At 40.8% G+C, this 144,179-nt stretch overlaps 1 protein-coding gene across 2 annotated transcripts; it reads right to left on the bottom strand.

Moving 5' to 3' along the window:
• Positions 1-26,024: 26,024 nt before the first annotated feature.
• On the bottom strand, positions 26,025-80,404 carry LOC148017862 (uncharacterized). 2 transcript variants are annotated; one of them, XM_087662120.1, is made up of 4 exons: positions 80,149-80,404; positions 79,947-80,045; positions 37,584-37,732; positions 26,025-37,117 (listed from the first exon to the last, which is right to left on the bottom strand). In XM_087662120.1, exons 1-4 carry the CDS (start codon positions 80,387-80,389, stop codon positions 36,950-36,952), a joined length of 657 nt encoding a protein of 218 aa, XP_087518246.1. In that variant the 5' UTR covers positions 80,390-80,404; the 3' UTR covers positions 26,025-36,949. The 2 variants fall into 2 exon arrangements, with proteins under 2 accessions (XP_087518246.1, XP_087518247.1); XM_087662121.1 differs by having other exon boundaries at positions 26,025-37,105.
• Positions 80,405-144,179: the final 63,775 nt, after the last annotated feature.

Raw genomic sequence — 144,179 nt, 5'->3', positions numbered from 1 at the left:
ATGAGGTAGAAGCCACATAGATCATATCATACTCAGAGGTTTTGATTGTACGTCTCTACTCGACATTAGTCATAATTTGGCAACCCATGTGTTTCCATTAGAGATGCAAAGCATACCATTTTTGCAGAAAGAAAGAGTCAGACTCGGCTAACCATTTTAGTTATTCTAGTTCTCGGAATGTTGTTGCAAAGACTTTGCTCTTGCTATAAGAGGTGGGCAACCATTGTTTGAAAGCTTGATTTCAAGAATCTTGAGTGCATGGCAAGGAGCGTGCTTCTATTGCTAAAGGCTCATCCGAGGAGGCCTAAATCCAATCATTCATAGCTTTTAGCAAATGTGGTGAAGATAGTGTCCAAGCATCTGATGCAAGAGTGACGAGGTTGTCTCGCGTATTCACAGCTAGTTCTGAGGCCAAAGTAAGGATGGATCTCTGCTTATGTGAGGGTCTAAGGCTTGTGGGAGGTTTAGGTTGGTTGAGATGGATAACTACTAATGCCTGCCTCCTAGGCTATTCAGTGGGTGTTTGTCAACCACTTGTGCGATGGATTGGTCTTGTAGCTCAATTAATGTGCTGCTCACTACTTGTGGAGTAATTGGAATAGAAAAAGTGTTAGGTTGAGTCGGTTCGGATGCATTTGACCACAGTTTTGGTTGATAGACTTGTTAGGACTCAATGGGTTTGGTTCCTTTTGGGGCGAATTGTCTCTCATACCTAGCTGGCTCACATTCTTGTGGAGGTGGGTGGGAAGGTGGTGGCTAAGGGACACGCATGCCACTTATGGACTTGGGCAACCAAATCCAAGTGTTGCCTTCATAGTAGCCTTGAGCACTCAATAGGAATTTGGGCACCCATCATAGTGGCTTGATGGTTTGTTGGCTCCTATAGCGCCAAATTTGTCTCCTTAGGCCTAGGGCATGAGATTCTAGGATTATGAGTTTGTGCGGATTGGCTTTGAGGCAACTGCAATTGTCATTTGGATACCCATCTGAGCTACTATGCTCAATGGCTTTGGGTGTGGTTGCTAGTGGTTGCTTTCAATTGGTTGTGGTAGGTCGAGATAAGTCACGATCCCCCTCCTTAGGCTTGGTACCAAGTTGCTCTATTGGTGGTGTTGAGGTTTTAGATGGAGCGGCACTGCCCTTGCTGAAAGTCATCACTATCCAAACATTGCCAATGGCAAGGTGAATGTGCTATGAGTCATAGTCGACATTGCAATGTGCTTGTTTCTTGAATGCACATCCTAGCAGCAATTCCTTACCAATGGCTTTGGTGTGAGGTATCACGTAGAAGATCATTGGTAGGCTTTTAGTCTAGATAGAGACAGCCACCTTGCACTTTTCCAGTAGTGAATAAGACTACCTCCCCCCCCAAATGGGCTAAGTTTTGCATTAGTAGGTTGCAATTGGGGTTGACCAATGAGGGTCCAATGATCATGTGTAAGGATAATATTACAGTCAACTCCCTCGTCAATGAGTGCATCAAAGGCATTATGTTGTGTGACCAATGACCGATATGCGCAAGTATGCAAGTGCCACTACTTCCTCATCCTCTTTCTTGATCTCAATAATGATGTCTACTCTTATGTTTACAAGCGGGTTCAATATTGGAGGCTCATGTAATGGGTGAATTGGAGGGTAGTACTTCTTGAAGTGACTGGCATTAAAGAATCCTATCTCCCCCTCTAGAGTCTCGAGCTCTACATTACCTATTTGACTAATATTGTGGACCTTGAAGGGTCCCAATCCCCTGAATTTCATCTTTTTCTTATAGCCTTTCACTAATTATAGGAGCACTAGGTCGCCCTGCTCGAGGTCACATTGTTTGACCTACTTGTCAAACCATCTTTTGCATCTTTCCTTTTCACATATCATTGCATGAATTGCCAAGAGTCGGATTTCAAAGAAGCATTCTAACTACACCAGGTGTTCTGTCCATGCTTCTTTGCCATCTCATCTTTCTTGTACTACCACTTGCAAGCTTGGAACAAAGAATTCTAATGGTAGGATTGTTTTGATCCCATAGGTTAGCTTGAATGGTGTTTGCCCTATGGCCATCTTGTAAGCTATCCTATAGGCCCATAGCACTTCCATGAGCTTATTGTCCCAATCGTCATGCTGCACGAGGTGGAGACTACCTTAGTCAGGACATTTACTAGGATCTTATTTGTAGATTTTGTTTGACCATTACCTTGAGGGTAATATGGTGAGGATTTCCTATGAATGATCAAGAAGTTGGATAGCAAATAAGCAATCACTTCATTAATGAAGTGTGTGCCTTGATCACTAACTAGTTTGATGGGGTAGCCGAATTGCGAGATCACCTGCTCCCAAAGGAACTTAGTCGTGGTTCTAGGATCATTCTTCCTGGTGGCCTGAGCTTCAGCCCATTTTGTGAGATAGTCCATTGCCACAATTATGTATTTCACCTGTGAATACTATGCCATAGGACTAATCCGACCAATGAAATCAATTTTCCACTTTTCAAATGGTTGTCGTGCTATCACTAGGATCAATTCAAACTTGTCCTTTCGAATGGGGACTTTGGCTCTCTGGCAGCACTCATCACAATGCTTCACAAACCTAGATGCATCACAAAATAGGGTGGGCCACCATAGCTAAGATTGCAGCACCTTGTGAGCCATAGTGTCTCGGCTAAAGTGTCTGCTAGCAATTCCACCGTGCGCTTCAACAAGTATGTCATGCATCTTGTACTCACACACGCATCTTCATAATAGCCCATCATGTCCTAGCCTTTAGAGCTAACTGATAGGGCTGAACCTTGAGGATAAGGTGCTTTAGCCTAGCCTTCTCTATAGGTCTCTCAGGAAATCCAAGCACTAGGATTTGGACTATGTCAGGTACCCAACACGGTGTTAGATTAGCCCTGAACATGTCTCTCTCACCAGGTACTCCAAAAAGGTGTGCATCTAGTAGGTCGTCTATGATGCCCTAGTTAGCAGCTTCTCTTGTGGGTATGCGGGACATATGGTCTACCATGTAGTGTTGCTTACCCTTGCATACAACCACGGAGAAGTCAAACTCTAGTAGCAGAAGTAACCATCTAATATGCATCCTATAGCACAAGGTTTATTGACTAAATAAACTAAACCATGATGGTTGACAAAGAAGGTGAAGGGCATAGACAAAAGATAATGACAGAATTTCTTCACAACAGCAAATGCCATAGCTAGACCTTCTCTCTTCCTCATGGAGTAGTTCATCTCCATATCTGTGAGTTGTCTACTAGCAAAGCTCACACGATAATCAGGATTACGCTCACCAGGTTGGCACAAAACAGCTTCCACAGCAAACTTTGATGCATCAATGTGCACATGGAATGTTATATTCCAACCTGGGGCTTGTAGGATTGCTGCAGTTATAAGAGCCATCTTTAGTTCCTTGTGAGCGCATTGGCATTCCTCGATCCACTCAAATACAATCAGTAATTTGTAAAGGGATCTAGCAATCAATACATAGTTTGGAATGAATCGTTGACATTACTATGTGTGCCCCTAGAAGCATTGAACTCCCTTATAGTTCAAGGGTGGTGGTAAATCAACAATGACCTTGACTTTGGAGAAGTTGATGGCAATGTTGTTCTTAGACACCACATGCCCTAGGATACATCCGTATTTTCCCAGAGCTGGCACTTTAGGGGGTTCAAGGAAAGATTATACATCCCACACCGCTCAAAGACTACACAAAGTCTATCTAGGTGTCTCCCCCCAACTAGAATGGACACATAGATTGTCAATAAATACCTCCAATTCTTGCTTAAGCATGTCCTTAAAAATAGCACACATGAGGCACTAAAAGATAGCTGATGTGTTAGATAGCTCAAATGGCATGAGTATATAGGTGAACATGCCATGTTCAATCACAAATGATGTCTTATGTCTATCGAGTCAAGGTGCACTTGCACCTAGTTGTAGCCTAAGAAGCTATTCAGAAAATTGTAGCCTTCCTTCCTGTTATTCTTTTAAGCATGTACTCCATGTAGGATTATGGATAGTTGTCCCTCTTTGTTGGAGCATTGACCTTTTTATAATTCACACACACTCGAATTTTGTGATTCTTTTTCAAGACAATCACTATATGTGACACCCAGTTTGTGTGCTCGATCTCATAGATGAATCTGATCTTCAATAGCTTATCTATCTCTCCCCCTTAACAGCATGTGCATGCTTTAGATCCATTGGGTAGGGTCGTTGCTTGACTGGCATTGCATCAAGAGTCATGGGAATGTTATAAGTTCATAACCCTCAAATATACTCCTTTTAGGTCATCTAGGGACAAGATTAGCCTCCTCTTTTTCAGCTAGGTCCTCGACTATGAATACGGGTCAAGCTTTTCACCTTCCCCTACTAAGTTGGCTTCCTTGACCTTGGTGGGCCCTTCTATTGGTTTGCTTGCATGTCCTTGCCTCTTAGCTCCTAGCAAGATCACCACTCTGTCAGCTCTTTTGAACTTTGTGAAGCATCTTGGTAGATCTTGGAGCTTCCTTTGCTCTTTGGCTTCTGAATGCTTTGATTGCTTCCTTATTCCTCCCTCAACTGCATGTGCCTTAGGTGGAATGGTAGATCCCCTTTGGTGCCTTTGGTTTTAGGTGGATGGATTATCTCTAGTTCACTCTCGGAGCTCACTTCTGATTCAAAGTTAAACTCACAACCCTTGCTAGAAGAAGAAGTTTCCCCTTATAGTAGCTCACAGTTTTGAGACCGATTCAGTTCTCAAGAGTGATGCGGTACTTAGTTGAACTACTCCAGTTTGCTCATAGTCCATTATGTCCAGGTGGTCCGGTCACATTCTATCCTCACGACTCCTCTTTCAATTCTAAATACATTGGCTTTCTGTGGCTTAGAGTCTACTCATATCTATTCAATCACTCAGCCATTTATATCAACTCTATCGTATCGGCCTCTTTCTCACTTTCCTCATTCGTAGAATAGAAGTCTTTATATTCATCATCCGAATCATCATATTTTGACTCATTATCATCTCTTAGGCTTCTGCTCTCATCCTTTTTCTCATCTATTTAGTGCCCAATTCTACAATAGGTTCTAGTCATGCACCTTGGTCCATTGCCACTTTGGCTCGTTCATGAGGTCCTTGAGTGGCTTGAGATTGGCAGCTTGGTTACCAACTAGATCTCTCATCAAGTATTCAAGAATCCCCTAGAGTTAAAGCTTGTTGGATGGGACGTGGAAGGGGGCCGGTGGCTGACTATTAGAGCTCCTAGCTATCATGCAAAGTGGTACTGATAGCGGGGCCCTACTCTTTGGCAACTAAGATTGTGTGACTTTGTGGGACTTGCCAACTAAGCTTTCTAATAATCCTCTTCATCTGAGAACAGCAAATCTATAGTGGCTAGCACATGCATCCAATATTGCTTGTCCCCTCAGGGCAAGGGATATACTTTCTAAGTGGCATGTAAGAATTACTGATTCATGAGTCTCCTTTCAAAATAGTCGAGATAGCATCTAGGTCAACTGACATGGTTTTTCAAGTATCCATCTCAACTCTCACAGCTTCCGATCTATTGCCTAAGAATATTAAATTGTTTCCCTAATCTTCTATCACTCGTACATTTTGTATCTAGGGTCGGCCTAGCAGGATGTCATAGTCCACTCCCTTCATGACTATGAAGTTCATTGAGTATGGACTCTCACTACCTTCAAGGGCCAATCTTTTAGTACTCCAAATGGTCCTTCATTCCATTAGCCAACATTACGTTAAACCTAGCACTCTCCACATGAGGGTTACCCCAAGCCTGCAAGACTGTATGGCTGAGCACACTGACTCCTGCTCCTATATCTACAATTCCCTTCCTTGTAATATCTCATAATGCATTGACAAGCAAGACTACGTGCATCTCGATGCCTTCCCAAAAGGCATTTACATGTAAATACTTAGGCACTTAGTTCAAGGTTAAGCTTGATATGTGTGTTACTATGTCGTGGTAAGGAAAATTGGTCACTCTAATATCATTAGGTCATTCTACCCATTGCTTCAACCCCTTCCATAGCATTGGGTTCTACCTAAGCAGCTCTCCTAGAGATAGGGTCACAGGGGCCAATATTAATGTCATGAGCAGGTTGCTAACCACTTGCTTTTGTTTAAGCTCTACACTCATGATCCCTCTTCGTCCATCTGCCTATGGTGTCTAGGCTTTGCCTATGCAGTGCCACATGGGGTGCAAATGTGTCTCTTGATATTAGTCACATTCACGAGACTGGTGTACTAATAGAGAGCTCATCAATCTCATCTTTCATGATGGGTTTGACATCCTTGAGGTACTCTTGGGCTTTTCTCACCCATTCCTTAACCTTATCCACTACTTCCAATTGGCACCTTGGGTCAAGATACTCCCCAATCTTGGCACTCCCCTTGTCTACCATCTTAGGAGCATATGTTTCCGCTTCTACATCCATGACTTGCTTCCCCTTGGGCAATGTGATGGCACTATTTGTCTTAAGCATTGCCTTTGTCTCAGTCCTCTTTTTTCCTCTCCTATAGCTCTTCTTCCCTATTGAGAAGCTATGTCAAGATTGCTAGGTCCAGATAATGAGATACTAGCCTACTTCATTTGTACTCGGGTCATGACATTCAACGGGATCAGGGTGGCCTCACCATCAAGTGTCCAACTCTGAACATTGCCAAGGGTACAAATAGCACGATTGTTGAACGGAAGGTTTTCACCTAGGGCACTTGGTATATAAGTGTATAATTCCATACTCTAAACATCTCAGGTCATCTTTGTCTCCATTGGCTTACTCCCTTTCAGGGCAGTGAGATGAGATATTCCTTGGGTGAGTGCAAGTCTAGCACACAATGGGTTCTTGGTGATATCCTCCTAAACCTCTTTCTCTTCCCCTACCTCTAACACAATCACCAGCACTGATTTGAAATCCGTCAAGTTGTGGTTACCCTCCGTCATATGAGACATAAGGGTTTACATATGCTTCGTCCTCGTTTTGCTCCTCTATGTAATGTATCAAAGCATTTCTTAGTGGATGGGTCACAATGGTTCCAAGTGGTCTAGGTATCCCTATAGGATTGATATCCATCCTAATGATGGCTAGCTTTGAGTCATTAGGTGCTAGAAAATCTAATGGAGCTTACCTTCCAAAGTTAGACAACCTATTCCTTAGGTAGCATAAATGATTGTACGGTTGTGAGTAGTACGAAAATCATCTTAGCAATCTGTAATGTATCACATCATGTCCAAACCTACCGCAATAACCGCATGGTCTTGACCTAGGATCCAAGCATTCAACAAGGAGGTGATTTCCTTCACAATGCATGCATTGCACATGAGGTCATGTGGACCTTCTCATCATCATTTGAAGCTTAACCAACTCTAGCTTCATATCCGCCAACTCCTGGCTTTGGTCAATGCCCTTTCCCTTGTCTTATGTGTTCTAGCTAGATCTCTCACTAATGGTCATAGCTCTTTCTGAGGATCTAGAGACAGTACCCTCTCAGGTCGTGGTTCTGGATCTTCTCTCCTTAAGCAAGTCATCCACACATATGGCTTTTTCAAAGACCATAGCTAGCACGTCCCTTTGCAGGTTTTAATTGCTCACCAAGGCCTTGTAGAGCTCTTTGCTTCAGATTCCATTTATGAATACGATGGAGACCGCCCATTTGTTAGGTCATTTTGTTTCTGGGATTCTCGTAAAGATACTCCGCACGTGGGTGATGTAGTCTCGAATATTCTCCTTATCCTTCTAGACTTACATTCATCAACCTGACGATGAGGTTATCAAAGTATCCTACACTAGAGAACCTCTGATGAAGAGATTCTTTAGGTTACTAAAATTATTTCATTCATCATTGTCTAGGCTAATGAACCACGTCCCGCCCTTTGCCTCCTAAGAAAAGTCTAAAATCTTGTGCTCGTTAAGCAAGGTCCATGGGGCCATTCGCCTCGCATACTTGCTCAAATTGCTCCACAAACCTATACGGGTCATTTTTGGGTTGATACTTATCGAGTTGCTTAGCAACCACAAGTATTTTAGTCTGGCTCTTAGAGTTTGGCATGATTCCTAGTCTTGCTAGTAACATAGTCGCTAAGGCCCCTCCGCTTTGCTCCGTACTTGTATTGTCTACTAAGAGTCACTTCATGATGAGAAACTCACTCAGCATAAGATCAACCTCTAACGCTCTCTCCATCTCAACATTTGGTCCTCCCCTAGTTCTATTGGTGAGAGCTAAGACGTGCGACCTCACACATTTCTATGTCTTATCTCAGCTTTTAGGCTCACTGCTTTTGGTTGTAGGTAGCCATGCTTTGCAATGCTTTCCTTACCAACCTTCTATCTTCCTCAAGATCGGCTATGATGTCCTCGGTTTTGGTCTACCATGATGCACCATTTTGGTTTGTAGGTCGTATTGGTTTACCATTTCTTCAATGTCGACTAGGAATTCTCCCAAGTCAAGCTCGTTATCTACAGGGTTGGTGCTGGTTCCTAACATGTCGACAATTTCCTGAGCAACTAGTGTGTCAATCATATTGATCAGATTGGGCAGAGTTGCGTCTCTAATTGTGTCGATAATCTCATTGCTTAACAATTTGACTTCTTGAATTCTGAGTAATACCTAGTCATATTAGCAACGAAGTCGCTAGTGCTAATCCACTCTACTCCACGGCCGTGTTATCTATGAGTCGCTTCATGAGAAGCTCGCTCAATGTAAGGTTAGCTGCTTCAAGCGCTCTTTCCCTCTCAACATTAGGTCCTATCCTGTTTCTATTGGCAAGCGCTAAAACTCATTGAACCTCTCACATTTCTATCTCCTGCCTTAGCCTTTGAGCTTGCTACTCCTAATTATAGGTGGCTATGCCTTGTAGCACTTTCTTTGCTAGTCTCCACTCTTCCTCGAGGTTTGCTATGATGTCCTCGGGGCTGGTCTACCATGGTGCTCCATTTTGGTCCGCAAATAGTACCGATTTACCATTTGTTGGATTTCAACTGGAAAGTCTCCCAAGTCGAGCTCACCATTTTTGGGATTGGTGCTCGATCCTAACATTTCGTCGATCTCTTAGGCTACTAGAGTGTCGATCAAGCTTATCAACTTGGGTAAGATTGAGTCCCTAATCGTATCAACTCCTTTTGCTCTCTAAGAAGCTTGCTCTAAGGCTTAGTATCCTCAATTGCGCATTGTTCAAGATTTGAGGGTCTTCTCCTATTAGTTGATTTGTTCAGTTTTACTTATCTTGCATGTGATTTCCTTCTTATTTTAAAATAATTTTCAATTTTAAGTGAACTTAGGTGCTCGTGGGGCGATTCCTTTCGTGCGCAGTGTGAAATCAGGCTTTCAACTTTCTAGGTGCACTTCAAGTGAGTATTTATCCAATGTGTGATTGTGATGAAAACAATGTGGTGTGACACAAACTTTTCTAGTCTGCTCCTCCAGGTGGTGGTCACTCTAATAGGTTTGTTTGGGTCCTTTAAGGCATTTCGGATGGGTGGTCTGAGAGGTTGTGTTTGCAGTCACTTCCTAGGCTGCTAAGTCACGATTTTTGGAGTCTAGAGGCTCTATGAGCCTTTTGATGTGTCTGGAGGCATATGGGGGTGTTTCTCTGCTCCGAGGGTTGGGTCTAGGGTATGTTGGCTTTGTCAACTCTCAAGTTCTGTTTTTAGTGTCCGAGTATCAGTTGTTCAATTCCCACAATCGGACTCTCTAATTCTGGCTCTATCCGAGTGGTGGACTCAGACGGTTCGAGTCATTCGAGAGGTCGAGTTGGACTATCTGAGTCTGAGTGCCCGAGTCTAAGTCCAAGGTTCAAGTCGAACAGCCATTCGAGTGTGATGGTCCGAGTAGGACGATGTGAATAGGGTGGTCTGAGTCTAGAGACTTGGACAAAAAAGGTGTGTCAAAGTGGACAAGTGGTCTGCGTGTTCGATTATGGTGACTCATATGAGGAAAGAGTGTCCAGATGGACAAAAATCAGATGCTCTGATTAGGGCAATTGAACCCTCTATGGTGCACATCCAATTATGGCGATAGGTTACAAAATGACAAAAAATCTTAAAAATCCTACATGTGCCTTGCCAATGATTATAACCAGGGTGCTGACACTGATCAAAAAGCATCAGACAACATCAAAAACATACCTCAAGGGCCACAACACACTATGACAAAGATCACCAAGCCAAATCTCCCCTCTTTGCATCTCTCTCTCTCTCTCTTGTTCTTGGCCTATTGAAGCCCTTCTCTACTCACATTTGATCTTCTCCCTTTCTTCATTTTCATGCATTACACTGTAAATCTCTTTTTCTCTCCCCTTTTCCCTGTTTGGCCTATTTACAATAAAAGAAACCCTTTTGTGTACAACCTTCTTTTTCTTGTTTTCTATTTATCCTAATGCATTCAAATCACAACCAAATTCCTAGACTAATCCAATCTACTCATCTAGATCCAAAAAATCAAAAAAACTTACTTACCTCTTCAAACTCTCTCGCTTTTCCTACCTATCTATCTTAAGCACCGGTTCAGGGAAAACCCCTACTCTAATGCTTGATTCAGAGCACGCAAGCACTCAAAGCTTAAATCCATTGATCCTGGCATTGGAACCAAAATGTGGGAGCTCCACTCAATCACCAAGACCCACTGACCACTTATTGTTTCAAGCATTTCAAGCTAAGTGCAATGGCTACCTCTCACATAGCCATACGTGTTCTCACACCTATGAGTGTAGTGAGCTTATCTCCATGCTCAATAAAGTTGCCTCCTCCCTCAAGCACTTCGATAGCCTCATGATCCAAGGTGCAAGCTCAAGCAAGCTCGATCCCCAGGCTCCAAGCTCAATACTCCATTGCTGCATGCAAGACAAGAGAAGAGAAGAGAAGAAGAAGAAGAAGAGAGGAGAAGATGGAGAGCTTCTCTACCACAGTCCCTCACCCTCACTCTGTCACTCCCTCACACTCCCTCTCTCAAGCACAAGCTCAAGCAAGCAAGAACAAGAACAAGAAGAAGAGAAGAGGAGAGCTAGTTGTGGCCACACACAAGAATGAGCTTCTCTATTCACTTTTTGGCTTTTATACATGCCCTAATCCCTTTGGGCACCCACCTCTTTTTTATGTGACTGGCCATTTTAGCCTAGGTCCTCTTTTCCTATTTCCTTCTATTTACAATGTGGCTTCACCCATGCCTGTCTACTCCTTACAAATTGCACAAGAGGGAGTCTGGCGCTCTTTTACAAAGATTTAGGAACGCCTTTGCATTTTAAAATGTGTCTCTTTAATTTTTGCACTCTCCTTGGGTTTTTGAGGTGTCTTTGCACTTTTGTCCTTTTTTCCTCTTATTTTTGTTGTTGGGCCACCTTTTTCCACTTTGCCCCATATTTAAAAATTTTATTTTGCTTCCCTTTCTTTTGCCTTTCTTGCACTAGGGTTAACAAGGTATTGGGTTGGTGTGCAATATATCTTAGCATTTACACACATTAAATACCCTAGAGGTATTGGTTTGGCACAATTGCATCTCAACATTTGCAGACTCCTTGAAACTACCCTCGTACATTTGAAAATGAAAATGAAGTCACTCATTCAATACTTTGATTGAATACCTTAAGTTCATATTCCAAGGCTAAAATTTTGTAGTTGTCAAATGGGAGTCAACATCTCAACAATTCTTTTATTTTTTTATCGATGAAAATAAATGTAAAGAAAAATCGCACAATATGCATAATTGGGCATAAGATAATGAAAACCAAATTTACATTGATAATTTATGTACACAAATATTGATAGTGTCAAATGAACCAAATTGTAGATGCCATAACTTACAAGGAATTGATGAAAGCTACATTTTAGAATACTCTAGATAGTATAGTTACCACCTATATTACTCATGATTGTCTAATTAGTAAGTTTTTTTTTTTTTACTACTTAGCCCTTGGGTAGTTTGCCTTGATTAGCTAGTCATTATCCACCATCTTGTGAATCCACCAGGTAGGTGGTTACTAGCCACCTCATATCTAGGTTCCTTTCACATACTTAGTCTAGATGGTTACTAGCCACCTCATATCTAGGTTCCTTTCACATACTAAGTCTAGACTACCTAGTCTCACTAGTTGATCCTTGTCTATCTAACTAGATACCTTGTAAATAGGTCTATAAGATATAGCTAACTATCAAGCTAGATTAGTCTTAACTATTTAGTAACAATAGGTTTCCTTGACTAGCTAGTCATTAAGCATCTAGTGAATTTATCCACTTAGTAGGTGGTTACTAGCCATCTCATTTCTAGGTCTCTTTCACATAATTAGTCTAGACTACCTAATCATAGCTATTAGTTGATTGTTGTCTATCAAGTCAGACACCTCACAGCTAGATCTATAGTATATACTTTACTACCAAGCTAGATTACTCTTAACTACTTAGTAACTAAATTAACTAAGGAGTTCACTCTTTGTAAAGGAGACACATCACCTAGAAGTGAAGAATCATGAAAAACCCCTTATCTACAACTCGTGCAAGAGTCACAATGACCCCCTTTTTATCCTTATCCAATGTATCAAAAAAATCTATTGCATACTCCCTTGCTGCACCTTTGCCACTATAACCTTCTTTGAAGACACTCAGCATGTGCTCATAGCTTTGTGGACACATCATGATCAGAAAGACAATGCGAGTTCAAGCCTTATAAGCTTATGCCATACTCACTATGAAATTCTTCTTTTGCAGTGCAAAAGGCCACGTAAGAGTTTGACCTAGACTATGTTGGTGCATTGAGTCTACATTTATTTCTAATTTCATTGCGTAGGTTATGTATGATAACAAGAAGCACCATTGCTATAAACAAAGTACCAAATGATAGAGTTGGAAATCTAAGTAGAAATATTAGTCCATGGAGGTAGTTCACATTGCTCACATGAAGGAGAATGCACCTAGTTATGAGCCACAGCATAGAGAGCCTTTAGAAAAGAGAGCTCAAAACTTGTGGGGAGACGATTGAGGAGATGTAAGCCCTGTCAATAGGGCTACAAATATGAAATTGGTTACGATTGGACCATACCACTACTTTGATAAGGCATGCATCAAGTTTCAATTTTCTTTCTTTTTAAATATAAAATATTTTTATTATCAAATCATCTTTTCCCTTATTAATGTAATGCCAACTATGCCCAATGACTATAGCACCCTAACTACATAGGTCTCAAAGTGATCCACCTTAGCATGCTTTCACCCTAGTTCTTTCAATGGAACTTTCAACTCTATATGTGAGAAAGGAAGGAGAATAAGAGCCAGTGCATCTTCATATAGAACCAAGACATCTTAACTTGAAACTTCACATAGAAAAGAGAATAAAAGACAATACATTCTCACATAGAACCAATACGGTCATAGCATAAAATTGTGGCCAACTAAGTGATCTAGATCAAAAGTAATTGTTATCCTCAATCTATATCAATCTACACCCTCAACTGATCTAGATCAAAGGTGATTGTTATTCTCAATCTATATCAATCTATACTCTTGTTATGATTTATAAGTTTGTATGATACCAGTCTAAGGCCACGGCCAATATGTGAAATTCAAGTATCATCATTTAATAGTACAGTCATTACATGTAGCATGTAGTTCAAGGCAACCTATGTGTTGTGAGCATTGAGGCCTAAAATCGGGTAGATGGGAGCACGACTACTACAATGACATATGTGAATCCCATGGGCTATCACAAGATAAAGCACTAAATGATATTGTAATATTGTAATGTCATTACAAGGTATGGCTTTGACTACAAGAATAGGCATTGCCAAGATCATCTCGCAAGCCCTCATCCTCATTATCATCACCACAAATACACATACCATTCTCGTGATGATAATCATTAGTGGGACGAGCATACCCTGCCATCATCAATCAACCATGGTCCACACACCATGGTTGAAGCCCATCAACTACAACCGCAACCCTCCTTCATGATCACAATTAGACACCTTAGTAAGCCAGTTTGTGGTTCGCACCAAACAAGCTTACCAAGATGCTTGCTTGTGGCCAAGAAGAAGGATATCAACAACTACATTTTAGAATGCAAACAAGGTCACTAGTTATCATCACAATCATGATAATCATCAACACTGTGATTGTTACTTGTTTCCACATTCAAGAATTATCTTCATCTTCCCGTTACTTGTGTCAATGCTTTAGAAATATTTATAAGCATTGACACAAGACGATATGGCTAATTATAAGCTAATCTTGATGTCTTTGAAAGTCAATATTAATCTTAGTACACATAAGGATGATGTGATTGAGAAAGTCATTATGTATCGAAAGATTGTGGAAATTTTTATTTAACAATCACTAAGCCCTCTAAACTACACAATTGGTTTGGAGAGTCAATTTGTGCAACTTCCACAAAAGCCACATTTAAAGCTGCAAATATTTTCATCGAGGCCTTGGGAGCTCAAAAAGTCTTTCACTTCAGAACTGTGCTTGGAGTACATGACCTTACTGAGCTCAAAGGAAGTGTTGAGATATCGAGCTTTACATAAGTTGACACTCACTGGCATGTTAGGTGACTAACATGAAGTATCAATATACTAGTAATTCTATATTTGAGCTATTTCCACATAGTCCACTCTTGGTTATGGCACATTCATTGTGCCATCTCATCTATTCTTAGAATTTTTACGCTTAGTAACCACATATACATATGCTCTAGTATTTTCATATTAGCCTTTGATCATATTTAGACTAACTTCTTCAGCTTCTCTATATGCTCAAGTCTCCATCTTGTGTGTGCGTGCGTGCGTGCGTGCGTGTGTGTGTGTGTGTGCATGTGCGCGCGCGCACTTGTGCGCTCTCTCTCTCTCTCTCTCTCTCTCTCTCTCTCTCTCTCTCTCTCTCTCTCTCTCTCTCTCTCTCTCTCTCTCTCTCTCTCTCTCTCTCTCTCTCTCTCTCTCTCTCTCTCTCTCTCTCTCTCTCTCTCTCTCTCTCTCTCTCTCTCTCTCTCTCTCTCTCTCTCTCTCTCTCTCTCTCTCTCTCTCTCTCTCTCTCTCTCATTTTGTTTGTTACATATTGTATTATGAGAATGACACAAAAAATATAAGGGAGAAGGAGAAGAGAAAAGCATTTCCCTTTACACGAACATGATTATATTAAAGAAAGAAGATGACCTACTAAGAACAAAGATGAATGGGTAGCTTTTGCTAAAATTAGAGAATGCTCACTACTCACACTTAAGAATTCTCCATTTAAAAATTAAATATAAATTCAAAGCTACAACAACATCCCAAATCATGCTAATGCTAACTAATGCAATCCTCTCAAGTAAAATATTCTAAACTAATGCAACCTCGCAACATGACTTGGGGATAGAAAAGAAGACGACCTCATTTACCACTTAGAAATAAGTTTGAAACTTTGCTTAACATGCATTTGACTTATGAATCCATTACAAATTGTTGCTCAGAGAGAGAGAGAGAGAGAAAGTTATATCAACATCTATAAAAGGCCAAATCGATCTATGAGACCAAAATGTTACATTTGGGAAGTTTAGGGATTTCACATGTCCCAAAAAAGTTGTCATCTAATGTTATGACTTACTAAATGTAGAATAAACATGGACCATAGGCATGGGTGACAAGCTACCTCTATGTGGCCTCTTGTGGTGGAGGTGTCAATCAAACCAATGAGGGCTCTATAGTTGAGGGAGAAGTCAATGCTCCATAGAATTTTGTGAGTGCACACTAGTGTGTGCCTCTGTCTCTACTGTTGGGTCTATTAGAGGTTCTCTTTGTGGTGACTTAGCTTCAATAAGAAGAGCCTGAGACATCTCTAATTCGAAAAATCCATAACCCTAGACAGTGGCCCAAATCCCTCTTTGAACAAGTAATGGAAGTGCCCTTAGATCTCATACTACACTAGGCATTTGCATAAGTAGCGCTCCTCCATCTCTAGGTCGAGCTAATAAGGCTGGTAAATCCTATCATCCGAGGGAAGGGAGTTTTCGTTCTATCTACCTATCTTGATTCAGAGCTAGTGTGAGGATATACGCAGTTGTCCAATTTCACATCGTACATCATGAGACAAGTGTGCATCCATGTATCTCGAGCGGACAACAAAGCCATCAGGTGATATGTGTAGAAGATGCATCCAATAGAAATCCATCTTCGTTCTCGATATCCCCAGTAGGTGTCACCCATGGGAATGCCCATCAACTTTTAGCAAAGAAAGAACCATTTAAGGCCATTATCCCCTTGATAATGCCATCTAGTATCAAGGGAGAACCATTTTAGACAATCATTCCCTTCATAACCAACACAAGGGAGAACCATTTAAGGCCATTATCCCCTTGTATAGATGCCTCTTGCAAATAAGCCTCACAACTATAACTCAACCACTATGAGGCGAAACCTCCAAGCTAATCCAAAAGTGTGAATGTTAACCACAGAGGAGAAACCAATATAGGATTTTCATACTATATAAGTCATTGATCCAATCAAAAAAATAGGTCCGTGTAATTGTTAGTTTCTAACTGAAACAAACCAATAAGCACAAGTACTACACACAGCCATGGGATATGCATATCTAAGATGCTTTAGGTGTGTTTATATTAGATGAAATAGGTAATTTCCAAGAGGACTTCTTTAGAGATGTGTTGAGGAAGAACAGAGTATGTGTGAAAATAATTTGTATCCCAAAGTAAGAACTACTTCATCATAGTTGTCATTGTCCCAAAGTCAACAACCAAAAAACACACATATTATGACTGAAAACTACTACCCAACAGTCTATATTGTCATTAAGACTGGCTAGGATGAGATGAACAGGAAATACAAACTTCTAGAGCAATCTACGCATGATCAAACTTAAAAACAACAGTCAAACATAGCAGACAGCACCAAAACCAAGAGACACATGCTCTAATACCATGTCAAAAAAGTGTCGAGCAACAGAAGCAAAAAGACACTACTAATAGAGACTGCAATGAACACAAAGAACAAAAAGAAATAGCAAGAACACAACTCATAGATGGTAGAGAATAGACTTGGGAAATGAAATCCATATACCAAGGCTTAAGAATAGTACAGTTGCACAAGCTGAGAGTGTAGCTAGCACAGTGCAATAGTCTCTCTCTCTCCACCAGACAACAGGCATGTTGTTGTATAAGTATCTAATCGTTACTAAGAGTGGAGAGGGACATGTCTATAAATAGGTTGTAAGTAATACATCACAATGACCAGTTGGCTGCCACAATAAGGTGCATTAAATGCAGTCAACTAGACAAAAGGTTACTACATCACAAATGAAATGCACATTGGTTGTTGCAGGTCACCGCACCCACAATAACCACTCCGGCACCCAGGTTATGTACATTCCTAATAATGCATTTTGGATTCCGTACAAAAAAAGGACTTGCAATTGTACATCAGGTATACTCTATTAGGTCTGCGCATTGAAAGAAAAGGAAAAGTGCAACAAGAAGAGATCATCTTGTGGGAAATCTACTGCTCGGTTAGATTTGCTACAACAAAGTCGGAAACAAAAGAGAAATTGAATGAGACATAGGCTTTATTTGGATTGAAATATCCCTATTAGCTTGGGACAAGCAATAAGCCCGATCATAGGAGAATCAACTTGCTGTAAAATTTTATAGAGTAATAGAATGATACCAAATACTTCTGATGTTAATGGAATGATAGTAGAGTAGAAAAATTTTCAACATGTAAATGTTTATAATTATAGTGTAAATATCTTTGATGCTTTGTCATTCTCTAATTGGAAATTTTCTACATGCCTATATGTTGAGCTAAAACACGCTTTTTAGCTGATTAGCATTCTTAAACAACCCCAAAATACACTTAATTAATGAAAACCCCTAAAAACGGGAGCGGTCCAAGAGAGTTTCAGTGGTCCCCCAAAAACCCTAATTCTTTGGAGCACCCTTCAATATATATAAATAGATAGGCTGCCCCCATTCAGCATCATTCCTTTTTTCAAGTTTCTCACCCTTGTGTGCAGATTTCATCCATCAATCTACCTCCACGTGGCTATCCAACCTTCACGATTGCTGCCACCTCTCCATCAACCCTTGCAGTGCCTTGGTGCCTTCCTCCAGGTTGCCGCCCCACTGTCTGGTGCCATCTTCTAGGCTGCATTTGACATCCACCTATCATCACCACCATCTCTTCGTGCCTATGTTTGACACACATCAACCAAGCGTTAATCTCCACACCCTGCAGTTGCCTACGTTTAGGCTCCCTCTATGTGGCAACAGTGTGCCTGCTTCCCTCTCCATCAAGTGACATCCTTCAACTTGTGTTCACTCCACACTCCGACTAGTGATCATAGACTTCGGATCCGTCTTCGGTGGGTCACTCTCTGACACTTTGTTGTGCCCTTGAGTATCTATACACTCTTACATTCATTTACAACATTCATTCATTGCAAAGATGTGTTCTTCTCTCCCTTCTTCTATTGTGTTTGATTTTGGAGTTTTGCGTTTAGTGTTTGAGTTTTTCTTTCTGTGTCTGTGTCTCTCTTTGTGTTTCTATCGTGGTCGTACACTCTTTGTTTCCTCGGTACAAATCTAGATCAATTTTCTTCACATGGTATCAAAGTCGATGCTCTTGTAAAGAGTATCCTGTGAATATTGTGGAGAGCTTGGTTTTGCGTGAGGCACAGAATACAACTCATAACTAAATCACAATGTCACAGACACCTTCTCCAATTCCTATGATGTCCTATCAGGATTCTCCATCACTAGAGGCCCTAAGATGACATTATGGACTCACTGAGGAAGACGACACTCCACCTTCACTGTCACCTTCTTTTTTTACTCCTATTCCAGATTTCACCCACATGACAAAGGAGGACTTTGAGGAGTACTATTGCAACAAGTACGGTGATGTTGACACCTCTCCTATCAGTTTTACTACCACATTCGGACCAATTGGTGAGGCTAGCCACCTCTCCAATCTTGGAAGATATACAGCATTCGAAACATCTAGCAATCCATCTTCATCATCTTAGCCAAGTTCAATGTCAAGTTCGTATGATCCTTTTGAGTTGCATGAATCAAAACCCTCACTTGTTTCTTCTTTTGAGTTACACGATTCGAATGGTTGCTTCGTGTATGTAAACTTCAATAGAGGGGCCTCTCAAAGAAGACATAATTCAAGTACATCTACAACTTTTGTTTCATTTATCACACCTTGATCACCTCTCATTATCTTTCCAAAACCTTGGATTATAGTCCACATCCACATCACACACACTAGGGGTTGGATCTTCCATCTCTGCTCCTAGCACTTTCTCATTCTCTACTCCATTCTCTACCTCTTTGCACCTTGGTACTTTATTAGGGGAAATGTCAACCTTTAACACAATGTCTTCCACTTTTCTGCAAATGAGCACACCCATAGCACCTGGGACGACTATCATTCTCTACCCCATTCTCTACCTTTTTGCACCTTAGTACTTCATTAGGGGGAATGTCAATCTTTAACACAGTGTCTCCCACTTTTCCGCAAATGAGCACACCCATAGCACCTGGGACGACTATGATGGGCATCTCTCTCACTATCCCCAAATTCACATCTCACATAACCACTCAAACGTGGGGTTTTCCATCCTCAACTTATGGTGCATCTTCACACTCTCCTTAGGTTACACCTATGCAAGGACTCCCATCTTCTGCTCCACATGTTCCCATCGCACCTCCTTGGGTTGCTCATGCGGCTACCATGCCCATCCCTAGTCACCCCACCCCTACCTATGGATCCACCTTGCACATTTATTGTATGCTTGGTGGGCACTCTAGGACCCATTCCCAAGTGTACTTCACTCCCCCATCCTACCCGCATTACATTTTTTCCCATTATCCATCACCTAGCACTACCACTCCTATTGCAACGGCCAAAAATGCCTTCACAAATAAGACTCATTTTAGCGGGTCGAACTTTACCGCTTGGTCAAATTTCATGCAACAAGTGCTTGAGTGTCAAGGTATTTGGAACCTCGTTATTTGTCTAGAGCATGTACTGACCCTAACTACATTCATTAATAGAGAGCCCACAATGCCACAGCCAATGTTGAGCTAATGTAGGGATTGCTTCTTGAGTTTCACTCTCAGTTACAACACTTCCCACTTGTGTCAGAGCATTGGAATCACCTTCTCGACCTCTATATGGGCAAAGATCGTACACTCAATGCATAAATCTCAACTTTGAGCTTCAAGAGTTCTCTATTAAGGAAGGGAATGATTTGAAAGTCAAGTTGGCTTACTATAGGTAGTTACTCATTGAGTTTGCCACTACTAGCTCTCCGAAGTCAGATGATGATCAGGTTACATTCTTCTCGAATAAGTTGCCCAAAAAATACTTCAATTTCATACAAGACATCATCTCACAACCTAGACTGCCGACCATCTACGAGTTTGAGTGTCAATTATTACGTTATGCAAGGTTGCATGATCAAGTCCACAAGAAATTCTCATCATAGCCTTATTCAGAGCAAAGGGGGTCGGTTGCCTCTTCTTCAAGAGGGAAAACCAATAGTGGCAAGAACTTGCAAGATGCGAAGGCAAGCCAATCCAAGGATGACACCTCTTCCTCAGAAGAAACCAAAGAACCAAGACTTGTCTAGCAACAATTCCCTAAGAAAATTAGGTTTTGCACACATTGCCAAAGATTCTGCCATGTGGATAAGGAGTGTCACTCCAAGGCCCAAGGTCTGCCAGCTAAAAAGCCTCAGCAAATAACTACGACTGCACAGTCCAATGGGGCTACGCTTCTTGCTTCTACTTCCCCTACTCCCTCAGCACCAGTCGCTATTAGATATGTGGCATGCAAACATCCTCAAAAGACACTCTTTCACTACCCCTAAGAGATTGGCTGATTGGTCTGCAAGTTCCAATTCCATTGCACTTCATGCATCTATCTCACCTCCCTCTCCACCTTGTCAAGAATTTCATTGGCAAACATCTGCTAATGGGCGTATGCGGTGGCAGCCACACTATTACACTAGCAAGATACCCTACGCTAGTGTAGCATTCATTTTTTGTACTCTTAGAGTTGGGCCTATAGGATTCATTGTCCTTAGCTTTTCCATTATTATGTCTTCTGCTGCATTTACTCACACACATACACATTCATTGCATTGTACTTTCAGTTAGTTTTTTCTTTCTGTTATGTTTTGCTTTGGAGCATCTCATTACTGACCTCTGTGCTTGTAGATTCTTATCTCTTTTGCAAGGTTTGCTTTGGTCCGTCCTGGGCTGGAGAGTGAGGATGTGTATCGTTTCTTTCATGGTTTAATTATCCTAAGAGTGTTTACTCTTCTTCCAACATGGAGGCTTCCCCTCCCAAGACGAAGTGTGTAGCATCTCTCTTGATGCTATAATGGCGGTGACTTCTATCTTGCCCTTCCAACAGGGTGCTTTATCCTTTTCATCATCTTCTTCTTCCATTCATCATGGTTCTCGGCATCACACAAAGATTGACATTAGGCTCATCTTCCTCCTTCGACATCTATATCCAAGTTGAGAGGGGATTCCTATCCTTCTTGGTATTCTACAAGCTTTAGCACTATGTCTTCAACATCGGCTTCTTCCTCCTATTGTACCTTTCTCCTTAGCATTGCATGATTTCATCATCTTTGTACTTGGACACTTGGATAAGTGAACAAATTTTCCATGAGAGACACTGTCCAAGTGACACTTGTTGCATGAGCATTCTCCAACATATAGCATACTTTATATCTCATTGTGCAAAGCACCATTTGAGTGGATTCTAAGTTGTTTCCACTGGCGACTATTGTCACCACACCACCATACTCCATCATATGGATATCTCATTATCTTTTTCTCCTCGTCATCAATACCCTCAAGTGAATTGGTAAGCTTGTAATGTTTCGTGATGTTGGGTACACCTTCTCTACTCCCATTTTCTGAATCCCCATTACTCAATTGACCAAATCCCATAAATTTTAACTCTTTTTATTAAAAAAATGTTCAATGTGGTTCCATCTGCCATTGTAAGGCTTGGTAGGCCACTGAGTAGCCAATGTGTACCCTTTGTCCGATGCCCTATTCTCTCTGGGGTAACTACTTGGACTCCTTGGTAAGATAACCATCACTATAGTCTTGGTAGGCCCTAGGCAACCCACGTACACCCTTTGTCTAATGCTCTAACTACTTTAGGATGGAACACCTTGAGATAAGTAAAAATCAAAGTGAGAGTTTCAATTACCCCTCAAAAACCCCAATTCTTTGGGATACCCTTCAACATCTATAAATAGACAAGATGCCCTCATTCAACATCATCCCTTTTTGCAAGTTTCTCACCCTTGTATATAGTTTTCAACCATCACTCACCTCCATGTGACTGTTCAACCTTCACAACTATTGCCATCTCTCCATCAACACTTACATACCTTGGTGCCTTCCTCCAGGCTATCGCCCACTATCTAGCACATTCTTACAGACTGCATTTGGCATCCACCTGCCATTGCCAGCATCTCCACCATCTCATGGTACCTACATTTGACACACATCGACATCAATCTCTACACTCTTCAACTACCTGCATTTGGACTCCCTCTGCCTAGGACTCCCTCTGCCTGGCAACAATGTGGTTGATTCTCTTTCCATTAGGCGGCATCCTTCAACTTGCATTTGCATCCTTCTAGAGCTGCCTCGCATCAACATTTTGCAAATTCCTCACTCCACACTCCAACAAGTAGTCACAGACTTTAAATACATCTCCGATGGACATCACTCTCTAACACTTTGTTTTCTGCCCTTGAGTATCTATACACTCTTACATTCATTTACACTATTTATTCACTTCAGAGTGTTGTTCTTCTCTCCCTTCTATTTGTGTTTGAGTTTTAAGTTTTGCTTTTTATGTCTGTGTGTTTCTCTATGTATTTTTGTCGTGGTCGTATACTCTATGTTTCCTCAGTACAAACCCTGGCAATTTTCTTCACACTATATATACAAAGAGATGAATGAGAGAAAACCATGAAAATTTCTAAGATCTGTAGTGAAAAGAGTCGGGAGAAGCTGGTTGTGTCAGTCAAAGTTTCCTTTGTGTGGTGATTTAAATGGATCGCAAGAATAACCACATATTAGAGCTATGTATTATATGTAACACCCATAATGGAGAAGGCAGGAAGTGGAAACTCAAGTTGTGAATGAGCAAAGAATATAACAAGAAGTTTTTCAAAATCCCCTAGCTCTCTTGAGTCTCATCAGCTCATGCATCTGTGTTGCCTGTCATGTCGAAATGACCATGGTGGAGCCCAACTCCTCTTATTGGCAGAGTTGAAAGCTCTCTGTCTCATGTGGTTAGTGAGTTGTGTGCATCAGAGAAGAGGGGAAGTGACGTCCCAATTGGGAGAATGCAATGAATGATCAGAATGCACAAGAGAGGCACAGAATCTAGCATTTTATATTAAGGATTTAGTAACAAAAGATACCAAGGATTGGCAGTTTGTTTTTCATATCTCCTTAAACTCTGGCTCAGTACGCAAAGAATAACATGATGAATCTCTCTAGATCTGAAATATCAAATCATGCTAAATTCACTAATTGGAAGCTTATATTCTAGAATCCAATCTTGATTTTGATAGCCATTTATAGATTCTCAGCAGTACAAGTACATAAGATTGTAAGTGATATTGTTGTCATGCTGAAATATATGGTTTCTTTGCTTTTTTCCTGGAAAGGCTTTGCCAACTTGTTTTTGGAGCTTTGAGCTGATGTCAAGTTTGAACTTGAATGAAGTGTTGCTGCAATTGGAATGTTAGAGATTAAAAGAATTATATTGCTAAGAACTCGAGGTCTTAGTATGTAAAAATGGAATCAAGTCTGCTGGGATCCACTTTGTGTAACCTGCCTTAGATGAGGATTTCCATCCTGAAGAGTAGGAGATTAAAGGAGAAAAGTAAATGAACAATGCTTAAGAGATAACCATAATTGAACTGAATATATTTGTAGAACAGAGTCAAAAGAGCATTTCTGGTAACATCCTATTTGCTAATAAGTTTAGTTGAGTAGCAATTCAGAGTATGGATGAGATGGATACCTTAACATGGATTGTATATCCGTAGACAATGACTGAAAAACCTTGGCTTTTCTTATGGGTGTTGGCTTGGGGGTTGTTAGAGGCCAGCCACCCAATTCATATACCATGTACCGACGTTAGCCCTCCCTATTAAAATGCAAGCCATAAGAGCAGGGAAGGACCATAAATACACCTCAAAATATGCATACAACTATTCCCATGAAACGCCTTTGGAGGATTGAAGTATTGGCTACAGATGGAGATAGGATATGAGAGGTCAATACACATGTGAATTAGCCAAAGAAGTTTCCCAAGTACCTAACAAAGTTATGCTCATACAAATGTAGGGTTATCCAGATCCTTCATTACCTTGGTCTTTGATGGCTGGATCCAGTGGAGCAGCCACTGCACAAACACTTGAAGTGATAGAGTTTCAACCTGTAATAAGTAGGACATCTACATACAAAAGCATATGGCACACCCCCTCCAAACAGTGATGAATGGAAAGATCCATATTGTAATGGGAGGAAAAAAGATTCCTTAAGAAATTGATCTATCAAATTGTAACAGGAACATGGAACGTGCTTAAGCTCATAAAGAGCCTTTTGCATGGTAAAGCCTTATTTCTTATGGCTTGAAACCGAGAAGATCAATGGCTTCACCACATAGACCTCATCTAAGTATCCATTCCAAGAAGCATGTTTAACATTCACTTGATATACACACACAGGAGTCAAAAGGATGGAAGCTGGGCACTGGAAGCAAAGTCTCTGCATAATCAACACCATATTTCTAACTCAAATCCTACACCAATAATCTAGCCTGATATTTGCCCAAAGTCACATCCACATCCACTTCGAGCCTAGAACGAAAGATCCATTTTATTGTAATGACTTCCTTGTGATGAGGGTGATCTACCAAGTTCCAAATCCCATTATGGCCAATGCTTTCAAGTTCCTACATAATGCTACCAGTATGTTTCAGAAAAAGTTTCAAGACAAAAAGTCTGCATGGAATGGGATGCAACATTTATGACCAAAATTGAATGTTTGTGCCCTTCCAAGAAAGTAGAATCTATCTTAGGCCACAAATACACAGTCATTTTGAGTGTTGACCGAGTGGAATCAGATCTGTTATTTCAATCACAACCCTACAAGCAAAAACCAATCCACCCTTTCAATCATAACCTTTTAGAAAAACAAAACTTAATTCTTCTGCATGCGATCACTAAAAGCGAACCACTAAACTAAGGATCATGGCCACAATTCAATTTCAACTACAATACATCAATTACAACAATCAAGCATCTATGACTGCTCCCTTTGAGATATCTTTGTCCAAATCATCATGCATATTTAGTGACACTTGATCCCTCACCAAGGCATAGAAGCATGTGATCACTAAAAGCGAACCACTAAACTAAGGATCATGGCCACAATTCAATTTCAACTACAATGCATCAATTAGAACAATCAAGCATCTATGACTGCTCCCTTTGAGATATCTTTGTCCAAATCATCATGCATATTTAGTGACACTTGATCCCTCACCAAGGCATAGAAAGCCAAACAAGCTTGGGTGATGTACTAAGTAAGAGCAAACAGAGTACCAAGAAGGTCAAGGAAATATTCTCTACACATACGAACAATGGATTGCGGGTCCATAATCAGCGAGCGTTGTGCATGTTGGAGGTGCACCATGTTTTCTCGAGCAGGAGAGCCATCCAAGCCTCCAAAAAATTTATGTGATTGACACAAAGCTTCTTGTAAAATTTCAGTCAAGCTTTGCAGCTCGGCTTGCCGATAAGATATCAACTGGAGATACTGAATGAGATTCCTTGGTCTTGTGACCAATGGTAGCAAGAACAGATCATCCGAGGAATCTATTACCAAGGAGTTGACCAATGCCAGCATTGCTTCAATAGCATGCTGACACAACCTGCAAAGAGAAGCAGGTGGTGTGGACGATAAAAGTGTTGCTAATTCTACTTTGCGCTTTGACACATGCAAGAGGCCTTTGCCTCCTCGGGATGTTTTCCATTCTCAGCAACAACAATTCCCTTCTCGTGCTTCAAATGCTAGTTTGCAGAGGGCAGATCTTGTAGATGTGAGCCGTAGTAAGATGGAGAGATTTCAAGCTGCTAAAGCTATGGATGCTAAAGGGAAAGGGAAAGTGGTGATTCAAGGCCTTTGCCTCCTCGGGATGTTTTCCATTCTCAGCAACAACAATTCCCTTCTCGTGCTTCAAATGCTAGTTTGCAGAGGGCAGATCTTGTAGATGTGAGCCGTAGTAAGATGGAGAGATTTCAAGCTGCTAAAGCTATGGATGCTAAAGGGAAAGGGAAAGTGGTGATTCAATAGTTTTCTCTATTGTGGTTTATCATGAGACTCGCGTTATGGAATGTTAAAGGCGTCCCTTTGGGCAATAAGCAATATCGGTTGTGAAAAATTATGTTAGCTAGTAAATGGGATGTTTTTTGTTCTGTGGAGCACAAACAGCCTGCTTTGGCAGATTCTTATGTATACAAGGATTATACAATGTTTTTTAGTGGTCAGGTTCCTCATAAATCTGGAGTGCAGGTACACGCAAAGATTGAGGTTTCATGTAAAAACCCCTAACTCTGTGTTGAAAATTCTATGTAATAAGGTGAGGAGATGGGTGAGTATGAGTCAAACGAGACTCCTGTCTACCATTACATCTAACCATAGTGACCTAGGAATCATCCTGAAGAGGCAGATTCCGACCAACCGAAAGCGATACACGCTCAATACTAACTTGGGAAACATCCTTATTTCCATCATCATGTCCATGCAAGGCAAGAGGCACAAGAGCAACATCTTGTTGTTGAGTCATCGGCTAGGGATCATGCTCTTACATATCCATATCATGGTCCAAAGAACGCTGCAATATCTCAAGGCTTCTATCACATTCAGAAATAAAATGGCTCGATTGGCACATTGAAAACAATGTCCAGTAAATGTGCCCCATTTAAGCTCAAAAACCAACATCTGTAACCCAAGGACCTCAAAGCGAAAATGGGCTGCCTACAAGGATGGATGGGTAATCATCACTGAGACAAAAGGTCGACATGATGGTAAGAGGCTTATGAGACACTTAGGATGTCATTATGGAACTATAATGGCGCTGGTTACTTTGAAAAGAACCTCTATAATATAGACATCGTCATGTACATAGAAAACACACCAATGAAAAGATAGCCAACTACCAAACATGTAGGGATACACATTGGAAAGTGTATTTTAACCAACAACTAGAAAACGGTGAAGCACTAGGGATTCTGGACATGTGGCCATAATATATCAAAAAAACCTCAAAGGGATGATGCAGGTAATGAAGAGAGATGATGATGCACAATACTTATGGATTGGGATACATGAAAAGGTACCTGACTACCAGACATGTAGGGATACATATTGAAAAGTACATTTTAACCAACAACTAGAAAATACAAATTTCAGAGACATGACCATACTATATCAGAAAGACCTCAAAGGGATGATATAGGTAATGAAGAGAGATGTTGATGCACAATACTTATGGATTAGGATACATGAAAGGAGACTGCAAGATATATTCATTGCAATATGCTACTTTCCTCCTACAAACTTGACCTTGTCACGAACGCTCAAGCAAGGATAGCCCTTGGTTCGTATGCAAACTCGTACATCCTCGTTCCATGAAGTTTCTAGAAGATTTCAATCTAAAACGTTCTAAAATGTTCAAGAAGTTATGTCATCAACGATGTCATAATAGAAGCTTCCCCTTAACCTCCTCAATTCTAGTATAGATAGGGGTCTTGGGATACAAGCCCTTCAATCTTGCCAAATTGTTATGAGCACGGCAAGTGCTTTTCAAGAGCAAAAGGATTCCTCTCACAACTTACAAGACAAGAACTTGAAAGAGAAACTCGATTACAAGAGAACTTCATTGCGAGATAACTCGATTACAAGAGACCTTGATTACAAGAGAATGCTCACAAGAGCCTTGCTTGACTACAAGACAAGACTCGATACAAGACAAGATCAAAACAAGACAAGAACTAGACAAGAAATGCTAATAAAGCTTTGCATGCAAGACCCATCATATGAAATTGGAGATCAAGTTTGGCTATTTCGACATAATCTACCTTTTTCTCGCCCTCCCAAAAACCAAATTATCAACTTAGGCCCTTTAAGATTCTTGGCCAACTAAATCCAGTCACCTATCATCTCCAGCTTCCCCCATCCACAAAAATCCATCCTATATTCCATATTTTAGTCTTGGAGCCATGTTATACATCCAATATCCCTGGAAGAATACCAAAGCCATCGCCTCTGATCGTAATCAAAGATCACCAAGAATATGAAGTCGACAAAATCTTGGATTCGAGAATTTCAAGAGACAAATCATAGTATCTTGTCTGTTGAAAGGGCTATGAAGTGAACGGACATGGAAACCATCTTCACATCTGCAAAGAGCTCCTATTAAGATTCATGAATTTCATATTCAACATCCAACCAAGCTATGGCCTATTCAAACGCACCCCACTGCCCCTCGTGGAACTCGGTGCTAGAAGGAGGGGTAATGTAACGGACACTCAAGCAATGTAAATCAAGGACAGCCCTTGGTTTGAATGCAAGCTAGTACATCCTTGGAGTTTCTAGAAGATTCCAAAACATTCTAGAACATTCTATAGATTCAAGAAAGTACTAGAGATTCTAAGAAGGTTCTAGATAAGTCTTTGGAGAGTTCTAGAAAAGACTTGCATAACGCTTACATCGACATTGCTTATCTCATCAATCATGTCAATGATGCTTATGTTATCACTGATGTCATTATTAGAAGCTTGCCCTTAAGCTCCTCAATTCTAATATAACTAGGGGTCTTGGGCTTTAAGCCCTTCAATCTTGCCAACACCAGTTGTGAGGCTCCTGCAAGATAAGTCCTCTTACAGTTCTTGTCTTGTTTTGATCTTATCTTGTATTGAGTCTTGTCTTGTAATCAAGCGATGCTCTCGAGAGCATTCTCTTGTAATCAAGTTCTCTTGTAATCGAATTATCTTGCAATCAAATTCTAGTTCAATTTCTCTTTCAAGTTCTTCTCTTGTAAGCTATAGAGCAATCTCCTCACTCTCAAAGGGCACTTGCCACATGTTGTGAGGCTCCTGCAAGATAAGTCCTCTTACAGTTATTGTCTTGTTTTGATCTTATCTTGTATTGAGTATTGTCTTGTAATCAAGCGATGCTCTCGTGAGCATTCTCTTGTAATCAAGTTCTCTTGTAATCGAGTTATCTTGCAATCAAATTCTAGTTCAATTTCTCTTTCAAGTTCTTCTCTTGTAAGTTATAGAGCAATCTCCTCACTCTCAAAGGGCACTTGCCACATGAGATGGATCACCCTTTAATGTACTTTATGAGGATATTATGAGACATGCTAGCATTCGCAACATATTACTAATGGGGGATTTCAATGCACACACTAGAGAAAGACAAAGGGACTTTTACATGCATGATACTGCCATGTTGAAAGAGATTGACATAGATGAAGTAGGCCTACGTAGAAGAGCCCAAGACAAAGAAGTGAGCACCTATGGGACACATCTAATGGCTTTGGAAAGTGCACATAGACTAGCCTCTTGAGCTAAAATATGCTTTATAGCTGATTAGTATCTTTAAAAAGCCCCAACACAAGCTTAATTAATGAAAAACACAAAATTTGTGCGCCATTCAAGAGAGTTTCAATGGGCCCCCAAAACCCTAATTTTTTGGTGCATCCTCTATAAATAGACAGCTGCCATCATTCAACCCCATCCCTTTTATGCAAGTTTTCACTCCTCTACCATCGCCAGCCCATAAACTGCCTCCTATTACCTGCGTTTGACACTCCATTAGCCAGGCAACAATTGGTGACAGCCCTTCCCCAACTCCAAGTGACTTCTGCTGTCAGTGATAGCTCCTCCCTTAACCTGGAGGAATTTGACGACCGTCTCCATCCTCTTGGTGGCTGCACCATTACTGCATTTGCAATTTTCTGCTACTGCCCACTGTCTCAAGCATCATCCTTGCTGTCACCTTAGTCTTCTGAGGCTCTAATGATCAGTGTTTGGTGTTTCCTCGTCTTCCACACTCCGACTAGTGGTCACAATACTTGGGATCCATCTCCAATGGACGCCACTCTCCAACACTCCATTGCTCTACCCTTGGTCTATACACTCTTACATTCATTTACAGCATTCATTCACTTCAGAGTTCCTTCTCTCTGTGTTTGTCTTTATATTTGAGTTTTGAGTTTTGCATTTTGCATTTTACGTTTAGGGTTTGGTTTTTGTGTCACTATCTGAGTCTTTGTGTTTCAGTTGTGGTTGTTCATGTTGTGTTTCCTCAATGCATACCCTAGTATATCTTCACTTGGTATCAAAGCCAATGCTCTTCTAAAGAGTATCCTACAGTGACTGTGGAGGCTAGGCTTTGTGCGAGACTCACAAGTGACTCGATTTTGACTCATGTCTCAGACACCTTATGGGGATCCTATGATGCCCTATCGAGCTTCTCCATCATTGGAAGCTCTGAGAAGGCATTACGGTCTCAAGAAAGAGGTAGACACACCTTCACCTTTATCACCTTCTTCTTCTCGTTTTGGTCATCTTACAAATGAAGAGCTTGAGGAGTCCTTGTGCATCACGTACAGTCAAGTTTACACCCCTCCCACAAGTGCTGCTACTTGGTCTGGACCAATTGGTGAGACTGGCCACCACGCTGAACTTGGAGTGTCCACAACATTCAGCGCATCTAGTGATCCATCTCCTTCATCTCAGCAAGGCCTTATGTCAAGTTTGTATAACCCTTTTGAGTCATATAAGCAAAAACCCTCTCCTGTTTCTTCTTTTGTCATCCAAGATCTAGATGGTTTTCAGTATGTTAAATTTAATAGGGGAGACTCTCGAAGCAGATATCCTTTATCAAGTATATCTCTACCATCTATTTCATTTGAGCAAGTAAACCACATTTCTCAACTCCCTCCCATCCCATCACTATCTTCTCCACATTCTGATATACTCACATCTTTATTTCAAAACCTTGGATTACACTCCACTTCCGCTCAAAACACACTGGGGGTCGGCTCTTCCATCTTAGCTCCTAGCATCTTTTTATTCCCCATCCCACCATCATCAACTCCCTCCCATCCCACCATTATCTTCTCCACATTTTGATCTACTCACATCTTCGAACAGGTGAGAGAAAGACTAAAAACGCAGGTAGGACGACCTGTAGGAGAGAGAAATACTAAAAACGCAGACTGCAAGATTGTGATGATGTGACAAGCTGTATGGCAGCAGGTCTGTACAGGAAATCAAGCGCCAACTGATGGAGACGGCCATGGACATCTTCGGCTCAGATGTCCTCCACGAACGGGATGTGGGCAGCAAGCTGAAACGCCTAAAATCTGCAAAAACGAGATTGAGGCCTGAATGGAGGGCAGCATAGGTATTTATAGAAAATTTGGGCCCTCCCAAGTGGATTTGTGCTTATGGGACACAGAAACTCTCTAGGATCGCATTTCTTTTAAAAAAACAAGGTTTCTTCATTATTTAAGCATGTTTTCGGGCTATTTAAGTAAAGGTAATGCATTTTTAGCTCAACATCTCCTCCTACCTAAGTCTGGCACTCCATCAGCCAAGTGACAATTGGTGGCAGCCCTTCCCCAACTCCAGGTGACTTTTGTTGTCAATGTTGGCTCCTCCCTTCACCTAGCAACAATTGGCGACCATCTCCATCCTCTTGGCAGCTACATCATTGCTGCATTTGCAGTTTTCTCCTACCGCCCAGTGCCTTAGGCATCATCCCTACTATCACCTCAGTCTTCTAACCCTCTAGTGATCAGTATTCGGTGTTTCATCATCTTCCACACTCCAACTAGTAGTCACAGCACTTGGGATCCATCTCCGATGGACGTCACTCTTTGATACTCCATTGCTTTACCCTTTGGCATTTTGTACACACTTATATTCATTTACAACATTCATTCACTTCGGAGTTCTTTCTCTCTGTGTTCGTCTCTGTGTTTAAGTTTTGAGTTTTGCATTTGCATTTTGTGTTTAGGATTTGGTTTTTGTTTGACAATATCTAAGTCTTTGTGTTTCAGTCATGATCGTATATGTTGTGTTTCCTCAGTGCAAGCCCTAGCATATCTTCACATACCCATCTTAAATGGCCTACCACTATGGCCAAGATCTAACACTTTGGCACATTGGAACCACAAAGGAAGGGCAAATACTATCAACTACTTGGTAGGCTCACCAACATTGATACCAAACATCCAAAACTTTAAGATATCTAAGAGACCAATTGTCGTAGCAACAAACCATGCTAATTTGACTTTTGTGATCTCTTGTGGACATGGAACATCACGAATATTACTTTACAAAAGACACCTCACACGTCTATCATGGCGCTCTACAAACTACTTTGTATACATTGCATTTGAGCAAACCATTCGAGGAATGTACAAAGGAGTCAGAACTTAGTAGAGACCACACATAGATCAACTATGTATGCATTTCTAGGAGCCCTGCCCCAACGAAGACCCACACACTCTATTACTCCCCAAAATAGTTGGTGTACGATAAGTGTGTAGTTAATCAGGCTCACGTATAGAAAGAAATGGAGCTAGGTACTTAGATGCATCACTAAACAAGAATGCTCTTCAAATGCCTTGTACGGAAAAAGAAGCAAGACTACTTGACGAAAGCCATGACAAAGATATATCAACAATTTTTGGGATGAGATAACAAGAGTGCATTGAAGATGTTTCATGAAAGATAGCCACCCATACAAAGTATGTCACTAGATGCTTGGCTTGGCTATGGAAGACGGTTGTATGATCTATTAAGACAACCACCTATGCAACCCTCATAGGCTTGCAGGTCAAACAATGGTCTTTTTTCACCTAGAACATGGTTAGGGATGCGATTTATAGATTTTAGAATGGGAGAGCATAGGACGAGGATGGGCCAAAGCATTTCTCACATGCTTGCAACATACTAGCACCCATACAGGCAAACATGTTCAATTTCCTATGACCTGGTCAGACAACACTATAATTCCACTCTTTAAGCGTGGTGATCCTTTGATACCTCGCAATCACACAACTATCATGATCAACCATACTTTGGCCAAGATGTATGGATCTATGGAGCATGAACTCAATGAGTGAACTAAGATGCAAGGCACGAGAACACAAGGACAGGTAGGTTTTAGATGCAGGCTTTAGAGGCAGGTATAACACATTGGACCATATACTCACACTTGAAGCCATTATCAAGGAGAGTTGAGCTCAAGACAAGAGGATCTACTACTGCTTTGTGATTTTTGCAGAGCATTTGATACAATGCTCTGCACACACATTACGTAGAGACTACAGGATATTTGAGTACCAAAGGGTATGCGTTGGAATATTTATGCATTATATAAGACAGTGATATGCCATGTAGAAGCACCCAGGGGGCATCAAAGAGAACTAATAGTATCACAAGAGTGAATCAAGGAAACTTTCACCCACATTGTTTGGTTTATACATAGATAAAGTATATGATTACATTGACCAAGGAGGAGGAGACAAAGCCAACCTAGCAAGGGTATTGATACATATACTATTACAAACAAATGATATTGTTCTCATTCCGAATTCACTGAAGGGGTTGCAATGCCACCAAAATGCTCTACACATTTTTTGTGGAGATAGAGACCTCACAATAAACCTTGGGAAGACCAAAACCATGGTCTTCAACACTTTAGCAATATAGGCAACTAGATCCATGTATCAATTCATATTTTTGGAGGAGACACTGTGAAGTACACAACGGAATATGTCTATCTAGTAATCACCTTCTCTAGCCCTCAATTTTCGTTGTGAGGGGCATCAAAGGCCCATTTGGCATGGGGGGAGCATCAATGTGCTCACATATTGTTCCAAGCGCCTTGCACCAAACTATTTGACATCCTAGTCACACCTACATTGCTATATGGCCCTCAATTTTCGTTGTGCCCTAGGGCATCAAAGGCACATTTGGCACGAGAGGAGCATCAATGTGCTCACATATTGTTCCAAGCGCCTTGCACCAAACTATTTGATATCCTAGTCACACCTACATTGCTATATGGCCCTCAATTTTCGTTGTGAGGGGCATCAAAGGCCCATCCAATAATCACCTTCTCTGGCCCTCAATTTTCGTTGTGAGGGGCATCAAAGGCCCCCACAGGGGGAGCATCAACATGCTCACATACTGTTCCAAGAGCCTTGCACCAAACTATTTAACATCCTAGTCACACCTACATTGCTATATGGAGCAAAGGTATGAAACTATAGCTAGTATCTAAAACAGAGAGATTATTATGATGGCTGGGATAGCATGGAAAGGCCATTGATCATGATGATAGCACTTATGATTAGGAGTAAGCCATCGGAGCTCCTATCTTGAGCACTGAGACAACAAGGACACGGATGCACCCACAAGTACCTCCAGGATTGAGGATGGACTTCTACCGGAGTCGCTTCTTACATCTCTTTGATGATGGATTCGCTATTCTATAAATAGACACCCATCTCTCCTATAAACCAAGGCTGCTATCGAACAAATTCTCACCTCCTCTCACATGCTACCAATGGAGACAAGCAAATGGATAGATACTCCACTGGAGGATAGCACTTGCCTGCTTTGTGACCAAGAGCTTGAGATGGAGAAACGCTACCAATACAAATGTATAGTATACTATGACATATGAGAATGGTACTACTGCCACTTCCATGATGGTTTTGGACCCCTTCATCGAGTTATACAATATACTATGACATATGAGAACAGTACCACTCCCACTTCCATGATGGTTTTAAACCTCTTCGTCGAGCTATGGAGTACAAGGACCAAAGATGCCTAGGTCTCTTCCTTTAGGAGCTCTAGAGGTCTCGCACAGTACTACTACAAGACAAGAATCGAGCTCACCCAAAGGGACCCACACAGAGAGCAATGACAGAATTTTTTCATAGATCAAACCCTATTGACACTACTAGCCTAGCAGACATAGAGCCACCTTGCCAAACACCTCCCTTTCCATACTATGAAGTCACATTGGACAAAGACATTTCACTTTGTTGAGCATAACAACCCCATTTTGGACCTCTTCATTGTGTTATAGAGTACAATAATTAAAGATGCCTAGGTCTCTTCTTTTTGGATCTCTAGAGATGCCGCATAGTACTACTATAAGACAAGAGGCCAACTCACCCAAAAGGACCCACACATAGAGCAATGATATAGACTTATTTCATAGATGAGACCCTATTGACACTGCTAGCCTAGCAAAGATAGAGCCACCCCACTAGGCACCTTCCATTCCATACTATGAAGTCACATTGGACAGAGACATTTCACTTCACTGAGCATGACGACCCCATCTACCAAGACCACGTCCAAGGAGGCTGCACCATTACTTAGAGCCATCATCAGAGACACCATAGACTCACCACCAGGCATATCAATTGAGCAATTAGGGACCACATCATAGCTGACATCATGTGCAAATCTTGAGATCAACTATAGCCTATAGTCTCCACCTAGATTTCATCAAATAGTTTTGTTACATTAGCACTTCCTTTTCATTCTACAAACGGGACAACACATGACATGGCTATACTCTAGCATAGTTCTATCGCACACTTATTCTCAACATCATTTCGTAGGCTACTTAGTTTACTATTACCTTCATCTTATTGATGAGATAACATTAGACATGATGTTCTCTGATTTTGTCTCATAGGCCACATTGGCCTACCTATGCAGACATCAATCTCTTTTGTCTCGTAATGGAGACATCAATCTCTCTCTCTCTCTCTCTCTCTCTCTCTCTCTCTCTCTCTCTCTCTCTCTCTCTCTCTCTCTCTCCAACTACCAAAAGTCTTTCTCTCTCCAAACATTTAAGTCTTAAAATCTCCTCAACTAGGATATCATGGAACCCTCATCTTCCCTTGATGACGTGGCACTCCCATTTCCATTCCACCTCTTTTAGAAATTCTTGTTCCCTATCTCCATTTCCATTCCCATTCTGAATTTTTCCTTAGCTATGAATCACCATGCATGATGGCTTCACATACATACATACCTGTATAAGACATTGAAGGATTGAACCTAGGAAACCTTTTACAAACATGAAGTCTGATGGAAGGACCGAAATCCTATGTGGAATATTGAGCTAATGAGATAACAACCCCCAAGGAGATGGCCTAGGGGCAAATGAGTCTACATATGGATCAAACTACCTTGGGTTCCATAGGAATATTTCACAAGTATGAGAGCTTACCTCATTTGTCATTCAGCTTGTGTATGTATGCATAACAACCAAAGACTCAAAAGTGGGAAATTAGAGGATGAGTGCCATAAAATGCCTCAAAGGAGGTCTTGCACAGTCAAGTTGCAATTCAAAATGCATCCCAAGGTGTTAGCCAAAGTCTAAGAAAATTGTTAGAAAATCAAAAGAAAAATCTGGAAATTTTTCAAATCTAGTCAAACTCTTAGAAAGATTCTAAAAAATTAAAGAGAAAGCAGATGAAAATTTGCTTATAAATACTGATAATTCGCTCTTTGTAAGGCTACTAGGCAAGGTGCTCTTTATGATTCTTGGTTTTACTCATAAATAGAGGTCAATTGACAACTTTGTATTAAAATCATCCTTTAATGCTGCATTTCTCATTCACGTTTCTAAAAAAGCACATGATTTATGAAGATTGTCCTACTTGAAAAGAAATCTCTCTCTCTTTGTGCATTCTATTTGAGGGCAAAGAATAGTATAGTACAATGGGTCCCTCCTATAAACTGCACGTTCACCCTTTGCATTCCACTAAGTAATACCTTTTTCTTTACAAGTAGATCGTAACTCAAATATCAATAATATCAATGCTTGAAACCTTTTTCTCACACGATGTGCAAGAAAGTCTACCAAGACCTTTACAAGATTTACAAGTTGTAGCTTCTTCTTTCCTTTTGAAATTTTGTTCTTTTTGAAGCCAACCCATGCTCCACCTCTCCCTATCCTGCAAAAAGAGCTATAAATTCATCATTAATCTTTTTGTGTATCAATGGCATAAGAGATGCATCATGTGGACATATGTCTAGGTGCATCTAAATATATGTGTACATGCATGTTTGTGTGTATGAATGCATATCATGCTCACCATATTCTATTAGAAAATCTTCATATTTTCTATTAATCAATCTCTCTATAAATAGTCTAATTAGACTTTGAACTTACCTTTGAGTCACATGGATAAGAAGTTGTTAGCATAGGGAACCTTTCAATGTAAACTAAAAAAATTTCACACATATATGTCAATATGAATATACATATGTATATACACACATATATGTATATATGTATGTGGTTGTGCACGTGTGTATACACATACATGCTTGTGTGTGTCTGTGGCTTGGCTCCTAAAATGTCATTTGTATCTTTGAAATATTTTTGTGACTTCAGAAAAGGCTAGCGATAAAGAGTACCATAAACAGCACCTTAAGATTACGAGCATTGACCCAAAATTTTGTATTCTCATCACAAGTGGCAACCATTTGTAAGAACCAATCTTTTCCTTCCCTTTGCTTGGAAATGACCTCAAAATGGCGCCAACCAAAGGTCCTCTCCATCGCAGTCCATTTTGACCCTAAGTTTCAAAAGGCAATGTCAATTCCAAAATTCATGGCATTGCATAATACATTTACCACCATGAGACACTTGGCTATTTTTGCTCTCAAGACATGATCTAAGTTTTTGCAAAGCTATCCTAACATGTCAAAAACGCTAATTTAAAGACATGCTCGACTGATTTTTAAAGAAGACGTGTGTGCAATTTCTTTATAAGACGTGTATTAAATGTGATATGATAGGTTGGGGCCGAGTTTTCATGTGTTTGAGTGGGGATATCTTAGGAATAGCAAAGAGGATCATTTTAATAAGATTATCTAGTGAGATGAGTGTATAATGGGAGAGAAACATAAACATGGAGAGAGAAGGGAAGAGAGAGAGACTGAAATGAACACAGAGAAGAGAAGGAATAAACTGCACTGATCTGAAAATGAAAGCTGAATACACAACTCACTGCACTGATCAAATGAAAGCTGAATACACAACTGACTGATCCCTGCATGCAATCCAAGATGTCAGTGAGAGCACTGGATCATGCTGATTACAGAGAGTGGCAGGCTGTAAAATACTAATGACCCGCAATTGGAAGCCGGCTCCTATTTATAGCAAAAGCCCCTAGAAACTGGCCGACCTGATGCAGGTGGCTGCAATGAATGCAGCCAACCTGCATAAAACAGGTCACCCCTCAAAAACTTATGCCATGTGTGAATGCAGCCCAAAAACTGCAAAATAATAATGATCAACAATTGGAAGGGAGCTGCTATTTATAGCAAAAGCCCCTAGAAGCTGGCCGACCTGATGCAGGTGGCTGCAATGAATGCAGCCAACCTGCATAAAACAGGTCATCCCCTCGAAAACCAATGCCAAGTGTGAACACAACCCAAAAACAGGCTAAAACTGAAATGCATTGGAACCAGTTCATTGACTGCAATGCGAACACACTGAAACTGAAATGCACTGAATGCAAGGGCTGGAAACTGAAATGCATGGGCTGTCAGAGCTATTATGTCTCCATCATACTCTGATGGCGCTCACAACCAAGAGATCGCCAGCATGAAATACACAGGATAGTAGCACCCCCTATCAGATCTTGGGGAGTGTGAAGACCTAACAACCTCATATGATGGAGCATAGAAGCCTAGGACAAAGGCTTCATAATAAGATCCACTGCATTATCCTCCATAGGAAACTAGACCACCCTTAGTTCGAACTCCACAAATCAGTCTTAAACATAATGGTATTAAACCTCGATGTGTTTCGTATAGGCATGAAACATGGGCTTCTTTGCCAAAGCAAGAGCACTCTGATTATCCATGCTTAAAGCACCCTAGGTCTTCTCTGTGGAAAGCCAACATGCAACAAAGCCATACTACCTGCTCTTCCGTAGAACAAAGGGCACACTACTCAGTCTCCCCGATTCCTACTATGAATTGGGGTTTACAACAGAGATTGGTCAAAATCTCCACCTCCAATGGTTGATTTTGCTGAAAATTGTTGAGCAAGGATAACAATAAACTAGAGGATGAGAGAGAATGCTAAGGGGAGAGAAAATTTAGACTTCCATCACGAGTAAATGGAAGAAATCAACTACTGCCCTATCTAGACAACCATAAAAACTATCTCCACTGATAAAACACCTTGAATATGACGTTGCTTGGCTGAAACAACCCTCAAACTGTTGTCACCTACAGCTGCAATGTCTTCTAGGCATATCACAAACTCCTAGAGGATGTCTTGCTGCCTAGAAATGGCGAGTCAATTGTTGCAGCACCAATGGTACCCTTCTCTCTTTCTGTCTGAGCTTGCACAAGGATGGAATGACTCTATATCATGAGAACATGTATTTTTTAAACTCACTTAACATGTGGATTAATTTTTAATCACATGGTTAAGTAAATGTTGCACGTGTGAGATGTAACTAGGGTTAGAGTGAATTTATGAGTCCAGAACTCGAGGAAATCACTGGATATCTAAGGCAAAAGTTGCTATAAGTTATGTTGCACAAATACTTGGTGGTATCCAGTGCCAACTATTGGCCTAGGTCATTCATTTGGCCATAAGTGTTAGGTTGGTGACACTAGAGAAGTGGTGTTTAATGGTACCTAACACCAACCTGATAGTCAAAGATGACGTAGAGACACTCGAGAATGAAAGTTGCCTAATTTAATTATTGGCCAATCATTATTTTTCTAGGCACCAAAATATTTATTAGATTGATTTTCAATATTTAAAAACTGAAAATTAATATTTAAATATGGATAATGCTCAAAAAATCATTTGGGAAGGTTGCCACTTTGCAAAAATGCCCATGTAAGATTGCAAAACGTCTTTAGAGACTAAAGGGAGGCATTTAGTGCATTCAGCTTGCGAGAGAGAGAGTACAGGCTATTGAGACAAGGCAACAACAGTAAATGACTGATTTTTGTGAAAAAAGTCCGAATTTTCTCTCTCATCTCCCAATCTTTCTATAGCCTTGCTCCGAAGATTACAATATTGAGATTACCAGAGGCTAAGAAATTTCAGATTTCTCTGCTGTGAACCCTAATTTGCAACAAAAATTAGGGTTTAGCAGCAGCCTCAAGAAGCGTACCAGATAAAAGCTCCAAGTCTTGGATTCAAGAGGACTAAAGCTATTTTCAGTCAAACTCAAGTGGAGGGACCAACAAATCAATGAATTTAGGACATTTTCCATCTCCATTAAAGCAAGTGAAGGCCAATTGAATGCCTCAATAAATGGGCACATCAAATCAAAGACTTGCTCATCATTTTGGACAGCAAGGGGTTTGGAATACCTAAAGGGATTGGTACATCAACTTCTTCCTCAATCAAGTTTTAAAAATACCAAAAGGGGCGTCAATTTTGGGACCAACAATATGTCCACTGTCCAAGATTGTGAGTTAATTTGCATTTCTCGATTTTGTAATAAATGTCACTATTGTAACTAAGTTGTAATCAAGGAATTACCACCCATCCAAGAAAGGAAGATTGGTTTCACCCTTCTCTCTCTCTCTTTTTTTTTTCAATCAAAGCCTGAAGCTGAATTCATACGTAAACATCTCTCTCTCTCTCTCTCTCTCTCTCTCTCTCTCTCTCTCTCTCTCTCTCTCTCTCAACCTCAAAAACGTTTTTTCCTACTTGCCTGGGTAATTTTTGCTAAGTAACAGCCTTTCAAAACAATTTTCAGTATTATCCAACTTTATTAAATTAAAATTTTAATAATTATTTATAACTCAAAAAAATAATTTGACTAGCCAACAATTAAATTGACTAAGCAATTTATCACCCAAGTGATCTTGAGCACTCATTAGCTTGAAACTAGCATCAATTAATTTATTAATGCCAATTCCCTAGTGTCACCATAGATACTAATGGCTAATTTGTTAAAATTGGTCAATGGTAGTGCCCAAAGTTTTTGTGTGTGGTATAAATACAACTAAATTGACAAGTTGTGTTGCTAATTCTAGAGTTAGTTTAGCTCCAGTTGAGTTAGGTCTAACTTAAGACATTCTATCATGCTAGTACTTACATCTTTTGAGTATGGAACTACTGCCCACTCTTGCTTGCTATCTTGTATTCACACACTCTCTCTCTCTCTCTCTCTCTCTCTCTCTCTCTCTCTCTCTCGTGATTTTCAACAGGTGAAATCAGAGCTAGACACATTAATTCCGTCTCACCAACACTCAACTAGGAAAGTAAAGCTGATGTTTTAGAGAAGTTGCTACTATTTTCAGCTTAATCTTACATGCCACCTTGCAAATGCAGCCTCACTCAATCCTGCTTGTAACATTCTCAACCCTTCCCGCCATTTTCTCAACCCTACCCGTCATTTCTTGCATATCCTTTTTTAAAAATGCAAAAACTCTAATTTTTTAATTTGGGGGTTTTCAAAAATTTATGCAATTTCCAATCCATCTTGCCCATCTCTATTATTTTCAGCTATATAAAAATACTCAAAGACCCTAAAACTGCAAAAAACCTAATGTTAGAATTTAGGACTTCTTGAAAATTTGTGCAATTTCTCATCCATTTTGCTCGTCTCATCCCAATTTCAAAGAGATTTCTATTTCTAACATTGAATATCAACAAATTTGGGGGGTTTTTATGGACTTGACCAATCTTTGAAATTTCTTGAAATTTTCATGAGAAATTTGGGGCTTTTCTGATCTTTGGGTCCGACACGCATCCCAAGGTGCAGTGAAGTTGCTGGTTGCAATCAAACTACATCTCAAGAGGACACTTCATCAAATTGTAAGATCATTCAAGTATAAAATTTCTTTAATTTCTTGAAATTTCTTCAAGGAAATTTAGGGCTTTTGCATTTTAAGCATCCCAAGGCAACAAACAAGTAGTTTAAGTGCAGCATTTATTTGCAAATTGATATAGATTGGGCATGGAAATTTGTGCAAGTTTGGCAATTTACGACATTAAATTGCTAACATTGACTTTTTTTTGGCATGCATTTCAAGGTACAGTAGTGTATTGTTATTCTAAGCAATATTAGCACGCTTTACAAAGCATTTAAGGCAAATTTTGCTTTGAAATTATTTTGTAATTTCATTATCAATCTCGTGTTGGCATTTTGACACTCATGTGAGTACATTTTGCACTTAAGATTGGAAGTGTTTGGTTGTAGTTTGAGCACTTTATTGTAGCAATGGCTCAACATGATCACAATGATCGTAGCAACATTTTTGCCAATATTCCTTCAACAGAAGAACAAAGGAAATGGACTCCAAAGATGCACAAGCCTTGTGTTTAATTACTCTATCAGTCAAGAGATTAATAATACCTCATATTCAATCTTGTAAAGCCTAGAAGGTAGCATGGGATACCCTTGAGCCGATGTTTGTAGCTAGAAATGAGACCAACATCTCTTGCTTGAGAAGAGAATTAGCAAATACACACATGGATGAGAATGATGGTATGACAGATCTATTAGCCAACCTATTTTAGTCATGATAGTTTGTCATCTCCTGGTCATGAGCTCCTCTCAAAGTCTTATGGAGACATGGGAGCTTTAGCATTTTAGTGTGCATTTCTTTACTTTTAGGCACATTTGCTAGCTTTTTCTCAGCCTCTTAGTTAGTTTACACCCCTTGTATTTCCTCGGCCTGTTAGTTAGTTTACACCCCCTACCAGTGTATGTATGTCTGCTCCATGTCTACCCTGATGTTGTATCATCATTTTTCCCATTTTATTGTGCAATCGAACTGCATTTATTGCAGCCACAAGCATTATAGCAACAGGTTGGCCATACTTTAGGCCTATTTTAGCAATCAGCCAAATTTGGTTGTTCCTTGCTATTTATAGAAGCCACCCCCTACGTGGCCCACACGTTCTTCTGCAACTTGTGCACATTTCGTCTCTGACACTCTCCGGCTTTGGTGCTGCCATCTTCATCAACCTAACCCGGTGCCCTCACTGACACTATGGGCTGCATGCCGGGACCGATCAGTCCTCCCTCTATTCAGCATTTATTTTCAGTCAATGCAGATTTCTTCCTTCTTCTTGCTCTCTCTCTATTCCTTTCTCACTATGTGTTCCTTCTTCCATTGTGCACTCTCACATGGTATCATCACCTAAAGTGCAACACACTTGAGTCCCCCCTTGAAGAGGTTCCCACCCAACCTTCAAAACGCAGGTCATATCCTTGCGTTGTCTACACAAGCACCCTCCTCTACTTGAGGCGACCAGCTTTCAGCCTTGGCAACAATCTTGACTGTAAGTGACAGGTTTTTTCCATCAGTCGACAGATTTCTTGCTACAAACACAGGTTTTCTTCTCCAAGTAACAAGTTTTCTCCTAACGACAATGTCTTGCAGCAGGTGACAGCATATTTACCCCAAGTAGCACATCTACACACTGATTATAGCTGATTTTCTCCTATTTCCGTGTTGTTGACAGCCAAATGCAGATTTTCTAGGTGATTGCCATTCTTAAAGATGTCTCATAACCAATTTTTTGACTTTGCTGACTCAAAGGATGAGGTCTCTTATCATTCCTTTAAGAGACAGAGAGATAATCACGCTAGTCCACACGAAGATCAAGCAAGGAGATCACCAAGCCTGTTTGTACAGGAGCCTCTTGCTCTTCCCTCCATGTTTCTCCAAGACCTGACACCATGGTCTTGAGATGCTCCCAACAGCAACCTCTGGCATCCTCTATACAAGTTCCCGTACTTCTTTCCTTGGCCAAGGAGGACTTGGAAGGTTCCAACTATTCTTTGTGGTCATGTTGATGAAGTGTACTCTCGAAACCTTCGACCTCTGGAAGTTTGTTTCTCATCTCATACCCCATCCCATGGAGGATCCCGCTATCAAATCAACGATGGATTGTGCTGCCTTATGGGATCAACTCAACTCTCGAGCTACATCATTTCTTTTTATGAGCTTACAAGATTTTGTCCCACTGCATGTTTGCTGATTGAAGACTACTGTGAAGGTTTGGAAGAAGCTTGCGTCTCTCTAGCATCACAAGATGTTTACAAACCACATATCCCTTGAGAAGAAACTTCAAATGTTCAATGTTGATGATTCTCCTTCCATGAAGGACCATATCAACAAATTGGAGGACATGAGAGATAAGCTTGCATCTCTCGAACAGACTATATCTTCTGAGGACATGCCCATGATTCTATTGACTTAGCTACTATCTCCAAAGTTTGATGTATTCTACACCAGTCTTCTTACCTCAAGGACTCCAAATACGCTTCTTTGGGAGGATCTTGCCCCACTAGTCTTGAAACATGACGAGCAGCTCAAAAATACAAGTATCTACGGATCCAACTCTGTGAAGGCTTTTACTGCAGGTTCTGTGAAGAAAAGCTCTACATGCAGAAAACACAAAATCAATCGTACGACAAAGAGCAAACTGATAAACACAGAACTATCAAAAGTAGTGCAGCAATGGAAGCATAAACATGTGCTGAAATAAACTGTTGAACACAAGACAAAAGAAAAGAAAGAGATAACACAATACATATGAGAACTCAGATGTATGCTCAGGAAATGGAATCCATATACCAAGACATGAGACAGTACAAATACAATGTGAGTCACCGGTTGTGGAGGCGCTGGCACTAGCTCCCTCTCCCCAGAAACTATCAAGTAATGAATGAATGAAGAAGTGGAGGAGGGAGCCAAACAATATATAGGACAAATAAATGCCCAAAATATGACAGGTCGGCCAGTATTAAATGATGGCCGATTAGCTGCAAACAATGCCAATCCACAATAAAAAATAGCAAATAAAATGCCTAAATAATCTCTAATGCTAACCTACTAAACCACAAGTCCAAACTCAACCATGAGATGACTAATGTAATGTGCCCGCTCCTCAAATTGTGGGACTCGTCCTAGCAGTCCATCGAGAGATATATCTAGAAGACGCCGCCCGGCACTCCCAAGAAATGACACGGGGTTTGCCAACTAGGGTCTCTCAAGTCTGCCCCGCAACGGAACTTATTTGGCCGTTCCCACTAGGATCGACTTGAATCCGGGTTCCTTATAATCGGATCTCCTAACAGCCTTCTAGCGTCGGTCTACAACTACTCCACTTTGCGCAAACACAACTGGGCCAAAGCAGACTCATACTGCACTTGGTTCAAAGAGAATGGGAAACGAGAGGGATGCATTGCTCGACCTCTCTGCCCGTAGGGCATAGTCCCATTCCGGTCCCCTAAAACGGTATGAATCAGGGTTCTAATTAACATTGTCTAAGGTCATCGTCCGACCTTTCCTAACATTTCTCGTTAACATTTCCTCCACCTTTCCATAAGATAGACCCATTGGTCACATCCACCACGCTTCCCTCGAGGGTTGTTTTAGTTATCTAATTACCTACCACATTATGTTTGACACATAAAAGCAGCTTCCTTAATTAACCCGTTAATCACACATTCCTTTACGTAATTTAGGACACTGACACAAAGACAAGATAAAACAGGATCAAACACTTCCTTAACTTATCTTCGGATTAATGTTTGTCTCCTGCCCATACAGGAAAATTAAGTGTTCCTTTCTACCTCCGCAGAAAAAACCTTCCGTCTCTCGGCAATAAAACTCGAAGGTTTATCCTACCAAGATTCCGCCTTGTAACTAGTGTCAAGGCCTCGAGATTCCATCTCGAGTCACGTAGAACACTTATATAAGGTCCGGAGGCATTGGGATTTACGGCCAGAGCCCCCATTGGCACCCAAGCGTCCTCCTACGCCAAGTAATTTCCACGGAGAGACCTCTCGCGGCGGGTTCGGTCCACATTCCCGGCGCCGATTCACAACCCCCTTGGTTAGGGTTTGGCAGTTCGCGGGGGGTAGCTAGCGCCATCCTTCCTTAATTATCCCTTTAGGAAATCAACCACAGCTGAAGCAACAAGCTTAAAAACAATTACTAGGGAAAACATCCCTTTTGTTTCCATGGCAATCAATCATCTCAGACCCAGCCATGCAATTATCAATCACACCCCACTTGGGTTAACATCCAAAACCACATTAATAAACAGTTGAATGCACAACCTCTTGCTTCAAGGCATTGCAATCCCATTGCATGCACAACCAGAATTTAACTTGGATGTATCAAAGCACTTGCTTAAGGGATTTACAATCTTTTCAAACAACCAAGCATAACTTGGGTCAACAATCCATTTAGGGTTAGGTCACCAGCTTCAATTAAGCTAGAAGCGTATCCATTTGCGATAGTCCACAGCAAGATCGATAAAACAATTCGCAAGCAATTATACTTATTCCTAATGCACCGGATCTCATGAAGATCTAGGTTTCTATCCATCAGTGCAATTGCATCCTATGAACAGAAACTAACATTCCGTGTGTTTAATTTTTATGCAGTTGCAAATCGTAATTTTTATTGGTTAATTTAGGCATTGCTCTACGCGAAGGTCTATCATTTTATGTAAAAATTTACGAAAATCTTATCATTTCATGTGCATTAATCCATGCAGATTCCATTCTATTTGTCCCCTTGACTCCCATGCAATCATCCCGTATTTGCAAGATTTCATGTAACAATATTTCATGTGCTAGCCTAGTCAATATTTCATGCAACTCACGCACTTAAGTTTTCATAATCATGCACTTTAAGTATAGAAGAGAAACCATGAACAATAAGCAACAAGAATAGCGAGAGGGTTAGAGGACACCATTTTTGGGGGGGGTGGTCAATGTCGTCTTTTGATTTCCCTTCAAGTTCTCTTCTCTCTCCCTCCTTCTTCCTCTTCTTCTTCTTCCTCTTCTTCTCTTCTCCCTCTTCTCCTTCTTCTTCTCCTCTCTCTCCCTCTTCTTCTCCTTCTCTCTCTCCCTCTTCTCCTTCTTCTTCTCTCTCCTCTTCCTCTCCTTCCCTCTCTCCCTCCTTCCTCTTCTTCTCCTTCTCTCTCTCCCTCTTCTTCTCCTTCTCTCTCCCTCTTGTCCTTCTTCTTCTCCTCTCTCTCTCTCTTCTCTTCTTCTTCACCTCCTTCTCTTCTTCTCTCTCTCTCTGTAAACGCCCCGAACAACGTAGTATGCTTAACAATTATGATATTTGCTTGTTTTCGAGATTTAATATAAAAGAGAATGAACACCTAAAGCTGAAAATGAAAATTGCTCACAAAATTACAGCCATGAAAATGTAAAAGTAATGGAGACAAGATTGAGGGTTGAAGATGGGCAAACCCCCCCCCCGAAGGAATGTATTTCTGCTCAACCCAAGTCCCTTAGGGAAGAGCTCAGTTACAATCAACTTGAGAGTGAGAAGAAGTAATTCTCACTCTCACAAGATCATGCAAAGATGTACAAACACACATGCATTATCTATTATGCAATGATAAGAACTAATTTCTTTACAATATGAGAGAAGAAAAAGGGAAATTCAGCCTTTCTCCATCGTTGATCAGCAGTACATGGATAGGGCTTACTTCTTGTAGCTAAAATGGAAGAAAGAGCTCGAGCAAGAGGTGCTGTAATGAATTTACAGGCTTGCTGTCTTGTAAAAAAAAAACAGTGATAGAAGAGGGAATATGGAGGAATTTGATAATGGAGAAGTGGGGGATGATGATGGGGATGGATGGGGCCCGTTTCTGGCTATCTGTGGGTGCTGTACATGAGTTTACAACAAAGAAAAATGATGATGAATGAAGAAAAACGAGCTCTTATTTATAGGAGAGGGGAGAGCTAGTACAAAAGGGAAAAGTGGAGTAGTACAAGACAAGTGTCCAGCCACATGTCATGAGATGTGACAAGTGGTGGGACACTTGGAAACTTGTGTGACAAGTGTCTTGACACTTGTCTCTTCTCTATAGCCTTCCTTTTTGGGTTGAATACTGTCAAGAATAGAAACAACCAAATTTAGTAAGCACAGTCAGAGTACAGAACTTACTATTTTTAGAATGACATCCCTATTTTTTAGGACTAGCATTTTTAGGCTAATTCGAGGCTCCTAAAATTTAGGGACCTCCTAAAATTTAGGGATCTCCTAAAATTTAGGGACCCCCCCAATATGGGTATCATATGAAAGCTTTTTCCGTGTACATCGCAAAAATGGTATCCGAATCTTCATGTGACTTTCCTATGCAAAGAAATGTGCATTTCAAGCTTTCAGCCCACACATGCACATTATACAAGCATTTCATGATCATGCCATCTTGTTGATTGTAACTGTCTGTTCTGGTGGATCTAACCCACACTTCAAGGCATCAATCCTTTCTGTGTGCGAGTCTAACCCTGATATGCGTGAGTTCTAGTCACAGGCGCCCAATCGGGTCATATAGGTGAAAGTGTGAACTATCTTTTCTCTAACCCACCGTGTGGGTCCACCATAACCTGTGACCACTCATCAGTGGCCAGCTCCAATGCACTTTTCTTTATATCTAATTAGTGCAAAGGAAATAAATTTAATAAATCATTATATAGACAAATTAATGAAAAAGGATACAAATTCTATTTCTATAGAGTTGTGACACTCTCTTCTTCTCTTTCTTCTCCCCCTTCTTCTTCTTCTTCTCCTTCTCTCTCTCTCTTCACCTTCTTTTTCTTCTCCTTTTCTCTCTCCCTTCTTCTCCTTCTCTCTCTCCCTCTTCTTCTCCTCTTTTTCTCCTTCCCTCTCTCCCTCCTTCTTCCTCTTCCTCTTCTTCTCCTTCTCTCTCTCTCTTCACCTTCTTTTTCTTCTCCTTTTCTCTCTTCCTTCTTCTCCTTCTCTCTCTCCCTCTTCTTCTCCTCTTTTTCTCCTTCCCTCTCTCCCTCGTTCTTCCTCTTCCTCTTCTTCTCCTTCTCTCTCTCTCTTCTTCTTCTCTCCCTCCCTCTTCTTCTTCTCTCTCTCCCTCTTTTTCTCCTCCTCTCTGTTCTCTCTTCCTCTCCTTCACGATGATCCACGGAGAGGCTGTCGATCAGGATGTCGAGGGGGGGGGGGGGGGAGGTTGCTATGTCGGAAGCCCCAGGAGGGGGCGTTGTTGCAGTCCGCAACGAAGGGGGGGGGGGGGGGGTGTTGCATAGCCAGAGGGGGATGCTGTTGCAGGTGACGAGCCGGGGAGAGAGCTGCTACACTGCCCTCTTACAAAGAGGCAGGGAGGTATGGGATGTCAAGATTGTGAGAGAGAAGGAAGGAGTCTCACTTGTAGCTTTCTTGCTTGCACAATGGGGAAATACACACACAGGTGGAGGCTGAAAACAGTTTTCCTCTTCTTAGTTGTGTAAGCCAAAAGAACACTCATACAAAGAAATAGAAGAACCCTATATATGGGTCTCAAACCAAACTCAACTAACTAAGGTGGCATACTAACTGAACCACAAACTAGAGTAGATAAGGATAGCTGTCATCCAGCTATTATTCATGGGCGGTGTACCAACCGCATCTGCAACTAACAAGTCGGTGACATAAATGCACAACGGTCACCCTGGCATATCACGAGTGGAGCTCGATATCTCAACACTCCCCCTCCAGCTCAATCCCAATTCCTGCACACCAAGCAGGTCTCTGAACTTACGCAGCTTCTCTGCATCCAATGCCTTCGTGAATATGTCAGCTACCTGATCCACTATGCTGACATAAACTAGATCAATAAGACCTAGTAAAACCCTCTCCCGCACATAGTGATAATGCACCTCGATGTGCTTTGTTCTAGCATGATAAACTGGGTTATTTGCCAAGTGTATACTACTCATGTTGTCACAATAAATGACAACTGGCCCATCTGTGGGCTGATGCATATCATAAAGTAGCTTATGCAACCAAGCTACCTCACATGCAGCCATTGCTGCACCCCTGTACTCAGCCTCTGTGCTCGACAAGGCAACTATAGCCTGTTTCTTGCTGCTCCAAGTGACTGCAGCACTCCCAAAAGAGAACACATATCCACTGGTAGATCGTCTATCAGAAATACTGGTAGATCCATGCAACTGTATCTGAATCCCACTCTCATAAAATAGTCCATATTGCAATGTGGACTTCACATACCTGAGTATGCATCTAGCCGCATCCAAATGCAATTTCCTTGGAGCCTGCATAAACTGACTTACCAATCCAATAGCATAGCTCAAATCTGGCTTGGTAATAGTCATATAAATCAAACTTCCTACTATGCGCCTGTACATAGTAGGGTCTTCCAGAAGCTCACCTGCATTTGCGCTCAGCTTCACATTCTGCTCCAAAGGAATTGAAATAGGCTTACAGCCTGTCATCCCATATTTAGACAGCATGTCCAATTCATATTGCCTCTGCAAGAGCCATATCCCACTTGGTGATCTTATCACCTCAATGCCCAAGAAAAAACGCAGCTCTCCCAAATCCTTCATCTCAAACTTCTGCTTCAATAGCATTTTCACATGAAAGAAATCTTCATTACTATCACCTGTGATAATCAAATCATCAACATAAATGACAAGTAGCATAATACCTTTCTCTGTTTTTATCACATAAAGTGAAAAATCTGCCTTGAAAATCTAAAAGCCAATAGTGACAAGATACTGTCCTATCTTGTCAAACCATGCTCTAGGTGCTTGCTTCAAGCTATACAAGGCTTTCTTCAACCTGCAAACAAACTCAGGATGAATAGTATGCACATAACCTGGTGGCTGCTCCATATATACCTCTTCTTGCACATCACCATGCAAGAAGGCATTCTTTACATCCATCTGATGTAAAGACCATCCCTTTGATGCAGCCATAGCAATGACTGCTCTTACGGTTGCCATCCTTGCAACCGGACTGAATGTTTCTTCATAATCAATGCCATATGTTTGTGTATACCCCTTGACTACTAATCTTGCCTTGTATCTATTCACAGAACCATCTGCATTGTGTTTCACCTTATAAACCCACTTACAACCAATTGCATTCTTATTTTTAGGCAAAGGTACCAATTTCCATGTAGCATTTGCTTCCAAGGCATCCATTTCTTCATCCATGGCTTTCTCCCATTTTTCTTTTCCCATGGCTTGCTCAAAAGAAGTGGGTTCTGGTTCCTGTATCACTTTGACCATATATGCATAGTGAATGGCTGTAAATCCATTATATTTCAGCCTATCCATAGGATACCTAGCTCTAATAGACCTGCGCAAAATAGGTTCACTCCCAGGTGCTCTCAAAACATCACTGGTCTTCCTTACTCCAGGTGTAACAATAGAAGGAATACCCAACTCATCATCAATGCTCTATTCTGAGCCACTGGATTCACTATCCACATAAGAGTGACCTGCATTCACATCAAACATGGGCTGATCTACCTTCTCTTTTCCTTTTCGTGATACTTGCATACCACTATCTGCATTGCTTTGAGAAGATTCTCCTGATCACAAACTGCCTGTCCATGACGAAGAATGTGAACCACTACTAGAGGACGCTCCAGGTCCACTAATATCTTGTGACTGCTGCTGTGAATTCTGTACAGCATTACCATTTTGTGCATCTACATTATCAATCACATTTACTGGTTTATACTAGCTACTCATCTCATCAAAAACAACATCTCTGCTCACTGTAAACGTACGAATAGAAGGGTTATAGCATCTATACCCTTTTTGCTGCAGAGAATAACCAATAGAGATGCACTTCTCAGCTTTTGGATCCAACTTGGATCTCAACTCATCTGGCACATGAACATAGGCAATGCAACCAAAAATTTTCAAATGAGAAATATCTGATTTCCTACCAGTATATCTCTCCTCTGGAGTCATGCCATGCATTGCTGCAGTGGGAGTCCTGTTCATTATGTAGACTGCTGTAGCAACTGCCTCAACCCAGTAAAAATCTGACAGGTCTTTTTCATTGAGCATGGCACGAGATACCTCTCCAATATACCTGTTTTTTCTTTCTGCAATTCCATTTTACTGTAGGGTATGACTACATGAATATTGTTGCTTTATGCCATGCTCCTGCAAGAACCTTGCAAACTCATTTGAGAGGTACTCTCCCCCTCCATCTGACCTTAGGCATTTTATTTACAGGCCTGTTTCTTTTTCAACCATAGCTTTAAGAGTTTTGAAATGCCCAAAAACTTGACTTTTCTTTTTCATAAAATACACCCAAACTTTTCTACTATAGTCATCAATAAAAGTGACAAAATAATGACAACCTCCAATAGATGTAACTTTAGTAGTCCACACATCAGAGTGGATTAATTCCAATGGCTTCTTACTCTCTTGAACATGTCTAGGAAATGGTTTCCTTGCCTGTTTTCCAAATTGACAGGCTTCACATACCTTATGCATTTCTACAACCTGGCAATCCTGCAACAATATTTTGGACCTGCATTGATTTAAGTCGCTGTACATTAACATGACCAATGCATATGCCAGATATCAATATCTGCAACTACACCGGTCCCATGTGCAAACATTGTTGCACTCAATTCAGGCATGTCTGCATCCAACGTAAACATTCTGCCATTCTTCTTTCCTTTTGCTATCAAGCGACCTTTATTTTTCATATCCTCAACAAAGCATCCATGAGAATTAAATCTGACCTGCAAGCCCTGCTCAACCATTTGACCAACAGAAATCAGGTTCTAGGTGATATTCGGGACATGAAATATATCCGACAGGTATTTCTTTTTCCCATCCTGCATAGACAAAGGAATTTTTCCATTCTGCACAATAAGATGTGCAGTATCATCACCAGTCTCCACAAATCCTAGTTTTTCCATTTTCCTTGCATCCTTAGGCATTTTATTTGCAGGCCTGTTTCTTTTTCAACCATAGCTTTAAGAGTTTTGAAATGCCCAAAAACTTGACTTTTCTTTTTCATAAAATACACCCAAACTTTTCTACTATAGTCATCAATAAAAGTGACAAAATAATGACAGCCTCCAATAGATGCAACTTTAGTAGTCCACACATCAGAGTGGATTAATTCCAATGGCTTCTTACTCTCTTGAACATATCTAGGAAATGGTTTCCTTGCCTGTTTTCCAAATTGACAGGCTTCACACACCTTATGCATTTCTACAACCTTGAATTTAGGCAATCTTGCAACAATATTTTGGACCTGCATTGATTTAAGTCGCTGTACATTAACATGACCAATGCATATGCCAGATATCAATATCTGCAACTACACCGGTCCCATGTGCAAACATTGCTGCACTCAATTCAGGCATGTCTGCATCCAACGTAAACATTCTGCTATTCTTCTTTCCTTTTGCTATCAAGCGACCTTTATTTTTTATATCCTCAACAAAGCATCCATGAGAATTAAATCTGACCTACAAGCAGGCTCAACCATTTGACCAACAGAAATCAGGTTCTAGGTGATATTCGGGACATGAAATATATTCGACAGGTATTTCTTTTTCCCATCCTGCATAGACAAAGGAATTTTTCCATTCTGCACAATAAGATGTGCAGTATCATCACCAGTCTCCACAAATCCTGGTTTTTCCATTTTCATTGCATCCTGCATCCATTCTGCATGACCTGTCATGTGGTTTAACGCACCTGAGTCAACATACCACACATCGTTGCTTTCTTCTGCACTTGTCACAGAATTGGTCATGTGCTGCACCATAAACAAATGCTCATTTCTGTCATCACCTTGTCTACTAAAAGATGCATAATTCCCTTGTTGCAATTTTCCATTCATGATGTCATTCTGCTTTTTATAGCAGTCTTTAGCCATATGACCCATTTTACCACAGTAGTAGCATTCAACATTGCTGTTTGCATTTTGGCATCTTTGCCATCCACCGCGACCTCTTTGGCTCCCCCTGCCTCTAGAGTTACCACGTCCTCCTCCATAGAACTGGTTTTCTTGAGTTTGCTGCATATTCTGATTTCTACCACGGCCTCCAGATCGGTCTCCTCTACCTCTACCTCTACCTCTACCTCTTCCAGCATTTGAGTAGAAAACAGTTTATTTTGAAGTTCCTCCTGAAGAAGATGCACAACCATTTCTCTGCTCCTCAGAAATTAGAAGAGCAATCAACTCCTCAAAATCAGAAAATCTTTCACAGACAGAAATGGATGTTCGGAACTGTGCATAATCGTTTCCTAGACCATTCAAGGTCACAGAAACTAAGCCATCATCTTCCACTGGCGACCCAATGGAAGCAAGTGCATCTGCAATCTTCTTCACCTTCATGTGGTAGTCATTGATGCTCATACTTTCTCTTTGCACATTATGCAACTCTTGCTTGAGCTGCATTTTCCTGGCTTGCGTATTTATGCTATACATTTTTGACAAAGTATCCCATGCCTCCTTTGGCGTACTTACATCCTGAATATGCACAATCATAGAGTCTGAAATGCTGATAGACAGCCAATACATAACTTTCATGGCTCTCTCATGCCATGCTTTAAATGCCTGCATTTGCTGTTGATTGGGAACATAAGGAAGAAGTGGTTCTTCTTCATTTCCTGCAACGAATTCCCAATACCCTTTTTCCGATAAGGAAATTCGTCATTTTCATTTTAAACTTCTATGCTTGGAAGTTGTTCTTGTCAAGCTTTTCAGTGACAATCTGTGAAAGAGAATCACACGCCATTACAGAACACTGCAAAAAATTCTGTCACTGCAAAGAACACAGCTTCAGCCTCACAACGGCAAATCTGCAAAACTGACGAAAGTGATATTTGACCACACAGTCACTTCCTAGTGATGATTTTGCATCAACAGGCAACAAGGATGATTCTGTAACTCCCAACGTCTCTGCGCACAGGCATACGATGCAATTTCTACAGTAACTTTTCACCGACCTGTAGAACAATGGTCGCACAACATAAAACAAGGCCTTTTCCTGCAGAAAATTTCCGCCTCCAAAACAGGCCCCAAAATGGCCTCAAATCAAAAAAACAGAGCAACTAAGGGCTAAAGCCCAATCTCGCAGCATATACTGCCCTCTTGCTACACCGCGAAGGGCGTCTCAATCTGAAACAATGCACTCTTGCACTTTCCAGCTGTGCTACCTGCAGAGACTTGCTCCCAAAACAGAAAAATGAAGGCAACACTTGTCCTCTTATCAAAACACCACGAACTTGGCTTGCTTTCTTGAGCTCCTTACCACAAACAAGGCTCTGATACCATGTCAAGATTGTGTGAGAGAAGGAAGAAGTCTCACTTGTAGCTTTCTTGCTTGCACAATGAGGGGGAGTGGGAGAGAAGGAAAAAGTCTCACTTGTAGCTTTCTTGCTTGCACAATGGGAAAATACACACACAAGTGGAGGCTGAAAATAGTTTTCCTCTTCTTAGTTGTGTAAGCCAAAAGAACACTCATACAAAGAAATAGAAGAACCCTATATATAGATCTCAAACCAAACTCAACTAACTAAGGTGGTATATTAACTGAACCACGAACTAGAGTAGATAAGGATAGCTGTCATCTAGCTATTATTCATGGGCGGTGTACCAACCGCATCTGCAACTAACAAGTCGGTGACATAAATGCACAACGGTCACCCTGGCATATCACGAGTGGAGCTCGATATCTCAACATGGGAGAGAAAGACGGCGCTTCTCCGCTATCTGGGGGGCTGCATGCCCCCCAGTTACTTCACTCCCTCTCCCTCTCTCTCTCTCTCTCTCTCTCTCTCTCTCTCTCTTTTTTCGTAAACTCTCTCTCTCTCTCTCTCTCTCTCTCTCTCTCTCTCTCTCTCTCTCTCTCTCTCTCCCCGCCATGCACACGGCAAGGGGAGAGAGAGGGAGAGAAAAATTTACACTAAACTTTTTTTTTCCCTCATTAAAGAGGAGGGGGGGAGGGGGGGGAGGAGGGGGACATTACAACTAATTTGCTAACACCCTCTCTCAGATCATGGGTGATCTGATATAATACAATATACAATGATAATGTCGCATCATATTACACACAACAATGTCCATCATAGTAGAACCATGGATACTGAAGTAGTGGGTGCGCAAGCCACCACCAAGGTGCCTCGAAGAGAACCTGATGTCGATGTCGATCGTACCAACTCCTAAAGATAGAGAATAATCATAGCAGCTCTCAATGTATGTCAACAATGCCGCTAAAGTAGCACATGTGACCATCCTGTCACCAATGCCGCAGCGCATAAATGACCATGGATTCCCCTTCTTTGGCAAGACCGCCAAAGTGTCCCCTCATGTGAGCTCTAGATGAAAGCCACCCACTCTCTATCAAGTAACCAGCCCATCATGAACCTGGATGTCAATCCTAGCTCCAGGATTTATACCTGCCAGACTCCGATCGATACATCAGGGATGTCCATCTCTGGATCCGGTGCATCTGTATAGAAATATAGATAAGGCGCGGCTGCTTCATCAAACCACCCTCTTACCCTCTCTCTCTAGCAATGGAGAGTTGTGAGGATAACCGCATCACCACAACTAGAAAATAGTTGAGGAAGGGGCCACGAAGCCCTTTCCACGATCTGAAGAAGAGGAGACCTTCCGCACCTTGGATTTCGCCTTGGCCGGAGGATCGGAATCGGAATCTGACGCGGATGATGACTCAACGGAGGAGTCTGTGTCACGCTTCGTCTTCTACTCCTTTTTCTTCTTGAAAGCTGCTAACTCTTTGCAGTCCTTCCTTAAATGACCCTTCTTGCCACAATGGTAACACTGGGCCTTCGACCTCTTCATCTTCGAACCCCTCTCCAAAGCTGCAAGAGCCTCACAGAAATCTCCATAGAGGGGATCAATGGATGTATATGAAGCAACCATCTATAGAGGATTTAGAAGAGAACTAGAGAAGAGAAGGGATTTGGAGAGATAACACAGTCAAACCATGAGCACAAACTGCAAAAAATAAGAGTTTACATACAATATAACCCAAAATCTGATCAAAATAAGACAACTTGCTGAAAAAAGTCAAGAAATCAATCAAAAACTGCCAAAAACAGCAAAAATGGCCTAATGATGTAAGCGCCCAGCAGGAGGAGATACTAAAACATCAAAAACAGAAGCTGAAACAAATGCGCAGGTTGTATGGATGCTGACATCAGCAAAAAACGCAAGCAAAACAAGGCGCCTGGTAGGAACAACAGCCGCCTGATCAGCCAGTCCTAAAATCAGCAAGAAAACACACTAGAAACACAAACCCTGAGCTCTGATACCATGTCAGAAGTGGTGTAGCAATGGAAGCATAAACATGTGCTGAAATAAACTGCTGAACACAAGACAAAAGAAAAGAAAGAGATAACACAATACAGATGAGAACTCAGATATATACTCGGGAAATGGAATCCATATACCAAGACATGAGACAGTATAGATACAATGTGAGTCGCCGATTGTGGAGATACTGGCATCTACTCCCTCTCCCTAGAAACTGTCAAGTGATAAATGAATGAATAAGTGGAGGAGGGAGCCAAACAATATAAAGGACAAATAAATGCCCAAAATATGACAGGTGCTGGCCGACTAGCTGCAAATAATGCCAATCCACAATTAAAAATGGCAAATAAAATGCCTAAATAATCTCTTATGCCAGCCTACTGAACCACAAGTCCAGACTCAACCATGAGCTGACTAATCTACTAACATGAACACAGTTAAGGTTAGGGTTAGGATAATTGAGAGACAGTGAACACAATGAATAAAAAAGTAAATGAATAATGAATATACGCTCATGCAACAAACACACTATGCAGTGAATATTGAACCTCAAACTCTCGTATCTCTAGGATCAAGGTAGAGGTTATAAGCTGTAGAGTGTGTCATACTCTGAACGAATCCCGAATTGGAGCAAAGGCAACCTCTAAGAGTGTCAAACACCAGCAAACGCAGCCAAGGAAGGCTCGATCTGATGCAAACAACAATGTAGGAGAGAGAGAGACTAAAAAAGCAAGTACTTGAGGAGAGAAAAACTGATTAACAGCTGTTAGGTGGAAACACAGCCTATGGAGAAGAGAGAAGATCAGGGCAATAACTCCAAAATATTGGCGACAACACCAAATGCTGATGTCAGCATCAAACACAACAAGCAGACTGTAGGCGACAACGCCAAGGTACCAAGCAACAATTGCAAACAGGTAGTGAAGGCTAGAATCAGGTGCCAGATGGCTAGGAGAAGCTCTAACCACAATGTCTTCCGCGAATGAGATATGGGCAGCAAAGATATGGCTCCTGAAACCTACAAAAACGAGATTAAGGAAGACTGGTGGCCTGCATGCGTATTTATAGAAAATTTGGGGCACCCAAATTAGGGTTTTACATGTGGGACACAATAACTCTTCGGAATTGTGTTTCTTTTTAAAATAAGAGGTTTTCTTCATTAATTAAGCGCGTTTTGGGACTGTCCAAGTCACGTTAATGTATTTTTAACTCAACAAGTTCGGGGGGAGGAAAGAAGAAGGAGAAGCACTACGCTAAGAAATAGAAGAACAAGAAGGATGATTCTAAGGATTCCAAGAAGCAACCTAAGTGCCCTCATTATGGCAAGGGTACTCATCGTGAGAGAAAGTACTAGCAGCCCAGGAGGAGTCCAAGGATTCGAAGGCCTCACCCAATACAACTGAGTCTATCTTCGTCTACTTGTTTGAGCAGCCTAAGTGCCCTCATTGTGGCAAGGGCACTCATCATGAGTAGAATTGCTAGTAAAAGTATCCCCATTTAAAGCCAAAGAAGAGGTCCAGGGATTCGAAGGCCACACCCACTACCACTCAGTCTATCTTCATATACTTGTTTGAGGTGGAGGATGCTGCCTTTGCTTCTTCTTCTCAAAAGAAGCCTTGGCTCGTGGATAGTGAGGCTTCTTTCCACATGACTTACCACTAGGATTGGCTTCGAGACATGAGATCAAAAAGGGGATCCAACACTGTTGGTGACAACACTTCTGTCCCTGTGTGTGGAGTGGGGACCATTCCCATATTGCCCAATCAGTATTCTTCTTTCACCAAAGTCCTCTATGTACCAAATTTGGGCTTTAACCTCTTGTCAGTTACAGTCTTACACAACTAGGCACCCGAGTCATCTTTACCCAAGATGTTGTCACAGTGAAGGATGCATCTTCGAGAGCTGCCCCATAGACAAGTATACAAAAGGGTGGACTTTACACACTCACAATCCTTGCTGCACGATCTTCCCACAAGCTCGGACTTTACAATCACAATCCTTGTTGCATGTTCTTCCCAGAAGCTTGGACTACTTTGGCATGCTTGGTATGGCCATTTGAACCTTGATGCTATTTGACGGACTTCTCGCAAGAAGATAATGGAGGGACTTCCAAATATCCCTCCCATTCACTCTCACAATCCTTGCTGCACGGTCTTCCCACAAGCTTGGACTTTACACTCACAATCCTTACTGCATGTTCTTCCCACAAGCTTGGACTACTTTCGCATGCCTGGTATGGGCATTTGAACCTTGATGCTATTCGATGGACTTCTTGTAAGAAGATGATGGAGGGACTTCCAAATTTCCCTCCCATTCACTCTCTTTACCCTAGCTGCTTGAGGAGCTAGTAGCATAGGCAGCCTCATCCATGGATTGCCACTCAAAGGGCCCTAGCTACTTGGGACAACCGGCATAGGTAGCCTCATCCATGGGCTACCACTCGGAGGACTTCTACATGGCTTGAGTTGGTACATACTAACCTTTGCGGATGTTAGAATTTACCAATTCTTAGGCAATGCCCAATATTTTAGTTAGTTGATTTGTAGTGTGAACACAACTACATTAATAAGTTGTATCACCACTTCTAGAGTTAGTTCTAGAGTTAAATGAACTCTAGTTGAGTTAGGGATAAGTCTAACTTACTTAGGACCTATTGTACTTTCATTCTATGATTCTAGCAATTGTATCTTTTGAGTGTGGAACTGCTGCCCACTCTTGCTCATTGTCTTGTATTCAACATCAGCCGGTGCCGCTCCGTCAAGGTCTTGCTGTTGCAGCTAGCCAACGTTTGGCCCAAGGAAGAGAAGTTGTTCTTTAAGAGGAGGCGTTGCTGCTGTTTTCAGCCTACATGTAGTCCCGCATGCAATCTTACATGCAACTCTATACATATAGCCTCTCTCAGCCCTATTCGTGTTATTCTCACAACCCCATCTGCCATTTTCTCAACCTTGCTCACCATTTTCTCAACCTTGCCCACCATTTTCTGCAGATCTAAGAAAAAACTCAAAAACTCTAATTTTCCAAATTTGGGGGTTTTCGAAAATTTCTGGAATTTCTCATCCACCTTACTCATTTCATACCTAATTTCAAAGAAATTTTCAATTTCTCATACTCCGTGCCAAGAAATTTGGGGATTTTTGACAATTTTTTTCAAATTCTAAAATTTCTCAAAATTTCTTCAAGGAAAGTTGGGGCTTTTGACCGATTTGACTTTCTGTGCACAAATCTCCACCAAAATTGCCAACATTGCGCAATTTCTTCGACGTTGGTGCAAGAAATTTAGGGGCTTTTCAATTTTTTGGCTCCAACACACATCACAGGGAAATTCCAGTTGTTGGTTATTGTTGGCATGCATCTTGAGGCGACATTTCTACAAAAATTCAAACTATAAGGTAAAAATGTATTCCATTTCCTTGAAATTTAAGGAAGAAATTTAGGGCTTTTGCCTTGCAGGCATCTCAAGGCAAAAAATCAGTGGTACAACAGCATTTAATTGTCGCTACAATCAGATTGAACAGTAAATTTGGAAAAAAATCAAAAAATTTGGTGAGAATCAGCACTAAATTGCTAGAATTTGTCATTTTATGGACAGGCATTATGAGCACGTGTACTACAGCAGTGCATTGTTGTTATTCTTGTGACTGAGTGCTAATTTGGGTGACATTATGCACACTTTGGTATTTATGTGACAGTTGACAATCCTGAAGGATTTTTGGTACTCTGAGGAGTACACACATTGTTCTTCAACATCAAAGCATTTGGTTGCAAATTTTTGCTCATTCCTGACAACATGGCACATCAAAGAAACAATGATCAAAGCAACGTCCTTGGTATCCTTACTCAAGAGAACACAAGCTTGATGGCTCCAACTACCCATTGTGGAGTTTTATGGTCCGCAACCTTCTTGTTGCAAAGGACTTGTGGGCTAGTTACAGGTGACTTGCAACAACCAAAAGGTCTTGCACCTCAGACACCTCAACGTCATGCTCAAGGACAGTTTGTTGTTGCTACTGCTGCTGCCCCTCCTTCCCATCCTACAAAGGATCAAAGGAAATGGGATTCAAAGGATACCGAAGCACTTCCCTTGATAGCATTGTCAGTAAAAAGGACCATCGTTCCACATATTTAGTCTTGCAAGACCTCAAAATCAGCATGGGATATACTTGAGTGTATGTTTGCTGCCCACAATGAGGCCAAGATCTCCTATCTTCACAAAGTGTTGGCAAATGTAAAAATGGATAAGGGTGATAGCATTACGGGTCACCTTACTCATATACAAGATTTGTGTGAGCAACTGTTCAATGTTGATGAGATTATTCAGGATGTTGAATTGGTGAACATCACATTAAACTCTCTTCTAGAGTCATATATTGGTTTCCACACCTCTTTGATGTTGTCTTTGGGGGATTGGGGGGGCGACAGCAGCCCCTTACATTTGTGGAGTTGAAAGGCCTCTCACTACAAGAGAAACAGACTTGGAAGAATGTTGCATTGCGTTCAAGTGATGTGGCTACGCTTTCCAAGTTCATAGCATGCATGGCAACCCTTCTACATGCATTGAGGTAAAGGGGGCATCCATTTTACTCTCTTGGAGAGTTTGTAACAACCATCTCAGGACTGTTTTGGCTGCATTTACAGCAGTCCTTTCATGCTGTACTGCTTCATCCATTGCATGCAGCAAACCATTATCAATATCTTGCTGTTCAGGAGTATATGGAGTAGCAACGGCTTGCTGTAATATGTATGTCTTGCCATTTACAGTAGGCACAGACTCAAAAGAAAGTGGCAAAAGGCCCTCAAAGACATCACCAATTTGCTGATTTATGCATTTTGCTGGACATTTCCTTTTAGCACATGATGGTTGTTACAAACTCTCCAAGAGAGTAAAATGGATGCCCCTTTACCTCAATGCACTAGAAGGGCTGCCATGCATGTAGCACATGATGCAGGGGGGGCACAATTGGCTGATATAACAAAAAAAAGATGATTGTGATGAGCCTGTGTTTATGATTATAAGCTCACTATTGAATGATGATGAGCCTACTTCCTCGGACAAAGCTCAGCAAAATGTACATTGGATGCACACCATGCAAGAGGACTTAGACTCCATTGCCACTAACTCTACATGGAATATTGTGGATCTACCACCTGGCAAGAAGGCCATTAGCACTAAGTGGGTTTTTAAACTCAAACGTAAAGCTAATGGTACAATTAACAGGTACAAGGCACAATTGGTAGCAAAAGGCTGTCAAGAAAGACAGATATGCACCAATACCATGTCAAGAAAACAAGTATACTCTAATACCATGTAAAGCAATGACTGAGCAACCAAAGAGACAGGAGGGTTTGCAGGGAGAAACACAAAGTGTGTACAACAAACACTAAGAAAGGAACCTCTGAATCTACAAATGTAGGGATGAAGACTAGCACCTGGAGCAGGGAGACAACAAAAGAGACCTCCGAGTCTGCAAACACAGGCCTGATGAGCTGGGAGTGATGCCAAGTGGTGATGATGAGACAAAAGCTGAAAATCACAAATGAAGACAGCCTCTGATGGTGTGATGACGCCAAAGGAAGGTGAGACACCTAATGGAAGGGGAGCAGCCATGATACAAAAGGTAACACTAGAATGCCACAATGAAACACGGCAATAAAACGCCGCAGTAAAACACGATAGTAGAATGCCGCAATAAAATGCTAAGTGGGGATGGATTGAAGGTAAAAGGTGGCCACAAACTACAATGTCCTCCAATAGGGGTGTGAGTAACAGGCTAGGAGAGAAGGATGTCGGAATGATGGAAGAAGAGTGATGAATGAATGAGAAAAGAGATGTGTAATGAATGAGTGGTGCGTGTATATAGGCACAAACAATCTTGAGTCTCGCCTACTAAAGTCTCTTGAGAAGCGCTCTGACTCTCTCAAAAAGCCCTAAAAAGCCTTTTTAGGGCTGGAAACAGAAACCAAAAATGGGAATGAAGAAGGGAAATTGTATGGAATGATGTGGCTTCTCAACACCTCTCTTAGGCCCAAAAAGAAGAACAAAAGAGTGGTGCGATGGAGAGAAGAAGATCCATCCTGTAATTTGAGAATGCCGCGTCAAAGGAGCCTTGGGAGATAGTCAAAAGATTGGATGAGGCAATAGAACCTGAAACACAACCTCGGGTGAGAAGCCACTAGCTCTATTACACCATGCTGGAAGGAATAAAAATGCCTAGTCATAAAGTCACTGTTGAAGAATCCAAGGGCCCCAATCGAAGATAGATCCTCTAGATGATGGGTTTCAGTGGATGTAAAACTCCTCAAAAGAGAGTCAAACCTTGAAAGTAAAAGATGGTGGGTGAAGAACTTCAAGAGAAGTAGGGTACCCCTCTGCAACTGGAGATGGAGGAGCCAGAGAAGAAGAACACACCCTCTGTGAGGGCGAAGGAAAAAGATTCCCCTCTAAGAGAGATAGAGACTCCAACTCATGGATCACGGTCTCCAAGGTGTCTGATGACGAAGGAAGTACTCCCAATCATGCCAAAGAAGGTATCTGGAGCTTAGAAGAAGCAAAAGTCGGAGAGCGCCTAGAGGTGTCTTCTCAAATCTGAGTAGAGGAGGATGGGATAGGAGGAGGCTCAAGATTAGCCAAGGGTGGGGAACAGTTGTTGGCTCACAATGAAGAGGGATCTAGAGATGTTGGCCGTGAAAGCCACTAGACCCAAAAATGGGTGGGAGAAACCTCCGCACAATGTGGCGGTCTCCAAGAGGATTGATCGCCTCGTGAGGTCTTAGAGCCTTCGACTGCTCATGAGGACTTAGTGCGCGTCAAATGCGTTTTATTGCCTTGAGAGTAGTAAGTTGAGAGCTAAAACAAAATGTTCTCTATGGGCCAAAAAGGAGAGGTAGCACAAGGAGTGCCTCGTGGAAGAGGCATATACTCGTGGGGTAGGAAGCAAAGGTCGATGTCGACAATCTTCAGGGGTGTAACCGATCTTGCTGCAATACAAGCACCCACGAGATAGGCCATTTGTAGGTGGAGACACCATGGTACCAGAGTGGCAACCTATAAAAGGAGGGGTGGGAGAGAAGAAGGATATCTCCCAATGACACGCTAGAAGTAGAGCAAGAATCAGATGTTGATGTTGAGCCAACAACCTGTTTACCTTCTTCGAGGCAAAAGCCAGAAGCTATCTTTGCCTCTGGCTTTGATACCATGTCAAGAAAGACATGTACGCTCTGATACCATATCGAAGCAATGACTAAGAAACCAGAGAGACAATAGGGTTTGCAAAGAGAAACACAAAGCATGTACGGAAAACACTAAGAAGAGAAGAGAAACTCAAATGAACAAAATGATGAAGAATTGAAATAATGAAGTGAATCTGATACAAGGGTGCCATTGCACAAAAGATGCCTTGGAGCAAGGAGACGACCGAAGAAGCTTATGAGTCTGCAAACACAAAGATGATGAGATGTTGCTTGGAGCAAGGAGACTTTCAAAGTGAGTCTCTAAATCAACAAATGCAGGGATGAAGACTGGTGCCTGGAGCACGGAGACAACTGAAGAATGGATGGAAGGTGGAAGGTGGCCACAAACAAACTGCAATGCCCTCAAATAGGAGTTGTGAGTAGCAGTGGCAAGAAGAGAGAAGGATGTCGGAAAGAAGAGAGGTGTGTAATGAATGAGTGGTACCATATATATGCGCACAAACAGTCTCTAGTTTCGCCCACTATAGTCTCTTGAGAGGTGCTCCAACTCTCTCGAAAAGCTTTAGAAAGCCGTTTTGAGGCTGAAAATGGAAACCAAAAATGGGAATGGAGAAGGGAACTTATAGGAATGATTCGGTTTCTAAACAAAGGCTATGTGCAGAAGAAAGGCATAGATTATGAGGAAAATTTTGCTCCCACATCCCATATGAGTACGATGATGTGTGATTGCAATGGCTACACATCATGGCTAGAAAGTACATCAGTTAGATATTAAGACTGCATTCTTAAATAGGGATTTGTATGAGGATCTTTATGTATCACAACCTCCAGGGTTTGAGATTAGAGGGAAAGAGCACATGGTATGCAAGCTGCCTAGAGCTCTTTATGGTCTTAAACAAGCTCCTCATGCATGGTACTCAAAAATTGATGCATATGTATCGCAACCTCCAGGGTTTGAGATTAGAGGGAAAGAGCACTTGGTATGCAAGCTGCCTAGAGCTCTTTATGGTCTTAAACAAGCTCCTCATGCATGGTACTCAAAAATTGATGCATATTTGGCCAACAAAGGGTTCGAAAATAGTCCAACTACTCCCACTCTATACATTTTTAAATTGCAGATTTAAAGGCTGAATATATTGGGAATAAAGGGCCATCATACCTTTTATATGTGCACGGGTGTGAACACACCCTTAGCACATTTGTGCTTTCATATATATCTATCTAAAACCTAAAAAGGTACACACTAAAAATTGTACCCACGAACATCGTGCATCTCTCTCTCTGACTTTCACTCTCTACTCTTGCTCACATTTTGCTCTCTACATGACATTGCATCGCCACTGCGCATCACTCACTTCAAACTAGTATCAAAGCTGCAGCTAAGGTGTTCACGCTTCTCAAAGTCCGTGCAGGTCAGCTCGTCATTGGTCTTTCACTAGACAAACAGGCAACAACTCGTGCAGTCAGGCATATGTCAACAGGCCACGTTTTCAGTCAGGCAACAATTCCAGGTTGTGTGTAGGTCAACATCGTCATTTCCTGGTCAGACGCAGCCACCCGCAGGTCACGCACTTCAGGTGCAGGTCAAAACGTCGTTTTTCAGGTCACGAGCAAGTCACGCGAGCAGGCAACTGGCTGGCAGCTGTAAACGGGGCAGATTCGTCACTTATCTTTTGCAAATTTTTTTAGTTTTTTCAAAGGTTCCCTGCAAGCAAGCCCTTTGCTCCTGACGGGCATTCGTGCATGTAAGCATAGTTCAGAATTTTGGGCAGATTTGTGCCAAAAATTAGGGGATTTGTCCAAATTTGATGCGAGCAAGACACAACAATGATATTTGTCTCATAGATTACAGGAATTTGTGACATTTTGCCTCTGACATTTGGGACTTTTCATGTACATGCAAGAATTGGGCTGAAATTTATCCAATTTCTCGACATTGATGCACATTGGACCCCGTGCAATTTGGGGCTTTTGCTGTTTGGGCAAAATTTATGCGCCATTTGGTCATTTTATGTACGTGCGGGTTTAATTCCATGCAATCTGGACATCTAGCACTTGGAAAATTTTGGGGGTTTTGCTAAAATTGCTCTATTTTGGCAAAATTGGCCTATTCTATGCATGTCAAAGACAGTGCAAATGTATGGTTGATACTTTGAGCACAAAAATTTTGGGGGTTTTGACCGTACGTGTCAAATTTTGTGCCCGTGGGTGCATATACAGTAGAAATGGCAGCTAAAATTTGGGACTTCTCATGTAATGTGATGTATTTGTCCTTGGAACAGCTGTAATCAATTGTGGAGTGCTGTAGCACAAGGTTTAGTGCTTCTGAAAATTTATTTGCAGATCTGAAATTTCTGCTTTTACGTGGTTATTTATTGCCGGTTGATACTTGTTTATACCTTGGTCACTTGTGTGACAATTTGGGCCTGCATTTGCTGACCTTTTTGGTCACATTTGGGGTGAAAATCATGGCTGGCAGCAGTGACAGCAGTCATCTCAGGCACATTAAGAAGCTTGAAGGAGCACATAACTTTGCAGTCTAGCAAAAACAGTGCTATAATATCCTATTGCAAAAGAAGCAGGCAAGGCCAATTAAGACCAAAGAGGCAAAGCCCACAAATATGGAACAAGAAGACTGGGATGAGTTAAATGAGCTTGCACGCTCAACCATCGAGCTATCAATTTCTGATGCCTTGCTGTTTAACATTGAAGGTTTGGATTTTGCCTATGCTATTTGGACTCCATTGGAAGAACTGTATGCCGAGAAGAGTGCCACAAGTAAAGTTTACTGGCTGAAAAAGCTTATGGATTTGCATATGAAAGAGGGTACAACAATGTCTACTAACTTGAGAGAGTTTAACTCCATTTTCAGCCAGCTGGTTGCCTTGAAGTTCATGATTGATGAAGAATTTAAGGCTACGTTCTTGCTTTGCACTCTGCCAAAGAGTTGGGATACATTCAAGACTGCTATGAGCAATTCTAATACAATGCTTTTGTATGTTGATGTAGAGAGTTCTCTACTCATGGAAGAAATGAATGAACAAAACAATGCATCCAGTAAGTCTTCTAGTGCTTTGCATACTAGGGGCAGATCACAGCAGAAAGGCAAATCTGATAGCAAGGGACACAATAAATCACGTAGTAAGGATGTTGAATGCTATCATTGTGGCAAGAAGGGTCACTTTAAACGTGATTGCTACAAATGGAAGAAAGAGAAAGAAAAGGGCAAGAAGACAGATGATAGCAAGGAAGAGAAGAAAGAGAGTCAGCCTAAGAAGAGCAGTATCAAAATTGAAGAGGTGAATGTAGTCACTCATGACAGTGACAGTGGGAATGACGTACTCTTTGTCTCTTCACACTTTAGTACACATGCTTTACTTGCAAATATGGATGATGGCATGCACACTTGGATTCTAGATTCAAGTGTTTTCTTTCATGTCACCCCTCTCCACATCGTGTTGTCCATCTTGGGGACAACTATGCATGTGACATTGCACGCATTGGCAATCTGCAATTACAGTTTCAGCATGGTTCTATCTTCACACTTCAGCATGTACGGCATGTACCTAAGCTCAAGAAGAGCTTGGTTAGCACAGGGCAACTAGATGACCACCCTTGATGATGGGAAATGGAAAATCTATAAGGGATCTAGAGTGATTGCCAGAGATTGTAAAAGTGATACCTTGTATCCTCTCCATGTATCTAGTGTGCATGACCATGTTGTTGCCCTGAAAAGGAGGAGATCCAGCCACGTGACCAAGCAACCAAGTGTTTCTTTGTGGCATGGCCAGTTAGGACACATGAGTCAAACTGGAATGAAAGTGCTTTCTCGTTTGGATTACTTGTCTTGTCTTCGTTATGCTGATTTTGAGCATTGTGATCATTGTGTTTATAGTAAACATGTACATATGTCTTATAAGAAGTCTCTTTCATTGAAATCTTCTCCTCTAGAGTTAGTACATTATAATGTATGTCAAATGCCAAGGTTATCTTTAGGGTTTAAAAAATACTTTGTCACCTTTCTTGATGATGCTACATGGAAGGTATGGCTTTATCCTATTCATAGCAAGGACAAAGTGCTTGACAAGTTTCAAAAATTCTTGGCATTGGTTGAAAATTAGACTGGTAAGACACTCAAGTGTCTTCCCTCTGACAATGGTGGGGAATATGTGTCCAAGGCCTTTCAGGCATTTTGTGACAGCAAAGGGATAAAGAGGGAGCTTACTGCCCCTCATAATCCATCCCAAAATGAAGTTGCAGAGTGTATGAATCGGACCATACAAGATAAAATCCATACTATGCTGTCTCATGCTACATCACCCCCTAGCTTTTGGACAAAGGCTGTTATGATAGATGTTCACTTGATTGTAAAGCATATGAATTGGACCATACAAGATAAAATCCGTACTGTACTGTCTCATGCTACATTACCCCCTGGCTTTTGGGCAGAGGCTGTTATGACAGTTATTCACCTGATTAATCAGTCACCGAACAGGTCTTTTGGCGGGGGGGGGGGGGGGGGGGGGGGGGGGGGGGGGAGGGGGGGTGGGGAGGGAAGGGGGGGGGAAGGAAATACCTCAAGAAGCGTGGTCAGGCAAGCCACCTTCATATGCTCACCTGAAAGTGTTTGGTTGCGAAGCTTTTGTGCACATTCATAAAGAAAAACGCAACAAACTTGAGCCAAAGCTCTATAAATACATTTTCTAGGATATGGTGACGAGGGTAAAATGGAATATAGATTATGGGATCCCGAGAAGAGGAAAATAGTATGCAGCAATGATGTTATCTTTCAGAAAGATCGCATGCATAAACAGCCCAAAAAGACTGAGGAGGTCCATAGGGTTGTATTCCACGAAGAAATACCTTTTGGACAGCAAAATGTGCATGTTGTACAGCAACAAATACCTACTGTAAATGAACCTTCAAATGCAGAAAATAATGCTCGAAATAATCAGCCAGCCATTGCCCATAATGATAAGCCACTGGATGTGCAGAAACAGCCAGGACAGCAAGCTGTTAATGCTGATTTGCAGGCTGAAATGCCAAGACAGCAAACTGAACATGGAAATTTGCAGGCTCAACAACCAACAAACAATGATAATTGGGTTAGGAGATCATCTAGGGCTACTAGACAACCTGATAGATTCGTTCCTGATGCAAACAATGTGTCTGATTATGTCATGTTGACAAACTGTGGTGAACCGTTTTGCTTCAAGGAAGCAATGGACAACCTGATTTGCAGGCTGATTTGCCAAGACAGCAAGCTATTAATGCTGATTTGCAGGCTGAAATGCCAAGAAAGACAACAAGCTGAACATGGAAATTTGCAGGCTCAACAACCAACAAACAATGATAATTGGGTTAGGAGATCATCTAGGGCTACTAGACAACCTGATAGATTCGTTCCTAATGCAAACAATGTGGCTGATTATGTCATGTTGACAGACTGTGGTGAACCGTCTTGCTTCAAGGAAGCAATGGACAGATAGGACAGCAAGAAATGGTATAAAGCCATGTTGTTCAAAGATGGAATCTCTTGAGAAAAATGGCACTTGGGACTTGGGCAGAAAACCCTTCCATGCAAATGGTTTTACAAGATGAATGTCACTTTTGGTTCCGCGACAAAGTATAAAGCAAGATTGGTTGCAAAGGGATACAAAGGAACATGGAGTTGACTTTAATGAGATCTTCTCTCCTGTAGTCAAGATGACTAAATTAAGAACCATTTTGGACTTGATTGCAGCTGAAGATATGGAGCTCATACAGATAGAAGTAAAGACTGCATTCTTACATGGTGATCCGCATGAAGACATATATGCAGCAGCCTGAAGGGTTTGTGGCAAAAGGGAAAGAGAAGATGATATGTAAACTCAAAAGGAGTTTGTATGGGCTGAAACAAGCACCAAGAGAATGGTATCATAAGTTTGATACATTTATCAGTCTCAAGGCTTTCATAGAGTCAAGTGGATCACTACTTATACACCAAGAAGGCAGCCTGATAACCTTGGTGTGAACACACCCGTGCACATATAAAAGCAGCCTGATAATGGGAATAAAGGGCCATCGTGCCTTTTATATGTGCACGGGTGTGAACACGCCCTTAGCACATTTGTACTTTCATATATATCTATCTAAAACCTAAAGAGGTACACACTCAAAATTGTACCCAAGAACATCATGCATCTCTCTCTCTCTGACTCTCACTCTCTACTCTTGCTCACGTTTTGCTCTCTACTTGATATTTTCATCGCAGGACATAACATCACCACTGCACATCGCTCACTTCAGAATAAAAATATGTATTTGCTATGTCAAACATGGGCTGTCCACACTATTATTTGGGGATTTAGTTCACCCAGAATCAGCACCGTATCATCATCTCACAATCACACTATGTGGATAATCTATTACATAGGTTTAATATGCAAGATTGCAAACCTATGTACACTCCTATGAAGCCAAGCTTAAATTTGTCTATGCATGATGGTGAAGAGATGCGTGATGTTGCAACTTATAGCCAGGCAATTTGCTGCCTCATTTACCTTCGCAACACACATCCTGGCATTTAATATGCAATATCTCAAGTGAGCAAATACATGCACGGCCCACAAACCATACATTGGCAAGCTGTTAAGCAGATCTTCAAATACTTGCAAGGTACTCAGTCACATGTATTATTATTTCCCAGGGGGGAGACTTGCACTTATAGGCTTACATTGATTCAAATTGGGCTAGTGATGCAGACATTAGGCAATCTACTAGTGGACACGGTTTCTTTCTGAACCATTCAAGCATTTCATAGCTAAGCAAGAAACAACCTACAATAGCTACCTCATCTTGTGAGGCTAAGTACAAGGCAGCCTTCACCGCAACAGCAGAATGTATATGGCTGCGAAGATTATTGGCTGATCTACAAATTTCTTTGGAGGGTCCTATACCCATTCTTTCTAACAATCAAAGTGCTATTGCACTGGCACAGAATCATGTGTTTCATGCTCGCACGAAACACATTGAGATACATTATCATTATGTCAAAGAGAGATGCTATGCAAGAGAGATCAGTTTGATATATGTCCCTACGTAGGAGAATGTTGCACACATTTCAAGCACTTCCTCCTGAGAAGTTTGAGGCTTTTCAAAAGTCCTTGAACTTGCTACCCTTTGGTGATTGATCTTCTTGTACTTCTACCACATTGGCACTCCAAGGGGATGCCCATACAATTTGCCAATTCTATGGGCAGTGCCCAATGTTTTAGTTTGTTTGTTTGTCGTGTGAACACAACTACATTAATAAGTTGTGACACCACTTTTAGAGTTAGTTCTCGAGTTAAATCAACTCTAATTGAGTTAGGGATAGGTCTAACTTACTTAGACCTATTTACTTTCACTCTATGATTCTAGTACTTCCATCTTTTGAGTGTGGAACAACTCCCCACTCTCGCTCATTGTCTTGTGTTCACTCTCTCTCTCTCTTCCTCCATTTCCAACAGCAGATAGGCACGGCCTCCCTTGGGAAGGCCAAATACCTTATACTGCTTGTTGACAACTTTGGTCATTGTGTGCGGCATATTCCCATCCGAACACATCATTAGAAAATAGTGTGGTGGAGCATGCCAATCAAACCATGCTTGAGATGGCCCAATCAATGTTGAAGCACAAAAGTCTTCCCCATTCCTCAAGGGGTGAGGCAGTGACTACTGCAGTACATATCTACAACAGGTCACCTACTTCAACATTGCAAGATAGGACTCCCTACCAAGCTTTCTTTGGAAAGAGGCCTTCACTTTTCCACTTCCGCATCTTTGGATACGAGGCATATGTCCATGTGGACAAGAAAAAAAGAGGAAGCAAACTCAACCCCAAGTCGAAGAAGCTTATCTTCGTTGGTTACAATATGACCACGAAGGGCTATTGACTCTACAACCCGAAACCTCAAAAGATCAAGGCAAGCATGGATGTGATCTTTGATGAGGCAACCTCTGAAGATCCGATTCATGGTTCATTTGATATAGGTGGTTCTACGTCATCGACTGATCCCCCCTCCCCAAGTGCCTTATTGGCTCTTTCATCTAGTTGATCCACAAACATATCTTTTGTGGTGGCTTTGTTGTCTTCTCTTATGAAGACTCCTACTCATGCTCACTAAAGAGCCGCTTTGCGCGTTCTACGCTATCTACAAGGGACTTGATCCTACAAGATCATGTATGGAGAGAGGGCTACTCTTACTAGTTGGAGTAACTCTAATTGGGCAAGTGATGTGGATTCAAGACGGTCCATTACAAGTTATGCCTTCACCCTTGGATTGGGAGCTATCGCTTGTTGGAGCAATAAAAGGCAGCCTATTGTGGCCCTTTCTTCTACAAAGGCTAAGTATCATGCACTTTGTTCTGCAGCTATGGAGGCAGTTTGGCTCTGTCGTATGTTGGCAAAGATTGGCTTTCCACAAATAGGACCTACAATGCATGGACAACTAGACTGCCCTCGCTCTAGTGAAGAACCTAGATTTCATGCTCGCATGAAGCACATCAAGGTTTAGTGCCACTATGTTCGAGAGCAAATTGTGGATTTCGAGTTGGCAATGGCCTACTGTCCCATGGAGGACAATGCAGTGGATCTCTTCAGGAAGCCCTTGCCTAAGGATTCTAAACTTCACCGCATGAGGTTGTTGAGTCTACATACACTCCTCGGATCTAAGAGGGGGTATTAGCCTGCCTATTTTAGTCATGTTAGTCCATCATCTCTTGGTTATGAGCTCCTATCAGAATCTGACAGAGACATGGGAGCTCTCGCATTTTAGTGTGCATTTCTTCTATTTTAGGCACATTTACTGTGCATTTCCTCGATCTGTCAACTAGTTTACGCCCCCTGCTAGTGTCTGTCTGCTCCACAAGTGCCCAAAATGCTGTGTCGTCATTTTTTCCATTTTACTGCGTAATTAGACTACATTTATTGCAGCCGCAAGCATTACAGCAACAAGTCGGCCATATTTTATGGCCTATTTTAGCAATCGGCTAGATTTGGTAGTGTACACTTCATCTCCAACACTCTCCAACTTTGGTGCTCCCATCTTCATCAGCCTGATCTGGTGCCCTCGTTAACATTGTGAGCTGCGTGTAGGGCTTGCTCAATCCTCCCTTTGTATTCAACATTCATTATTAGTCAATGAAAATTTCTTCCTTCTTCAATTGGCCAGATTTGTTGGTTCCTTGCTATTTATAGCAATCACCCCTCCACTTGACCCACACATTCTTCTACAAGTTGATACTGCCATGTTCATCAGCCTAATCTGGTGCCCTCATTGACGTTGTGGGCTACATGTAGGGACTACTCAATCCTCCCTTTGTATTTAGCATTCATTTTCACTCAATGCAAATTTATTCCTTATTCTTCTTACTGTCTCTCTCTTCCCTGCTGGTTTTATTCGTGTTCCTTCTTCTGTTGCACACTCTCACAAGATCACCCTACCTACATCTAGGATTTGAAAGAGTAGCTGCTGAATATTGATGAGGTGATACCCGATGAAGAGATAGCTAACATCACACTTATCCATCTTCCAAAGTCTTATCTTGGTTTCCATACTTCACTGGATTTGTCCTTCAAGGAGGCACAACAGCCCTCACATTCACGGAGTTTAACTAGCCTCTTGTTGCAAAAGTAGCATACTCAAAAGAACATGGCTATGAGATCAAGTGATATAGCTATGCTTTGTAGGTATAAAAGCAAAGGCAAAGGCAAGCAACAAGTGAAAACTCAGCCCAAGGCTAATGCGGCACAACTACCAAGCAAGGCTGTCCAAGACTCAATCAAAGGAAAAAAGAAGGGTAAATGCCACTACATATAGAAAAAGTTATAGAGAGGTTGATTATGCTCTTTGTTTGTGAAGTACTTTGTACAAAGATCTCTTTTGGTTGGATACTTACAAGAAGAGATCCAATCGTACTTTAACAATCAGTACACTTACTCTTGCTATGCAAAATGCAAAGCTATGGCATGCTCAATATGGCCACCTGAGTTTTGGCAATTTCACGACTCTTAAGAGGTATCACATGGTCGACACTTTGCCTACTTGGTATACTCCACCTCCCCATGCTTTTGAGGCTTCCATTCTTGACAAAATGCATAGGTTTGCCTTTAAGAAGGATGGTGCAACGCGTGCTCTCCATAAATTACAACTTCTACACAATGATGTATGTGGTCCCATGCGGACTCGTACTCTTGGGGGTCATCTTTATTTCGTCACATTTATCAATGACTACCCTAGGTACACTAGAGTGTGTATGGTTTGAAGGCCAAATCCATTGTATTATGTACTTCAAACATTTCGTTGCCAAATTGGGAACTAAAACTGGTTTGAAAGTGCAAACTCTTCGCAATGATAGAGAGGGCGAGTACATGTCTAAAGCCTTTGAGGCTTATTTGCTAGACCATGGCACTGCATACCAATATACACTGGGGATGACTCCTCAACAGAATGGAGTAGCAAAATGCAAGAGCCGTACTCGTGGGAATGACTAGATGCATGTTGACGAGCAAAGGGCTGCCTTGTAGATTTTGGCTTGGAGGCCTTGTGCATGCTAATCATGTTTTGAATTGTGCTTCTACAAAAGCATTGAAGACCATTACACCATGTGAGGCATGGTATGGCAAGAAGCCTAGTGTGGATTACTTTCGTGTTTTTGGTTGTGTTGCATACACACATGTACCCAAAGAGCTTCATAGAAAGCTCAATGACAAGGCAATAAAATGCATTTTTATTGGGTATAGCTGGAAAGAAAAGGGTATAGGGTGTATAACCCTTCCACACACAAGGTTTTTGCGAGTAGAGATGTCATATTCTCTGAAAATTTAGCACATATGCATGCTGAATTTGAAATGCCAGTCACATCATACTCTTTGGATGTATTTGAGGATCTCCTTCCATATGCTATTGGTTTGGGGGCTGATTTTGATGCAGAAAATCAGTCATTACAGCATGCTGAACCTGCCCCACTTGCCCAAAATCAACCTCAAGCTGATCCAATTTCTCCTAGGGCAATGGATGATGCTATTGTGCAAGAAAGGATGCTATATTTACAGCCAAAACAGTCCCTAAATGGCTGTTATAGACTCTCAAAGAGAATTGTATGGATGATCCTTTGCCTCAATGTACACGTTCCGGTGCAACTGACCTTTGCGGACCTATGGGCACGGCCTCCCTTGGGAAGGCCAAGTATCTGATGTTGATTGTTGACGATTTCAGCCATTACATGTGGCGATTACTTCTTGGAGTATTTCTGCAAGTAGAAGGTGTTTGCAAAAACGCAAATGTCTTTCAAGGTTCAATGTGTACGAGCAAACCATGGCAGCAAGTTTTGTTCTAATGTCTTTTCTCAGTCTTGCAAAGATCACGGCATTCAGGTGGAATATTCCCATCTGAGCTCACCATGTAAGAATAGTGAGGTGGAGCGTGCCAATCAAACCATGCTAAAGATGGCCCAATCAATCATGGAGCATAGGAGTTTGCCCCATTCCCTTTGGGGTAGGGTAGTGGCTATAGCAGTTCATAACCACAATAGGTCCCCTACTTCAACATTGCAGGATGTGACTCCCTATGCGGCTTTCTTTGGAAAGAAGTCTTCTATATCTCACTTTCATAACTTTAGATGCGATGTATATGTCCGTGTGGACTAGAAGAAAAGAGGGAGCAAGCTCGATCCCAAGTCAAAGAGGCTTATCTTTGTGGGTTGCAGTACAATTACGAAGGACTATTAGCTTTACAACCCAATGAAACACAAGATCGAGGTGAGTAGGGATGTGATCTTAGATAAGGCTACAACCTCCGAAGACTTGATTGATGGTTCTTTTGTTGCAGGTGATTCATTGTCCTCGGTTGACCCCCCTCCCCCAGCCATCAATCCCTCCCCTTCCTTCCACATTACCCATTTGCACCCCTTCTTCATCTGTCTCCTCCCCCTCCTTCCTCTACTATCCCATCTCCCTCTCCTTCTCCCCTTCAACCCTTGACGGCTCCTTCTTCTACCTCATCATTAAGTATTCCCCTACCCATTCCCCATCTCCTCAAGTTTCTTTTAGAGGGGATTGAGCCATAAAAGAGGGAGTTTTTTGTTAGCAGATTAGTCAACTCATGGTCCAGTCTAGACTTGTGGTTCAATAGACTGGGCACAGAGACATTTTAGGCATTTTATTTGCCATTGTTTATTGTGGATTGGCATTATTTGCAGCCATTCGGCCAACATTTAATGATGGCCGACCTATCATATTCTGGGCATTTATTTGTCCTATATATTGTCTGGCTCCCCCCTCCACTTATTCATTCATTCATCACTGAACAATTCTTAGAGAGAGGGAGCAGGTGCCAGTGCCTCCACAACCGGTGACTCACATTGTATCTATATTGTCTCATGTCTTGGCATATGGATTCCATTTCCCAAACATACATCTGAGTTCTCATCTGTATTGTGTTACCTCTTTCTATTCTTTTGTCTTGTGTTCAGCAGTTTATTTCAGCACATATTTATGCTTCCATTGCTGCACCACTTCTAGCATGGTATCAAATTTCAAGATTTGTGTCTCTGCTGTGTTTTCTTGCTAATTTCAGGATTGTTTTTACCCTTGCTAATCAAGCAGCTGCTACTCCTACCAAGCACCCTATTTTGCCTGCATTTTTTGCTAAAGTCAACATCCATACTGCCTACGCATCCATTTCAACTTGTGTTTTGATATTTCAGCATCTCCTCTTGGCTGGGCGCTTACATTATCAGGCCATTTTTGCTGTTTTTGGCAGTTTTTGACTGATTTCTTGATTTTTTCAGCAGCTTTTGTCTTATTTTGATCAGATTTTGGATTATACTATATGTGAACTCTTTTTTTTTGCAATTTGTGCTCGTGGTTTGGCTGTGTTCCCTCTCCAAATCCCTTCGCTTCTCTAGTTCTCTTCTAAATCCTCTACAGATGGCTGCTCCATGCACATCCACTGATGCTACGCTATATGGGGATTCCCGTGAGGCTCTTGTAGCTTCAGAGAGGGGTTCGAAGATGAAGAAGTCAAAGGCCCAGTTTTACCACTATGGCAAGAAGGGTCATTTAAGAAAGGACTACAAAGAGATAGCGGCTTCCAGGAAGAAAAAGGAGCAGAAGACGAAGTAGGATGCGGACTCCTCCATCGAGTCATCATCTGCCTCTCAGATTCTGATTCCGATCCTCCAACCAAGGCGAAGTCCAAGCCGCGGAAGGGCTTCTCTTCTTCAGATCGTAGGAAGGGCCTCATGGCCCTTCCTCAACTGTTTTCTAGTGGTGGTGATTCAGTCATCCCTCACAACTCTCCAATGCCAAAGAGGGAGTGTGAGAGGGTGGTGAGATGGGGCGGCTGCATCTCATCTATGTTTCTATACATATGCACCGGATCCAGAGAGGGACATCCCTGACGCATCGACCGAAGTCTAGCATGTACAAATCCTGGAGCTAGGATTGACATCTAGGTTCATGATGAGTTGGTTACTTGACAGAGAGCGGGTGGCTTTCATCTGGAGCTCACATGAGGGGACACTTTGGTGGTCTGGCCAAAGAAGGGAAATCCATGGTCATTTCTGCACTGCGACATTGGTGACAGGATGGTTACGTATACTACGTCAGAGGCATTGTTGACAAACATTGAGAGCTGCTATAATCTTCTCTATCTTCAAGAGCTAGTACGATCGACATCGACATCAGGTTCTCTCCGAGGCACCTTGGTGGTGGCTTGCGCACCCACTACTTGGGTATCCATGGTTCTACCTTGATAGACATTGTCGTGTGTACTATGATGCGACATTATCATTGTATATTGTATTGTATCAGATCACCCATGATCTGAGAAAGGGTGTTAGCAGATTAGTCAACTCATGGTTAAGTTTGGACTTGTGGTTCAGCAGGCTGAGCACAGAGACATTTTAGGCATTTTATTTGCCATTGTTTATTGTGGATTGGCATTATTTGCAGCCAATCGGCCGACCTGTCATATTTTGGACATTTATTCGTCCCATGTATTGTCTGGCTCCCTCCTCCACTTATTCATTCATTCATCACTAGACAATTCTTGGAGAGAGGGGGCAAGTGCGAATGCCTCCACAGCCGGTGACTCACATTGTAAATGTATTGTCTCAGTCTTGGTATATGGATTCCATTTCCCGAGCATACATATGAGTTCTCATCTGTATTGTGTTATCTCTTTCTTTTCTTTTGTCTTGTGTTCAGCTGTTTATTCCAGCACATGTTTATGCTTCCATTGCTGCACCACTTCTGACATTTTCTTCTTCAAATGAGGGGAATTTACCTTCTCTTAGTGAGGGGGATTTCCTTCCACAAATAGGTACACATGTATTGCAAGTACCAAAGACTACTCGGTCTCCTTTGCAACAAGATGAGCCATAAAAGAGGGAGTTTTCTTCTTCAAATGAGGGGGATTTACCTTCTCTTAGTGAGGGGGAGTCCCTTCAACAAATAGGTGCACATGCATTGCAACTATCAAAAAGACTACTCGGTCTCCTTCGCAGCATGATGAGCCTATCACCATTCCTAGGTAATAGGTGGTATCAGTGGCTCATGTAGCAATTAGGGATTACTCATTTCCCTAAGACAACTATTGGCCCATAGAGATCAGCCAAGATTCACGCCCAACATGATAGTTCACTCTGCGTGAACTGTACCCTTATGTCATAGATCCTTCAGGACCATAAGCCTTATACTATTGATGAAGCTCTTGCATAGGTGGGTTTGCACAGTGCTATACAAGCTAAGCTCAATTCTATTGAGCATTCCATATCCCAAGAAGCAAAAGGTGATTGGTGTGAAGTGGGTCTGTAAGACCAAGTATCTTGCAAATGGACCCTTGGTCGGATTTGCCTGGTGAGTAGGGTTGGATTACTCAAAGTCCTTTGTACCTACAACTCAGATGTCCTTTATTCAAGCTATCTTGACTCTTGTAGCTCATCACCATTGGTCTGTTTTCCAAATGAATGTAGAGACTATTGATGAAGCTCTTACATAGGTGGTTTTGCACGGTGCTATACAAGCTAAGCTCAATTCTATTGAGCATTCCACATCCCAAGAAGCAAAAGGTGATTGGTGTAAAGTGGGTCTGTAAGACCAAGTATCTTGCAAATGGACCCTTGGTCGGATTTGCCTAGTGAGTAGGGTTGGATCACTCTAATTCCTTCACACCTACAACTCAAATGTCTACTATTCAAGCTATCTTGACTCTTGTAGCTCATCACCATTGGTCTGTTTTCCAAATGAATGTAAAGTTTGCCTTTCTGAATGGCATCTTGGTGAAGGAGATTTATGTCTCGCAGCCTCCTAGCTTTCTTGTGCAAGGGAAGGAGAACCATGTTTACAGGCCCTCTATGGCCTGGAGCAAGCTCCTCAAGCTTGGGCCACTTCAGGGCGAAGAGAGTCGTGAGTCGTTTACAGCAGTGACCTTGTCAATGACAGACATGGAGAGAATGCAGAAACCGAGAGAGAGAGAGAGAGAGAGAGAGAGAGAGAGAGAGAGAGAGAGACCAATTATGCGAGGAAGATCGACTCGATTGTTGGTATGGTAACCTCCTTTGCCCAGGACGCCTTTCCCGCCGCAGCTCCCACAAGCGATGCTACCTTCCCCTACAATAATTAACAGACGATCCATGAATATAGAAAAGCAGAAAGGATATTAACCCAGAAAAGATAATAGTATATATAACAGCAAGCAGTATTCCTTTCTCACCTCTGCAGACACGACATGGCACGGGAGGGTAAATCCACTTGAGAGGCTTCACAAAAGTTTCGCTCCTGCCGCTGCTGCTGGACTCCGAAGAAGAAGAAGAAGAGCAAGAAGCCCAAGCTCCTCCTCCCCCTCCCCCTCCCCCTGCCCCACCCCTACAACATGGGCTTGGTGGGCTTGATTGGCTTGATTGGCTTGATGCTGCGAACGGGCGCCATGGCCTCACAAGACTGACCGTGCTCATAACGTTACCTTCGCAACTTTATCCGAAATAAAGCATTTCTTTTGAGTTACAATAACGGACACATTTCTATTGGCTTGCCTCCCTGTAGGCCTCTTGAATCTCGCACACCAAACGATAGTTTGTGGGCCCCTTTACACGCTAGGCGACGGACTGTTTTTGAACACATCAACTCTCCATCCAAAACTATCCATTGTTGTTTACACACTATCCACATGTGTTCGTTGGACACTTCCAAATTAAGATACAAATTAATCAAATAACACACCCATTCATTGGTCAAGTTATAATTAACACAACAAATATTAGCTACTTAATGCAGCAAATCAATAATAATCATCTACAACATAAGATCAAGATTTAATATAATTGATATAGTTAACATAATAAAAAATCAATCAAAGCAAATCAAGTTAGTTAATATAATAAATATAATTGACACCAATTGTAGCATGATTAACATAGTGAATATTACACAATTGTATATACCAAATTATCATTGACTAAGTAATACATCAAGATATTATTAGTTAATTAGACACACATCAATTTACTATTGATTAAATAACACACACATCTCATTACTACTAAGAAATTGACATATTAATTCAACATCAGTTTTGAATTTTTGGCATTATTAAAACGATAGTTAGAAATACAATAGAGAGTAGGGGAGTTGAATCCCCTTGCCATGCTGATTGCCGCATGGACCTATCCAAGCTCTCTACGGGAAGGTGGAAAGAGGGAAAAATTTCAAGTTGCACCACCCACCTTCCCGCCTACAATGTAGACCATAGGTATTTTTAGTCATTTCCATCTTCATCATCAATCTCTTTTACAGAATCACTATCGCCAAATATAGTTCTAACATTTGCATTCTCTCTCTCTAAACATGCTTCGAGCAATGTTGTCCCTTTGAGCTACTCCACCAGGTTGATTGGATCTCGGCTCAAGCTCCACCAACTGCGCTTGATGAACTAGTTGTGTGGTATTTGTGTTAATCAATGTAGTAGCCTCTACTAGTCTATTCCTTAAATATTTTGGTGATTTGTGTCATGTCGAGGTGCACTACTCTCTCTCTCTAGCTTTGTTGTAGCTTCACGTATCCAAGCATCATCAAAATTGTAATCGTGTACAATGCGCATATTATATAAAACAAGGCATGATGCTACCATCTTTGGGACATTTTGTAGGAGCATATCACACCTCTTTAGTAATATGTGAAAACAAGTTTTAAGGATTCCAAAGGCTCTTTCAACTTGCATACAACTGCTTGACTATATATAGTTCCAATACTAACTATCTTTACTACCCTTGAAAGGAGGTAGTATCCAAAAGCGTGCAGGACATGCACAATCACCAAGAAGGCAATATTGACCCAAAGCACCATTTGCACATTAATATTCTAAATCAATATGTTGAAAAACATTCCAATCATGCATTGAACTTGCCCAACCAATGTCATAGTCCTAAATAAGACAATTCGCAGCCATTGTGGTTTGAAGAATTAGTGAGTAGAATCCCTTCCTATTGAAATAACCCTTGTTATTTTACATTGGGCCGATAATCGGTATATGGCTGCCATCCACTGCACCAATCACGAAATGTATACCTCAAATACTATGAAATGCATCTACAAATGTGAGCATTTGTTGTGCACTTGGCCACTTTATATACATGTCATGTAATTTTGATGTCATCAATGCATCACAAAAGTCCAACACGGCCATCTATGTTAATGATGTTGAGACTCTATATAAATCAGCAATAAGTCCTATGTTTGAGCCACTTGCAAGACAATGTAAAGTAACACAAAAATGCTTCTATGTTAATGATGTTGAGACTATGTATAAATCTGCAATAAGTCCTAGATTTGAGCCACTTGCAAGCCAATGTAAAGCAACACAAAACTGCTTCTTAATAGGTAATGTTCTTTGATAATTTATGCTTCTATGTCACATCTATGGTGCTAGCTTTGCAACTACATACTCAAAGGCACTCCTACTAACATGTAGTCTACTTTTAAACATTCAACTCAAAAAACTACCTAGAAGTCCTTGCTACATAAAAGTTTGAGGTCTCAAATAACATGCTCGATGAACGTGGCTTCGATAACCTATCCTTGTATGATAAGCTACAAAGCGTCAAGCCATAATTCCGTTAGAAAATGCAAATGCATAGTGTCTTTCATCATTGTTATCCGCATCTCTTAGTAATAGCTCAACCATGGCGATGACAACATTTATGATAGCAATTATGATACCAATGCAGCTCTTTGCAATGCTAATTACTAAGCAAGCATGTTGCCCCAAACTGATGATCGAAAATCCCTTCCGCAAATCATTAAGCAATTATTTAGCACTAATGAGATGAAAACAAATTGTTGAGTAGGCATGTTGCCCCAACCAGAAATTCTAGGTACAAAGAAACCCTCTTGTTGCCCCAAAGTCGCTCCTCTCAAAGCTAAGTCACTATCTTAGCTATGGCATTTTCGATTAAAATGCATATTGTTGCCCCAAAGTTGCTCCTCCTAAAGCACCTCGTCAAGAAAGGCTAATCGTTGTGATGATTGGTGTGCTATGTTGTCGGGACCAAAAATGGGCCCGACACTGGCTCTAAGGCTCTAGCCGGACCTCTATGCTCAAGCAAAACACCCCACAATCTCGTGGCTAGGAGCATTTGGAGCCTACACACACTGATCTAACTTAGATGCACTTTTGTACTATTTATAGTTCAACGGATCCCTTTCCAACTCCTCACAGGGAGTACCCAAATAGATTGGTGTCTAGCACCTCGTAGCACATACACAAGGAGCACCCCTTGGCTAACTGTCGAGACTCTACTACGACTTTTCTACACCTCGAGGATTGGCCCCAAGATGCGCATTCCAAAATATACACATGTGAAACATAGTCCACTCTTTTAATGTTCATTCTAGGAGATAATTCAATCCTTACCAAATTAGGCCCCAAAGGGAACGAATGTACTATCCTATAGCATGGGACTCCTTACGCTTTCAACGTGGGTCGATGATTATAACAATCAAGTGCAATGCATCCAGGATTTGTTTTTCTGATACCATGTATATGTAATGCAATGCAAATGTGAATGCTCTTAAGTGCATAAATATATAAACTTATAGATCAAACAGCATGGATTGTGCGCAAGCAATTCTTTTCATGATTTTACCCTAACCCAATGCATCCTTGCTAAGGCAACACCAAAATAATTTGTGCTACTGCTCTTCTTTAAAAACTTAAAACACACAAAACCTATATGTCGAGATATGCATAAAATTAGATTTCAATGGATTCTTAACTCCTCACAACCCTTTTTCCCTATCGTTTATGGTTTTGCATTCATTGGTGGATGTAAATAGTATTTTTCATGTTTTTTTTAAATATAAAAAATAGTAAATACACAGCTTAACATAAAAATGGGAATAAATTGAGGCCAAATCTCATGCCCTAGCTCCACCATACATTCATGAATACATTCCTAATTTTCTATAATTTTTTGGCACATAAAATCTATTATTTTTCATTTAAAATCCATTTTTCTTGTTTTATCTTATTATTTATTCGTGAATTTTTTGACTTTTAGGCATGTAGAGCTTGCATGAGCCAAGATAAAGCATTACACTTCATACGACCTCATGTGAACACTAAAAGAATCATAAAAATGCATAAAACCCTCAATTTCTCCAAAATCCCACAATTCTCACTTTGCGGGTTTTCTTTGTTTTCATTTTAATTACGTGAACAACAAGAACCAACTGAGAATTTTGATTTTTCAAGCACTAGAACTCATATTCAATCATTTGAAACCACTTTTCAAAATATGCGCAAAAGATTCATTACATAAAACAGTAAAATCAAGCACTTACACATTTCATTTAATACGAAGTCACACCTATTTCAAAGTCGAGAGGTCATTGATGCTCTTCCATGGTTGGTAACGCATCCTCAACCTTCAATTTATGTTCCATAACACTTCAGCATCATCAGACACCCAAAATCAATCACTTCAGCCCATCCCTTACTCACATCGATTGAGCCATAGGAACAAGGTGGAGAGAGGAAAGAGAAAAAGGAGAGACAACTATTGAAATCAAATATTTTCATTCCTTGCATCATATTGCATGTGCATATAGTCTAATTGAAGCCCTCAACACGTAGATCGGGGATATGCCTTCCATCTCAATTGGCCTGGTTGATAAGGCATAATCATTCAAATCGAGAAAGTGTCAAAAAAATCATGCTCCCCCCCCTCCTCCATGGTGAAAAAACGTTTTTTAATAAAGCCCTTAGCTTAATTCTTAACTTTAGAAGTTAATCAGTTCACCTTTTGCATGTTCACACTTCCTAGAAGTGGTTCTGGCCCAGACAGAGGGTTAAACGAGCTCGAAATTGCAAATGGACTAGACGACTAACTTTGTGGCATTGAAATCTATCATCTAGCCTCTGTCACGCACTTCTTGGCTCTCGAATCCAGTAGTTGCTTTATAATGCAAAACCTTGCGGGGATTAAATGGGGAGTCAAACAGATTCTAATCGACGAACGAAGACTTGTGTCGGGTTCCTAGTGTCAAAATCTACCTAGGAAAACTCTAGCTCAATTATCTATGCTTGTTTCATTTTCCATGAATAATTGCTCTTTTACGCCTCTTGGGGTCTTTTTGCACATTAAATCAGGCTCCAAAAACCTGCTCTCATATGTTGTTCCACAAAGCTATAAAAATTACATGGCACAGCGACAAAATCTGAGAAAGAGAGAGATAGAGAGTACACAACAGATAAGAGGAGAATTAGAAATTTTCTTTAGCTCCAAACAATTGATACAGAGATGGCTCTATCCACCCGTGCGTTTCCACAGTGAAGCTTAGATGGCGATCTAGATAGAAGATAGGTGAATAGCTTAAGGCTAGATGGAACAACTCTGACTAGGTGAAAGATAGATGATCGATGGTTGTGAAGGGGTTTAGCTTTTATAGCCCGCGAAGGTGGTTAGGTCAGCGTGATCGACCTACCATATGAGCCTCCACTAGTCAGCCAGGGAATATTCCCTTTATTGGGGATGCTGCCCTCGGATCCCCGCCAAGGGGGCTGCTGACCCCCCTGGGAACCCCCAGTTAGGGGCCGCTTCTGCGGCCCCCGGACCCCAAAATAGGGGCCCCTTTTAACTCCCTTACCCCGCAACTCGATGCAATGTGCCTCGAGTTGCTACCATCTTAACTACTCAGTCCAACCCAAAGATTAGACCCACAATGGTCACCTTTTTGCCATCCGGTCACATAGACCTCATCTGATATACAAGTCAGGACTCAACCAATGTTCGGGCTCACATTTGGCTTCTCCTCATAATGGAGGCCTTACAACTTTGAGCACCATGGATCATTGGTCGCACCTTATGAGGGTGGGGCATTGAGCATATCTAACACCCCCCCTTAATGTCCACCCATAGGTGAACTATCTCCTCGGCCCAATGCTGAGTCTCTAAAGATGAACTTGAAGAAGGTCCTTCGTAAGTGCTTTGGTGAAGATATCCGGTCCATTCTCCTCTGTTGGACAGTAGACCAATTCCACTATCCCATCCTCCATCAAATCACGCACATAGTGATATTGAATCTCTATATGTTTGGTGCGTATACTGGATTTTTGGCAATGGCAATGCAACTCTGATTGTCACATCTCAACACAGTTGGTTCTTCACCCTACACTCCCATATGCCATAGGATCCTTCTCAAGCATACTGCTTCACATGTAGCAAAACAAGCTGCTTTGTACTCTGCTTTGGTAGAAGACAATGCCACTGTTGGCTACTTCTTACTAATCCAATAGAAAATTCCTGAACCCAAAGAGAAATAATAACCAGAAGCTGACTTCCTGGAATCACTGTCTCCTACCCAATCTGAGTCACAATTCCCCACACGAGAACTTTCGGAATTGTATGTGATACCATAGTCAAGAGTTTCCTTCAAGTATATGAGCACCCGCATCCCAGCCTTCCAATTACTCTCATGAGGTTTGTTTGAGAACCTGCTCAAAACACCAACAGCAAAACTGATATCTGCTCTGGTATTACACAAGTAGATCTGACTGCCAAGCATCCTCTTGTACCTCCCAATGTCTACCAGTGTTGATGTATCCTCAACGGATAACTTTGCATTCACCTTTATAGGTGTAGCTATCTCCTTGCACTCGGTCATGCCAAATGCCTTCAAGATCTCCCATGCATACTTCTTCTGAGAGATGAAGATCTTTCATGGATCTTGCCAGACTTCAATTCCCAAACAATAGTCACTTGTAATAAGAAGGTTGTCCACATATAGGACAATCACTACAAAATTTTCACCATTCCTGTAAACATACAAGTTAGCATTTGTGGTGCACAGATCGGATGCCGTAAGCGCGCGTAGTGAGCGTCAGAAGGTCCCCAAGAACAAAAGAGCTCTACTTTTTGCACACAAATCAATGTAGAAAGCATGCACAACATGAACAAGAGACCAATTGGGTGCAATCTCCCCCCATGCCTTGTGTGAGCGCTCCACAAAGCATGTATTTTTTATGTATTAATCATCTTCAAGCTCAAATAATAGCCCAAATTACAAAATAACACGCTTTTGGCTTTTGAGTTTGCTTTAGTGCCAAATAGAAATAAAGCTAATGAGCGAGCGCCCAAGAAGTCAGGCATACCCAATACAATGTCCAAATACAAATATCTAAATTGTGCGTCCATGTGCATACAAAAATAATAAATAAATATCAAACGCCTTGATAAATAGGCGCGACAAAATATAGGCGCCATGCCTAAGGTATGCGCCCATCAAAATATAGATGATAACTCGAATACATGCTATCCTCCAATGCTTTCCACCACCACTGCTGCTATCTCTACACATCAACTGAAGCATTCACAATCGTTAGTAAAATAATACAATTAAACCGACAAAAGTAAATACCTAGCAATCTTCAGCTAAATAAATTGATTGGTTAGAAATCAATCCTAACCTTAATTTATCACGAGTGCGCACTCTAAACTCATAAACGTCTATTAATTTAATATGTATTTTGCGGAATCACCCGCTATGGAATCACCCATGTACACACTAAATTAACAAAACACCCGAAAAGGATAGGCATCCCTATCGACTTCTCGCACAAAGAATCCACTTTGTGTATGAGCCCCGGTAATCAAAGTTTACGGAATCCACCGTAAAACCTCACGGAATCCACCGTGGCACGGAATCCACCATGGAATATGCCTCCTGGCATCATACCCCTGGGGTGGGATAGTAATTGTCCTCAATTGCTATTAGTTCAATGTGGAGCTAACAGAGTGGGGAAATCATTTAAGTCTCTAGGGTGCATCCATTGGGCCTCTTCAATAGGATAGTTTTTAAACTTGACCAAATATCTAGAATATCTACGGCCAGTTCTAGTGGTCATAAAGTCAGTATCTATAATAGCTTCAGGCTCAAGGATTTCAGTCTCTTCATCTAACAAAGGTGGATTTTTATAGACAGGGTGTACAGGTAATTGGCCTCTAAAGGGTCGTAATAAACTAATATGAAAGGTGTTGTGAATTTTCCAATGTGGTGGTAGTTCTAACTTAAATGCATTGTCATTGATTTTGTGTATGATCTTGAATGGTCCATAGAATTTAGGTGCTAATTTCACAACTAGGTGTTTATCTACACTTTGTAATCTACGTTTTTCTATTCGTAACTAAACATAGTCATCAACTTTTAAATTCATGGCCTGTCTTTTCTTATTTGCTTGTTTTGTATATGATTACTGGGCTTTGGCAATCACATCTTTAACTTCATCAAAAATAGTAGCGTGCATGTTAGCAATATCATCAGCACTCTGAATTTTATTTGATAATGATGCAACAGGTGTAGGTAATCTATAACCATAAATAACTTCAAATGGTGCTTTCTTTGTAGCTATATGCGGTGTATTGTTATATGCAAACTGAAGTAAATGTAGATGTGTATCCCATGTATGTGGTTTTGAAATAGTGTAAGCACATAAAAGATCTAAAATAGTACTGTTAGTAGCTTCTGTTTGACCATTAGTTTCAGGATGAAATGCAAATGAAAAATCAATCTTTGTTCCTAACTTAGCAAACAAAGTAATCCAAAAATTATTACAGAATCTAGAATCACGATCAGAAATAATAATTTTTGGTAAATCATGATTAGTGAAAATAATTTTTAAGAATAATTGAGCTGCTTGAGATGCTGTGAAAGTTTTCTTGCATGGAATGAAATATGCTTGTTTGCTAAACCTGTCTACAACAGTCCAAATTATATCATGGTTAGCTTTAGTGTTAGGTAAACCAGTAATAAAATCCATAGAAATATGTTCCCATGGTCGTGATGGAATAGATAATGGCATAAGTAAACCATACTGTTTACCATGATGTCTCTTAACTCGTTGACAAACTAAACATTCAGAAACAAAGTTAGATACATCAGTGTCCATATGTGGCCAATAAAAATCTTCAATCAATGTATGCAAAGTAGATATAATACCTCTATGACCTTGACATGGAGGACAATGAATCTCATTCAAAACAAAAGATCTAAATGAAACTGTAACACATAATCTCTTTTCATAAAACATGAATCCATTATTGTAAGACAGTGAATCAATAGGAATCCAATTATTTGCAACTAATTTATTCCAATCAGCATGAAAAGTAATATCCTGATAATAAGTACCTTTCATAGAGATAAGGGAATCAAATGATATGACAGAGATATTATGAATTGTCGGTCTTCTACTTAAAGCGTCGGCTACTACATTCTCTTTTCCGGGTTGATATTGTATAAGGGGATGAAAACTTTGAATGAAAGCTGCCCATTTGATATGTTGGTCAGATATTTGGGGTTGACTAAGGAGATGTCTAATGCTTTGTTGGTCAGTCTTGATCATAAATTCAAAACCCATTAAGTAATATTTCCATTGATGTAAGGCTTGTACTACAGCTAGCAATTCTTTATCATATGTAGACTATTTAAGTTCAGATGGTTTCAATTTACAGCTAGAATAGGCTATGGGATGATTATCTTGCATAAGTACGGCCCTTATTCCAGATCCACTAGCACCAGTAACTACTAAAAAGAATGGTCTATTGAAATCAGGTAGTTGTAATACATGAGCATGGGTTAATGCATGTTTCAATAAATCAAAAGATTTTTGTTGATTATCAGTCCAGTTATACACAATACCCTTCTTTAAAAGTTTAGTCAAAGGCAAGGCAAGTAATGAAAAATTTCGCACAAACTTCCTATAAAAACTAGCAAGACCTAGAAAAGAACGTAACTCATGCTAGATATTCACTTTCTATTTGAAAGAATTCACTCTTTTCCGGATTAGCATACAATTGATTATCTTTCAACAACTTGAAAACTAAAGACAGATATTCATAATGCTCATTCTCATTTTTATTGAATACCAATATATTATCAAAGAATACTATAACACTGGTGCGCAGATCGGATGCTGTATGCTTGCGTAGTGAATGCCGGAAGATCCCCAAGAACAAAAGAACTCTACTTTTTGCACAAAACTCAAGGTAAAAAGCATGCACGACATGAACAAGAGACCAATTGGGTGCAATCTCCCCCCATGCCTTGTGTGAGCGCTCCACAAAGCATGTATTTTATGTATTAATCATCTTCAAGCTTAAATAATAGCCCAAATTACAAAATAGTACGCTTTTGACTTTTGAGTTTGCTTTAGCACAAAATAGAAATAAAGCTAATGGGCGAGCGCCCAAAGAGTTAGGCATACCCAATACAATGTCCAAATACAAATATCATAATCGTGCGCCCATGCGCATACAAAATAATAAATAAATATCCAACGCCTCAATAAATAGGCGCGATAAAATATAGGCGCCATGCCTAAGGTATGCGCCCATCAAAATATAAGTGATAACTCGAATACTCGCTATCCTCCGCCACTGCTGCTATCTCTACACATCAACTGAAGCATTCACAATCGTTAGTAAAATAATACAATTAAACCGACAAAAGTGAATACCTAGCAGTCTTCAGCTACATAAATAAATCAACTGGTTAGAAATCAATCCTAACCTTAATTTATTACGAGTGTGTACTCTAAACTCATAAACGTTTATTAATTTAATATATATTTTACGGAATCACCCAGTATGGAGTCACCCATGTACACACTAAATTAATGAAACGCCCGAAAAGGATAGGCATCCCCATCAACTTCTCGCACAAAGAATCCACTTTGTGTATGAGCCTCGGTAAACAAAGTTTACGGAATCCACCGTAAAACCTCACGGAATCCACCGTGGCACGGAATCCATCGTGAAATATGCCTCCTGGCATCATACCCCCAGGGTGGGATAGCAATTGACCTCAATCGCTATTAGCTCAATGTGGAGCTAGCAGAGTGGGGAAAGCATTTAAGTCTCTAGTGTGCATCCATTGGGCTTCCTCTACAGGATGGTTCTTAAACTTGACTAAATATCTAGAATTTCTCCGGCCAGTTCTAGTGGTCATAAAGTCAGTATCTATGATAGCTTCAGGTTCAAGTATTTCAGTCTCTTCATCTAACAAAGGTGGGTTTTCATAAAGAGGGTGTACAGGTAATTGGCCTTTAAAGGGTCGTAATAAACTAATATGAAATGTGTTGTGAATTTTCCAGTGAGGTGGTAATTCTAACTTGAATGCATTGTCATTAATTTTGTGAATAATCTTAAATGGTCCATAAAATCTAGGTGCTAATTTCACAACTGGATGTTTATCTACACTTTGTAATCTACGTTTTTCTATTCTCAACCAAACATAATCATCAACTTTGAAATTCATTGCTTGTCTTTTCTTATTGGCTTGTTTGGTATATGATTGCTGGGCTTTGGCAATCATGTGTTTAACCTCATCAAAAATAGTAGCGTGCATAGTAGCAATATCATCAGCACTCTGAATTCTATTTGATAAAGATGCAACAGGTGTAGAGAATCTATAACCAGAAATCACTTCAAATGGTGCGTTCTTTGTAGATGTGTGTGGTGTATTGTTATATGCAAAATGTAGTAAATGCAAATGTGTGTCCCATGTCTGTGGTTTAGAAATAGTGTAAGCATGTAAAAGATCTAGAATAGTACTGTTAGTGGCTTCTGTTTGTCCATTAGTTTCAGGATGAAATGCAGATGAAAAATCAATTTTTGTTCCTAGGTTAGCAAACAAAGTAATCCAAAAGTTGTTACAAAATCTAGAATCACGATCAGAAATAATAACTTTTGGTAATCCATGATTAGTGAAAATAGTTTTCAAAAACAATTGTTTTGCTTGAGATGTTGTTAAAGTTTTCTTACATAGAATGAAATATGCTTGTTTACTAAACCTATCTACTACAGTCCAAATCATGTCATGGTTAGCTTTAGTATTAGGTAAACCAGTAATAAAATCCATAGAAATATGTTCCCATGGTCTTGATGGAATAGATAAAGGCATAAGTAATCCATACTGTTTACCATGATGTCTCTTAACTCTTTGACAAATCAAACATTCAGAAACAAAGTTAGATACATCAGTGTCCATATGTGGCCAATAAAAATCTTCAGTTAATGTACGTAAAGCAGATATGATACCTCTATGACCTTGGTATGGAGGACAATGAATCTCATTCAAAACAAAAGATCTAAATGGAACTGTAACACATAATCTCTTTTCATAAAACATGAATCCATCATTATAGGACAGTGAATCAATAGGAATCCAGTTATTCCCAACTAATTTATTCCAATCAGCATGAAAAGTAATGTCCTGATGATAAGTATCTTTCATAGGAGTTAGAGAATCAAATGATATAACATAAATATTATGAATGGTGGGTCTTCTACTTAATGCATCGGCCACTACATTTTCTTTACCTGGTTGATATTGAATGATGGGATGAAAACTCTGAATAAAGGCTGCCCATTTGATATGTCAGTTAGATATTTGGGGTTGGCTAAGTAAATGTCTAATACTTTGTTGATCAGTCTTAATCATAAACTTAGAACCCATTAAGTAGTGTTTCCATTGTCTTAAAGCTTGTACCACAGCTAATAATTCTTTATCATATGTGGAATATTTAAGTTCGGAGGGTTTCGGTTTACAACTAGAATAAGCTATGGGATGATTATCTTACATAAGTACGGCTCCTATTCCAAATCCACTAGCATCAGTAACTACTAAAAAGAATGATCTATTAAAATCAGGTAGTTGTAATACAGGAGCATGGGTTAATGCATGTTTCAATAAGTCAAAGGATTTCTGTTGATTATCAGTCCAATGATAAACAATACCTTTCTTTAAAAGTTTAGTCGAAGGCAAAGCAAGTAATGAAAAATTTCACACAAACTTCCTGTAGAAACTAGCAAGACCTAGGAAAGATCGTAACTCATGCACATTTTTAATTGTAGGCCAGTTCAATATTGCTTCTATCTTCTTAGGGTCAACTTTAATACCATCTGATGATACAATATGACCTAAATATTCAATTTTTGTTTTAAAGAACTCACTCTTTTCCGGATTAGCATACAGTTGATTATCTTTCAACAACTTGAAAACCAAGGACATATGTTCATAATGTTCTTTCTCATTTTGACTAAACACCAAGATATCATCAAAGAATACAATAACATAATGCTGATATTTCAAAAATATACGGTTCATCATTCTACTAAATGTAGCAGGTGCATTAGTCAATCCAAAAGGCATCACTAAAAATTCATAATGACCAAATTGTGTTCTAAATGCAGTCTTGAATATGTCAGACTTATCTAATCTCACCTGATGATAACCAGATTTAAGATCTATTTTACTAAATATGGCAGAACCTTGCAGTTTATCCATAAGGTCATCGACTCTAGGAATTGGATATATATTCTTTACAGTGATCTTATTTAAAGCTCGAGAGTCAATGCACATACGATAAGCATTATTCTTCTTCTTTACCAACAAAACGGGTGCACCAAATGGAGAACTACTAGGTCTAATCAATCCTCTATCTAGTAATTCCTCAACTTGATTTTGAATTTCTTTCTGCTCTATCTAGTTATGCCTATATGGTGCTTTACAAGGTGGTTGTGTACCAGGAATTAAATCTATTTTGTGGTCTTCTGGACGTGAAGGAGGTAAACCAGGTGGTAGATCTTCTGCAAAATAGTCTTTAAATTGTGCAAGAAATTCTTTGTGCCTAGGGTGCATATGTTTTTCTTTAACTTGCAGTTCATTCACCCAAATTAGATAAGATTTACTACTTTTGCGTAATGCACGTTTAGCTTGAGTATGAGAAAGCAGTGGAAAAGCATTAGATGCATGCATACCATACAATGTAATATGTTTTCCTTGAAAATGAATATTAATTGAATGTGTGGAATAATCTATATCAGGGTTATGTTGATGACGCCAAGGCATACCCAAAATGGTATCACTGGACTGTAATGGTACAACTAGAAAATTCATTCTTTCAATGTATTCACCAATTTGAATTTCTAAATCATGCACCTCTTGTGTTCCATTATACCTTGTGCCTAAGAATGCTGCTTTAATGCGATAATGTGTAGGAACAGTTTGTAATTTCAATTCTTTCACTAACTTTGCAGAAATAAAATCATGAGTACTATCATCATCATGCAAAATAATATTTTCTTTTCCATGCACTAAACATTTCATTGTCAATAAAGAATGTGGAGTTGGCATACCTGGCAAAGTATCCGAAGGAGTGGTAATGTCGTCTTTATCTTCCGTGAAATCAGGCATTTCTTCATGTTCGTCATCTTCCATTGCTCCAAGGTAGTTGATATGGATAGGTGGCTTCTTCGATTGGCAATTGGTTGCTAGATGTCCAGGTTGGTGGCATTTGTAATACACTATAGGTTTGGCTTTAGATACATTGTTTGCAATGACAGGAAGTCTAGGAATATTAGGATTTGGCTGTGAAATTGGCTTGGGATTTTGATTGGTATTCGATGGTAAAGCAGGTGGTTTTGCCCAAGTCTTACGGAAAGATGATGAAGGAAAACGACCTTGATTAAATCTTCTAAAATTTGAATTTAATTGCTTAGATCCATAGTTACCATCGGCTTGAAATTGATGTGGTTGTCTCTTCCTCGAAGCTTGTCTTCAGTGTCATGAGCTAAAGAAATTGCATCTTCAAGAGTTGCAGGCTTGAACATATTGACTTCAGCGTAGTAATGCCCAGGTAATCCAGACATATACTTGCGCTTGTGAGTTGCTTCAGGTACGTCTTCAAGCATGCGTAACTGGAGTAATGCATTCTAAAAGCATTCAGTGTACTGAGGAATAGGCTCACGATCTCTTTGCTGAAGAAGGTCCCATTGCTTTATGGCTTTTTCATGGAATTGTGGAGGAAGGAAATTCTGCATAAACTTCTTCTTGAAATTCTCCCAGGTAGTGGGACAATCTATGCTCTTACAAACCATGGTCCACCAAAGAGATGCTCTATCCACTAAATGATTAGTGACACACTTGATTTTATCTTTTTCTGCGTATGTTTCCTCATGAAAGTAATCATCAAACTGACTGATGAATGCAAGAACAGTTTTTCCATCTCGAGTGCCATTGAAAGTACGGAATTTGAAATTTCTTTTACTTATCTTTGTTTCTTTGCGGATGGATTGAGCTGCGAGAGTCGCGTCGATGGTACGTCGGATAAGATCTTCAGATTGTGGTCAATAGTCGATCTTTGTAAATTAGCCAATTGAACTTGCAATGCTTGCTTAGCTCGTCGTTCTTCATCCAACTGCATCATAATTAAATCTAGCTTTTGCTCCATCGTAGGTTCAGGTAGATCTCCTTCAGCCATTAAATCATCCATATGTGGTTTCATCATCCTGCAAAACTTCAAAAGATCTCACACTCTCAAAATCCAATTAGCGGGATGAGCATAGCTCAAGATCGGGTGTACAAGGCTTATATATTTTTGTGTGTGGCTTTCACAATATTCGTCTTTGGCTATTGCGAGATTTGGAATCTTTGAAAAATCTACGTTTTGACCTTCAGCGTGTGCTGAAACTGGTTCAACAAGTCTACGTATGCGAATAGTACCTTCCAGAGAACAACTTTGCAGTTCGGTGCTTCTGCGCAGGAACAGTCCTTCTAGGAGTTTTGAACACGTCAGTTCTGACTTCAGGTGACTTGACTGACTTGCAGAGTTGCAGACTTACGAAACTTGATCAACTTGATAGATTTACGTGACTGTTGACTAACAGAACTTGCAAGATAAGTAACTTTGACCTTGAAGAGTTGGGGAGCCTTAGTAAACTTAGTTTACTAAGAAGCTTTTAGCTTCTTTAACAGTCGGCGATTTTTAGGACATGAATATGTCCTCAGTGAAATTTTTGCCGCCCTGAACTGCCGCCGTTCCTTAACGATTATAATTTATAAGCTTCTTTAAACTTATACTAAGCTTATTAAGCTTATTAAGCTTACTTAAGCTTTTAAGCTTATGGATTTTGAAGACTTATCTCTCTGTTTGTTGATGACTTGAAGAAGAAGATGTAGGAGTGGTCCTCCGTCGTTGCAGGCCGGTCCTTCGCGATCAGAGGCTGGAAATAGAGGTTCTTGACCACCAGGAATCCACCCGTATCGACCATTCGCAATGAGATTGACCGTAGAGCTCGATCGTTCCAGGAGCTCCGCCTTCACATAAGATGGGTAGCGATTGGAAGCTCTCGATCTCAGCTTTGCTCTGATACCACTGGTGCGCACATCGGATGCCGTATGCTTGCGTAGTGAATGCCGGAAGGTCCCCAAGAACAAAAGAATTCTACTTTTTGCATAAAACTCAAGGTAAAAAGCATGCGTGACATGAACAAGAGACCAATTGGATGCAATCTCCCCCCATGCCTTGTGTGAGCGCTCCACAAAGCATGTATTTTATGTATTAATCATCTTCAAGCTCAAATAATAGCCCAAATTACAAAATAGCACGCTTTTGGCTTTTGAGTTTGCTTTAGCACAAAATAGAAATAAAGCTAATGGGCGGGCGCCCAAAGAGTCAGGCATACCCAATACAATGTCCAAATACAAATATCATAATCGTGCATCCATGCGCATACAAAATAATAAATAAATATCCAACGCCTCAATAAATAGGCGCGACAAAATATAGGCGCCATGCCTAAGGTATGCGCCCATCAAAATATAAGTGATAACTCGAATACTCGCTATCCTCCAATGCTTTCCTTCGCCACTGCTGCTATCTCTACACATCAACTGAAGCATTCACAATCGTTAGTAAAATAATACAATTAAACCGACAAAAGTGAATACCTAGCAATCTTTAGCTAAATAAATCAATTGGTTAGAAATCAATCCTAACCTTAATTTATTACGAGTGTGCACTCTAAACTCATAAACGTTTATTAATTTAATATGTATTTTACGGAATCACCCGCTATGGAATCACCCATGTACACACTAAATTAATGAAACACCCGAAAAAGATAGGCGTCCCCATCAACTTCTCGCACAAAGAATCCACTTTGTGTATGAGCCCCGGTCAACAAAGTTTACGGAATCCACCGTGGCACGGAATCCACCGTGAAATATGCCTCTTGGCATCAAACACAATGCTGATATTTCAAAAATATGTGATTCATTATTCAACTAAATGTAACAGGTGCATTAGTTAATCATAAAGGCATCACTAAAAATTCATAATGTCCAAATTGTGTTCTAAATGCAGTTTTAAATATATCAGATTTATCCAATCTCACTTGATGATAACCAGATTTAAGATCTATCTTACTGAATATGGCAGAACCTTGTAGTTTATCATAATATCACTAGACTGCAAAGGTACAACTAGGAAATTCCTTTGTTCAGTGTATTCACCAATTTTAATTTCTATGTTATGCACCTCTTGTGTTCCATTATATCTTGTGCCTAGGAATGCTGCTTTAATGCGATAATGTGTAGAAACAGTTTGTAATTTTAATTCTTTCACTTACTTTGCAGAAATAAAATCATGTGTACTACCATCATCATGCAAAATAATATTTTCTTTTCCATGTACTAAACATTTCATTGTCAACAAAGAATGTGGAGTTGACATACCTGGCAAAGTATATGAAGGAGTAGCAATGTCGTCATCATCTTCCGTAAAGTCAGGCATTTTCTCACGTTCTTCATTTTCCATTGCTCCAAGATAATTGATATGGACAGGTGGCTTCTTCGATTGGAAATTGGTTGCTAGATGTCCAGGTTGATGGCATTTGTAACAAACTATTGGTTTGGCTTTAGATACATTGTTGGCAATGGCAGGAAGTCTAGGAATATTGGAATTTGGTTGTGAGGATGGCTAAAGCAGGTGGTTTTGTCCAAGACTTACGGAATGACGATGGAAGAAAATGACTTTGATTGAATCTTCTGAAATTTGAATTGAATTGCTTGGAACCATAGTTACCATTTGCTTGAAATTGTTGTGGACGCTTGTCTCTTCCTCAAATCTTGTCTTCAGTGTCATGAGCCAAAGAAATTGCATCTTCAAGTAGTAAATTAACTTGGTGACTTAGAGGACTAAAGAGCTTAAGTAACTAAGCTTTAAGCTTCAATCTGTCGACGATTCGATTATAGGGGGGGGCATTTTTTCCGCCGTTTTTGATGCCAGCATGCCGCGTTCACAATTCGTAAAATTTGAGGACCCTTTAAGCTTTGTAATAAGCTTTTGAAGCTTTAAGATAGAACTTCTAAACTTCTTGGCTATGGAAGTAAAGCTTACTGTCTTTGTTCAAAATGACTTGAAGATGGAGATGTAGAAGTGGTCCTCCGCCTCCTCAGGCCGGTTCTTCACAATTAGATGCTGCAGACAGAGGTTCTTGATCGCCAGGAATCCACCCGTATCGACCGTTTGCAATGAAACTCACTGTAGAGCTCGATCGTTCCATGAGCTCCGCCTTCGCGCAAGATGGGTAGCAATTGGAAGCTTTCGATCTCAGCTTTGCTCTGATACCATTGGTGCTCAGATCGGATGCCGTAAGCACACGTAGTGAGTATCAGAAGGTCTCCAAGAACAAAAGAACTCTACTTTTTGCACACAAATCAATGTAGAAAGCATGCACGACATGAACAAGAGACCAATTGGGTGCAATCTCCCCCCATGCCTTGTGTGAGCGCTCCATAAAGCATGTACTTTTTATGTATTAATCATCTTCAAACTCAAATAATAGCCCAAATTACAAAATAACACGCTTTTGGCTTTTGAGTTTGCTTTAGTGCCAAACAGAAATAAAGCTAATGGGCGGGCATCCAAGAAGTCAGGCATACCCAATACAAATATCTAAATCGTACGCCCATGCGCATACAAAAATAATAAATAAATATCAAACGCCTTGATAAATAGGTGCGACAAAATATAGGCGCCATGCCTAAGGTATGCGCCCATCAAAATATAGATGATAACTCGAATACATGCTATCCTCCAATGCTTTCCACCGCGACTGCTGCTATCTCTACACATCAACTGAAGCATTCACAATCGTTAGTAAAATAATACAATTAAACCGACAAAAGTGAATACCTAGCAATCTTCAGCTAAATAAATTGATTGGTTAGAAATCAATCCTAACCTTAATTTATCACGAGTGCGCACTCTAAACTCATAAACGTTTATTAATTTAATATGTATTTTGCGAAATCACTTGCTATGGAATCACCCATGTACACACTAAATTAACAAAACACCCGAAAAGGATAGGCGTCCCCATCGACTTCTCGCACAAAGAATCCACTTTGTGTATGAGCCCCGATAATCAAAGTTTATAGAATCCACCGTAAAACCTCACGGAATTCACCGTGGAATATGCCTCCTCGCATCAATTTGAGGCACATCTTTTGAAGTTTAAGCTTAAAAAGAACTCATCTATACGCTGCTGGTACCATGCTCTGGGGGCTTGTTTTAGCCCATACAATGCCTTCTTCAGCTTACACACTTTGTTCTCAGAATGGGGGGCCTCAAACCCTGGTGACTGAGCCACGTACACCTCCTCCTTGAGGTCACCATCTAAGAACGTAGACTTAACATCCATTTGGTAAACTGGCCATTGCTTGTGGGTGGCCACTGCAAGTAGTGTGCGAATAGTGGTCATTCTGGCAGTTGGGGCAAATGACTCTTGAAAATCAAACCCTTCAACCTATGAAAATCCTTGTGCAACCAGTCTAGCTTTGTACTTTTCTAAGGTACCATCAACCTTGTACTTTATCTTCCAGAGCCACTTGGTGCCAATAACCTTCCACTTTGCTGGCTAATCAACTAGCTCCCAAGTGTCATTCTTCATTATGCTGTCATACTCGGCTTGCACAACTGCCTTCCATGTTGGATCTGCAAGTGCTTCTTCTAATTCAGTTGGCTCCTTTACTTCTCTCATAATCTCAGCCATCAAGGCCATATTGACTATGTGAGTAGAAGCCCTCCTTTGCTCCTCTATTCTCTGAGACCTCCTTGGTCCGTCTACCTTCTCCTCAATAGATGTGGGCATAGGATTATTGTGGTCATAGAGCTGCTTCACCCAACGCAGCAATGGCTTTTCCAGTGGGTGATGGCAGGTTGGTGAACTTTTTCCTCTTCATCTGAAGATGATGCTTCCTCCTCCTTAAGGATAGGGACAGCTCTTGGGACAGGTTCATAGTGGACTACTTCTTCGCTTGATGATAAAGTGGAAGAACTTGCCTTCTCCTCCTCCACTGTATGTAGCTGCTCCTTGAACACCACATCACGGCTCGCGATGATCTTCTTTGCCTCTTGATCATATAATTTGTAAGCCTTCTACTCATCATTATAACCCAAGAAGATACATTTTCTGCTTTTTGGTTGTAACTTGTTTCTCTTCTCATTTGGAATATGTGCATAACATTCACATCCAAAAATTCTGAAGTGTGAGACAAATGGTTTCTTACCAGTGTAAGCCTCATGAGGTGTTTTTCCCTTGAGAGCCTATGTGTAGCTCCAATTTAAAATGTAGACTGTAGTATTAACAGCTTCAACCCAAAAATGGTTAGGCAATCCCTTGCCCTTTTAGCATGCATCTTGCCATCTCCACAATGGTGCGATTCCTGTGTTCCACAACACCATTTTGCTGAGGTGTGTGAGGCATCATAAATTGACGCTTGATCCCTTTGCTCTTGCAAAAGTCTTCAAACTCCTTTGAGTTGAACTCACCACCACCATCTGTTCTAAATTTCTTCACACTTTTCCCTGCTTCATTCTCAACAAGTGTTAGCCATTCTTTAAACTTACCAAAAGGTTGAGCCTTATCACGAAGAAAGTACGTCCACATCTTCCTATTGTAGTCGTCGACAATCAATATAAAATAAGAAGGTCCCCCCAAGACCCATGTAGGCATATTTCCACATAAGTCAGCATGCACCAACTCTAGAGAAGTGTGTGCTCTATTCTTGCTTTCTTGTGGAAATGCCTTTCTCTGTTGCTTGCCCATCATACAAGCTTCACATGGTTCCTTCAATTCAGTCATTGCAGGTAGGTGAGCAACCATACCTTGCTTGTGCATCTCCTTCAACACTGCAAATCCAATGTGTCCAAACCTTTCATGCCAAAGCTTACTTGTGCCCACTCCAACGGTGGCTGTAAGAGCACTTAGCTCATATAGGTTGTTTCTTCTTTCTCCTTTGCCAACAACTTTGCCATCATTGTCAAGAATTTTTGCACCTGTCTTCTTGAACCTCACTTCATGACCAAGATAAGTTATGGTAGCAACTGATAACAGATTTCTCCTAGTTTCGGGAACATACAACACATTTGAAAGCTTTTTTACATCACCATTTGCAGCAGCAAATGAAATAGTACCTGTGCCCGCAATAGGGCATTTTGCATCATTTCCAACCGTCCTAGTGATGGATTCTTGTAGAGGCTGCATAGAACTGTATAGACCTTTCTTGTTGGTCATGTGACGGGAGGCCCCACTATCCAACATCCATGAGTCAGTGGTACATTCTTCTTGCACCGAGGAGCACATCTCCTCAATGGTCGCTATGAATAATTCCAACTCTACTTCAGCCGTATTGGCTATCTCTTTCCCTTTACTTTTAAGGATACCATTCTTTTCATCTGCCTTCTTGACACAATAATCTGCGATTGCATGTCCTTTCTTCTTGCGGTAGAAGCACTCTCCTTGAAACTTCTTCTTACCGCCCTTCTTCTTTTTGTCACCATCATTTTTGGTGGAGGAACCACCTTTTCCTTTTGCATTGGTAGAGAATGTAGCATCTCCATTGTTGCTTCCTTCTCAGGCTTTCAGCCTCAACTCCTCCTCCAGCAATAATGCACAAAACTCCTCAAAACTCAAAGCTTGAGGTCTCAGATGAGTATTAAGGGCAGTTACTAGTCCATCAAACTTTTGTGGACAAATCCGAAGACACCTCCTCGCTAGCTCCTCGCTAGTCTTTTGTATCCCAGCACTAGTCATCTGGTCGCGCAAATTCTTGATCCGAGTGATGAATGCTTTAGCTGTCTCTCCTTCAGCAAACTTCTACACTGCTAGTTGATTCTCCAAGTTTTGAATCCTTGTTTGGTTTCACGTTTCATATTGACTCCTCAGTACATTCCAAGCCTTTGATGCTTTGGTTGTATGCTAAATCAAAGTCAAAACACTGTCAGAACAACTTGTAACTAAGGCACACAATGCATCTGCATTCCTTCGTTTCCAAGCTCGTAGAAGATCTGCATTCAGAGGAATCATCACACTAGGATTTGATGGGTCGGGGGTAGGCTATGGTTCTACATCAGTCCTGAGCACAGTCTCCAAAAGCTCATAAGAATCAAGGATAGTTGTAATTTTGAACTTCCACAAGGTATAATTTGTACCATCTAACTTTCCTTCATTAAAGGTTGGTGGATGAATCCTCGGTGTTTGAATAGCTGGTACAATAGCACCACCTCTTGCATCGCTTGCTGATGCAATAGAACCGCTTCCAAAAGATGACATTGTTCCTCTTTGCTGTTGAAGCCTTTGCCTCTTGAGCACTCTTCAATCCCTAGAGCCCCTTGGGCTCTGATACCATGTAAAAATTACACGACGTAGCGAACAGAATATGAGAAAGAGATAGAGATAGAGAGTACACAATACATAAGAGGAGAATTAGAAAATTTCTTTAGCTCCAAACAATTGATACAGAGATGGCTCTGTCCACCCGTGCATTTCCATAGTGAAGCTTAGATGGCAAACTAGACAGAAGATAGGTGAAGAGCTTAAGGCTAGCTGGAACAACTCTGATTGGGTGAAAGATAGATGATCGATGGCTGTGAAGGGGTTTAGCTTTTATAGCCCGCGAAGGCGGTTAGGTCGGCATGACCGACCTACCATATGAGCCTCCACTAGTCGGCCAGGGAATATTCCCTTTATATTGTCACCCCAAAATAGGGGCCCCTTTTAACTCCCTTACCCCGCAACTCGATGCAATGTGCCTCGAGTTGCTACCATCTTAACTACTTAGTCCAACCCAAAGATTAGACCCACAATGGTCACCTTTTTGCCATCTGGTCACATAGACCTCATCTGATATACAAGTCAGGAATCAACCAATGTGTGGGCTCACATTTTGCTTCTCCTCATAATGGGGGCCTTACAACTTTGAGCGCCATGGACCATTGGTCGCACCTTATGAGGGTGGGGCATTGAGCATATCTAACAAAAGCATGCTATGTTGTCTAATATCATGAAGTAAGAATCAACAAGAGTCATTAGCTCCACAAAGCTCTTGGTCCTCCCTAGTGAGGTGCTTTTTGCAGCAAAAAATCCATTCCATGCTATACAAAGAGGACTTGACGAAAGAGCATAAAGCACTGGATGCTATTGCACAAAGAGAAGAGGGATGAACAGATGGCAGAGCAGAAGGCAATCGATGCTACATTGTGTAGAGAAGAGAGAGACGTGGGGCAACGGGAAAAAAATGTAGCTCTACTCCTATTGACCCAAGAAAATCTTGGATTGTTTTTTCCAGGCCTACTCCCATGCCCAATTTTAAGAGAAAAGAGGGCAAGGGGAGCATTAAAGGGAGGGCCATAGGCTACACATGTCCACACTTGATGTGCAACCACCATGCGGATAGTTTGTTCCAAGATTGCCTCCTATTGGTCAGCACATGCCAATTTGGGCAGGCATAGCCTGCCTTAGAGCTTGGTCGCACCATGAGGTCATAGGGGGATTGGTGTTCCCCCCTCAACACTATCTCACATGAGCATTAAAGAGGAGAAGAGAGTCGAGATCAATGGCTAAAAAGGAGGTACACTTTTTGGATCAATTTCGATCATTCGTCGAAATGTCACATCACAAAAATAAACTAGGATGAACAAGTAAACTAAGATGATTGAAGAATTGGCACGAATGTCAAAAAAATACATATGAATAAATAGGGTAAAAATAACAATGTTAACATGTGTGGAGTATATGGTTAAATGATTTAGAAATGTCAATTTATACCCATGAGACCAAAGGTTCAAGTCCATTGAAGTCTTTTTTGTTATTTCTTTAAGGTTTTTTAGTTCTTTCTAAATTTGTTAAATTTTACAAGTTTAACTTTTTGCCTTGAATCCCCCTAAAGCTTTCAATGCACCTTTTCCAAGTTAAACATGTTTAACTTTATTGGAAGGAGTTTAGGCTTCTGCAAATGAAGTGCCATATCAAAAAAGTTTAAGATTTTGTTAACAGTGAAAGAGATTGTAAGCTCATGATGGAAGTTCAAAACGAAAAATAATAAAAGAGGGTTTTGAAAGCTTTAGGGGGGTTCAAGGCAAAAAGTTAAACTTGAAAATTTTTAAAAATTAGAAAGAAATGAAAAAACTTAAGGAAATAACAAAGTAAAGTTTCAAGGGATTTGAACATCTAGTTTCATGGGTGTAAATGGAAATTTCTAAACCATTAAACCATATATTCTACACATGTTAGAAATTTTAATTTTACCCTATTTATTATTATGTTTGTGTTTTTTTGACAATCATCCCAATTTTTTGACCATCCAAGTTGACCTGCACATCCTAGTTTACTTTCACGATGTGACATTTCAATGAACAACTGAGATTGATTCAAAAAGCATGCCTCCTTTTCAACCATTGATCCCAACTCTCCCCCTCTTTAATGCCTGGGTGAGATAGGGTTGAGGGAAGAAGCATGTATTCGAAAAATAGTAATGATTTTAGTGCCCTCCAAGTCATGTAATTCCCATTTTGATGATTGATCTCTAAAAAAGCTTGAAAATTGGTGAGGGGGTATTAAACATATAATTCTTCCACGATGTTTGTCAAGATCTCCTCCAAATAGGCCTAGACTTAGCTCTAGATATCTAAAGAAGTTGTGCTAATCACAAGAATGTACCTATAACAAATTGTACCTCCTCTATCTTGATTGATTTGACTAATATGAGATTTTTTGACAAAAAATGGAACTAGGTATGGATCTCAAGCTTAGGCTCTAATACCATTGAAGTGAAATAGTCCTAGCCACCAAACTTAATACTCATAGGAAAACACAAAGAAATAGACTAAGAAGCCATAGACATAGTATATATTGATGTAATGCACATGGCATAAAGAAATCATGGCTGAAATCCAAGAAAATACTAGGTAAGAATAATGGCTCTTGATGAGGCCATACTCATGCGTGAGAACTCACCTTCATGCTAGGTGGATGTAAATACACGCCTTCATCCTAGGTGAGAAGTCCAAGATACTCAAGAATGAGAGTACAAAATGATGTGCCAAAGATGTGCATAAAGCTAAATCCTACCTTTTATACCAAACCCTAATTTCCTACATTGAGCCCCAGGCTAAATGCTACATTACAATTTGTCTTGGTATACTTATGGTGAACATAGCAAACTTATTTTCATTAGGAACATTGTGATTGTTCCAAATTATTCTTCAACATAGAGCCACTCATGTTAACATCTTGATTGTTCCATACCCTTTGATATAGAACTACGAATTTTGACAAATTAGATACTAACATGTTGATATAGACAACAACAAATGATAAATTGTCCTCATCTTGAGCACAAGAAATTGAAGATGTATCTTGGACTATTTTATGAGATTATGTGTCAATGGAACTCTAGTTTTAACATTAAAGCCATGAAGAAAGGATGAAGTTTTCAAGAGCCAAAGAATGGTTATGATAATACCAAACATAGAGAGATGGAATTAGAGAGTTCAAATTTACCATTTGAACATTAAGATATAAAAATAAGAAGTAATATATAAAAACTATAAGGAAAAGGAGAAAATATAGTAAAAAACATGTGAATAAGTATAAAATATAAAACGCGTATGTGTAAGTGCATCAAATAATGGATTGGCCCTATCACCTAGTGCATAACCCTCTGCACAACCAATCTTGTTTTGTATCTTTCCAATGAGCCATCTAACTTTCACTTGACCTTATAAAACCACTTACATCCAATTGCTTTCTTGCCATAAGGTAACTCTATCGGATCCCAAGTTTTCTTCTTGGTCAAAGCATCCATTTCTTTACTTATTGCACCCTTCCAATCTTTGTTTTCAACTACTTCTTCAAAGTAAGTAGGCTCCACATGCTACACATCAGATACCATCTGTGCATAATACACGTTTATAAATCCATTGTATGTCAACTTGTAGGGATGTCTTACTCTTTCCAATCTTCTTATTAGAGTTGCACTAGACGGTGTCTCAATTTCTTACATGTGGTGGTACATACATCCTTGTACTCTTTATGCATGGAGTTCTAACATGAGGTATCCCAAACTTACCATCATTAGACTCATCTTCTAAATTCTCACACATAGGTTCTTTCCTTGTGCTATTTTTGCCTTCTTTTGTGCACTCCTCAACCTATCACTCCATAGGCAACACCATTCTATTGTGATATATATCTACATGTAGCTTGTTTCTTAATGCCATGATCCCCCAAACAATTAGAAAACTCATTTGACATATATTCACCTCTGTTATCCAATCTCAAGTACTTTATGTGATTTTCAAACTAATTTTCTACCATAGCTCTAAATTCCAAGAACTTCTCAAAAGCCTCACTTTTATGTTGTAAGAAATAGATCCACGTCGTCTTGCTAAAATCATCAATGAATGTAACGTAAACGTACATGTCCCACTCAAAAGAAACATTCTAATATAGATCCTATATATATCCAAATGTAACATTTTTGAGGGATAAGTGCTGATTTTCCTCCTCTTTGGAAATGGGAGTCTAGACTACTTGCCAAATTGACATGCCTCACAAACATGATCATAGTTGACATAGCCAAAATGTAGGAGACCATGAGCCTTTGCAAGTTAATGTACACAAATCTTCTATGCCATAGCTCAACATCCTTGTCGTGTCTCCACATAAATAGAACTTTGTATGATAGGAGTACCTACATCCAATGTAAACAACTTGCCTTTCTTTTGGCCACAAGTAATCAGTTTGCCAAGTTTTTCATTTCTAAACTCTTCAATGAAGCAACCACATTTATTGAATCCTACTTATAGCCTTTGATTAGATTGAAGCCAACTTTTTAGTTAAATGATAGGCACATACAGAGCATCTCTAAGCTTATTCTCTATCCCATCTCTAGTCACCAATGGGACACTACCAATGTGAGTAATTTTATGCAAGGAAGATGACTATTGCTTCCTGTCAAAGTACATGCTCCATAGTAAAAATATGACCTGTAGGTGATAAACCACCCCTATAATCATAGCTTGTACCTCCATAACCGCCTGCATGATGACCATACTATGTCCTTCCATGACCTCTAGACATGGCATTGTACTTATGATAGTATTCCTTCTCAAAATGGCCAAAACCAAAAGAGCTATGGAAAGGAGCAAAGTTGTCTCCATGACCAAAAGAAGATCCTCTAGCTCTTGATGAGCTACCATGACCTCTCTGATTGTATAATACACTATCTTAACTAGCATTTTTCCACTGTTAGATGCATTAAGATCCAACTTAATTTCTTTTGTAAGAAATAAGGCAATAAAATCCTCAAAATCAAGCATAGACCACTTCTCATAGAAATAGAAGTGTTGAGGGACTTGTATGTAGGTCCAAGTACAAATCATCATCATCCAGATGCGCATTAATTGAAGCAAGTCCTTCATAATTTGCTTTATCTCTACAGCATACTTACTAATGCATTGATTTCCATGCCATGTACCATGCAATCTCTTCTTTAGTTGTATCTTTCTTGCCTCTATATAAGCATCATACATTTTGTCAATAATCTCCCAAGCATCTCTACATGTGCTAGCTTTCTTGATATGCAAGAGTAAGGTCTTTGAAATGCTTATAAAAATCCAACATGTCTAGTCTTTGTAGGCCTTCTTTTTTGACTCTCTAAGAAGTTTACGATATGCATCCTCACATGTTATGATGTCCCATACACCTCTTCCCACACCATCAAAAAATTTTCTATGCGATAAACCCACACAATGTGGTTATTTTTATGAAATTGTCACCAACAATTTGAGTAATTTGGGCCATTTTAGACATTGTGACTACTACAATTTCAAACAAAGAAGAAGTAATATGCAGTATACTAAACCACTATTCAAGTACATAAATAAGTGTCGAGAATCAATCACTCAAATGCAAGACCAAAAAGCATTAAAAATGCCCAAAAATTTACATGTAAAATGTGTTTCAATGATATGACTATCATATAAGTGTCTAACTATTGTCAAATATATTCAGACATCATGCTACCCACATATTGTACATCACCTATCTAGCAAGAAACATTGAAATCATAGCTCAAACGATACCCGTATAGCCCAAAAAGAATCAAAATATGAAGAAAAGGAGCTAGAACTGAGGGACCTTGCGATTATAGAAGAATTAAAGGTGTGGAAAGAATGGAATGCAAAAGACAAAAAGATGATGTACTGACTATCTACAGTCATTGAGAACACTATGTTGGGACATATTAGAAATGTAGAAACTTCACATGCAGCTTGGACAATTTTTGAGAGCATGTTTTTAGTGAATGCAAAGGCACATAATATTCAACTCAAGCAAGAAGTGAATACCTTGAAGAAAGGAAAGATGTATATGAATGAGTATGTTTTGAAAGTGAAAAGCATTGCAGATACCTTAGTAGTTATTAATGCAATGCTTGATGATGATGATTTGGTTTCATCTACTTTGGGTCGCCTCAATAATGTGAAGGCTTGGAAATCATTTGTCACTTCTATATATGTATGGAGGTCATTTCTAGCTTTTGATGAGTTGCTTTCTCTCATGATCATTAAATAGATCAAGGTGCAGGGTGAATCATCTAAAAGAAGTGGTGAACATGTCTAAGAATTTAATTGAAGTTCCAAAAGGAGGCATGGAAACTCCTCTTTAAGAGGCCATGGTATTGGACATGCTATGATAATTGACAAAATAAGTTAAATCAACAGTTCAATAAAATGCATGTTTTAAGAGGCCATGGAAACTTTAGAGGTAGGGGGAGCTCTAGAGGAAGAGATGGATGGAAAAATAGAGATCTTGGCAATTTTGGAATTGTTTGTCATCATTGTGGCAAAATAGGTCATATTGCATTCCATTGTTATACTAAGAATGATGATATCTATAGTGGTAAATTGCAACAAGGAAACTATGTGTAATCTTCACAACATAATGAAGATAAAAATGAGCATCTATTTGTTATGTAGCATATGATGAATGTTATTAGAGAAAATGGGACACATGATGATATATGGTATATTGATTCAAGTGTATCTAATCATATGACGAATCATGCTAAATGGTTTGGAGAGATGCAAGATTTACAAAATCTAGGTTATGTGCAGATGGGTGATGATTAATGCCACCCAATTTTACACATTGGGAAGGTTCCCTTGTTCTTGCATGATGGTTCGACAAAGAATCTATAAGATGTATTACACATGTGCCATCCATCACAAAGAATTGAGTGTCTATTGGTCAGATGGTAGAGCAAGGGTTGTAGGTTTTTTGTGGAAGAATTTAATGATATGTATAAGTTGGTAACAAAAGGAAGTAGAGTTAGCCACATGTTTACTTTAGATGCTAGAATTTCGACTATGAATGCTGCTACATATGCTAAAGGAAAAGGAGTGGTTGTTTGCTAGACATTGAAATATGGCACAAATGTATTAAGTATGTAAATGTGTAAAGGCTAAAATTAATGCAATCCAAAGGGTTAGTTACAAGGTTGCTTGGTTTTAGACTTGCAAAATTTTATAAAGTGTGTGAAGCATGTTAGTTTACTAAGCAAGCAAGACAACCTTTTTTGCATGATAGAGATATGAGCAAGAATATACTTGATGTTGTGCATACAAATATTTAGGGGCCTACACAAAACATATCTCTTGGTGTAGCAGATATTTTATCACATTTATTGATGACGGTTCAAGAAATCTACGGGTATATTTTGTGAAGGAAAAGAGTGATGTATTTGAGCATTTCAAAACTTTCAAGGCTATTATTGAAATAGAAGCAAGCTTGAAAGTTAAGTGCTGAGGTCAGATGGAGGTGGATAGTACCTCTTTAATGAGTTCAACTACTTCTTAAGGTCTCATGGGATAAAGAGATATTTTACTTGCAAGTATACCCCATAGCAAAACATGGTTGTAGAAAGAAAAAATAGACATACTGTAGAAGTTGCATGAGCATTGATGGTTAAAAAAAATATGCCAAAATATTTTTGATTTAAAGCTATTCATATTGCTATCTATATTATCAATAGAACTCCAATAGCTCTGTAGTTCATGGGATGACCCCTAAAGAATGCTTTATAGGCAAGAGGCCCAGTGTGTCCCACTTGAAAGTGTTTGATGTATTGCATATGTGCTAGATGAGTTGTGAAAGAAGCTTGATCCAAAGGCTAAAAAATGTGTTTTTATCGAATACTCTTTAGAGTAGAAATGAAATCATTTTTAAAACTCTATCACAGGTGAGTTTAGAGTGAGTAGGATTTTTTTTTTTTGATGAGATAAGCAGTTGGTATGCATTTAATGGGGATGCATTAGACAATGAACATGATCATGATAGTTTTGTGAAAAAAGAAAAGCAAGAATCGTGGAACCTTAGTAGACTAAAAACATAATCTGATAACACATCTATAATTACCCATTGGGTTGGGAGACTAAGGAATAGCCCCACATCTTCAGATACATCTATAAGTGTTGCAAGTAAATACAAAGGAAAGAAAAAAGTGATGGATGGTAATGATGCATCTACTAGTCATTTGGGATTCGATGGAGATTCCAGTGGTTCAAAGAGTTTGGATGATGAGCTCAGTATTCCTTGAGTCAGAACACTAGGTGTACAGAGAGCACATGGTAATGTAAAGGCTCCACTTAGTAATTCAATGATACGTAGGTCTAGTAGGGTTAGATATCCTATTAAAAGATTTAGTTTTGAAGGTTATGTAGCTCACCATTATGATTATATGGTAAAGGTGGTTGAGGATGTTGAGCCCAAATGTTTTGAGCATTCTCTTGGCCATGCTCATTGGAATGCATCAATGGATGAGGAGATGGCTACATTAGAAGCCAATAAGACTTCAATCTATTACCATTGCCTAAGGGTAAGAAAGCTATTGGTTGTAAGTGGATTTACAAAATCAAGCACAATGCAAATGGTTTTGTTGATAGCTATAAGATTAAGCTAGTTACAAAAGGCTATGCTCAAACATATGGCATAGTCTCACAATATCTGGGAGTATCTTATCAACATTGGATTTTATGTTTCTAATGTTGATCACTCACTTTATATGAGAAAGGGAAATGCAAGTTAGGTCATCATAGTCATCTATGTGGATGACTTGATTATTACAGGTGATAATGACGGTGGCATTCCTAAAGTTATCTTTTGAAGAAGAAGTTTGAGATGAAGGATTTGGGTGAGCTAAGGTACTTTCTTGGTATTGAGGCGATCAAATGTGATGATGGTATATGGTTGTCCCAAAGGCAGTATGACTTGGATATGTTGTCAAAGTATGGTATGATAGCATGTAAGCCTCTTTCAATGCCATTAGAGAAAAATGTGAAGTTGATGCAGATGTTAGGGATAAGATAGAACACCCTACTATATTCATAAGGATAGTAGAGAGTTTGATTTACATGACTATTAGTGTTGTTGGCCTTGTTAGTCAGTTTATACAGATGCCTAGAAAGCCTCATTTGGATATAGTTAGACGCATAATGAGGTATGTGAAGTCCACTTTGCATTATGGACATTTTTATGATGCAAGTAAGCATATACAGGTGTTTGGATATACATAGGGAGGTTAGGCTAGTAGTATGTTTGACATAAGATATATTAGTGGATTCATGCTTTTCCTTGGTAGTGCAACAGTTATGTGGAACAACAAAATAGCAACCTACGGTTGCTTTATCAAGTACAAAGGCTAAGTACAGAGGTGCTGCCTATGGCAACATGTAAGGTGGTATGGCTACAAAAGTTATTTGGTGATTTAGATATGCAGGGAGATGGTGGAGTTATCATTCACTATGACAACATGAGCAACATACAGTTAGCCAAGAACCCAGTGTTCCATGCTAAGACAAAACATATTGAGATGCATTACCACTATATGAGAGAGAAGGTACTTGCAGGAGAGATTGACTTGATATATGTCAGCACACAAGATCAAATAGTTAGCGATTTCATAAAGGTATTGGGTGTAGAGAAGGTTTGAAAATTTCAAAGCTTGCTTGGAGTTTTAGAGATACAATTGAGCTTGAGGGGGAGTATTGAGATGGCAAGCTCAACACGTGCAAATATTGGTGATGGATCACTTGGTTAGATGGATCCACACATCTACACTTAGCATGTCGGTGGTCATTATGATCATCACATGGCCATTGACATATCACTTATTATATTTAGTGTATTGCACCTACCTATAACTAGCATAGTTATAGTATCAGTTAATTAATATAGTCGGCTATGCACTATTTAACTTAGTAGGCCACTTTCACTATTTAACTTAGTAGGCCACTTTCCTTTATGTTGTACCTTATCCCTTTGTGCACATTGTGTTATGTGTAAAAGAAGAAGAAGAAACCAGCAAGAAAACCTCATTGGCCTCCATTTCTCTTATTTTGTTCTTAAGTAAACTTCCTCATGTGTGTATGGTGTGTGTTTGGTGTAGCAACTCAAGAAAGCCCCCACGATGTGATTCATGACATTATGTACTGTTGAGAGTGGAAAAAGACTGAATTTTTGACTGATTTTTGTTATTTTTGAGGTCTGAATGATTTATTTTTGATGGATTTAGAGTGATGTATGGTTGTTAATCGAAGTGTTTCAGAGGTTTTGGATGATATTGATTATGTTTTGGAAGCTCATGATGAATTTTTAGTAGAAATACGAGGCTATGTGATGTTTTGATAGGTTCTGATTGGTTCTGATACCTTCTATATAGCTTCTATTTTGTTTTGATTTTCTTCTGTATGAAGCATGGATTGATGAATGTTGAAATATTTTGAAAGTTTATTGAATAGTTTTTTATAGTTTGGAATGGTTTTATTATGAGTTATGAGGATTTGATGTTCTCTGATGACCTTATGTAACCCTTTGTAAACCTTCTGTAGAGCCCCTGTCTCTGTTCTATTTCTGTTCTGTTGTGTTTTTAGATCTTCTGTAAGTGTTCTGTAGAATGTACGTGTGACTTTGGAAAAGTTTCCTAACTTTTGGAAAGGATGAATCTAAGTTCAAAAGAGCTAAAACAAATGGAAGAAGCAGCTGAAGACTGAAGAGAAGACTTGAGTGACAATGACAGTAGTGAGCTACAAAGAGACAATGTAGTAGCTCTGGTGCCTCTTCACATTAGACATACCTCTTGGGAGGTGCATCCACGACCTAATAAGGATTATTGAGAGTCATTATTGAGTATTGTAGTGAGGAGATGATGTACTATTGAGAGAGAGAGAGAGAGAGAGAGCCAGAGATAGGCAAATTGTATCAAAATAGTGTAACTGTATATGAGAGATTGAGAGAAAACTATGAAGACATTGAAGATGAACACTATATGATTGATTTCCATTAAAAAATGGTGTATTCCTTTATGTTGCTTGTTCTATTGAAGGATTCTATAAAGATGTTGAAGATTATGGTTGATTTTATCAAATCTATGGGAGATATCTACTATGATGTTGCGTGAAGAATTGTTGTTTTCTTTGTTTTAGTAATCAAAAGAATGAAATAAAAGCTTGTTGATATTACAAGATAGATTTTCTTGTAGTAGAATTCATTTTTTCTTGGTGTTCCTCTTGGGGCTCCATGTTTTTGGTACGCAGCCGGGGAAACTTGCCACCAACAAGCATCAAAAGAAACTGAAAATGAGGGAAATGGCATTGCCGAGAAGAGGAGAATTCAATGGATGCTTGCAAAGTTCCTTCTTCCACTGAAGAGTTGGAGATTCTCATTATCAGAGCCACTTTCCACAATAAGTTCATCCCACAATGGCGAAAACATATTACCATCATGATGCATGCTCTATGTGGTGGATTGTTTCCTCTTCCTGTTGAAGTAGTAGAAACTTGTATCTTGGTGGCAAATTGTTTGAGAACAAACTAAAGAGCAAAATCAAAGAGAATGACTATCCATGGAAGATTTGGTATTCATTGAGAAGTTTCTAGACATCATTAAGTGGGAGATTGTGAAGAAGCTTCAGGAGTTGTGGTCTGTGGAGGTTCACAAAAACAAGAAGGAAAAGAGTTGGAATTTGTTTGTGGATGCTCAACAATAGGATACGTGGGATGCTTGGTACACTGACAATCTTCTTTTTGTCCAATTAGCAATCCACTGGAAGTTGGTAGATAGAGTGTTTTTCACAACATACACTGTTGAAACCCTCATAAGCTGGCATTATTATAATGGCACAACAACGATCCTAAGAAGAATGAGTTTTGATACTTTCAGAATGGAATATCTCCCTCTCTGTAGTGGTTTGAAAGCCGAATTCAGAAATGTTGAAAATAAGGAAGTAGAGGAGATGTTGGCCAGAGAATCTCCCAGGACTGAAGCCCTCTCTAATACTATTCTGTTGAGTACAGACCAACTGGTTGGAGCCAAGCCCCTGATGAATGACGCAATCAAGAGGCAAGCGTTAGAATGAGTCCAGAGGTACTTGAGAAGAGAGAAGGCAAGAATCAAGGCTGAGAACGAGCTTGCAGCAGCAGAAGCCTCCTTTAACGCCGTAAAAGCACTCTTTACAGAAGTCCCCATGGCGACTCAAGGTCCCCTTCCTAGTTAGATTCATCCTGGAAATATTGATGACATGGCAAAAAATGTAGTCCCATTGCCAGTTTTTAAGGGAGAGTACAATGAAGACCCTGATCTTCATGTAGTAGAATTCATGGTACATGTGTGGCTAACAATGCCAGAACCCTTGAGCATTGGTTAGCAATATTCTCCACCACTTTCAAGGGTGCGGCATTTTAGTGGTATGAGAGACAAGCAGCATGAACTTTTGGCACATGGGAGTTGGCCTTCCTCACTAAATTTAGGCGTGAAGGTTTTGAAGAGCGGATGCGAGAGGAGTTCATGAACCTAAGTCAGTTCTCTGGAGAAAGAGTAGAAGCTTATGTCTCACGAATTGAATCCATCCTGAAGAGATGGATTAACCATCATTTGGACGAAGGCATTTAGAAAGGAGCGTTTCTTAGAGGCCTACAATCAGAAGTTCGCAAGTTCGTGGACTTGAGAAGACCGGTCAATCTCTGCAGGCTACAGTGGAAGGTGCAAGATTATATGACGAAGTTGAAGTAAGGTTGTCAATGACTCCAAGAAGAGGAGTCTTACCTCCTCCCATGCCAGGAATGGTATACCCACCAAATGCAGTCCCAGGGATAATTCCCTACTCCTATCCCCAGATGCAAACAGTGCCGCAGTATAATGCACCTAATCCACCGTGGTTGCCATAAACGACAATGCCTCAAATGATGGTTCAACCACAACAACAGTGGCCTCAAACAGTTCCTCCAATGGCGACTCAACAACAGTGGAACCCTACCAACTGGAATCAACGATCCCAAGTCTCACAACAGGAGCTCTGAATCAGAACCAGAATAGAGGACCTTCTGGATCAACTCAACCAGTGTATGCAGTAATTACAGAAGCTTCCCAAAACTCTACTACAGGTACTTTAGGAGGTGAAAATTTGGAGGACTAATTATTCAACTCAGTTGCAAGTATCAAGAAAGAGCTTATGGATGTGATTACAGAGCAGCTACAGACGCTAAAGGTGAATACTGCCAATATATCCACCCCTATAGGATCTGGGAGAGATGTGATGTGTTCTAATACATGGTGCGGAAAGTGTTATCAAGCGGGACATTTAGCCACTGAATGTACCCTAAAACCAACCATTCCTGGAGCCTTCTGTTCCTGCTGTTTGAGGAAGAACCATACAGAGGATATTTGCTCTCTAAAAGAGATGCACGAACGAAGACAGAAAGATGAAAATGCAAGATTCAACTTGCTAGAATCCAAAATGACAACACATGATATTGGACTAAAGCCTAGGGAGTTTGGTCCTAATTTCGATCCAAGGAGGTTTCCCTCTCAAAGTTATAGAGGACAACAGTCTAGTGGTGGTCAGAGATCAGAGGTGGAATGTTATAGGTGTGGAGAAAAGGGTCATATTTCTTTGAATTGTCCAAACCCTAGACGATCTGTGGATTACAAGCCCTTATGCAACTGATGCAAAGGTGAAGGCCACACTAGAAAGGACTGTCCAAATCCAGCCCCTGTAAAGGCCAATGCCACTAATAGCCAACAGAAGGCACAAGAGCTTGCCTCCAATTTGGTAGAGTTGGAAGTTGCCACTGTCACACGCACCAAGAAGAAGGAACCAGTTGTTTAGAATGAAAATAATTCCCTTGCCAAGACTGTGAAGTTCAACCTGTCAACAGAGGGACGCAGCAGTATAGGATATAACAGTGCAGCACATAGCACTGCAGTGCCACAGAGAGTCACAGAGATAATCCCAGAAACAAGACCAGAGGTCCAGGAGATAGACGATGCAAAAGCACCTCCAAAAACAAAAGAAGTGCCTATGCTGCCATTACTAGAAGAAAAAGGAAAGATGAAAATGGGTGTAGCTCCATTCCCCAGCCGGCTGGAGAAGCCTGTGGATCCTATCAAAGATTATGACTTGGTCAAAGACCTAGACACTTTTAAACCTAACTTAACATTTCGGCAGTTGCTGATGCTGTCTCCCAGCTGTGCCGAAAGAAATTCAAAAGCATCTTAACAAGAAGATGTGGACTAAGGATTGCTCGTTCAACAGCGACCAAGACCAATAAAGCCTCGGAGCCTGTAAAGGAAGTAGATGTGGCTAACGCCTTCCTAGATCCTGGAACCCCAGAGATTAGTGTATGTATAGAAGGATACTTTATTTCAGATGCATTGATTGATGGAGGCTCATCAGTAAACATAATGACGGATGTGACAATGAAGGACTTAGGGTTGCAAGGAATTCAATCTACACAGTGGCTTATCAGATTGGCAGACCAAAGCATAATTAAACCGTTGGGCATCCTCCCATACGTAAAAACAACCCTTGCAGGAAGAGACTATTGGCTAACCTATTTGGTGGTCAAACTAAATTCTTATGGGACCTCATACCCTCTGCTGTTGGGAAGACCTTGGCTTTTTGAAGCGAGAGCCAGGACGGACTGGTTCAAAGGAACCATGACCCTAGGTAGAGGACCCAACAAAGTGGCGTTGAAGTTGTATGGATCGCAAAAAGGCAATGGATCCACATCCATCGAAGTTATAATTGACTCCTCCAACGAGGTAACAGATGGTATATCAGGGGACGAAGAGGCTATTAAATAGATATTTCCCAAGAAAACAGAGGCACAGTCCCTAACAGTGGGCACTGTAAGCTAACTACCAAGGGAAGCAAAGTCCTTGTCCATGGGAGAATACCTCCTGCCTCAACTAGAATTAACTTCTGAAATCATCTCTGATAGTGAAATAGAAGCATGGATGTACTGTTCTCCCTGTTACATGACAGTCGCAGAGACAGAACAGATACATAGAAGAGACAGTCATAGAGATAGTAACAGAGACAGAGCCAAGGACAGAAGCAATAGTAGAGATAGAAGCAGAAGCAGAAGCAAATGTAGAGGCAGAAGATCTGTTCTTCTCCTACAGAGCCTCGACAAAAGTAGAGACAGAGGCTCCAGAGGAAGATGATGAAAATGATGAGGAAGAAAATGAAGCAGGATATGGAAGTGCAGATGAAGAATTTCCTTTAATAGCGGATGATCTTATTGATATCCCTATAGAGACCTCATAGGCCGAAGATCTAAGGGTGTTGGATGGAATGACCATGGTTCCATTTGGGTTGATCAATGGACCACAAAGTATGCAGAATCTGTATAAACAATGGATTCAAGGCATAAAAATTAAGTTCACTAGTGGCTCCTGTTGCCCTTACCTAGTTTAGAGAAAAGATGACGATGATGCCCCTTGCCAACAAAAGCTAGAGTCATTAAAGCCTCGGCTTCTAGAAGGTCCGCGCTATGTGACATTCCTAGACGCATCCTCTGAAGATGAATCCCTAAGTCCAGAAGAAGTTACCACTCACACAGAAGCAAACAGACTCTAATACCCTTCCAGCAACCTCAACAGATGAATAAGTCATCTGTTCAGAAGGAGGACACTGGTTCTAGTGGAACATCAGACGAGGACACTACTCCCTTGAAAGAGTAAGATCTCTATCCAGAAGCAATCCGTGGGACATTTATCCGCGAAGTGGAAGATGAAAGACAAGTGATGTTCGTGGATACTGATGGTACCGAACGTCACTTGAAAGTGGGCCTCAATCTTCTAGAAGAAGAACTAGTGGTCCTGCGAGACTACTAAAGGAAAGCTTAGATGTGTTTTCTTGGTCATATAAAGATCTAAAGGGGATTGATCCCACAGTATGCCAATATCACATTGACCTAGAGCCTGATGCCAAACCTATAAAAGACAAAGGCGTATGAATCCTAATTATTCTGCTCTGGTGAAGGCTGAATTATTGAAGCTTCTTGAAGCCGAGTTCATTTATCCTGTGGCTAACAGTGAATGGGTTTCGCCCATTGTGATAGTACCCAAGAAGAACGGGAAACTTTGAATATGTGTGGACTTTTGAAAGTTCAATTCGAAGATGAAGAAGGATCATTTCTCTATCCCTTTTACAGACCAACTGTGCCATGAGCTATATTCCCTCTTGGATGGATTCAGCGGATATAGCCAAGTCCAAATCGTAGAAGAGGACCAATCCAAAACAACCTTTACCACAAAACAAGGGACCTATGCTTATAGAGTGATGCCATTTGGGCTCTGTAATGCTCATGCCACCTTCCAATGAGTAATGATGGCTGCCTTCCAATAATTGAAAAGTTGTGACAGAATAAACTTTTCAACAACAAAACCAACATCTTATAAAAATGTCAATAAAGTGGGTGTGTGTTGATTGTGTGATTTGGTGAATGTTCGATTTTTTATTATTGGTGTTTTTTTTCTTTTCTCTTTTTTTTTTTAAAATGATTAAAATGGGATATAGGACACATGAATATGTTGTGAAGTGTAATGGTGAGATTTCAGCAATCCAAAAAGTGTCAACAATGTGTTTGAATTTATCCATGATTTTTAAACTGATTTTTGAAATTTAAAATGAATTTTCATGAGGTGAGGTATTAAAATTAGGGTTTTGGCTTCAAATAATACTTTGGCCATTTATGAAAGCATCTTCAATTGAGAAATTATTGGCAAAAGGACAAGGGGATTTGTGAAAATTTAAAAAAAAAAGGAAGTATTTTTGAAAATTTTTCAAATTTTAATGAATTTTACTCATTTTGCATGTATTTTTGAAAGAATTTTGAAGTTTTGAATTTTTTAAAATTTATTTTCTTGAATTCTCACTTTAGAAAATAGTGAAAATGATTTTAGCAATGTTGGAAATTTTTTAGGAAATTTTTTGTACTTTATTTAGATTTTAAATTAATTTTGGAAGTTTTTTTGTGTTTTATGTTTGTTTTTATGTGTTTTTAGGGGTTTTTAGGTTTTGAAATGAAAAGCCGGTACCCGAGCTGCGTGTGAACAACTGAGAATGACTGTGTGTGAATGGTTGACTGCAACACATCACTGCACGGACAAGTCAGAGGCGCGTGAACGCCCGCTAGCAGCTCACGTACAGACATGCGCATGTCGGGGCTCCCGCAAACATATGCACACACGAGACCATCGACAACAAGGATACCTACGTGGAGGGGGTCATCGGAGATTATGGGTGTGCCCCGTGAGAAAGTGGGGGTCGACGGGTTTGCTGCAGGTAGGGTGGTGGAAAAAGGGACAACGAGGGGGATAAGTGGATAGGGGTGGGAAAGGGGGCTTGGGGAGGGGTAACCGGGGTTAGGGAGGTGGGTTAAAGGAACTGTGGGTTAGTTGGGGATAGGGTAGGGGGGGAGTCAAATTTGGTGGGGGGGCCAACAAGGAAGAGGCGACGGAGAAGGAAGAGAAGGCGGGAGGTGGGGGGAAGAAGTGGCCGTGGAGGAGGAGGCGGGGGTGCCGCAAGAAGGAGGAGGCAGGAAGTGGGGGCACTGTGGGAGGGAGTAGGGGAGGGAGATATGGAGTAGCGAAGACGGGGAGAGGGAGGAGACGGGGGGTGCAGCGAAGACAGGCATGCGATGAAGGAACCCGACAAGTACGTTTTTCTTGTTTTGTTTTTTTTTTTTGTTTTTGTTTTTTCATTTCTTTGTTTTTTTGTTTTGTTTTTTTTTAAATGTTTGTGTTTTTACGTTTTTTTTGGAAAAAAATTAATTGTGTTGGTGTAAATTTATTTTTTTGTTTGGTTTTTGTGTATGAGGAGTGTTGGGTTTTTTTGTTTTTTCTTTTTAGTTGTTTGGTTGTGTTTGTGTGTGATTTTTTTTAAAAATTAGGATTGTTGGTTTTGGTTTGTTTTTTTTTTAAATGTTGATTTGGGTTGTTTTTGTGTGGTGTTTTTGTTTTTTGTTTTTTGTTTTTTAGTTATTATTTTTTTCAATTGTTGGTTTTATTAGTATTGTTTTATTTTTTATTTTTTTGTTGCTTTTAAATTTATTTAACATTTTTTAAAAAATAAATGTGTTAAGGTTGTTAATAAGGAGCGCGCCCCCGTCACGCGCGCATGCGCAGAGCAGAAGCAAAAAAAAATTGCATCTACTAGATCAGACGAGGCAGGGATGGCGACACACGAGCCACAAAAACCACAGGGGTGTCCCGAGGCATGTAAAACCAAAAACAGACGTGTTCACATGCAACACGAGAAACATGGTCACACATCAAAAAGGAAGAAAATTTAATAAAACCCAAAATGCACGTTAGATCGAAAAACCATAAAAAGGAGAAATGTGCTAGGAGACGAGGGGAAGATGATAGAAAAATGTGACACGGGTTTTGGGGCAAAATCACGGGGTTCACATGAAAAAAACACAAAAATAGACCTGAAAACACATACGTGTGCTAATATCGGAAAAGTCGCTCATCGGAATGAAGTGCGGAAAGAAGGAAAATGGGCAAAATAACGTGACCAACAACCTAGCATGGCAAAACACAGTTTTGATCGAGATAGGATGCGTTCACATGGGAAAAATCCAAAAAATGGACCCGAAAATGAACGCAGAAATTAATACGGGAAGAACCAATTGCCGGAACAAAGTGCAAGAAATAGGAAAAATGTTTGGGGAAAGGGATTCACGGGGTTGGCATATCAAAACTCAATTTGGGGGGAATTGGGAGGGTTTCTCACGGGAAAGACACAAAAAACACACCCAAAAAACACTCGGAAAAATAAATAACTAAAAATCCAGCAGTCAGAAGAGGGAGGAGAAAAAAGAAAAAAGTGTGGGGAGGTTGGCGAGACACGATTGTCAAATTAAACTGTAATTTTGGTGAAAATAGGACATGTTCACATGGAAAAATGTGAAAAATAGGTACGAAAAGGACTCGAAAACCCGCAAAAATTAATAGCAGACCAACCGTGCATCGGAATGACACAGAGTAAAAAGAAAACATGTCAGGAGGAAGGGGTAGGACATGGCTAGCATGGCAGATCAGTGTTTTGAAGCAATAAATATGCATTCACATGGAAAATCGTCCAATTTACGGGAATTACTTCAAAAATTAATAACTTTAGAACCATCTATCGGAACAGGGGTTGATTAAAAGGAAAAATTGAAAATTCAAAGGAATGAACGGGGCCATAAGGTTGGATGTGATTCTCAATGAACGTAGGGTGTGTTCACATGGAAAAATCGCAAAACAAAGGATAAGGGCAAACGGTCAAGGAACAACTCCGGGGACAGAGTGAAATAGAGCGGAAGAGTGGAAAAGGGGACCCAATTAGAACATAAAAATTGAATTTTCGTAGTTGGAGGTGGATAGATGTATGTCCATGATGATATGCAAAAGTGATACACAGGGATGCGTCCCCACAAGTAAGACCTTAATAAGAAGGGTAAACCGAACATCAAGGACCTAGTACCACATATCAGACCAACCACAAACGTCCCCACACTTAAGACATGACCGTCACTGAGAAGCAGAAGGTGTAAGGTTAGAAAAACTTGGCCCATATTGCCGAGGAGTAATGTTGACTATCGAGGTTGCGTCTTGTATCATTGTCGGCTGTAGGAGATACCAAGGTGTCTTCACAGCACACGTCCTTCATGCCAGGGACCATGCAACAACACCCAGGGAGGTAGTTGGTTGAAGGAATCACAGGAAATTTGTCGATGACGAGGGATATTGCACTCAACTCACGATCACTCAAATGGAATGAAAGAACAATCACTTGCCCCATTACTAACAACACTCGAGGTAGTATTGATGGAAACCTAGATCTCACATCCGGTTTAGAAATCGACAAGGAGATGGTGTAGAGGAAGTATGCCAGGGTGCACAATTGATGGTGCATTAGTGCGTCCAACCCGTTTGGCATAGGTGCAAGGAGGAAGGCCAGGGAGCCTTGCAATGCAGTGTACATAACAGAGTGATGGGTCATGTGCTGATGGCAGATACCCATCCCGTGGGTGCATAGGAAAACAGAAACGTACCTGACTCCAATGGTCATAACGTCCCTCAATCCTCACCTCTTGATAATTGATTGAAGAAACACCACTCACACTCAGCCCACCCTCTGTCTCACGCTCTGTTGAAAGATACAGAGGGCAGTCCTTCCTGCAACCCATTGATGTAATTCTCACTGTCACTTGTGCAGAGGTTGTATGCCTTGTGCGCAATTGATGGTGCAACTGTGCATCCCACCCTGTTCCAGCATACAGTGCAAGAAGGAAGGCCAGGGAGCCTTATGGTGCAATGCACAGGAACAGATCATGCATTGTGCATTGAGAGGCCCATCTCGTGCATGCAACACTCCATTCACACATCTCACCTCTCATTTGATTTGAAGGGAAAGATTGGCCACTCAGCCCACCCTCTATCTCACTCTCTGATAGATACAGAGGGTAGCCCATACTCATATCTACATCCTGTTAGGATGAAAGCTCACATCATTCAAGGGGTTGGTGATGAAAATCATATCGGCTGTGGTTGTCATCAGGATCTTGAAGATGAGCCATACCCAGGGAGGTAACCGACAAGTCTCGTACTTCAATGATTTGTAAGAAAAGTTGTCTGTTAAGGACAGATTGATATTGCAGAGACATCGCACCAAGGGAGGTGGCTTCAAATGACGTACTAAAAAGGTTCTACTGATGAATCAACTATCATGAACTGCACAGTGTTACCACCTTTTCCCTAGTCAGCTTCTCGCCCAAGGGTGTTTCCACCTTTTCTTGGAATGAGGCTTGTTATGACAGGGAATTTCTTCCTTTTCTCCCATAACAATTTTGTTTGTATTTTTTTCTTTTTTTCTTTTTTTATTTCTTTTGCTTTTTCCTTTGGTTTTTTTTTTCGTTAAGAAAGAGAATGGTAGAAATACCATGAGTCAAGATCGACCTCGCCACCATTGTTGGATCAGATGAGAAGAGAACAAGGTTGGGTTGAGAGGTATCTGTGAGGGGCTAGCAGAACGAGACCGCCTCATGAGGAGAATCATAAGGGCTATCAGAAGCACAACGAGAAGAATAGTGCAACGCCCAAAAGGAAGAGGATAGGTGGACTATGATTGTCAAGACCCCCAGGGAGGGAAGTACTTCTTCAGACGATAGCCATTGATCAGGAAAGGATCATTAGAGGCATCAACGATCTGCACCTGAACAGAGCCATTAGGATTGACAGCAAGTACCTTGTATTGACCCATCCACCATTGTTGAAGCTTTCCAGGAAACTTGCCAAATCTCAAATCATAGGCTAGGATAAGATCACCTTCTTTGAATTCCTTGTGCTTGATGAAACTGTCATGATAGGCCTTGCGTCACGCTTGAGTGGTTTCCATGCACTGTAGGGCCATCTATCGTATCTCATCCAAGCATTCCAAGTGTAGGAGTCGGCGTTGCAGTGACTCATCATCTCCCAAGCATTCTTTAACTGCCACTCGCAAAGAGGGCAATTCCAGTTCAACAGGGAAGACGAATTTTGTACCATACACTAGCTGGAAAGGGGTCTGTATTGTAGCTGCCTTATGGGAGGTTCTGTATGCCCAAAGGGCCTTTGTAAGTTGATCGTCCCAGTCGTGACGATGTGCGGTAATAGTTCTTGTCAGGATCGAGCAGAGGATGCGATTGGTGACTTCAACTTGGCCATTGGCTTTGGGGTAATAGGGGGTGGACTTGCGATGGCGGATCTTATACAGTTCCGTCAGCTCCTCCATGATTTTGTTAAGGAAATGAGTACCTCTGTCACTTACCAGCTTGAGGGGACTGCCAAAACGGGTGATAATATCTCGTACATGAACAGGGCTACGCTATTACCATCGTTCCTGTTCAGAGCTTTAGCTTCACACCACTTTGTGACATAATCCATACATACTAAGATGTATCTCTTCTGCTTCCGTATGGTGGGTGGATCAATGGGACCCACAAAATCAATCCCCCACTTCTTGAATGGCTTTAAGCGAAGAATGGGTTGCAGCTTGTTTTGGTGGGTTTCCCCATTCGCTGACAAGCATCACATCTCTTGCAGTAGTCATGTGCATCCTTGTGGAGGGTAGGCCACCAGTATCCTGCTAACAGAGCCTTCCTGGCTATCGCTTCTCCTGCGAAGTGTCCACCACATGGTTCGTCATGGCATGCTTTCAATACTATGCCAATTTCATCCCCTGCAACACATCTTCGTTCTATTTTTGGGACTCATTTTCATTATCTTAGGATCGAGACGTGCGTATTCCATTTTTTTGCATACACACATATCCACTTCCAGGTATTTTTCTTTTTTCCTTATTTTTTTATTTTTTACTACCCCAAAATTCATGATTAATTCTTAAAATGAATCCTAAACACCACCATGGCACACATGCTCGTGCTAAATGCACAATTTTCTAATAACTTAAAATCAACCCGCCGTTCACTTTGCACGCGCTATGTGCGCTTCAGAGGCACTTTAACTTTTTAATAAAAATGAACCAATTGTCACAAAAAAAATAAGCGTTGGCAAAAAAGCGCTCCACATCACCATTAATTTCTAATTAATGAATATGCATTTAGAGACCCCAGTCTGGGTATCGAAGTCCGGGTTTCATTAAAGCACCGCTTCACCCTAATAAATTGTAATTAAAATTTTAAGAAGGAACCGTCGTTTTCTTATTAAGGTTTATAACCTAATAAAATTTCACCCAATATTTATTAAAATGAACCCTTCATTAAAATCATTCCCCTCATTGCACTTTTTTCCCTTTTTAATAAACACTCTTTATGGGATGGGCACATATAGACCTCTTAGTTGAAATTGTTTCTCAAAGTTATGGTTAGGTCCTGATTAGGTTTTTAAGGTATTATGGTTTGCTTGTGTGATACGATTACGCGTACGGTTTGTAGTTTTTCTTTTTGTTGCTTGATACGGGGTCTTAGGTGCTTGCTTGTTGCATAGCATGAAGCTTTCGGTCGTATATGTGTCGAGGTCATGCCGAATTTTTTCTAGGATGTGGGTTGTTTGGGGTGGTCAATTAATTAGTTACGTTTGTGTGTACTTCTTTTGATCGATTTCTTTTTTATTGCTATTTGGTTGTTTTGTAGGCATTCTCTGTGATTGTCTGTGTTTGTGGTGTGTGTGTATTCCATCTGAATGGCACCTCAAGCTTCTCCTCCTGTTCAGTATGTCCCATTAATCAGTAGGGATTATTCTTCCCTACTGGCTTTTGAGCCTATAGCGAAAGCAGGCCTTGCAACTTTCGTGGCTACTTTACTTCCTTTGATTCCAGACGATCCATCCCTGTGTGATGAATTTCTTGCGTCATACAGTAAGAAATCAGGCTTGGTTCGTGGTACTTCCATCGTTTTGACACCTAGAGTGTTAGGAAAGGCTTTATCTCTTCCCTACAAAGGAGAACCCTTTGTTACAGCCAGACAGTTATTCTCAAATGACAAGATTCTCAAGCTGTTATAGAAGCAGACTAAAGAGGTCCTTGATGTCAAGAAGGTGACTAACACTTCAGGAGTGTCTTTTTCCATGATCACTGATCCTCTCTGGAAGTTATTTTGGCAATTTTTCCAAGATAGGTTTATGCCTGCCAAAACACCATCTTACTATTTGTCCAAAGAGCTCTTCACAGCTTCCAGGATGGTATTAAAAGGGGTTGCTATTACTAGAGTACTTACCTGCTTACGAAGATGGACCAACATTTTGTCAAAGTGACCAGAGGAAATGTCACAAATGTCACTTATGGTTCCTATTTATATGCTTTCTTGACATATTCCGGCCTTACGAAGGGTGTGCTACCACCTCCTCCATCTGATCAAGTACCTCCCCCTTCACCTTTAGAGGATTCAGAAGCCATTGATATAGAGGATCTTGATTCCCCTCCTCCATTGGTCATTCAATGGAAGCGCTTGAAGTGTGTGGCAGATAAAACTCCCTCAGTCATTCCTTCAGTAATAGTTCCTGCTACCTCTAGAAGTGACCTTCTTGCCTACCTCACACGTAACAATTTATTCAGGGCACATCGAGAGGGTTCTTTGGAAATATTAGTTCCTTCGTTGAACAATTTAGTGTCAAGGGACGCCATTCCTTTCTTTTGTAACGACATCCAGATTTCTATTGAACTCTCAGTGACAGCTTGTGTTCAACAATTATATGCTTCTTTCTATGAAGAATTGATGCAATCCAAAGACTAGTTGCATAAGGCAACCTCAGAGTTAGCCTCTGCTAAAGACACTCTTGCTGATTTGTTTAAGCAGATGGAGCAGCAAACCCAAATGATTGAGACCCAGAGAGAAGAAATATCTTCTTTGAAGATTCAATTAGCAAAAGCTCAGTCAGAGGTCACTAAAGTCTTGGAGGAGAAAGAGAAAATGTCCAAAGAAGCTCAAGAGTTTAAGATTCTTTTAGATGCGAACCTGTTAGCTTTGCAGACTACTCACAATACATTGAAATCCCAAGCTTCCCAGATTAAGCAGTTGCAAGACCAACTAGGGCAGTCAGTTAATTCCTCCAAGCCCCAATGTTCCTATGATTCCTTCTATATCTCAACAGGACTTGGCTGTTCTCCAGAGGCAGGCCACATTATGTCCATTGTTTCAAGATAAAGTGAAAAGATTGCAATCCAGGATGGATTTGTTATGGTCTACATTTGAGCACTTTCAGGAGTACATTCCTTCGGACCATTCCTTCTTTGTCCACTATTAGTTGCAGAAGTTGGCCTTCTATATGAAGCTTTCAACGATGGATCCCCCTCTTCTAGAGGATGGTTAGAGTGGGGCTTGGTCTTCTGATTTGCTGACAGAAGTTGTCCGTATGGTCTTTGAAGATTCTGTGATGATAGATATCATGTTGCTGTCTTATATGTATCTACGAGGTGATCTGTTGATTTCAGATGATGTAGATCTGGCTTGGTATGTGGGGGATGTGGTTTTGCAAGCTATCTTATATGTCAACTATTTGGAGCTGAGGATAGATGACATGTTCCAATGCTATTCTTCTAAAGTGGCTACTTGCCCTGACACTTCATGGCATTCAATGATTGATTCTGTAGTCTTGAACCAATGTCAGAATACAGCTTCTACTTATGTGCAGAACACTAACCAACTGAGGGTGGATCTTCTAGCTTATCTTTCCAAGAACCATCCATTTGATTCATCCTTCTTTCATGCTTACCATAGACGATCTATTTTAGGTCCCTCTGTTCCTAGCCTATTGTACTATCAACAAATGGCCCAATGATGATGCTTATCTTTCCCTTTATAAATCCAACTCAGTAGCTATCGTACCTCTCCTTTTTCAACCTCAGGATTTTTCTCAAATTCCTATCTTTATCTATTGTTCTTTCATCGAAGATCGAGTTTTTTCCCCTTCTCCGCCATGCCCTTCTCCATCTATCCATATGCCTTCTACTTTTCCTGCTTATCAATTGACATCTTTCCTAACTGATTCACTTAAATTTTCAACCACTCCTTCTTTAGCTTATTCCTCATTTTATGATTTTGCCTACCCGTCTCTTCATCCTCTTTTACTTATTCCACTTCCATCTCCTGCCACTTCTATGTCTCAACCTCATCAGTTGGTTAGTGGATATGAAGGATTTGATCAGTAGATTCCGAGAAGAAGAGGATGGAGCTCAACTAATTCTCTCACGGGACCACAGATTAACTGGCCATTAATTCCAGGGGATTGGACAACTTCTAGTCAAGCATACCAGAATTACCTCCATTTTTCTCACCAATATTCACAATCTCTAGATCTGTTTAGTGAGATTCACAGCTCATTTTGCTTGGTACTTAGCATATATGCATAGGCATTCCCAATAACAATCAAAAGGCCATTCCAAAGCTTTGTATGAATGTCAATGTGAACATTGATTCCCAATAGTTGGATGTCCTATATTTTCATGCCCTATGTCTACCTAACAGATACCTTATTTTGCTAGAAAGGATGTACTGCCTTCAGTTCTTTCAAAATCCTCCAAAGACATTTGTGGATGAGTCCTTATCCATGGATCATTTTCGAAATCACCAAGCCTTCAAAAGGGATCACCTTCATTGATGCCTTTGCAATGTATTTTGGATGATTCTTAATGATATATATCTCTTTTTGGAGGTGTCATTCAGATGGTTGTATTTGTGAGTGCGTTGTAATAATCTTATGTGATGAGTTCGTGTTGGTTCAATAATTTGTTCGAGAGCTCTCTTTTCAACTATTGATGGTGATGGTGGATGGAAAACCTATGATGGAAAGCTAAAGAACCTCTTATATCCTTTACAAATTTGTTATGACTTTCAATTGTTTATCAGATGTGTTAATGAATAACGAAGTTTTCCTTGAGTAGTATTCTTTTCTAGATATACAAGTGATAAGTTGGAGTCGTGGTTTGGAGTGATTGTTGAAGACATTGAAGAAGATTAAATTGAGCTCTTTACTGAAATTATATTCTTCTTTTCCTTAGGTCGCGAGGATGCTTCCTTTCTAAGTGTGGAGATATGTTGAGAGTGGAAAAAGACTGAAATTTTGACTGGTTTTTGTTGTTTTTGAGGTCTGAATGATTGATTTTTGATGGATTTAGAGTGATTTCTGGTTGTTAATGGAAGTGTTTGAGAGTGTTTTGGATGATATTGATTATGTTTTGGGCTCATGATGATTTTTTAGTAGAAATGTGAGGCTCTGTGATGTTCTGATAGATTTTGTTGAGGTTCTGATTGGTTCTGATACCTTCTGTATAGCTTCTATTTTGTTCTGATTTTCTTCTGTATGAAGCATGGATTGATGAAGGTTGAAATATTTTGAAAGTTTATTGAATAGTTTTTTATAGTTTGGAATGGTTTTAGTATCAGTTATGAGGATTTGATGTTCTCTGATGACCTTCTGTAGCCCTCTGTAAACCTTCTGTAGAGCCTCTGTCTCTATTCTGTATCTGCTCTATTTCAGTTTTGTTGTGTTTTGTAGATCTTCTGTGTTCTGTAGAATGTATGCATGACTTTGGAAAAGTTTCCTAACTTTTGGAAAGGACGAATCTAAGTTCAAAAGAGCTAAAAAAATGGAAGAAGCAGCTGCTGAAGACTGAAGAGAAAACTAGAGTGACAGCGACAGTAGTGAGCTATAAAGAGACAATGTAGTGGCTCTGGTGTCTCTTCACATCAGACATACCTCTTGGGAGGTGCATCCACGACCTAAGAAGGATTATTGAGAGTCATTATTGACTATTGTAGTGAGGAGATGATGTACTATTGAGAGAGAGAGAGAGAGAGAGAGAGAGAGAGAGAGAGAGAGAGAGAGAGAGAGAGAGAGAGAGAGAGAGAGAGAGAGAGAGAGAGAGAGAGAGAGAGAGAGAGAGAGAGAGAGAGAGAGAGAGAGAGAGAGAGAGAGAGAGAGAGAGAGCCAATTTCTATCAAAACAGTGTAATTGTATATGAGAGATTGAGAGAAAACCATGAAGACATTGAAGATGAATACTATGTGATTGATTTCCATTAAAAAATGGTGTATTCCTTTATGTTCCTTGTTCTATTGAAGGATTCTATAAAGGTGTTGAAGATTATGGTTGATTCTATCAAATCCATGGGAGATATCTACTATGATGTTGCATGAAGAATTGCTGTTTTCTTTGTTTTGGTCATCAAAAGAATGAAATAAAAGCTTGTTGATGTTACAAGATAGATTTTCTTGCAGTAGAATCCCTTTTTCCTTGGTGTTCCTCTTGGGGCTCCATGTACTATGACAGATTCAATTCTAGTTAGAACATCCTCGTCTCCTTCTCATTTGCATTGTTGAGCTTCAAATCCTCTTATACTCACAATTAAAATTTTTAAAAATATTCATTTCTCTTCTCTGTCTCACATGAGTAAACCCTCTACTTCTCAAATAAGTAGGCCATATGCTTTGAATTAGGGTATCCCTATGCTTCCAACACAAGCAAAGCCAAAAGCTAGCCATGAGCTTGAGCAACCCTCGTGATTTTGGCACAAAAACACGTCTCAATATGACATAAGAAGCAAACCAAACCATTGTTGTCATTCATGATTTCAAGGTGAGCAATAGAACCCCCAGATCCGAGAGCTCCAATAACTCTTCCAATCCATACACCTCTTTTGAGTTGATTAGATGAGTATTTGTACTTGATGTAATGGTGGATAATAAGCTTTGAATCTAATGCAGATCTCAATTCATTGCACTCCACAACCCGAATCTTGACTCATGCACTCCTACTCTGATATCAATTGAAATAATTTGATTTAGATGCACAATAGAAGGGAGATGGCACACGAAAGATGGAGGCTTAATCCATCTTTTTTTCATCATCTTCATTCTTCTCTTCCTACAATGCACTCAATGAGTATCTTCTAGAGTGGATAGATCCTTCCACTTTGGGACACTTTACACAACCTCTTTTCCTTTTCCATAAAACCATAGGATATGGCTTAACCTATTTTATATATCTCAACATATGTCTAACTAGATAGTAAACATAGATAGTGGGGATTTGGTCCTCTACAATTGTTTATATATTGCCATATTTTTTTCTCCTCTAAAATCATCAATATATTTTCTTTGTATTCATTGAAATATATGTCAGTAAAACCCTTGGTGACCCCCAGGAGGTCCTTCTTGAAGGGAAAAGTCACCGGTAGAGAGTAGGTATCACAAGAAGCAAGAGGACTTCTTTAACGATAGTCGCCTCAAGAAGTACTACCCCCAACCCATCCATTGCATGAGCCACCAATGTTGCAACTGCCTGTCAATGTAAGAGTAGCCTCCATCATAGAAATCGAGGATACGGACAAGGAGGTAGTAGAACTTGCTTATTTACTAATCACAATCACTGCTCAAAAGACATGCACTTTTGATGCGCTCATTGATGAGGGAGCTGATTTCAACATCCTTACCCATGAGCATTGGATTCTCATTGGTTAGTCCCAATTGCAACCCATGAACTGCTAGGACGCGCTTTTAAGAAGCATGCACATTGCAATGTCAACTATAGCTTGTAGCACATTCACCTTGCCATTGGCAATATGAGGATAGTAATGGGTTTCAGTAAGGGTAGCATGGCTCCACCCAAGCCCGCAATGCCACCAATAGTAGTACCTAACACAAAGTTTAAGAGGGGGGTTCATGACTTGTCCTACCCTACCAAGACGGTAGACCAACCAATCGCAACCCAAGGGAAATGCAACCAAGACCATTGAGCAATAGCTAAAATGGGTACCTAAACGCCAATCGCCACCATTTAAGAGCCAAACCGCACAGACCCATAACTCACAAACATCACATCCTAAGAGTAGGAGAGACAATTGGCGCTCTAGGGTCCGAGGAATAGTGAAGCCACAATGGGTACCTATGGCCCTATTGCATGCACAAGGCTACTATGAGTGCAACAATTGGATTTGGGTGCCTAAGACCAACAGTAGCACACATGCCCCTCAGCCACCACCATAAGCTATTAGCCTATCTCCAAAGACTAGTGAGCCACCTAAAACTACTAAACCGCTTGAATCACAAACCAAACCCATAGAACCTCAACAGTTTTACCGACCAAAACTGCAACTAGTTGCCCCTAAATTGACTCAACCTAATGCTGCTACTAGCGCCCCAACAACTTCACAACTAGTAAGCAGCACAACACTTGAGAGCCCCAAAACACGTCCCTCACAGAAGTGGATAGCATGCATCCTAATAATTAGGCGAAGCATCATACACCACTTGCTGAGCTATCTAGCCCAGTCAAACCCTACCTCATGCATGCCTTAAACACTCTTAGAGATCTATTCTTACATTGGCCTCTGATCTAGTTGAGAACTCGAGGGATGACTTGGTCACATGCATTAGATGCTTGGATGCTACCTTCACAATGCTTACTACTAAAAGCTACGAATGGTTGGACACCTCGACCTCCTAAACGAGCCTTTAGCAATTGATGTATGCACAGTGCCATGTATCTGGAAAGAATCTGAGTTCATGTATCTGGAAAGAATCCGTAAACGCTCTTATGAGCAGAGATCTATTCTTACGTTGGCCTCTAATTTAGCTGAGAACACGAGGGATGACTTGGTCACATGCATTAGACACTTGGATGCTACCTTCACAATGCTTACTACTAAAAGCTACGAATGGTTAGACCTAGGCCTCCTAGACAAGCCTTTAGCAAACTGATGTATGCACAATGCCATGTATTTGGAAAGAATCCAAGTTCATGTTCATTAAAGTCCCCATGGTAGCTGAGGAATTGATTGCCATTGAGATTTCTCGCGAGAGCAAGCTCATAAATGAAGGCTAATCACCTCATATAGCAAGAGCCAAGTCTCTACCACCACAAGCCAAGAGTTAGAAGGAATTAAAAACGTGGCCATCATCATTGACTCCTCCTTTCTACGTAAATGGTATGCTCTCTGTCTTCAATGGGAGCAAGAAGGCTGCCTGATCATGACCATACGTATGACTCTACTTATGTAGCTCCTACCTCCTTTAGAATATTGGCCATCACTCACAATCGAACCTTAGAAGATCATAACATGGCCCACCCATATTTAGATTGAGTCCTTATTACTGAGGAAGAGTTACACATTGCCTAGCAGGATCAACTCCAGTGACTTCCTAATAATTGATGTTCTGACCTACATTATGTATGTAGGCATTAGACCTCACAACATGGACTGACATGTTCACTTGGAGTATAGCCCACAGTTCTACACCTAGCTAATGCAAAAGTGAAGCACCACAAGCCTGTACTTAATGCCCTTAACCCTTCGTTCTCTAATCCTAGGAAGGATGCACATCATTCCCCGGGGGGAGGGGGTAAGGTGAAAGAAACCATGTCTCAAACCTCAACCAATGTCTAAATGATCAATAAAAATCAACTTATAGTCGAGGAAAATGTTCATAAATTTTTTGGATTATGTAAACTACTTGAAGAAAAAGTCTTTATTTTATACTTAAGCACTTCAACTTTCCATAGATTACATTCATTATCTGATTGTCGTCTTGCAAGAGTTATCTCAAGAAAACTAATGGTAAGCTAGAACAAAGGAAAGCTTCCATTCATAGAAGAAGAACATGCAAAGTATGGCAGCCTAATGGCTAAAATAAGGACCTACAATTGGTTCAAGTTTAGGAGTATCATGAACTTGGATAACATGGCCATGGAAGAACCGACCGTGAAGAGGCTTGTTGGCTAATGAAATCTAGGAAAGTACGTGGAGAAGGTCGAACAATCTGTGGACTACAACAAGTGCACATAGTTCCTAACATGGACCTTTGATGCTAATAGGAACCGCAGCACTGTAATAGTGAGACAAGGAGAAAAACCCCGCAGGGTCGAGGTGGAATTGAGCCTAGAAATGGTAGAAAGAGCATTGTGATTGGTCAACAAGGTCAAGAGGCAACCTAAAAGGGATGTGTATAGCATACTGGGAATGGACAAAGTCCTAGTCCACACCAATGACAACATAAGCCTAGCCGATATTCCAGATCCTGATTTCAGGTTGCAAGCAAAGATGATCCATGCATTGTTCTCTAGTCAAAGGTACAATGCCTTAATGAGAAAAATTGGAGTGCCCTTGCTAGAGAGCCTTGTAGCCAAGTCATTGGATGAAGTGAATTGGAATGGCTATGTGTGAAAAACCATTGAAGCTTCACCAAAGCTACTAGCCACATGTACAAGACCAATGGGTGGGGAGTCTTTGACTTCCACAATAGGGATGGCAAGGAAGAAATCATCATCAAAAGCATCGATTATAGGGTTTGACGGGGTGCTAATCGGTATAATCCAAGAGGCTGTGGGAGAGGTAGAAGGTGAAGAGGAAGTGGGGGAGACACCTAAAAGATCACTACCCCAAGAGCAAGAGTAATCGAGTGAAAGGACAATGAGTGAGGGTAGAGACTCAGAGATACCATCTGGCCAAGGAGGGCCTAAGAGGCCAAAGAAGAAGACTCCTCAAAAGCAGTGACAAGAGATCAGGGAGAGAATTACCAAGGAAGAATAGGTCGAGTTGTAGAGAGTGTAGGCAAAGTCGAGGAGGTTTGAAGAAGAGAGAAGGAGGAAAGTAGAAGCAAAGGCAGAAGAGCTGCACAGGAAGGAAGAGGAAGATTTGGCTCAAGCCATTTGCATGTCGATGGAATAGCCTTCCAGGGAGGAGGAGTTGGCCACTATGAGGCCAGTAAGGGAAGAAGGCCCAAGCACCAGCGCTAAAGTACCAGAGATTGAACCACCACTGATGGTGAAAGGCAAAAGCAAGGGCCTATTATATCCAATCCCACTGGCTCTCATGCCCCAACCAATAACCACCACAACCTCCCAAGGCATCACTACCATAGTGGATGTAAGCAAACTCATGGCCTGGGTGCAATATCTAGTGAATAAAGTGTAAGAAATAGCCTTGAATTTGAGTCAAGTAGCTCCAATGGCTAGAACAAAGAGACTAGTAGTAGCTTCAGATGTTGAATCAAGGCAAGATCCCAATAAGCGGAAGATAGAGGTATCGACAATGTTTATACCTATAATAGTGCCACCGTCTATGGGCTATGATGAATATGTCAAGGAGCTTCTTGCATAGCTAGAAAGAGCAAAGGAGGAAGAGAAGATAGCTTGGCAGAATTAGAGGCTAAAAGAGAAGCATCGATAGCCTTCCAGTTGGAAAGGACTCACCAAGTAGTAGGGTACCAAAGGGAAATCTACAAGCTGAAGGAAGAGCTGAAGGCCAAGCAAAAGGAAGAAGATAATTGGCAACAAAGGCTCGAGGAAGAATGACAGGAGTTGATAGGCTTGCAAAGGGAGTACAAGCTTATCCTCATGCAACATGAAGAATTGAGAGAGTAGTTGAAAAGGATCAAAGAGACAGCAGACAAACTTGAAGTAGAGGATGCAAAAAAAGCTCGAAACAGAGAAAGAGTATCAAAGAGACATGAAGGAAATTGAGCATAGGTTGCTAGCGGAGCTGGAAGAGCAAGAAAGGCTAGAAAGGAAAATTGAGTACTTTGAAAAGGAGAAAGAAGAATCAATCCAAAGGTGGGAGGAACATGAGCCAAGGATGGTGGCATTAGCACAAATGCAAAATGAAATCCTAGAGGAAATGAAGCGAAAAGCAGAGGAATGGGTAGCCAAGAGCAAGGGAAGAGTGAAAGAATTGGCAAGCCATCTAGCCCATGTTAAAGGCAATAGAGTGTTAGCAAAGAGCAGGGTAGAGGCCATAAAGACAAGCATGGAACCTAGCAATGTGCTTTCCTCAACACCATTTTAAATGTCATGCAGTCCCCCATGTGAGAGTGTGAGGGAGTGAGTGTGTGAGGGCAAGGGACCGTGGTGGAGAAGCTCTCCATCTTCTTCTCTCTTCTTCTTCTCTCTTCTCTTTTCTCATCTCGCACACGTGGATATGGAGCATGGAGCTTGAAGGTGGAGGATTGAGGTTGCTTGAGCTTGCATCTTAGATTGTGAAGCTACTAGTGTGCATGAGAGAGAAGGGTATTTGATCGGGCATTGAGGTAAGCTTACTACACTTGTAGGATAGAGAGCGCTTACGACTATGTGAGAGGTAGCTGTTAACCCTGAAATGAACAAGGTGAAAAATCTCGAAAATCTAAAGCAAAAGACAAAGCCAAGGCAAAAGCGGAATGGAGAACGAAGGTACACCAAGAAAAAGTGGGAAACACAAAAAGTGTGAAAAATTCCTAAATCAAGGAGAGACGCTTAAGAAAAAGTGCAAGTCAATAGTTTTATAAAAGAACGTAAGGCGCACCATGATTTATTTTAAGAGCGTCGGGCTTTGACCTATGCAAATTGTAAATGTAGATGGGTAGTAGGAAGGAAGCTAGAAAGATAGGAGAATAATGGAAAAAAGGGCCTCGGCCATGTAAAAAGGGGATGACCACCCAAATGGGATTTAGGGCTTTGTATATAAAGTTCAAAAGATGAATGAGAGCTTATTCTTTGGTGTGTAGCAAAGTGGACTCTCTCTCTTTTCTTCTTCTTCTCTTCTCTTCTTGCTTGTGAGTGATGAGTGAGGGAGTGTGAGTGAGTGAGTGAGGGAGTGTGTGAGGGTGAGGGATCTTGGAGGTGAAGCTCTCCTCCATCTCTCCTATTCTTCTTCTCTTCTCTTCTCACGTCTCACACATGGCTACGAAGGATGGAGCTTGGAGATAGAAGTTTGAGGATGCTTGAGCTTGCGTCAAGAATCGTGGAGCTATCGAAGTGCTTGAGAGAGAAAGCAACTCTACCGGGCATTAAGGTAAGCTCACTACACTCATAGAGAAGAATAGCCCATCGGCTATGTGAGAGGTAGCCATTAGTGCTCGTGGTTGATTCTTGGAATTTCTTGTAGCTACTAGCAACATCTATATCTAGATTTTTGGCAAATATCGACACACATTTCGATCGGTGGAATCGAACGCCTCCCACAGTGTCCAATTCCTAGAATTGGACCGAGCGAACCGTTCGATTTCCAGAATCAGACACTTGGACAAACCCACCTCGTTCTATTGAACACCTTGTCCGATTTTGAAAATCAGACAACCCATAATCAGACCACTCGGACTCCGTCCGATCGGTCGATCGGACCAACTACAATCGGACACACAACTCATCTGATTGGACGCTCGACCTGTCTGATCACGATGATCAAACCACAGAATCAAACCAATAGCCTTGTCCGATCGTACATACCCCAATCAGATCATTCAGTATCGGATGCTCTAGAATCGAACACTATCTCATCGAACGTCTGATTACTAGGATCGAACTCCCAGAATTGTACACATAAAAATTGGACCTCTAGAATTAGACCAACTCCAGCTATCCAATCGCTGTCCGATTGTGACAATCAGACCCAAACCTGTCTGATCCCCAAAATCGAACACTGGTAAATCAGACGTCTGATTTTAAAAATCTGAAACCAGTAAATTGGACGCAGTGTGATAAGAAAAACATGGAATTTTCTTGAGGTTATCCAATAGTTAGTGTACAAATAAGATGCTCAAACCCAGCTAGAACACTACGACAGACCAGTCAAGCATCATGGCAGACCTAGAGGAGGAAAGAAGACTGGTTCGCAGAGCTCTATAAGGCCTAGCAGCATACAAACAGGATCAACAAACTAGGAACTTACGCCAGAGCTTAGAAATGCAAGAGAATCAAAGAGTGTTAGCCTTAGCGGATAGGAATCGATCAAAGAGAGAGAGAGAGCACTAGAAGAAGATCTCACGTTGAGCGAGCTCCTGACAAAGCAGTTGCTAGATAACATGTGTTAACCCTCAAACGAATGAGGTGGAAAATCCAAAAAATCTAAAGTAGAAGACAAGGCTAAGGCAAAAGTGAAATGGAAGACAAAGGTATGCCAAAGAAAAATCTGGAAACACAAGAAGTGTAAAATAGTCCTAAATCAAGGAGAAAGGCGCACAAGAAAAAGCACAAGTCAATACTTTTGTAAAAGAGTGCAAGGCACATCATAATTTATTTTAAGAGCACCGTGGGCTCTCACCTGGTGCAAATTGTAAAGGTAGATGGGCGGTGGGAAGGAAGCTAGGAAGATAGGAGGATAATGGGAAAAAGGGCCTAGGCCATGGTCGGCTATGTAAAAAAGAGAATAAGGGGATGATCACCCAAAAGGGATTTAGGGTTTTGTATATAAAGTTGAAAAGTGAATGAGAAGCTCATTCTTGTGTGTGGCCAAAAGTAGCTTTCTTCTTCTTCTTCTTCTTTTTCTTCTTCTTGTTTGCTTGAGCTTGTGCTTGAGAGAGGCAGTGTGAGAGTGTGAGGGAGTGAGGATGTGAGGGTGAAGGACCGTGGTGGAGAAGCTCTACATCTTCTCCTCTCTTCTTCTTTTCTCTTCTCTTCTCTTGTCTTGCTCTTGGCAATGGATCTTGGAGCGTGGAGCTTTAGGATGGAGCTTGCTTGAAGCTTGTACTTGGATCATGGAGTTACCAGAGTTCTCGGGGGAGGAGGGAACTCGATCGGGAATGGAGGTAAGCTCACTATACTCGTAGAGATTGATAGCGCGTCGGCTATGTGAGAGGTAGTCATTAGTGCTCAGCTTGGAATGCTTGAACAATAAGCGGTCCGTGGGTCTTGGCGGTTTGCCTCTACATTTTGGTTCCGTTGCCAACACCAACGGATTCAAGCCTTGAGTGCTTGCACGGAATCGAGTATTGAAGTAGGGTTTTCCCCGAACCGGTGCTTGAGCTAGATAGGTAGGAAGTGAGGGAGTTTGAAGAGGTATTCAATCTCCTTAGCAAGTAAGTTTTTGGTTTTTTGGATTTGGAAAGGTAGGTTGGAGTAGTGTAGGTGTTTTCTTTATGATTTTTGTTTACATTTAGGTAGGATAGGAGCAAACAGTATGAGCACACAGTAGCGTTTTTGCTTTTGTATAACAGGTTGAAACAGGGAAAAGAAGGGCAAAAAATAAAAATTTGGATTAAATGCTGGTAAGGGGAGCAAGAATAAGGTGAATGCAGACTTGGGCAAGGTAATAAGAGGTCAGGAGTGGCAAGGGAGACTTCATTTTGCATTTCAGGGATTTGGGAGAGCTATGGAGAGAGAGAGAGAGAGAGAGAGAGAGAGAGAGAGAGATAGAGAGAGAGATAGAGATAGAGATAGAGAGAGAGAGAGAGAGAGCTTCATTGCGTGGACTTGCTTCAATCTCGTTTGCCGATGAGTTCATTGCCCACTACAGGTACTCCCACACCTTCTTCTACATGTGCAGCTAAGATCTGGAGGTGCTCGATCAGTGGGAAGGCCGTGATTGCACGACGCGACTAATTTTGTGCAAGTTCGACGAATAATGCATCGTGTTTGGCCCATTTGAGTGACAACGATTCTGGGCCGAGTTTCAAGAATCGGCCCTCGGTCCACCCTGTATTCGGCCACTCAGCCAAACCCATTCGGAAAAACCACCTGGCCATTTGGCCCGACCGAATCGACCATCTGAACCAACTTGATATTTGGCCCTCGGCCTTGATGACTCAGCCCACCCGACTCGAACATCCATAGCTCAGCCCGTCCCAGTCAACCATTCGGACCAACTTTGCATTTGGTCCACTATTGTTTGGCCATTTGGCCCTTGGACAACCACATTCAGACTTGCCGAATCAAACATTCGGCCCAGTTGCATTCGGCCATTCCCTTATTCGGCCCTTAGCCATTCAGATGAGCCAAATTGAACATTTGGCCCTTGTAATTTGGACCTGTTGGGTCGAATTTGGATTTTTTCAAAAATTTTAACTTTAGATTCTGAACGGCCCCCTCCACACCTCCCCCAAGTAGGCTGGAGAGAAAATGCGTGCCGTGAAAGGCCCTCCAAATTAGATCCTAGTGTAGTGATGGCTCTATATAAGCATAGATTCTCACTTACAAAACATTGACCAAAAGCCCATACCCGAACAAAGACAAACAGAGACCCTAGAACCTCAATGGGACAGTCTAGCCAACAAGGGAAAAAGGGCCACACCACAAAAGCATGCATATGTTGCATTCAAACTGCATCTAGTCAAAGCGGAATGGAACAACATCAAGCTACAACTAGGAGGATGACTAGAAATGACAGTCCTAACGATAGATGCACCTTGAATGGCACTGCACAGAGAACCCAAGACATCAATAGAGAATCCACATCTGGTTGTGCAGTTGGGGACTCAAGGGCATGCATTAGAATGCTTAAATTTATAAGCCAACACCCGGAAGATGAAGACATAGTACCGCCTACTTATCTTAGGGTTAACTCACCGCAAAAAGAGAGCACAATATCGATGCCCTCATTGATGAAGGAGCTGATTTTAATATCTTGATCTATGAAGCATGGAACCTACTAGGCCAACCAACTGATGCAATTGTTAATCCTTATGGGGGACACCCACAAGCACTTATCGAAAAGTGCAAAATCCTTGTAACTATTGAGGCTGAAAGCTTGCCTATCCTATTCCATGTTCCCCCAAATAAAGCTGATTGTGGAAAGGAAACCCTCCTAGGAAGAACTTTCAAAAGGGTGACAAGTGTGAGGGTGATTACGTAGCACAGAGGATACACTTGACACTATTGAGTGTGAGATAATCACAACCTTTAGCAAGGGTGACCTCATCAAATCTCAAGGGAAGGACAAGGAACATTATGACATACCAAGAAAGTCTAGTGATGAGAGTAAGGACTTTTTGAAGACTTGATACAAGTGCATGTTGAACAAAGAGAACTAGTGAGCGAGGCCATGCTTGAAACAAGAGGGTCTGGAGACAATGCCAAGGATAGGCTTTGGAATTACAAATATCATAGAAGACCACAAAAGAAGCCCAAGCCTTATAGACAAAGGAATAGATGGAGAGCTAGCACAATGCCGTGATAGATATCCAAAGCTTTGCTACGTACTCAAGGGTATTATGCAGGTAACCGATGGATTTGGGTGCCAAAAGCCCCTACTAAACCACCTCTGTCAGCTGAACTACAGACTGTATCAAAAGCAAAGAAGCATAGGAGGAAATCTAAACGAAAAACCAAGTCTCAAGTCAACAACATTGGAGTGACTGAGCCCCTCATGACTGAAATCAATAAACCAAACAGGACTATTCAAAAGATAGATCCTTTGCCTAGCGTACTTAACAAGCGGATATTAGATGTGATCGTCAAGTGTGCACAAAAACCACTAGTGCCCAAGGAGCCTTTGACTTCCCAAGAAGATAATGAGCACCACGGATGCAATGCTGCTCATGATAAGGCTAATTGCTCAACAAAGCAAATGGTAGAATCATCAAACAACAACAAGCAAATCTTCCAGCTAGTGTCAAGTCCACTTAGGAGTCCCAGGTCTCCTACATCCTCTTTTTCTAAATGGACATAGGAGGAATGATAGCAGTCGTCAAGTGCAGCTGCTTAATTTCTATCTCAATCTCCATCTGAGCTTCCAAATGTCCAAGATGCGCGACATGACACCTCCCTTAGTTCTCAGTTTGAAGATATGCCTGTGCAATCTACCTTGACTAGCTCAACTAATGCTCGATCTACACATGTGAATGTGCAAAGGGCAATGTTAACCCTCAAACGAACAAGGTGGAAAAATTGGAAAATCTAAAGTAGAAGACAAGGCCAAGGCAAAAGTAAAATAGAAGACGAAGGTGCACCAAGAAGAATCTGGAGAAGTGCATAAATGTCCAAGAAGAATCTGGAAACACAAGAAGTGCATAAAAGTCCTAAATCAAGGAAAAAGGCGCATGAAAAAAAGCGCAAGTCTATATTGTCGTAAAAAAGCGCAAGGCGCACCATGATTTATTTTAAGAGTGTTGGGCTCTCACCCGTGCAATTTGTAAATGTAGATGGGCGGTAAAAAGGAAGCTAGGAAGATAGGAGGACAATGGGAAAAAGGGCCTAGGCCATAGTTGGCCATGTAAAAAAGGGGATAAGGGGATGACCGCCCAAAAGGGATTTAGGGTTTTGTATATAAAGATAAAAAATGAATGAGAAGCTCATTCTTGTGTGTGGTCACAAGTGGCTCTCCTCCTCCTCTTCTTCTTCTTCTTCTTCTTCTTCTTGCTTGCTTGAGCTTGTGCTTGAGAGAGAGTGTGTGAGAGTGTGAGAGAGTGAGTGTGTGAGGGTGAGGGACAGGGGAGGAGAAGCTCTCCATCTTCTCCTCTCTTATTCTCTTCTATTCTCTTCTCTTGTCTTGTCGCAGCAATGGATCTTGGAGTGTGGAGCTTGAGGATGGATCTTACTTGAAGCTTCCACTTGGATCATGGAGCTACCGAAGTGCTCGGGAGAGGAGGTAACTCGATCGGGCATGGAGGTAAGCTCACTACACCCATGGAGATGGATGGCATGTCGGCTATGTGAGAGATAGCAATTAGTGCTCGGCTTGGAACCATTGAAGCAATAAGTAGTCTGTGGATCTTGGCAGTTAAGCGAGAACTCCCACATTTTGGTTTTGTTGCCAGAACCAATGGATTCAAGCCTTGAGTGCTTGTGTGCTTCGAATCGAGCATTGAAGTTGGGTTTTTCCCAAATTGGTGCTTGAGGTAGATAGGTAGGAAGCGAGAGAGTTTGAAGAGGTATTCAATCTCCTTAGCAAGTAGGTTTTTGGTCTTTGAACTTGGAAAAGCATGTTGGAGTAGTGTAGGTATTTCCTTTATGATTTTTTCTTGCATTTAGGAAGGATAGGAGCAAAACATTAGAGCATGCAGTAGGGTTTTTTATTGTTGTATAACAGGCTGAAATAGGAAAAAAAAGGGCAAAAAAAAAGAAAATTTGGGTTAAATATTGGTGAGGGGAGCAAGACTAAGGTGAGTACAGGCCTTGGTAGGGTGATAAGGGACCAAGAGTGGCAAGGAAGACCACATTTTGCATTGTAGGGTTTTAGGAGAGCTGGAGAGATGGAGAGAAAGCTTCATTGCATGGACTTGCTTCAATCTTGCCATCGAGGAGTTCTTTTCCCACCACAGGTAATTCCATACCTTCCCCTGCATGAGTAGCTTGGATCTGGAGGTGCTCGACTAGTATGAAGGCCTCGATCACTCATCGCGATGAATTTTGTGGAGTCCAACAAAAAACGCATCGCACTCAACCCGTCCGAGTGACGGTGATTTTGGGCTAAGTCCTAGAATCGGCCCTTGGTCCCGTCCTATATTCGGACCTTGGCCCACTTGACTTGGACACCCACCTCTCGGCCCCGTTCGAATCGACCACTCGGATGAACTTAATATTCGGCCTAGCTTGGCACTCGGACCTTGGCCCTCGAACCACTTGGCCCACTCGGACCGGCCAAATTCACCCTTCGGCCGCTTGCATTCGGCCCACTTGACTTGGCCCTCGGCCCTCGGACGGGGTTGAATCAGACATTCGGCCGGTGCAATTTGGACCTGTTGGGCCGAATTTGGATTTTTTCAAAATTCTAACCTATAAATTCTAAAACCAACTAGAGACCATGTAGAGCCAAAAGCACATCATAGATCTATTACTAAATTGAAATCGAGAGCAAGTAATTCAAAACTTAGCTACGAATGGTCCTTCAAAATGCGCACGACATTTATCGTAACGGCCCTGCGGGCCAGGGGGGATTGCCCCCTCGGACCCCCACAAAGGGGGCTTTGCCCCCTTTGCACCTCCCCCAAGTAGGTTGGAGAGAAAATTCACGCCGTGACAGGTCCTCCAAATTAGATCCTATTGTAGTAATGGCTCTACACAAGCATGGATTCTCACTTGCAAAAGAGCAACCAAAAGCCCATACCCGAACAAAGACAAACAGAGACCCTAGAACCTCAATGGGCCAATCTAGCCTACAAGGGAAAAAAGGCCATATTACAAAAACATGTCTAGATTGCGTCTGGACTGCATCTAGTCAAAGTGGAATGCAACAACCTCAAGCTACGACTGCGAGGATGACTAGACATGACAATCTTGAAGATGGATGCACCTTGAATGGCACTGCACAAAGGACCCAAGATATTAGTAGAGAAACCAAATCTAGTTGTGTAGTTGGGGACTCAAGGGCATGCATCAAGAGGCTTAAATTTACAAGCCAAGACCCAGAAGATGAAGACATAGTACCGCATGCTTATCTTAGGGTCAAACTCACCGCAAAAAGAGAGCATAGTGTCAATGCTCTCATTGATGAAGGGGCAGATTTTAATATCTTTACCTATGAATCATGGACTTTGCTAGGCCAACTAGAGCTCACACTGACTAATTCAACTATTAGTCCATACGGGGGACACCCACAAGCACTCATAGG

The sequence above is a fragment of the Lygodium microphyllum genome, chromosome 21, assembly GCF_053477565.2.
Source record: "Lygodium microphyllum isolate KBCC chromosome 21, Lygodium_microphyllum_v1.1.10, whole genome shotgun sequence".
Taxonomy (NCBI): domain Eukaryota; kingdom Viridiplantae; phylum Streptophyta; class Polypodiopsida; order Schizaeales; family Lygodiaceae; genus Lygodium; species Lygodium microphyllum.
This window is presented reverse-complemented; position numbering and strand designations above follow the sequence as displayed.

What these genes read in the sequence shown, in the direction of transcription:
- LOC148017862 (XM_087662120.1), bottom strand. Translation starts at nt 80,389, where the DNA reads ATGAGCACGGTCAGTCTTGTGAGGCCATGGCGCCCGTTCGCAGCATCA. An exon ending in CGATCTTCCTCGCATAATTG is followed by an intron (nt 37,733 to 79,946) that starts GTCTCTCTCTCT and finishes TTTGAAACTTAG; the next exon opens with GGTCAAAATGGACTGCGATG. An exon ending in TCAATGCTCGTAATCTTAAG is followed by an intron (nt 37,118 to 37,583) that starts GTGCTGTTTATG and finishes ATGAATTTATAG; the next exon opens with CTCTTTTTGCAGGATAGGGA.